The 143,238-nt window shown below is 44.6% G+C and overlaps 2 protein-coding genes, 2 long non-coding RNA genes and 1 pseudogene across 12 annotated transcripts; 3 read left to right on the top strand and 2 right to left on the bottom strand.

Moving 5' to 3' along the window:
- The first annotated feature begins 7,168 nt into the window (after positions 1-7,168).
- SPESP1 (sperm equatorial segment protein 1) lies at positions 7,169-31,169 on the top strand. The gene is given in 3 exon segments (XM_082736977.1): positions 7,169-7,407; positions 29,951-30,906; positions 30,909-31,169. Coding segments are annotated over 3 exon segments (1,059 nt in total). The 5' UTR covers positions 7,169-7,337; the 3' UTR covers positions 30,942-31,169.
- LOC309867867 (prothymosin alpha pseudogene) lies at positions 15,086-15,565 on the bottom strand (annotated as a pseudogene). The gene has a single exon. The product of its transcript is annotated as a prothymosin alpha pseudogene (transcript).
- A 41,628-nt stretch (positions 31,170-72,797) lies between the features above and the next one.
- LOC309867838 (NADPH oxidase 5-like) lies at positions 72,798-102,569 on the top strand. Of its 4 annotated transcripts, none has more exons than XM_082736899.1 (17): positions 72,798-73,041; positions 77,152-77,275; positions 79,044-79,194; positions 81,489-81,699; positions 82,546-82,780; positions 83,926-84,079; positions 84,313-84,491; positions 85,487-85,669; positions 87,072-87,204; positions 89,141-89,283; positions 91,131-91,322; positions 93,510-93,554; positions 93,858-93,982; positions 94,266-94,350; positions 95,049-95,148; positions 100,873-101,039; positions 102,044-102,569. In XM_082736899.1, the coding sequence occupies exons 2-17, from the start codon at positions 77,156-77,158 to the stop codon at positions 102,173-102,175; spliced, it is 2,355 nt and encodes a 784-aa protein (XP_082593025.1). In that variant the 5' UTR covers positions 72,798-73,041; positions 77,152-77,155; the 3' UTR covers positions 102,176-102,569. The 4 variants fall into 4 exon arrangements, with proteins under 4 accessions (XP_082593025.1, XP_082593026.1, XP_082593024.1 ...); XM_082736900.1 differs by lacking the exon at positions 72,798-73,041 and adding an exon at positions 73,051-73,247 and having other exon boundaries at positions 91,131-91,259; XM_082736898.1 differs by lacking the exon at positions 72,798-73,041 and adding an exon at positions 73,051-73,247.
- A 2,039-nt stretch (positions 102,570-104,608) lies between these two features.
- LOC309867863 lies at positions 104,609-121,947 on the bottom strand. 3 transcript variants are annotated; one of them, XR_014313357.1, is made up of 3 exons: positions 121,828-121,947; positions 107,913-107,977; positions 104,609-105,647 (listed from the first exon to the last, which is right to left on the bottom strand). It is a non-coding gene; the product is annotated as an uncharacterized lncRNA (long non-coding RNA). The 3 variants fall into 3 exon arrangements; XR_014313358.1 differs by having other exon boundaries at positions 104,609-105,644; positions 121,828-121,935; XR_014313359.1 differs by lacking the exon at positions 121,828-121,947 and adding an exon at positions 116,095-116,218 and having other exon boundaries at positions 104,609-105,644.
- A 6,562-nt stretch (positions 121,948-128,509) lies between these two features.
- Positions 128,510-136,538, top strand: LOC309866857. Of its 3 annotated transcripts, XR_014312836.1 has the most exons (5): positions 128,543-128,597; positions 128,991-129,062; positions 130,807-130,882; positions 132,142-132,234; positions 136,450-136,538. It is a non-coding gene; the product is annotated as an uncharacterized lncRNA (long non-coding RNA). The 3 variants fall into 3 exon arrangements; XR_014312838.1 differs by lacking the exons at positions 132,142-132,234; positions 136,450-136,538 and adding an exon at positions 131,240-131,510 and having other exon boundaries at positions 128,510-128,597; XR_014312837.1 differs by lacking the exon at positions 136,450-136,538 and having other exon boundaries at positions 132,142-133,362.
- The last annotated feature ends 6,700 nt before the right edge of the window (positions 136,539-143,238 follow it).

Genomic DNA, 143,238 nt, shown 5'->3' with positions numbered 1-143,238 from the left:
TCTGCCAGACACTGTGAAAAGTTCCTGGGACACAAACACAAAAAGACACGGTCCCTGTCCTTAAGATTCTTCCCATTTAGTGAGGACATATACCATTTTTCAAAAGTTAAGTGAATTAAAATTAAATTTGTAGTGAGAACTCCTTTAGAATTCCAGGGACCTTTTAGGTAGAAGAATTCATAGGGCAATAAATCATCGTTCTGACATCTCTGTAAGTGACCAGCTATATTCTCAGACTTTCACAGGATTTTGCATGCTGACTTTGTAGAGACAAAAGGAAAGAGGGAGGGTTTCCCTGGAAAGAACTAAAAACATTCCTAGGCTCACATGCTTGCACCTCCTTCCAAGCTCTTCTCATCCCCATTCCAAAATTTCTTTGCCATCCATTTATTAAAACAAAACAAAAACATTCCATGAAGCCAAGTCAGAGGTCCTGTATTGTGAATAAAAAATACATTTGCCTACCTCAGGTGGTACAGCACCTGCAGAAAAAGGGTAATTCCAAGGGTCAAACTACTACTTCTGTGTGCTTTCAGGTCTCATTTTACAAAGTGATTTCAGCCCAGGTCTGTCTGTAATGCAAATGCATATCGAGTAGCTTTAACAATTAGAAGAAGACTGGATATGCAACATTCCTCCAGACAGCCTAAACTGAAGAAAATCACCCATGGAGAATAAAGGCTAGTATTACAGAATCATTTTTAGAATTATTAAATGCTATTTGGTGTGTTAAGAGTTCAAGGCATGAGAATAAATCAAAATGTATGCTAGCAAAACATCCTCTAGCACAACAAGATCAGAATCCAGTTCCCAGACCCCCAACTGGAGAGATGCTCAGAAGTGCTAGCCATTGGTGAGGCTCTGCTGCCCCCAGGTGGCTGAAGTCATTTTCCGACAAAACCATAGGTGATCTTGTGCTAGTAAGGGCTATGATGAGTTTTAGAGTGGTTGAGTGGATGTATGGGTAGGGAGGTGGGTGGATTCATTCATTTAGTAAATATTGAATTTCAACTATTTTTCCAGATACTGTGCCAAATGCTCTCAGGAAGTGACATTTAAGATTTGATATGTGAAAATTGCTTTGGCATTAAGTAAACCAAAGGCTATGGTCAAAGCTGCCCTATGCATTGGTTTCAGGAGAATAGTGGAGATGGGGGTAGGACTTCCCAAATATGCTTCATTCTTCAGGGAGACAAACATAACTCTGCTAACCTTAGTCTACTAATTCAAATTCACTGGGTTAATAGGAGAAAGAATACAGAGCAGGCAGATCATGATCCCAGGGTCCTGGGATCAAGCCCCATATCAAGCTCCTTGGTCAGTTGGAGAGACTGCTTCTCTCTCTCTCCCTCTGCTGCTCCTTCTATTTTTGTTCTCTCACTCATGCTCTCTCTCGCAAATTTAAAAAAAAAAATACAGAGCAGGTAAGTGTAGGCTTTAGATACACATTAAGAGTACAGAGGAAGTTCTAGATGGGGGAAGACAGGGAGAGTAAGCAGAAGTCTTTGCATAACTGAAAAACAAAGGGAAACAGATAGAAGAACAAGATACCATGCTTAACATGGTTGATCCTCAAAGATGATGACATCCAGTATTAGTAAGTCATTATGCAATTTATTTTATTTTTTGTAATTCTTTTTTTTTTTAAGATTTTATTTATTTGAGAGAGAGAAAGCGAGAGAGAGTGAGTACAACAGTGAGGAGTGGCAGAGAGAGAAGCAGACTCCCTGCTGAGCAGGGAGCCCAATGAGGGACTTGATCCTGGGACTCTGGGACTATGACCTGAGTCACCCAACCAACTGAGCCACCCAGGTGCCCTACTTTATATTTTGAAAGAGAGAGAAAGAAAGCATGCACAAGCAGGCAGGGGAAAGGGGCAGAGTGAGAGAGAATCTTAAGCAGGCTCCACACCTATCACAGAGCCTGATGTGGGGCTCGATTGCATGACCCTGAGATCATGACCCAAGCTGAAATCAAGAATCAGACACTTCCAACTGAGCTACCCAGGCACCTCTTAAGTCATTACACTATTGATGGGTATAGGAATTGGTGCATTTCATTTGACAGCAATTCCACAATTAGAAATTTATTGTCCAGAATTACTTGCAGGGATATACAGAGAAAAGAGCAGATGAGACCAGTGCCATTCCTTCCACCTGAGCTTAAATAATGGCCTCACAGACACGTAGGAGCTGAGGAGTTTCTTGATGATGCAATTTGTGCTGGAGGTTGTCTCTGCAGCTGAATAACTTAGTTCCTTTCAGGATTCTGTAAAAACCTACAAAAAAATTCTCAACCTTTCAATTTCCTTTGAACTCAAACATGTATTTATTGAGCAACCTATGAATGCAATATTTTGGCTGGGGTGGGGAGAGTGCAACGCAGGGATAACTTAAATCTGCTTTTCTGACCTCAAAGACTTTGGTCTAGAGAAGTCTGAATTGTAAAAATAAAATAGTAATTAAATGAAAAAAACAGTAATTAAATGAAAAAATAGTATTGTGGGAATATGGGGAAGGGAAAAATACCATACAAGGAAGGGGTGGCTTCCTAGCAGATATGGCATTTGGGCCTTGAAACACAGTGGATTTTAATAGATCTGAGAGATTCAGAGGAAGGACAGGTTGGTGTCTCTTCCTTTAGGCTGGAAGAGCATGAACTGTAAATCTTTACTGAGCACCAACAAGAAGCTGTGTGAAATGGAGAAACATAAGAACCAATATAAAGGGAAGATACAATACATCCCTGAAAAAAAATCATATAATATTAAATGATACTGTGTGATTAAGCATCAGAACAGTTTAAAGACTCCAAAGGCGAAGCAGAGATACAGGCCAAAATACATTTTTGGGGGGTAGTGAATTAGTCACTTTAAAAATATTTCAGTGAAGGGCTCCTGGGTGGCTCAGTCAGCATCTGACTCTTGGATTTCAGCTCAGGTGATAATTTCAGGGTCGTGAGATTGAGCCCCATATGGGCTCCACACTGGGCATGGAATTTACTTAAGATTCTCTCTCTCCCTATCATATCTCCCTCCCTCCCTCTCCCTCTCTTAAAAAAACATATTTCAGTGAAGCCAATAGGAGAAAGCAGAAGGCATAAGATGCATATTACTTTTACTACTACTTCTCCTCCAAGCTTCTAGATTTTGTAAAAAGTTTTTATTTTAATTACATAATAAATGCATAATATATAATACAATCTTGTTTGAAAAATTCAACAGAGGGGTGCCTGGGTGGCTCAGGCGGTTAAACGGCTGCCTTTGGCTCAGGTCATGATCCCAGGGTCCTGGGATTGAGCCTCACATTGGCTCCTTGCTCAGGAGGGAGTCTGCTTCTCCCCTGCCTGCCACTTCCCCTGCTTGTGCTTGCTCTCTCCCTCTCTCTCTGTGTCAAATAAATAAATTTTTAAAAATCTTTAAAGAAGTAGTAGTAGTAGTAGTAGTAGAAGGAGAAAAATTTAAGAGATAAGGGGAAAAAAACAGAGTAAAAAGAAAAATTCTCCCTTCAAAATCTCCACTTTCCCATCCAATCTCATTTCTTTTCCTAGAAGCAAGCACTGCTATCAGCTTGCTGTGTTTTCTTCAGAATGATTTCTGGAGTATTCATGTAAATATATAACTGTGCTATGGTTTTACATAAATGGACATGTGCTTTTCTGCATTAAAAAAAAATACTCAATACCTTATTTTGGAGGTTTTTCCTATATTAGTACATAGATCATAAAGTACACAGAGTTAAAAGTCATTCTTGGGGGACGCCTGGGTGGCTCGGTTGGTTAAGCAGCTGCCTTCGGCTCAGGTCATGATCCCAGCGTCCTGGGATAGAGTCCCACATCGGGCTCCTTGCTCCGCAGGGAGCCTGCTTCTCCCTCTGACTCTGCCTGCCACTCTGCCTGTGCTCGTGGGTGGCTCGGTTGGTTAAGCAGCTGCCTTCGGCTCAGGTCATGATCCCAGCGTCCTGGGATCGAGTCCCACATCGGGCTCCTTGCTCCGCAGGGAGCCTGCTTCTCCCTCTGACTCTGCCTGCCACTCTGCCTGTGCTCGCTCTTGCTCTCTCTCTCTCTCTCTCTGACAAATAAATAAATAAAATCTTAAAAAAAAAAAGTCATTCTTGGTAACTAAAATCCCACAGTAAGGATATACTTTGACTATTTCACCATGTCCATTTGTTTTTCTTTCTTTTTTTTTTTTAAGTTTATTTAAGTAATCTCTACACCCAATATGGTGCTTGAAGCGACAACCCTGAGATCAAGAGTTACACTTTCTTCTGACTGAGCCAGACAGATGCCTTTCAACATGTCCATTTGGATGATCCATAAGTTGAAAGCCACTAAGGTCTTACCTGATTTATATAAACATACAAAAAAGCAAAAATCAACCCCAACTCTGGGCCTAATAAACTGACATTTTCTTTGAACCTCTCACTAACAGCCCCTCACTCAGTTCGGGAGATGTAAGTTATCTCTGTAAATTGCAATCAGTGGTGGGGAAACAGATTATACATCATCCTAAAACCACCCCCAATCTATGGTTTATGCTCTCCTGTCCACCAGTTTCCTTGGCTTTTGATATTCAAAGTCAAGCAAGCATGTCCACTAAAAACACAAACAAAACAACAAAAACAAAAATTTTCAGCTAAGCAGCAGTTCCTATAAAAGTGATTTAACTTTCAACCCCATCATGAACTGAAAAAAAAAAAAAAAAGAAAGAAAAGAAAAGAAGTTCAGCCTGTCTTTTGACTTCTCTGTTCAAGATTCTAGCTGTCCTTCCCTGAAGCACATGCATTAAGGTGACCACAGATATCTCAATGGTGGAATGAAAGGTAGTGGGACAAGGAAGCTCAGGGAAGGTGAAACCTCAGTTAATACCTCAAATATAATCCACTACAATGGAAAGATTTCCTCAAATTAGATATACTTTATGAGCACCATTTTATTTATTTATTTTTAAAGATTTTATTTATTTATTTGACAAGGAGACAGAGAGAGAGCGTGAGAGGGGAGAAGGTCAGAGGGAGAAGCAGACTCCCCACAGAGCAGGGAGTCTGATGCAGGACTCGATCCTGGGACTCCGGGATCATGACCTGAGCCCGGGGCAGTCACCCAACCAACTGAGCCACCTAGGTGCCTTATGAGCACCATTTTAATAGTTGCCCAGTATTCTAGCCAAATTAGATGTGCCTGATGAACACCATTTTAATAGTTGCCCAGTATTATAACAATATTTTAGAATGCTTATTTAGAAACAAACTTTACCATTCTCTTATTTTTTTAAATTATATTATAGATGATTATCCAATATGGCTATCTTAGGACATATCCCCCACTGAATTTATTTTATGTAATTTACATCATAGTATTTATATTATGTTAAGGCTTTTGTTACATATTCCAAATTGCTTTCCAAATAGTTGTAAGTGTTTGATTCTAGAAGAGCTCTGGTAGGGCACACCCCAGACTCCTGCACCAACCTTGAAAGAGTTGTCTGTATTAGCTGTCATCATTTCCTAGGCTCTTAGTCATTCCTCAACTCCTGTAGTCTGGCTTCTGCCTAAACCACTACACTGAACTGCTTCTGTCAAGGATCCTGCTGCTGAATGAAGTTCTGTTTGACTTCTCAGAAGCATGTGACAGCCTTCAACTCCTCCTTTCCCATAAAGCTTCCATTCTCTCCTGCTTTTCCTCTCTCCATTTTCTGTTTTCCTTTGCTCGTCCTCCTTCTAGCCTGCCATGTTTTCCAGGGATCTAATGTACCCCTAAAGGCCTTCACCTCTAAAAGCTCTCCTCAGGCGATCCAATCATACATCCCCACTTCTAGGTTCTGATGCCTCCTACACCTCTCTCTTCATCTCAGCTTTTTCTAGGGCCCCACATTCCTCCACTCACTGGATAGGCCCGGCCAGTAGGAGGTCCCAAGCCCATCTCAACAGAACAATGCTGAGAGTAAACTTCTCTTCCTCCATGTCCCCCAACTCCTGTATTCCCCATCTCACACCACATGCAAGGTGCTCAAGCCAGAAACATGAGCATGATCTCCTCCCTCAGTCCTCACATTCAGACAATTTCCCAGTCTTGTTGATTCTAACTCTAAATGTCTCTCAACTCTGTCCACGGGCCCCATGTGCTCTGCCAGTATGAGTCCAGGTCTCTGTCAATCTGTGCTTGGAGTACCAGAACAGTCTCCTAACTTGGCTCCCTTCCTCTTAGTCTTGCTTCCTTCCCTCCAACCAGTTCTTGACACAGCAAGGGGAGCTTTCTGATATGCAAACCTAATTACACTTTTCCCAACTCTAAACCTTGCACTATTTCCCCATCACTTTTCCCAGCTCTAAACCTTGCACTATTTCCCCATTGCCTCAGAATAAAACCCATGCCCTTTGCTTCCTGAAGCAGAGATATGGGTGCATATAGATTTTTAAATATTACCCTATAGTAAAACTTAGTCTTGGTGGTGTACAGTTCTGTGACTTTTAACACGTGTTTAGATTCTAAGGCCACCACAACTATGTGCCACTCCAAATCACTCCCTTATGCTATCCTTTTATAGCCACACTCTCTCACATCCCTAACCCCAGACAATCACAGATCTATTCACCATAGTTTGTCTCCATAGCTTGTCTTTTAAGGGAGGGAGGGGGATGTTTTGGAAAAACAAAACAAAACAAACCCAAGCCCCTTAAAGTGGCTTTAATGACTACCTAGCTCTTCTACCTCACCTCCAATACCTGCTCCCCACCCCATCGCGGCAATTAGACTGGACTTTTCGGTTCCCCGGGAGCGTCTAGCTTTATTCCCTCTGGGGAGACTCCTCCCAGCCCTTCTGGGTTGCTGGGAACCTCCTCTGTGGTCCACAGTGCCGAGTGCTTCCCCCACTACAGCACTTCCACGCGGCTGTAACTGCCAGGCTATTCGTCTGTGTTTTTCATCAGACAGCTCCATCCGCGCAAGGGCGGTCTTTCAAGCACCGCCATACGCCCATCCTTCGCGGAGTCCCCCCCGAAACATCCCAGCACTCACAGCTCCCGGAGTTGCCCGGGCGTCAAGTTCGGAGTACCTCGCGCGGGCAGTTTCCGAAACCCGAGCGAGCAGGCGCACCGGGGCGCGGCTGAGCACTGTCGCCCCGCCTCCTACGCGCCTCTCCAGGAGGGGCGGGCCTCGGCCGCTCGCGCTCCCCTCCCCCCACCCCTCGCTGCGCCTGCGCGCTGGGGACAACCGTTGCAGGGCGCCCACGGCCCTGAGTGGGGGACAGTCGCCCTAGGCACCCTCTCTTTTCGGCCCTGAGGTACCCGGCCTGGTGGCCCAGGACGTTCCCGTCGCATGGCGGAGTGCTGCGGACGATGCCCATGAAGTTCTTAGTCCTTCTAGTCGCGCTGTTGCTATGGCCTTCGTTCGTGCCGGCCATTCCGAGTGAGTGACCTACCTGCGGCGGCAGCGACCCAGGGAACAGTCCTGAGGGAAGTCCCAAGTTTCGGGGCCCGTCGGAGACCCGGTCCTGCACTCCTCCCACATCTCAGTGCCCTGGGTCCTGGGCCTCCGTTGCGGAGGTGTGTCCCTCTCTTACTCGCGCCTTCCCCCGCCGCGACCTGCACGCCGCCGCCAGCGAGGCAGGTGGCGGGTCTTAGGCGTGACCCGGGAATGCCAGGACTCGAGGGTGTGACTTCCTCACCTCTGGTGGACACATTCCTTGACGTTAACCCCCACCCCTTTTGCCGGAGTCTGTGCATGTGGGATAAAGCAGGGGTCTGCCAACTGCGGCCCGCGGGACAAGCCGACATTCTGGCTATCCAAGAATGGTTTTTACGTTTTTAAAGGTGAAAATGAAATATAATCTCCCTGACATGGGGAAAGCTATGAAATTCCTGTTGCATTGTTGATGAACAACCATGCTCGTTCCTTTATGAGTTGTCCATGGCTGCTTTAGGCATCTGAAAAGCCTGGTTAAGTAGTTGCCACAGAGACCGTTATGGGCTGTGAAGCCTAACATACTGACTGTCTGACCCTTTACAGGAAAAGTTTGACCCCTGTGGTGAAACATGGAGAGCATGGGGATTGTGGTTCCTGTCTGGAACACTTGCGATCCGATCTGATATTCCGCCTAAAACTATGAGGCTTGTCCATCTAGTCAAACAAGTTCATTGTAACATTAGCGATGTTGAGGTTGGTTTAGCCAAATAAAGCTTAACAGGTAGGTGTGGAAAAAAAGTAACAAGAAGCATGCCGGTTATGAAGAGCTATATTTCAGAATTGTTAAAAGGTCTTAGTTAAAAATTAGATTTAAAAAATGAAAATACAGCACAACCTAAATCATGAGTGGTAGTGAGAAAAATTCTGGATAAAGTGTCATAGATAACCAAAGTTAGCCCTGTAAATGCTAGCTGGCACTTATGATTGTTAGCTATTTTAAAAGAGATCTTTGTAAAATGTTTCTTCTATGCCGTAAGGAAACAGACACCCTGAAGATAATATCTTTTCTTGATTTCTAATGGTCATTATTACTAACATCAGTTATTTCATTTTGGTAGCTATAGATCAGTAAGTCACAACTGACTGACATGCATGGAGACTTTAGTTGAAGTGACATCAATACAGTCAGAGAGTACACTCTGGGATTGCTGGATCCTCACTTAACTCAGTGCAAGCTCCTGCCTAACTGCAATCATTTTGTGGCCTGTTCTCTTTATGCACTCTTCCCTAAGCTTTCTTAAGGCTTGTACGAAAAGAAAAGATAATTTTCTAGGAAAAGAACTGTTTTGTGTTAAATGTATAGATGACACAAGGCATAAGGAAAATATATACAGATCATAGAAGATATCTTGAAAGTGTAATTTACTTTTCCACAGAAGTGGATTAAGGGAATGCGGATCAGTGTTAACATGGCTACTTTCTCTCTCTCATTCTTATTCTCTAAGTAATTTTAATTTTCTTTCTTTATTTATTTTTTTTTGGAATAAGTACACCAAAAGAAATCAGGCTTATCCTTGTGTTTGATTTAAATCATATTTGTATTTTACATGGCCGGTATTCCAACATTTGTTGGTGAGAGAATCATATAAAAAACGCTGTCATGCCAAAGAAAAGGCACACAGGTTTTTATAATGAAAAGTGCAGCACTGACTTTTTTTTCTAGAATACAAGACAGGGTGCCTGGGTGGCTCAGTTGTTAAGCGTCTGCCTTCAGCTCAGATCATGATCCCAGTGTCCTCGGATCAAGCCCTATAACTGGCTCTCTGCTAGGTGGGAAGCCTGCTTCTGCCTTTCCCACTCTCCCTGCTTGTGGTACACACACACACTCTCTCTGTTAAGTAAATAAATATATAAAATCTTAAAAAAAAAATAGAATACTAAGATAGTTTTGAGGTCATCTTATACAGACATCATGGGTATTGTATTAAGTAATTACATTTATTGAAAACCTCAGTATTCTTTTAATTGTCCACACCATTCTAATATGCCCAACCCAAGTTTAGCTAGTACCGGTTTAATCTAAATTCAGTTTGACATGAATAAGGCTTGGGTATACAGCAGTCTGTATTCCTGTACATGCATAAACATCCTGACGGTGCAGGATAAACACCTTTTTACTATATACTTAAATTTATATACATTCAATTTTCTTCTCTCTGATTTTTCCATAGTTTTAGTTTTAAATATTTTCCAAATTTAAAAATCATACCTCTTTATTGTATTTATAGTATATAACTAGCTTTACTTCTTTTTTTTAAAAGATTTTATTTATTTATTTGACACAGAGAAATCACAAGTAGGCAGAAAGGCAGGCAGAGAGAGAGGGAAGCTCCTCACTAGCAGAGAGACCGATGCACGGTCCAGGGGCAGTCCCCAGACCCTGAGACCACCACCTGAGCCGAAGGCAGAGGCCTAACCAACTGAGCCACCCAGGCGCCCCATAACTTGATTCACTTATTAATGAGAACGCTTGTTGCTTTAAAAAAATTATAACTTCTAAAGTATCATTTATATAATAGTTATGTATTAAAATGTTATTCAATTATGTTATTTTCCTTTTATAATTTTAAGTCACCAAATCTTCATGAGCTACAAACACAAGAATGTGAAATACTAGCTTTTGGGCTCTTTTTTATATCTCATGGATAAATTGTTTTTTCCTGGCTATCTCTTTGGATCAGTCAGCAAAAGTAGAGTTAATGGAGCGCCTGGGTGGCTCAGTGGGTTAAAGCCTCTGCCTTCGGCTCGGGTCATGGTCCCAGGGTTCTGGGATCGAGCTCCACATTGGGCTTTCTGCTTGGCAGGGAGCCTGCTTCCTCCTCTCTCTCTGCCTGCCTCTCTGCTTACTTGTGATCTCTATCTGTTAAATAAAATCTTAAAAAAAAAAAAAAAAAAAGTAGAGTTAATGATCCAGGATTGTTTTAAGCTCGGGTAAGAAAACCTCTTAACTTGCTTCTCTAGGTTGGTGTTTAAAGAGAGCTCAATATGTGCATTTTTGGCATATATCTTTGTCCTTAGGAAGACCTTTGTCCTAGTAGACCACAGAAGGCAAGGGAAGTAGTAAAGCAGCAAACAGCAATAACTGTTGAAATGTATTGGCAAGTACATTAAAAAGAAAAGCAGATTCATTTTATCTCACGTACATTCAAAAGATAAAATTCACTTCTGATGCTGCATGTTTACTTTACAGTGTTTCAAGGCCCAAGGCTATAGCACTGGGAGGGTCTCTCAGACCTATAGTTGGAAGGCCATGACACACTTCATTAATGTTTTAGGTAATGAGGAGCATGTCACCTAATATGTGAATGTCCAGAGAGCTGCCTTTAGGGGTGTTGCAGTGGTTGCATTAGACTTTCCTTTAATGTTTTATCAGAAAAAAAAAGCCATCTTTCTGTACTTTTGAGCTGCTTTTTGTGTTCTTTTGATAGGATTTCATGTGTTTTTAAAGACTTGTTTTCTGATGTTAGCTGGTTGTCCCAAGACCACTTTGTATTTTCCCTACTCTGAATGGGTTCAGCCATCCTTCTGAGGAGACAGTAGAACATGGTGTTAGAGACCATAGTACCTGGGAGATGTATCAGACTTATGTGCTCAGGTGATAGTTTTTTAGGTCATTTTATTGAGCAGAACTAGAAGAGATGTATTTCAAAGATGTGTTGTGAATTTGTTTTGGTTCCAATTCAATTTTAGCATTACTCCTGGGATAACCCGGTTTTTAACTCTTTACTGGAACTGAATTTGTATCCCTTTTTAAAAATATAATTTGGCATGCATGGTTGGCTAAGTTGGTGGAGCATGTGACTCTTGATCTTGGGGTTATGAGTTTGAGTCCCATCTTGGGTGTAGAGATTACTCAAAAATAAAATCTTAAAATAAATAAATAAAAATATAACTTAATGAAGCTGTTTTGGTTATGTATTGCAGCACACAGACCACCCCCCAGATTTATTATTTCTCAAGGTCAATGGACTGACTGGGCTCAGCAGGGCAGTTTTGTCTATATGGTGGATTTGAGGTCACTCATTCAGCTATATTCAGCTAGAAGCTCAAGTGGGACGAGAACATCCCACGTGGCCTCTTATCTTCCAAGGTCTTTCTCTGCATGACTTCTCATCTTTTAGTATTCTTGCCCAAGTGTTTTTTACCATGGCGCCTTGCTTCTTAGAGGGAGCTTTACAAGCCCTCAGTATGCAAGCTCTTATCAAGCTTATGCTGTGTCAGACTTTCTAATGTCTCCATAGGCCAAGACAATCACATTAGGCAAGCCCATATTCACTATGGGAATGCACTAACCAAGAACATAAATACCAAGAAGTGCAACGTCATAAACTTTTTTTTCTTCACCCCCTACCCCCAGCTTTATTGAGCTATAATTGACAAAATGTAATATATTTAAAGTATATGATATGATAATTTAGGGGCTTCTGGGTGGCTCAGTTGGTTAAGGGTCTGCCTTCAGATCAGATCATGGGTTCTGGAATCGAGCCCTTTATGGAGCTCCCTGTTCAGTGGAGAGCCTGCTTCTCCCTCTCCCTCTGCTGCTCCCATGCTGTTCTCTCTCTTTCTTTCTTTCTTTTTTTTTTTTTTAAAGATTTTATTTATTTATTTGACAGAGAGAGACCACAAGTAGATAGAGAGGCAGGCAGAGAGAGAGAGAGTGAAGCAGGCTCCCTGCTGAGCAGAGAGCCCGATGCGGGACTCGATTCCAGGACACCAAGATCATGACCTGAGCCAAAGGCAGCGGCTTAACCCACTGAGCCACCCAGGTGCCCTCTGCTGTTCTCTCTTTCTGTTAAATAAATAAAAATCTTCAAAAATATATATACAGTGTGATTTGATGTATGTCTACATTGTGAAAGGATTCCTACCATTGAATTAATTAGTCTGTCACTTCACATAATTACCTTTTGGGTGTATGATCAACGGTAGTCACCATGTTATATATTAGATCCTCAGGCCTTACGCATCCTATAACTGAAAATTTGTACCCTTTTACCAAACTCCTTCTATTTCTTCCACCCCCATCCCTAAAGTTATATTTCTTTATCTGGAACACTTAAATAATATGAACAAAATTACTTGTTTTGTCTGTCAGCAAAAATTTAAATTAACAAATTATAGGGAAACTGCTAGATGAGTAACAAGATAAAATGTTTCCCTTTGTGTTCCATCTTTGAGTGTACCCCACTAATGAAGCACAGTTATTAGAACTTTTTTTTTTTTTAAGATTTTATTTATTTATTTGTCAGAGAGAGAGCACGAGTGAGAGCGAGCACAGGCAGACAGAGTGGAAGGCAGAGTCAGAGGGAGAAGCAGGCTCCCTGCGGAGCAAGGAGCCCGATGTGGGACTCGATCCCAGGACGCTGGGATCATGACCTGAGCGGAAGGCAGCTGCTTAACCAACTGAGCCACCCAGGTGTCCCAGTTATTAGAACTTTGATTTAAGTTGCAGGTACCTCATCTTATTTATGTTCATTTTAATTTGAACATGTTGGTGTGTTAGCTGGCAGTTCTTACATGATGACAGATTTCAGGTATTCTTATTTGTATCACTTCTGTAGACTAAGGGATGTCTATTTGTGTTCCCCCTTAATGACATGGGTGGAAAATACAAAGAATTTGTTCTCCAAATTAAGGACATTCAGCCAGTCTGGTCCACCTATATATATGCTTGGATATATGTTAAGCTTTATGTATATGAGGTTTTTTTTTTTTAAATCAATAAAGCCACTCCATTTTTTCATTCTTGTGGTAATAAAAATCCTAGTTATATTCGGATCTTTAAAAAAATGGAGCATCTATGGTTCTTGGCTAAATTTTTTTTTTTAAAGATTTTATTTATTTATTTGACAGAGAGAGATCACAAGTAGGCAGAGAGGCAGGCAGAGAGAGAGAGAGGAGGAAACAAGCTCCCTGCTGAGCAGAGAGCCCAATGCGGGACTCGATCCCAGGACCCTGAGATCATGACCTGAGCCAAAGGCAGCGGCTTAACCCACTGAGCCACCCAGGCGTCCTCTTGGCTAAATTTTTATTGTAATCACCAGATGCCATAGCAAGCTTATAGGCCAAGGGCAAAGTAAAAACACATTTCTTAAAGAACAGAGACCAGAGACATTCTGTTGAGCTTTTACTTCTTTGTCTTCATGTAAAAGTTAAAAAATTTATCTTTTCCTCCTTACTGAGCTACCAACTTTCCTCCAATGATATGGAACATTTTACTACTACCTTTAACTTACCACACATTTGAAAATTAACAGTATTATTGAGCTTTAAAGTCTTTGTTTTTTAAAACATAAGTTGTATATTAAGCACATGATCAGATAGCACCCATCTTACATTGAGAGATGCAGATTTTTTTAGAATTTCCTCTAATTTATGCTGTTTTTGCGTGTATGTCCTTGAATAGCCTACAGATTACTTTATGTATATGTAAGTTATTACAATCTATTGGTATCAGTATTTTACCAGTTTGAATGAAATATAGAAACCTTACCTTTCTTTAGGTCCTTTACCCTCTCCCATTCACAGTATGATTGCCTTAAGTATTTCCTTTACATACATTGAGAACTACATCAGAGTATTATAAATTTTGCTTTAACTGTCAAACATAATTTGAAAAACTCAAGAGAAGGAAAGTCTGTTGCATTTACCCATACTTTTGCACTTCAATTTTATTCGTTCTTTCTTCCCAGTGTTCCAGCATTCCTTCTTGTATCAATTTCTTTTTGTTTAATGAAAGCCATTTAGCCATTATAGGGTAGGTCTTTTGGCAACAACTTCTCTTAATTTCCCTTCATCTGAGAGGTGTTGATCATTCTTATATTCCTGAGGGATACTTTCCCTTGATAGAGAATTCTAGGTTGACAGTCTTTTTTTTTTTTTTTAAGCACTTAACAAATACGCCATTTTTCTTCTGACCTCCATGGTTGTTTGTTTGTTTGTTTTAGAACAACTCAGCAAAATAAAATTCCGTTTATTGTTGGACAACATTGTTTCACACATACATCAAACAGGCCAAAAAAAAAAAAATAAACATCAACTTCATAGACAAAAAATGAAAAAAAGAAACCTTTTATCTTTGACCTTTTTAACCATCTCATACAAACCAACTACTTATAGTACAGCTAAGTACATACACACAAAAAAATTACTGGAATTCTCGGAATAAGATTGTTTTTTTGTTGTTTTTGCTTTTTTTACAAGGTTTTTTTTCTCCTTTGAGATTATAATGAACATGGTCACACCACAAGTAAAGTCAGAAGTAGGACAGAGAATGCTCCTCCGAAGGCTGATTTGGTCATCTGAGATCATTAAAAATGGCTGACCCCTAACAATATGTACAAAAATATAAAATGTTAATAAAAAATACAAACAAATTTTCCTTTTTTTAAAGTACTTTTAAGAAAAAAAGCAGGGCCTTGGAAGTTTTGGTTCTTTTTTCCTCCCCTGTTGCAAATTCACGTTGTAGATTTGGTTGGGTGGCTGAGAGCGTGTGTCATCTGCGGGTGGCACTGCTCGCTTTGGGCAGGCAGGCGGGACTCTCTACTCGAAGGTGACCACGTTTAGATTCTGAGACGGGAAGTGGAGGGTGAATAGGTCACGGTGGCCTTTTTTGTTGTTGTTGTTAAGTTTAACTTTTCCTTTTTTGCTGTCTAGTCATCCTCATCAGTCTTCTGCTTCTTGGTGTCAACATCATCATCCTCATCATCTTCAGCTGCCCGTTTGCCCGTAGCTGCCTCAGCCTCCTCATATTCATCTCCATCCTCTTTTTCACCATCACCTTCCTCTTCTTCCTCCTCCTCCTCCCCACCTTCTTCCTCTTCTTCATCTACCTCATTGTCCGCCCCTGCTCCCCATTTTCCTCATTCTCAGCGTTCCCATTAGCAGGTGCATCTCTTCCATTCTCTGCCTCCTCCACAACTTCCTTCTTCTCCTTTAAGTCCTTGGTGGTGATCTCGGAGCTGGTGTCCACGGCCACGTCTGACATGATGGGGCACGCCGGTGATCCGATGCAGCGAATTAAAAAGAAAGCAAGAGTTGGAGGACTCTGGCGAGAAAGCTACCGGAGTCCGCGGTGGCGGAGGTGGTTGCGGCGAACGAAGAGCCGGACACAGGAACAATGCAAAGATGGCTTTTCAGAGCAGCCAGTAGGCTGACCTCCGTGGTTTTGCCTGAGAATTCAAATTGTCATTCAAATTTTTTTCCACTATAGATAAGGTGTTATTTCTCTCTTCATTCAAGATTTTTTTCTTTGTCTTTAGTTTTCAGAAGTTTGATAGTATGTCTTGGCATGGATTTCTTTTGGGTTATTCTGTTTGAGTTTCACTTAGCTTGTTGAATCTGTAAGTTCATGATTTTTGCCAAACTTGGGATTTTTTTTTTAGCCATTATTATGTCTTTGAGTAGTTTTCTAGACTCACCTTCTTTCTTCTTTCCTTCCAAGACATGGATGACATGAATGTTACGTCTTTTTGTTATAGTCTCACACATCCCCTAAGCTCTGTTCATTTCTTTTTCAGTCTATTTTGTTTTTCACATTGAGCATTTGCCATTGTTCTGTCTTCCATTTCACAGATTCTTACCTCTGTCCCCTCCATTCTGCTGTTGAGCCCATCCATTAAGTTTTTTTTTCATTTCAGTCTTTGTGTTTCTCAGTTCTAAAATTTCAGTTTGGTTTTTCTTTATATATTCCTTTTTTCCCTATTTATTTATTTATTTATTTATTTTTCTTTATACTATTTCTTTGCTGAGATTTTCTATTTCTTTGCTGAGAATTTGTATTTTTCTTTTTCTTTAAGATTTATTTATTTATTTTAGAGAGAGAGTGTGTGTGTGAGCCAGGGAGAGGCGCAGAGGAAAAGGGAGAGAAAAAGGGAGAGAAGCAGACTCCCCGCTGAGCAGAGGGCGGGAGGCAGGACTTGATCCCATGACCTTGAGATCATGACCCAAGCTGAAATCAAGAGTTGGAAAGGGGCCTACTGAGCCACCCAGGGATCCCAAGACTTTTCTATTTTTCATTTGTGTCAGGAATGTCCATAATTGCTTGTTGAAGCATTTCTCTGATGCTGCTTTTAAACCCCTGTCAGATGATAGTAACATCTGTGTCATCTTTGTGTTGTTGTCTGTTGACTGTTTTTTCTCATTCAAATGGAATTTTCTTGGCTCATGTTGTGACCAGTGGCTTTTGATTAAAACCTGGACATTTGGGGTATTACGTTGTAAGACTCTGGATCTTACTGATTTATTACAGATTTACATAGGCCTCTGAGCCTTTAACATCACTTGAGTGGTGGAAGACAACTGTTGTCTTGTTACCACAGATCCCAGCTCCTCATACAGCCTTCTCTACTGGAAGAGAATGTATTAATTCACACTTGGTAGCAACATTTCTACGGGATAAGGGCAGAGAGGTTGAAGCATGTTGCTGCAGCCTGATAAGGGTAAAAGTCTGGGCTCTATACTCAGCGTTTGCTAGTGGCTATAGGGCTACAAAGTTTTCTGTGGTGTTTGACTGGAATAGAGTGGTTATTGCCTAAAAGTTTTTTTTCTTTCTAGGCTACCCTTTTACTTGTCCTTCGGCTATAGAAAACTGTATTTTCTTTGAGACTTTTTTGGCTATGTCCATTGGTGCATTGGTGTTTCTGGGTTGCTGGCTTCTCCAGTCTGGGGTATTTGTGGCAAAAAGAAAACCCAGGGAACTCTCTGCTGTATCATTCTTTGGATCTTGAAGTTCCTAGTTGGTGTGTCTTTTCTGTGCCTTTCAGAATGCACGTTTTGAATCTGACTAGTGATTCATAATACTCCACCTAAATAACTTACAGAGATTGTAAATAAATTCAATGTTTTGAGTTTGTTTGAAGTTCTTTAAGTTTTCAATTTTATAGGCAATTAACCAGTGTACATTACTTTCCTAGCAACACTCCTTTTAATTTACAAGCAGTTTGATGCCAAACCTTAATGTTTTTCTTATAAGTCTTTAGCTAAATACATGTTATTAGTTTAATGTTAGCTTATAGGGTCATAATTAAAAATGGCATGAAATATAACCAAGTTAATGTCAGCTTGATCCCATGACCCTGAGATCATATTAAATATTATATAATTCATATTAAATATTGTCAGAGAATTATAACACTTAAAAAACTCTACATAGGACATTTTAATTGAAAAATTCTAATCATTATAATCTTATAATATGTAGGTTTCATAATAACTAATTTTTAAGACACCAGATACTTGGTCTATAGCACATTTCAAGTGAAATTGCATATTCACATTATAATTATTGTATGTTTTTCACTATATTTCTCAAAAAGTTTAGATATATTAGCTTAAGTGCAAAAATCTAAATTCTGCATATATTTAGATATGCCCTGTTTATTTTCTGGTTTTGTGTTCTGTGATAACAACATGATCACCACACAAATGAAACACATAAAAAATGCTTTGTTAAAAAGTAAAGTTTTTTATAAGACCCAAATTTTACCAATATTCTTCTGGAATTTTAAATTGTAGCAGTAACTAAGAAACTCCCTGAGGAAATATTAAAATTACCTAGTTTTATTGTAGACCTGTATTTTATTATTCTTTAAAGTAAAGATATTTCATATGAAAGTTCCCAAATTTGAATTACATATAAATTTTTTAAAAAATTATATTCCCCCTCCTTTTTTATTGCTTCTTTGCCCAAGATATAAGGTGTCATGTTTTTCTTTCTTAAAACTTTCATTTCAAAGAAACTAGGTATGCTACCATATAAGATTTTTAATATTAGCATTTTATTACCATCATTACATTTTATTGTAATTTTTGGCATGCTGTTACTTCTTAGGAGCATAGTTGTTTTTCTTTTCTTTTTTTTTTTTCATTTTTGAGTGAAAGGTTTTTCTGGAAAAAAAATTGTTAGTTAAAACAGTTAATGCAGGGACGCCTGGGTGGCTCAGTGGGTTAAAGCCTCTGCCTTCGGCTCAGATCATGATCCCAGGGTCCTGGGATCGAGCCCCCCATTGGGCTCTCTGCTCAGCAGGGAGCCTGCTTCCTCCCCTCTCTCTCTCTGCCTGCCTCTCTGCCTACTTGTGATCTCTGTCTGTCAAGTAAATAAATAAAATCTTAAAAAAAAAAAACCCCCAGTTAATGCATAATACCATTTTAACTTTACCAATTAGGAAACTTCTCCAGAAACAAAGTGTAGTTTTTTGCATTTTTACAAAAAAACACATCTATGTATAGCCACTCTTTTAAATAGACACTGTAGAAGAAATTATTTGGTTTGTTACACCTGTTACCAATTGAAGTTTCACGTATGCTATTAGACATTTTAATTGATGCTTGATCGGATATTTTTAAGAACTTGAGACTTCCAAACATCATTTTTAAAACTTAATTAATGGGCACCTGGGTGACTAAGTCAGGTAAGCTTCTGCTTTCAGCTCAGGGCATGATATACAGAAGATATACAGATGGCCAACAGGCCTGTGAAAAGATGTTCAGTATCATTGGCTATTAAAGAAATACAAGTTGAAACTACAGAGAGTTATGTCAACACCAACAAGGATGGCTATGATTAAAAGTACAGATAGTAAGTATGGGGATGATACAGAGAAATTGGAACCCTCATATATTGATGGGAATGCAGTTGCTTTGGCAGTTCCTCAAAGGTTAAACATAATATTACCAAATGACCTAATAATTTTGCTCCTGGATACTTGTTCAAGAGAAATGAAAGCATACATCCACACCAAAACTTGTACATGAACATAGCAGCATTACCCATTATCACTAAAAAGTAGAAACAAGCCAAATGTGTAGCAACTGATGAATTCATAAACAAAATGTGGTATATCCATAAAATGGAATATTATTTGGCCACAAAAAAGGAATGAAATACTGACATGTGCTACAATATGGATGAGTTTTTAAAACATTATGCTAAATGAAAAAAGACAGTCACAAAAGAATGCATATTATATGATTCCATTTATATAAAACATCAAGAATAAGCAAATCCATAGAGACAGAAAGTAGTTTAGTGTTTGCCTAGGGCTGAGGGAATTGGGGAACGGGTTTATTTTGGGGATGATGAAACTGTTTTAAACTAAGATCATGGTGGTGGTTGCACAACTGTGAATATACTAAATACCATTTACAATATACTAAATACCAAATTGTATACTTTAAAATATGTAAAAGATAAGTTATGAAGGTATTTTAATCCTAGTAACCCTTAGGGATTTTAATTCCTAAGATTATAATTTACTGATCTAAATTTATATTAGGCTATTTAGTAAGGGCCAGTTAGAAGAAGTGCAGAGCCTTTCTGAAAATTGGAGCTATTTAACTACAATAATTATGATGTTGTTGTTGATAAACTTCAGACTTAGAAATTAAAAAAAAAAACATGAAAACTGCCTTCTTAGCCTAAAATAAGGGAACTTTTGTCTTAATGCCCAGATTTTCTCCCTAATAATTATTAGACTATTATTTAAGAAATAAAACCAAACAAAAAACTTAAAACCAAAACAAAAGACAGTTTTTATACCAGCAGATTTATTTTAAACATAACATGACATTTAGTTTTCTTCTACTGCATTCTTACAGAATTTTATAGAAAATTTTCTTACCTGTGATTATTTCCTTAAGATAAATTAGTGGAGGTACAATTAATTTATATACCTGCCAGACTTTGGTTCACTCAGTCATTCGCTTTTTGACTATCTGCTATGGCTGTAGGCATTGAGTAGAACAGAGGATTTAGAGAACAAAGCAGACATGGTCACAGCTTTCAAAGAGCTTACAATATGTAGTCGTTAAAAAACATTAAACAAATATATATGGTTAAGATTATCTTAAATTCTAAAAGAAAAGATCAGTGTGCTACTGAGAAACTAATGAAGACTGTGAGGATCAGGGGTGCCTGGGTGGCTCAGTGGGTTAAGCCGCTGCCTTCGGCTCAGGTCATGATCTCAGGGTCCTGGGATCGAGTGCGGCATCGGGCTCTCTGCTCTTCAGGGAGCCTGCTTCCTCCTCTCCCTCTCTCTGTCTGCCTGTCTGCCTGCTTGTGATCTCCATCTGTCAAATAAATAAATAAAATCTTTAAAAAAAATGTGAGGATCATAAAGGAAGAAAAATTACCTCTTTTTTTTTTTTTTTTTTAAAGTAGGCTCCATATGCAGCAGAGTCCAACATGGGGCTTGAACTTATGACCCTGAGATTGAGACTTGAGCTGAGATCAAGAGTCAGATGTTTAGTAGACTGAGGTGTCCCAGGAATTTACTTTCCTTTTACCAAGGAAGTAATTATATAGCCAATCCTAGGTTTTATTGTTTTATTTTTTGTTTTTACCTTGTCTGGCAAAGATTGTTTTTAACTTGCATTTCTTTTATGAACAGTGAACTTTAGCAACTTATCATGTTAAGTGGCTTTTTTATTTCTTGTACTCTATTCCATCTTTAATTGGCCATTTCATGACAAGGAAATGTATGTTTTGAAAGTATTGTTTATTGATTGAAGTTTTGTATTGCATTGCTCATTTTAAATCAGATTTTATTATTTTCTTCAAGATCAACTCTAAACTTACTTTTTGCTTCTGTGTGAAGTAAATGTATTCTTTTATATGTCATTGACTGTCAGTTCCTACCCATACTTTGTAGTAACAAAAACATAAAATTCGGATTAGTTTTAGACATTTTTCCAAAGAAGACGTACAGATAGCCAAAAGACACATGAAAAAATGCTCATTATCACTAATCATCAAGAAAATGCAAATCAAAAGTACCATGAGCTATCACTTCACACCTGTCAGAATGGCTAAAATCAACATAAGAAATAACAGGTGTTGGTGAGGATGTGAAGAAAGGAGAATCCTCTTGCACTGTTGCTGAGATTGCAAACTGGTGCAGCCACTGTGAAAAACAATATGGAGGAGGTTCCTGCAAAGTTAAAAATAGAGCTACTCTACAATTCAGCAATTGCACTACTAGGTATTTACCCAAAGAATACAAAAGTACTAATTCAAAGGGTACGTGCACCTTAATGTTTATAGCAGCATTATCTACAATAGCCAAATTATGGAAACAGCCCAACTGTCCATCAACTGATGAATCGATAAAGAAGATGTGGTATATAGGGGCACCTGGGTGGCTCAGTGGGTTAAAGCCTCTGCCTTCGGCTCAGGTCATGATCCCAGGGTCCTGGGATCGAGCCCCGCATCGGGCTCTCTGTTCGGTGGGGAGCCTGCTTCCTCCTCTCTCTCTGCCTGTCTCTCTGCCTACTTGTGATCTCTGTCAAATAAATAAATAAAATATTTTTAAAAAAAGAAGAAGAAGAAGATGTGGCATATGTCCACAATCGAATATTATTCAGCTGTGAAAAAGAATGAAATCTTACCATTTGCAGTGACATGGATGGAGCTAGAGTATTATGCTCAATGAAATAAATCAATCTGAGAAAGACAAATACCATATGATATTATTTATATGTGGAATTTCAGAAACAAAACAAACAAGCAAAGGGAAAAAAGAGAGAGAGAGAGGCAAACTAAGAAACAGATTCTTAACTATAGAGAACAAACTGATGGTTACCAGAGGGGAGGTGGCTGGGGAGGATGGGTGAAATAGGTGATGGGGATTAAGGAGGGCACTTGTCATCATGAGCACTGGTATTGTATGGAGTGTCAAATCACTATATTGTATACCTGAAACTAATGTGACACTGTATGTTAATTAACTGGAATTTAAATAAAAATTAAAAAATAAAAAGCGTGGAAAAGGTTTTTGGATCAGTTTTAAAAAATATTTCTAAATACATCTGAATGTATGAAAGGGATATATTTTTGCCCAGTTGACAGTAGAGCACAATTTTGTGTATTTTACTTATGGATTGATTGATTGATTGATTATATCTTAGTATTTACATGTATTTCAAAAGAGAGTCTTATTTCTCCAGGAAAATTTTATTATCATACTTCTGTTTTACCAGCATCCTTGTGGCATCTTTTTCTGACAATATTGTGTAGTTGTTATGTGTACCTGCTTGGAAGTAAGGCAGCCTCTTTTGAATGCCGTTATTATCACCTACAAATCAAATATAATCTTAGGCAAATTACTTATCATTTCTAAGTGTCATTATTTTCCTCTCTGTAAAAACACTCCTCACATTCAAAGCCTTTAGCATAGTGTTTGGCACATAGCAATTGCTCAGTCTGTTGAGCTATTACGGTCTTTTCAATCACTGTCTTCCAATTTTCCCCTTCAGATTTCACACCACTTTTGTCCCTACAGTTGTTTTCCCATTTTTTTTCACTTTCCTGTCATTCCTGTCATGTAACTAATTCTCCCATGTACTATTTCAAGAAGAGAAGTGCAGACAGTCTCAAGCACAGCTATGACATCTGTATCTGTGATTCCTGTTAAACCTTAAGCCTGCTTAGGAAGGAGCTGTCCTGCTTACTAGAGGCACTGGGAAACAGCATTATGGTTTCTAAAGGTGGAAGAGATTCTTACCTTACCCACATTCTGAGACATTGCTATGTCTGGTTGGATCACTAACTGGTAAAGAATATAGAGGGGGATATTATAAAGCACACCCATGTAAACTACACATATCAAATGTGTAAAAAACTCATAGCAGAATAGTCTGGTCTTTGTAGGAATTTGAATTTTGTTTAGTTCATCTTTCTAGGAACTTCTGAAGAATGGGGAAAGCAGGTTTTCATAGTGGCCAGGGCCATTTGTCAGGATGTTTGAGGCTTAACTATATTTTACCACCTTGCCTACATTTGTATAAAGATCAAATTGATTTGCAAGAGCAGTTCTGATTAGTGGAACTGAGAAATCAATATGAAGTATGTAGATGTTTTAGAGATACAAAAGTAGGAGGTGGGAAGTATGTGGGGAGAGGATAGATTTAACAATAAAACAATATGGAAAGAAAGGGTTCATGAAGAAGAGAAGTAAAGCAAGGTAGAAGATAGGGTGTTGAACAGGTTTTTTAATGCTGCCTAACTAACAGTGTAAAGGGATAATGAGTACTTTAATTTTTTTTAGGAATCAGCTAGCAGTAAGGATCTCCTTTTCCTATCCTTTGACAATCTAATTCACCTAATAGTAACCTGGGTGTCCTGTTTACTTCTTTGATAAGGGAGAAGTTAAATGATTAAAAATGGAATGTTTAGGGTGCCTAGGTGACTCAGTTGGTTAAGCATCTGCCTTCAGCTCAGGTCATGATCACAGGGTCCTTGGACTGAGTCCCGCATAGAGCTTTCTGCTCAGAGGAGAGTCTGCTTTTCCCTCTACCCCTCCCCTCTGCTCTTGCTCTCTCTCTCTCTCATATAAATAAAATCTTTTAAAAAATAAGAATAAAAATGGAATGTTCAGCAGCCTACAAATTGATGGCAACATCTTTTTGAAAGCATTTAAGCCTTTGTTGGCTGTACATTTTGATTTGCATGTGAATAATGGCCCAGAATTGAAATATTTACAGAAGATATACAAAAAAATTTATTATGGAAGAACTTAAATATATACACAAGTAGAAATAATGGTATAATAAATCTCCATATATCTATAACCAGCTTCAACTACTAACCCATAATTAATTTTGTTTCATTGATATGTCCACCCATATTCCTTTCCCCCTCATCTTTCTGTTCCCTCTCCCCAACTTCTCAGACTTGAATTTTTTAGAAGCAAATTTGATACTTCATATAATTTTATCAGTATTTTAATATGAAGCACTAAAATATAAATAAACACAATAATAATGTGAATTTCACACCTAAAAAGGTAATTCCTTAGTATTATCAAATATCTGGCCAATGTTCAAACTTCTCTGACTCTTTTTTCTATTTTGGTTGGTTGAATTGGGATTCGGAAAAGATTCATACATGTAATTCATTGATGTATCTTTTTTTTTTTTTTTAAAGATTTTATTTATTTATTTGACAGAGATCACAAGCAGGCAGAGAGAGGAGGAAGCAGGCTCCCTGCTGAGCAGAGAGCCCGATGTGGGGCTCGATCCCAGGACCCTGGGATCATGACCTGAGCCGAAGGCAGAGGCTTTAACCCACTGAGCCACGCAGGTGCCCCTAAGAGACAGTATTTTAATTGGCTTTTCTAGCTTCTGGTAACTGCTAGCATTCCAAGTGTTCTGACCACTTCATTCTAATCTCCGCCTCTTCCATATTACACCCTCCTTTTCTATGTATCAAAACTCTTAAAAAACATTTGTGATTGGATTTAGAGTCTACCCAGATAATCTAGGATAATCCCCTGTCAGGATTCTTAATTTAATCACATCTGCAAAGACCTTTTTTTTGGTAAGGTAATATTTACAGGTTCCAGGGAGGATTTAGCCTAATATAATTACTCCTATAGATTTTTGGACATGTCTTTTTAAATTTATGATTAGATATTTTCTTTCATTATTTGTTATCAAAATAGCATCTTCTTTCTCACCTTTTAACTGGTTTACATTGGTGTAGTGATTTCTGCATGTTGATTTCACAATTTGCTACTTTTCTAAATTATCTTACTCCTTGCAGTATCTTTTCAAAGGAACTCTTTTGTATTGTCTAGATGTCTAATTATATCATCTACATATAAACATAGTTTAACCTTTTTCTTCCCAATTCTCATGCTTCCAGTTACTTTCCATTGTCTAATTACATTGACTAATACCTCCAACATGATGTTAAATAGTAATGGAAATATTAGTATCCTGATCTTATTTCTGTCGTTAGCAGAAACCTTCTAGTGTTTTTTACAGACAGGATCCAAGGCATATTTTAAATTTTTTTTTTTTAGGGATTTAACTTTATATTTTAAGATGAGAAATGTCATCAGTTATCTTTATAGAGCTTTTATTTATTTTTCTTTATATGGCTTTTATTTATTATTTTTTTAAGATTTTATTTATTTATTTGACGAAGATCCCAAGTAGGCAGAGAGGCAGGCTGGGGCGGGGGAGCAGGCCCCCCACCGGGCAGAGAGCCCCTTGCAGGCTGGGTCCCAGAATCCTGAGACCATGAACAGAACCGAAGGCAAAGGCTTTAGAGGCTTTAACCCACTGAGCTACCCAGGGGCTTATTTATAGGGCTTTTAAAGCATTTTTCAAGTATCTAATTTATTTGGTTTTGTGAAATAAAAGGACAAATAGAGTATCTTAATTTTATAGTCAAGTAAATGTTGAGAAACATTAAGTAATTGCCAAAGGTCATTATGCTTGGAAAGTGGTACAAGCAGGACCAGAGTTTGAAAAAAAAAATTTTTTTTTTTCACTGCTCTATGCTCCGTACTCATTTTACTTAATATTTTCCTCCAGGAAAACCGTAGATTCGGGACAATGTGTTAAATGCCTATGAGAATACGTAAATAAGTTATTTTCCTTTTTAAAATGTGAGTTTTTAATTGTTTACTATATTGAGTGATTGGGTATGTGTGCTTGTGTGTTTTTAGGGAGCAAAATATTAAATATAGATAAGTGTAAAGTCCCCTTTAATGACCTGACTTCAGTCCCATTTCCTTTCCTCAGGGGCAACGTAGTATAAACTGACAGTTGTTTTTTTTTTTCTTTGTAATGCAAGTGCCAGACTTAAGCTTTGATTTTAGAGGCATCCATTTCAAAGAGCCAATGCATTTCAAAGACTGCTATCTTAAATATGCGCACTGCCAGCCAAAAGCCTAGATAAAGAGCCAGGCCACCTCCCTCTACTGAGGCTCCTTTGTTTTGGAGATCTTAATTGCTTTTGAGAACTGTCCTTTTGGGCCAGTTGTTTTTCCTCTTCCGGAGCTTCAAATTCATGCTCTTATGTTTTAAATTCATTAATAATGAGTGAACCCTAGAGCCCGGACATTTGATCCCAATACAAGGAGAACCCCTGGCCCATTTGCACTCTAAGCACCCCCTACCCTCCAGCTACCTTCTCTTTGGCACTATCTCTAGCTCCCTGGCTTTCCTGGGCTCCCGCTCGCTCTCGTTTCCCTCTCTCTGTTTTCCTCTCTCCATCCCCCTCCACCTCCCACTGTGTGGCCCCAAGTGCGCTATGTAATTTCCAGTTCTAACCCTTTATTTTATCAAAGTTTCGTGATGATGGTTGTTGCTGAAGGATGTCTTGCAATCATATTAAGAACCGTAAGGGTCAGTCCAGTCATATAACACTGATTTGGAAAGGCGAAATGTCAATGGGTAGCTCACTCCAGGGCCCCGGTGAGCACTGCCAGGCTTTTCTAGTCTACAGCCTTACTGTGGATAGGCTGAGACTGGCTCAAAACAGGCAACGACCCACAAGAGTTAGGTATGTTAGCTTGCTAGTCCATTTTTTATAAAATCCACAATTCACAGACAAAATGCATGATATGGGGTCAGCAATTTTAAGAAAATTATCAGAGGGATAATATCAAAATCTACCTCCCTTTTTTCACCTATCTTCGTCATATGGATCTTGAAGTAAGCAAAGCTTTTCAAAATATTACATAAAATGCAGAATCTGCTTTTAGAATCTAGATCTCCAGACAAATCTTGTATTGATGGGTCCATGATCAAAGGAGCGAGACTGATACAAAGCGAAGGTCAAAGCTTTATTTCGCACCAAGCATGGAGAATCAAACTGAGAATCAAACCGACGGTTGGGGCCACCTCTTACAAAGAGGGTGACCCCTCCCAGCCTCACAGACTAACTTTTATAGAGCAAAGGCCATGTGGTTGAGCCTGGCCACACACAGATGGCCAATGAGATTGCAATACAGAGAAAGCTGCTCATGCTAGATCATACATGGGTGGCCAATTGAATTACAGTTCACCCCATAGTAGCTATTTGAACTAGCCTATCACCTTGGTCAGAATTGGCACCCAAAAGACAGGGCCCACACTCCTTGGTAGCTAGGGAGACAGTGTGCTCGCTCCACTGATTGGATGTCTCCACCTGGCCTGACTCACCCCTGCATCAGGGCTCGTAATCTCCACCTGACCTGACCCGCCCTTGTATTTGGGCTCTGTTACCTGGGACTGGCCATCCATATTTTACTAGTTTCCCAGACTTGCTTTTAAGTAAGTTCCCCCCGGGGTGTGTGTGGGGGGGTGGAGGGCGGTGCAGGGTCAGTTTAAGTTTTACTGCATAAACAACAAAATGGCTGTTCAACCAAGATGGAGCTGCTCTGGCTAAATAGGCCCTTACAGTATCTTTCGCCGATCATTTTGCCTTACTAAATTCTTCTCATTAAGAAATTATTTTAAAATTTAGGGGCATCTGGGTGGCTCAGTTATTAAGTGTCTGCCTTTTGACTCAGGTCATGATCCCAGGGTCCCGGGATGAGCCCTGCATCAGGCTTCCTGCTCAGTGGGAGGCTTGTTTCTCCCTCTCCCACTCTCCCTGCTTGTATTCCCTCTCTGCTCTCTCTCTGTCAAATAAATAAAACCTTAAAAAAAAGATAAAAGAAAGAAATTTTTAAAATTTAGAAATATACTTTCAGTTTTGATTAAATCTCCATCTGGTATTTCTAAGTTGTAAGAAGAGTTAAGGAAGAGAGGAAAAACATATAAACAGAACATTTTTTTTTTTTTTTACCGTTTTGTGCTTGTGAAAGTGCTGAATAGAAGTACCTGCTGAACAGAAAGTTTGGTATTTCATTTGGCCTGCAGAGGGAGGATTTAGGTAGGAGTTATGCATTAGAGTTTGGTAAAAAGTGTCTTACTCTCTTGAATTAAGTCAATTTATATCCTTGATAGTGTCAAAATCATTTCAAAATGACATGTAGTATAAAATTCCAGCACTTAATATGAAAAACCATCTTGGGAGTAGGGGAGTTGAGGAGAATTTCAGAATATCTTATCCAATAATAATTTTTGTTTTCTATGTTGGAAATGAGAGGCTTGACCAACCACTCAGATGCTGCAAAATACCATTACAAATAGAACTGCCATTTTGTTTTGAGAGTGAAATGTTGTTGGTTTAGACTGGGAGCTGGCAAACTTTTTCTGTAAAGGACCAGATAGTGTTTTCAGCTTTGTACCCCATGTGATCTCTGTTGTAACTACTCAATTCTATTGTTGCAACCAAAAGCAGCCATAAGTAATATATAAACAAATGGGCAAGACTGGCTGGGTTCCAGTAAAACTTTATGTACAAAGATGGATACTAATGTAGGAAACAAAGGCAAAAGAAAAAAATAAATTTCCTCACAACATAAAGCCAATTGGCAAGTCCTTGATATGGGCAGAGTGACCTTCCTCTAGGAACTCAAGTTACCTTGATGTTGACACTTTGCTAAGAGCAAAAGGCAATATTCACTTAACATTATTCCAATTACCAGGATCCTGTAATGCTCCTTTAACATATAAAAATCCCTTTGGAAACTTCCTTTTTCTGTAACCTCCAGGATATATTTTAGCAGTCATCCTTCAAGCAGATGGCCCACAGATACACATTTGAAGAGTTTCATGAATAAGGTTTTACTAGACAGTAATAAATGACCTTTGCCTAACAATAGTTAGCCCCTCAAGGTCCTGGAAACTTTGCTTCCAGATTCCTTAGAGACTTACACTGTCCTTAACCCCCTCCCAACTTGAAAATATATAATTGGCCACCTCCCACAGTCCCAGTGCAACCCTTTCTGTCCATGGGTACTGTCTCCTTGCTTTAATAATATCATCCTTTTACACCAAAGATGTCTCAAGAGTTCTTTCTTGACCATTTGCTCTAAACCTTAACATTTCCATATCAGAAATGACCCACAGGTGTAGTTAGATCTTTGCCAGGTTGAAGGCAGTGGTATACTGGTAAACGTTCAACAACTGGCTCTTTGGAGAGACTGGTAAGCTGAGATTTACAGCATTTGCCCATCACAGTTGATTTCAGACTATGTATTTGGTGTTACTAAGCAGGGACATAGAAAGAAATACAGAGTGGTACACCAGTACATAGCATTTCTACCATACAGCTACCCTAGATGTAAATAACAAGACCATAGATAATAGTAAAATGACATAAAATAATAAGAAGTGATAAATTTTGAATACTAATTACCTTTATTTTGAATACAATTTATTTAATTGCAAATTAAAATAATTTTTAATAATGTTTGTGTTTAACGTTTGGTTCACAGCATTCCTAAAGATTGAATAATTGATTCTGGTGAGGCAGTAGGAACCAATTCCAGTACACTGCTGTGGAGAACGAAATGATCAGGATTTTGGTTTAATGAGCTACCTACTTAATCATATGGGAGAGTAAAAGCAAAAAATTATAAAGAATTGTGTTGATATGCAAACTTTGTACTAATTTGTTCATGTGTTTTGTTAAGAATCTGAAAATATATTTATATGTTTTATTTACGTGAAAATCAACCAAGTCAAAGGTGCTTTATTTCTTGGTTCTTTCTCTCAACTTTTAAGTGCTAACATCTGAAGGAAATTTAGGTCAGTAGATTCTGTTGATATGTCATATATAATGTTAAGTGTTACTTATTGTTTGATTTTTTTTTTTTCCTTTAAGGCATAACCGTGACGCCTGACGAAGAACAAAACTTAAATCATTATGTAGAAGTTTTACAGAACCTAATACTAAGTGTTCCTACTAGGGAGCCAGGTCGTGAGAAAAAATCAAAGTCTCCAAATAATGTTCATTCTATAGGACCAAAGGTATCAAGATTAAAGGAGATAATCACACATGGAGACGTTTCAACTGAAAATGATGTTTTAATCAATCCTCTTGGTGAAGAAACCACAGCTGCCCCAACTGGAGGCTTCACACTGGAAGTACAGAAGAAAAAACCTACCGAAAGCACAGCATTCTGGTCGATTAAACCGAATAATGTTTCTATTGTTTTACACACAGATGAACCTTATATTGTAAAAGAGCCAGAGCCAGAGCCAGAGCCAGAGCCAGAACCAGAAATATCACAAACAAATCCATGGCTAAACTTTACTGAGACATCCCCAAGCCCAGAGGTCACCTCAGGCCTACCGTCTGTCACTCCTTTAAGTACATACACTGACATGAATACCGTCACAGAGCTAGAAGATGTTCCTCAGCTCTCAGGCGAATATGAAATGGGAACACCTGACACAGTAACATTTGGAAAACACCCACAGATTCTGAATAATGAAGACATTTTGAAAAAAATTTCAGATATTCATTCACAGGTACAACGGGTACCTCTTGCTGAAAGCCTCAAGCCAGAATACAGAGAGGACATTCGAGCCTCTAGAGAGCACCTAAAACGGAGCCTTGCTTTAGCAGAAGCAGCAGAACATAAACTACAAAAGATGTATAGATCCCAGCTATTACCACTAGCACGAAGCAGTAGTGGAATTGATGACATTGAAACTGTTATTAACACGCTGTACAATTCCAGATCTAAATTAGCTGAATATTTAGATATTAGATATGTTCCACCAGAGATGAGACAGAAAGCTACTACAGTATTCAATACATTGAAAAAAATATTATGTGTAAGTCAACAAGAAACTCAAAATCTTATTAGGAAGTTATTAAACAATAATATAAAAATTTTAAACCTACTTGATGTTCCATGACAAAGTTGATTTAAGCAAACTGTGCATTCATTTCACTGGAGAAATAAACATTAGTGATTCACCAGTTGTATGAAAATATTTTCTATTCAATGTGCTAACATCTTTACGTGTCATGTTATAAAAAACTTTCATATGCACAAAAGCCTAATAATTTAAAATAAAATTTTGGTTCAGGAGTTTGTAGTTTTTTTCTCATTAATTAAAAGTTATGAAGATCTAACCTTTAAAATGTTTAAGCTTTGATTTTACTTGAATAGATTAGTTAAGTTCACCCATTTCATAAAAGTTAAGAGACTATGCAATCTGTATGTAGCCTGTTTTAAATAATTGAATATAAATGTAAAATTTTAGTATATATGGTCTTTATTACTCTTTCAGAGAATCTGAGTTTTCTGTCTGAATAACGAAGTTGGAACTTGAATCAGCTGCTTTATTGAAGATCTGTCTGCCTCCTTTAAAAGGTGGATGGTATATGGAGATATGTCCCTGTTTCTTTGTTGTTAAATACTTTTGGAATATCAGTGAGTTACTGTAACTTGGACTTGTAATGTAGTCATTCTCACCTAATTCCTATTTTTGTCTGTTTCTATACATATACTTTGAAGTTTTGCAAGTCTTTTGTGAGGAATATGACTAACACGATTAAGGTTAACTGTGTAATACTGTGCTTATGGTGCATGTAATTCTCTTTCATGATTTGACCCGTATTGTGTTTAAATTTGTTTGTTCTTTCATTCATCAAACCAGTCATTTATAGGTTAGTAGAGATTTATTGTCCTTTTATACTATGTGCAGAAAAAATGCTAGGCTTTGGGGATATAGTAAGACCTGTTTCTTCTCTCTATGAGATTGTATTACAGGAGGAAAGACAGACATTAAATAAATAACTTTGCTAATTTTTAAATTTCAGTTGTGACAAGTTGTTATGAAGCTGTGAGAAGCTTGACCTCACCTAGACGGAAAACAATGGGAAAGCTGTCCCGAGAAGGCAGCATTTCTGGTAGTATCTGAAGGATCAGGGTGCATGTAGGGGAAGGTGGCATTCCCAGCAGAGGGAACAGCAAGTGTGATGCTCTGAGTTGGGAATGAGTATGGCAAGTTCAAAAAATAGAAAGTAGTTGGAGTGTAGAAACATAAGGTAGAACATCTCAAGATGGAGCTGGTGAGGTACCCAGGATTGGAATAGATTGTGCAAGGCCTTAAAATGTATATATATTGACGGTGCTAGCTGTTATCCTATCTATGATCGGTGAGAAGCGTTTGTGGATTTTAAGCAAAATATGGGAATGATCAAATTGGTGTTTTAAAAAAAAAACACTTTGGCTGCAGTTTTGGAGGCAGACAAAAGTAACAGCGTACTAGGCAAAGGCCAAATTAGGCTTGGACTAGTTCGAAGGAAGTGTTAGTTTAGAGGTAGAATCAGCAGTATTTGGTGATTGCTTGGACATGGAGACTGAAAGAGTAGCAGGGATTGAAGACAATTCTTCCACAATTAGCTATATCATGAAAAAGACCACATAGTTTTTGTTTCACAATAGCACTCTTTACTGTTTCCTGTGGGTTGTTTTTTTTTTTTTTTCATTTTGTGTGTGTGTGTCCTATTTTTTTAAATCAATTTTACTATGGAAGATTTCAAACGTGAAAAAGTAAACAGATTAATGTAATAGATCTATGTACCTAATGTCCAGTTTCAACAATGATCTACTAATGACCTGTCTTGTTTCACCTAAACCCTCATCCTTTCCCCTCTCCCCTATTTCATGTTGAATTAAATCCCAGATGCTTTTTCATTTCATTTATAAAGATTATAGTGTGAAGCTTTTAAGTTTTTTTAAAAAACAACCCCAATATCACCACACATACAAATTTAATTATTCTTTGTCATCAAATGTCCAGTCATTGTTCAAATTTCCAGCTGTCTACTAATGAGTATGTATGAAGCGAAGATCCAAATAAAATTCACACATTGAGATTTATTGATTTGACACATAAGTTTTTTAATCTAAAGAGTTTCTTCCACCTTTTCTCCCCCTTGAAGCTTATTTATCCAAAAAATTGGTCATTTGACCTATAGTTTTACACCTATGAATTTTGCTGATTGTATCTCCATAATGCGATTTAGTATGGTTTCCTGTCCTCCATATTTTCTGTAAATTGATAGTTGGATCTGGAGAGGCTTTATCAGACTCAAGTTTATCTCATTTTTTGGTCAAGATAGTGTAGATCATCTGGTTGTGTTTATTTTTGTATTTATAGAGCAGCCTTTGGTGTTCATTACCTAGATAGATTATTGATCAGGTGTTGCAAAATGGACATATCATTCCTTTTTTTTTTAAGATTTTATTTATTTATTGGACAGAGAGATCACAAGTAGGCAGAGAGGTAAGCAGAGGGAGAGGGAAGCAGGCTCCCCGCTGACCAGAGAGCCTGATGTGGGACTCAATCCCAGGACCCTGAGATCATGACCTGAGCTGAAGGCAGAGGCTTCAACCCACTGAGCCACCCAGGCGCCCCGTATCATTCCTTTCTTATTAGCTGGAACGTCTATAATGAGAAACTTCCTCTCCCTATTATTCAGTTCCCTAGGGGTCCAGTGTGTCCTGGAAAAACATAAAATTTTACTCTTTTTTAACAATTTTCAAAATAATTAGTTCGATTATCCACACATTACATACACAAACTTTTATATTTTGGCCAATCTGTTAGATGAAAAGTATTATCTAGTTGTTTTAATGTATATTTCTTTAATTATGAGTGAGGTTGGACAGCTTTTTTTTTTAAAGATTCTTTTTTAATTTATTTAAAACTAAAACAAGAGCATGAATGTGGAGTTGTCATAGGTCCAGGGTTCAAGTTCTGATTGTACAGTTAGTTGAATGAATATGAGCAAGTCACTTAATGCCTTTATTCAAAATAAATTATATAGGCATATTTTTCTTTTTCTTTTCTTTTTTTTTTAAGATTTTATTTATTTATTTGACAGAGATCATAAGTAGACAGAGAGGCAGGCAGAGAGAGAGGAAGGGAAGCAGGCTCCCTGCTGAGCAGAGAGCCCTACGTGGGGCTGGATCCCAGGGCTTTAACCCACTGAGCCACCCAGGCACCATGGACATCTTTTTATATTTATATTTTTATTTCTGGAAATGGCTTCTTCATGTTTATTTCTTTACTGGTTGCTTTTCCTTGGTAATACATACAACCTTTTAATGTAACAAGGAAATTGGAATTTTGTGTCATAGTTTTACAAATATTCTGTCTAGTTTATTATTTGTATTTTGCTTTTTCCATGTAGAAATCAAAAACCTTTATAAATCAAATTTACACATTTTTTATCTTTGGGTGCCTTTGTGTTTTATGTCTGACCTTTCTCTGAGATTTTACAAAATTTCTCTTTTTTATTCTAGTGCTTTAATGGTTTTACCTTTTTAAAAATAAACTTTATTTTTTAGAGCAGTTTTAGACAAAATTAAGGAGGAAGGTGCAGTTTCCATATATACCCACATATGTATGGTCTCCCCCACTATCAATTTCCCCCACCAAAATAGTACATTTGTTAAAATCAATAAATTTTCATTGATGTATCATTATGACCTCCAAGTCCATAGTTTACATTAGGATTCATTCTTGGTGGCATGCATTCTGTAGGTTTGGACAAGTGCATGATGATAGGTTTTCACTATTAAAGTGTCATAAAGAGTAGTTTCATTGCCCTAAAAGTCCTCTGTGCTCTGCCTACTCTTTCCTCCCTCCCCTCAATCTCTGGCAACCACTGGTCTTTTCTGTCTCCATAGTTTTGTCTTCTCCTAGAATGTCATATAGTTGGAATCATATCGTATGAAGCTTTTCCAGGTTGGCTTCGCTCACTTAATCACATTTAAGTTTCCTCTGTCTTTTCATGGCTTTATAGCTCATTTAATTTTAGCTCCGAATAATGTCTGTTTATTTATCCATTCACCAATAAAGAACTTTTTAGTTGCTTCCAAGCTTTGGCAATTATGAATAAAGCTGCTATAACATTTATGTGCAGGTGTCTGTATGGACATCAGTTTTCAATTCCTTGGGGTAGATACCAAGGAGCCCAGTTGCTGGGTTGTACAGTAAGAGTATTTTTAGTTCTGTAGAAGCCATTAAACTATCTTCCAAAGTGTGCCATTTTGCATTCCCACCAGCAATGAATGAGAGTTCTGTTCCTCCACATCCTCACCCAGCACTTGGTGGTGTCAGTGTTCTGGATTTTTACCGTTCTAATAGGTTTTAGTGGTCTTATTGTTGTGCTCTATTATTTTTAATTAAATTTTTAAAGTATTTGATAATTGTAGATAAACATGCCGTTTTTAGAAATAATACAAAGAGATCTAGTTAATGTACTCTTTACTCAATTCATCATTTAAGAAATAATACAAAGAAATCTAGGTAATGTACTCTTTACTCATTTCATCTAATGGTAATATCTTCAAAACTATAGTGCAATATCACAAGCAAGATAAATATGTTGGTATAAGATATAAAACATTAACAATACTGTAGGGTTCCTTCATGTTGCCCTTTTATAGCTACACCTACTTCCCTCCTGTTTTCACACCTTCCTGTCTCTGCTAACCACCATTCTCTTCTCCATCTCCATATTTTTGTCTTTTCAAGAATTTTCTGTAAGTAGAATCATACAGCACGTAATCTTTGGGGATTGGCTTATTTTCCTGCAGCTCAATTCTCCCGAGCTTGAGCAAGCTTGCGGCATGTGTCAGTCCCTTCCTTTTTACTTGAATGGTGCCACACAGTTTGTTTAGCCATTCACCCGCTTAACAACCTCTGGGCTATTTCCAGGTTTGGGCTATTATAAGCTCCTATAAACATTCATTTACAGGTTTTTACAGGTTTTTGTGTGAATGTAAGTTTTCGTTTATCCTAGGGATTTTATTTACCCTAGGGATAAATGCCTAGGAATGACATTGCTGTGATGTATGGTAGTTACATATTCAGTGCTATAAGAAACTGCCCACCATTCTTCAGAGTGGCTGCACCATATCCTAAAACCACCAATGTACGAGTTTCTCTGAAACTTCACCAGCATTTGGGGTCATCACTATTATTTAAATATTATTTTATTTTAAAGTACACAATAGCTCTAGTGTATTTATAAAATTTTACAACCGCCGTAACTATCTAATTCCAGGATACTTCAGCACCACCCCCAAAAAGAACCCCTTATCTGTTAGCAGTCTCCCCATTCCTTTTCCCCCAGCCCCTATGTTCTCTCTCTCTATGGATTTGCTTATTTGGATACTTCATATGATATAATCTTACAATATGTGTTCTTTTGTGACTGGCTTCTTTTTACTTAACAGTGTTTTCAAATTTTATCCGTATTTTAGCATATATCCGTACCTCATTACTTATGGCTGAATAGTATTCCATTTTATGGATATATTGAATTTTGCTTATACATGCCTCAGTTGATAGACTTTGGGTTTTCCCCACTTTTTGGCTATTAGGAATAATGCTACTACAGACGTACACATTTTAGTATGCACATAAGTTTTAAATTCTCTTGGGTATATACCTAGGAGCAGAATTATTGGGTCATATGTGAACTTTCTGTATAACTTTGGGACACTGCCAAACTTTTCTAAAGGGCTTGAACAATTTTTTACATTCTCCCTAGCAATATATGAGGATTTCAATTTCTTCACATCCTCCCCAACACCTTTCAAGGTCTTTTTTAAATTACAGCCACCCCTGTGGGAGCGAAGTGGTTTTGACCTGTATTTCTCTGATAGCTAACGCTATTGTGCGCTATTGCATACCTTTTTTCATGGGCCTGTTTGCTATTTGTCTATCTTCTTTGGAGAAAATCTGTTCAGATCCTTTGCCATTTCTTAATTGGGTTCTTTGTCATATTATTATTGAGTTGTAATTCTTTATATATTCTGGACACTGGCCCCTTATTAGATATACAATTGGAAAATATTTTCTCCCATTCTGTCAGTTGTCTTTTCACTCTCTTAATGGAATTGTTTTCAACAAAGAAATTTTAAACCTCAGTACAGTCCAGTGTTTATTTCCCTTTGCTTCTTGTGCTTTTGTGTCACATCTAAGAAACAAGTTCCAGATGCAAGTTCCCTTATTCAGTATGACTGGTGTCCTCATTAGAAGATTAAAAAGCTACATGAAGACTGAGACACACAGAACACTGTGTGATGACAGAGACATGGATTGGAAGGACAAGGATCACGGCCATCACCAAAAGCCAAGAAGAGGAAAGGCAAGATTCTGCCCAGAGTTTCAGAGGGAGAATGACCTTGCTGACACCTTGAGTCTGGAATGTTAGCCTCCAAAACCATGAGAGTAAATTTCTGTTGTTTAAAACCATCCAGTTTATGGCACTCTCGTTATGACAGTCCTAGTACACTAAAATAGTTACATTTATTTTTTTAATTTATTTTTAAAGATTTTATTTATGTATGACAGAGAGAGATAGCAAGCACAGGGGAGCTAGAGAGGAAGAAGCAGGCTCTCCGCTGAGCATGGAGCCTGATTTGGGACTTGATCCCAGGACACTGGGATCATGACCTGAGGCAAAGGTAGACGTTTAATGACTGGGCCACCCAAGTACCCCATTTATGATATTTAATTCTTTTGTATATATTGCTTAATTCCTTATGCTAGTATTATTAAGGATGTTGCACTAATGAGAAATATTGGTCTGTAGTTTTCCTTTTTTGCATTTTTTGGGTCTGGTTTTGGCATCAGAGTAATATTACTTTCATCAAATGAATTTGGGAGTGTTCCTCCCTCTTCCATTTTCTGGAAAAGATTGTGTAAACTTAATTAAGATTGTGTGATCTTAATTCTTCTTTCAGCAGTTAATAGAATTCTCTAGTGTACCCTAAGGTTCCCCTTACCTGAAATATCTTCATTTTCCCCTCATTCCTGAAGGGTAATTTTGCCAGATATAGGCTTTTGGGTTGATAGTTCTTAATTTTCATCACTTTAAAAATGTTGTACTAATTCCTTCTTATCTCCATGGTTTTTCTTGAGAAACCCATTGCCATTTGCATTTTTTTTCTTATTGGTAAAATGTAATTTCTTTTCACTGTATTCTAGGGTTTGTCTGTTTTTCTTTAATATGACTTTTCAGATATTTAACTATAATATGTCTTGGTGTAGGTTATTGTCGACTTACTCTGTTTGGAATTGTTCAGCTTCTTGATTCTATGGGCTTATGCTTTTTGTCAAATTTGGAAAATTTTTGTCCATTATTTTTTTGAGTACTTTATCTTTCTTTCTTTCTTTCTTTCTTTTTTTTTTTTAAAGATCTTATTTATTTATTTGGGAGAGAGAGTGAGTGAGTGAGAGAGAGCTAGCATGAATGGGGTGGGACTAGAAGAGAAGGCGAAGCAGACTTCCCACTTATTGGGGAGCCTGATGCAGGGAGCCTGATCCTGGGACTCAGGGATCATGACCTGAGCTGAAAGTAAACACTTAACCTGCTGAGCCATCCAGGTGCCTCTCTTTGAGTACTTTTTCAACCCCACCTTCTTCTTTCTGCAGTGATGGGAACACTAGATCTTTTATTATAGTCCCATGGATCCTGGGGCTCTAGTCATTTATATTTTTTCAGCTCACTTTCTTTTTATTGTTCAGATTGGGTAATTTCTATTATTCTGTCTTCAAGTTTACTTATTATCACCTCCCGTTCCCTCTGTTCTTCTGTTGAGCCCATCCACTGAGCTTTTTGTTTTAGTTATTTTATTTTTCGGTTCCAAAATTTCCACTTGGTCCTTTATATCTTCTAGTTCTTTGCTAAGACTGTCTTTCTTTGGGGGAGATTTTAACTTTTTTCATTTATATGAAGCATGTTTGTAAGGTTCACTGAAGCAATTTTATGATGGCTGCTTTAACATCTTTGTCATATAGTTGTGAAATTGCTGTTATCTTGGTCTTGACATCTCTTGACTATTGTATCTGCTGGATAGTGGTGAAACTCCTGACTCTCTACGAGGCCTCCTCTGACACCATTCTAGTGGTGAGGAGGAGGACGGATGACTCATTACTGCTGAATGGGGTGGAAGTTCAGGCTACCCATATACTGTTCACTAATATGAAGCGGGGGATTAAGTACATCCATTGGGGAAGAAAGTCCTGTATTCCTACTGAGTCTTCTCTAATACCACCCTGGTGAGGGGAGGGTCCCTATTTGGCTTTTGCCAATGGGGATGGGGATTGGGTCAGAGGTTACAGTTTTTAATGTTATGTTTGGCTATAACAGAGTGGTTACTGTCTAAAAGTTTTGTGTGTTGCTAGCCTGCCCCTTTCCAATCCTTTGGCTACAGATAATGGCTTTTGTTAGGGTTTTTATCTCGGTGCCTGCTCATGTTTCTGGTTTGTCAGGTTTTTAAGCTCTAAGTCTGGGATATATGAAATAGGGAAAAAGGCTGGAGAATGCACCTCCATGTCATTTCTTGGATTCAGAGTTCTCTAGACAGTATGCCTTCTTTTTCGCCACCACTTGGAGTCTTCTTATGTTTATTTTATATGTAATATCCGAAGTTTTTAGTTGTGCTTAGGAGTTTGTTCTTTATCCTAAAGACAGTGAAAATATTTTGAAATATTTTAAGTATTTTAAAAAAGATTTTTACTTATTTATTTGAGACAGAGAAAGCACGAGCAGGAGGGGAGGATAGAGAGAGAATCCGGCTTCCCACTGAGCAGGGAACCTGATGCAGGACTCGCTCCCCGGACCCTGGGATCATGACCTGAGTATTTTAAGCATTTTTAAAACAAATCGTTTTCGTGACTGCAGGATAAGGATAAGAGAGAACAAGACTGGAAATAGAAGCCAGCTACAAAACTGTGATAGGAATCTTAAAGACAATGATGTCCTGCACTTGGAAGGTAATAGAGGAAATGGAAATAAGGAGTTGAATTTCAGAAATATTTAGGAATTGGGGTGCCTGAGTGGCTCAGTGGGCTAAAGCCTCTGCCTTCAGCTCAGGTCATGGTCTCAGGGTCTTGGGATCGAGCCCCGCATCGGGCTCTCTGCTCGGTGGGGAGCCTGCTTCCTCCTCTCTCTCTGCCTGCCTCTCTGCCTACTTGTGATCTCTGTCAAATAAATAAATAGTTGTTGTTGTTTTTTTTAAAGTCCCATTTACCAATTGCACCAAAAATAGTAAGACATCAAGGAATAAATCTAACCAAGATGTGAAAGATCTATACTCTGCAAACTATAAAATATTGAGGAAAGAAATTGAAGATGATAAAATGGAAAAACATCCCCTGCTCATGGATCAGAAGAACAAATATTGTCAAAATGTCTATACAACCCAAAGCAATCTACACATTTAATGCAATCCCTATCAAAATACCAAGAGCATTTTACTTTAGACAGAAAGAGTAACATTTCCTTTGTTGCCATGGGGTAGGAGGGTGAGGAGAAAGAATGGATTTGGATAAAGATAGGTTTATAGGTTTGGTAGCAAAAGTCGAGGTAATTCCAGATTGTAGCTGCTGCTGCTGCTCTCCTTCTCCTCCTCTTGTTCTTTTCTAGTGATGTAGAAATTGAGGATATCTTCTGAGATCGAGAGAGTTGGAAGATTTAAAAGGGATAGCATATATGACGGGTCTAGAACATAGCAGGTGTTAATGAGTGGTTGTTTTGTATTACTTATAGCTTTAGATAGTTTGATAATATAAGACCAGTGCAGTATAATGTGATTTGAGAGCTTTCAAATATCTTCCCTATAGTCCGACAATGTGCTTGAAACTCTTTTTTTTTTTTTTAAAGATTTTATTTATTTATTTGACAGACAGAGATCACAAGTAGACAGGGAGGCAGAGAGAGGAGAGAAAGCAGGCTCCCTGCTGGCAGAGAGCCCGATGCGGGGCTTGATCCCAGGACCCTGAGACGATGACCTGAGCCAAAGGCAGAGGCTTTAACCCACTGAGCCACCCAGGTGCCCCTCCATTAAAATAGATTTTGATGTTTCCTGCAGATTGACACTTGACCCCAGGACCAGCTTTGACTTTAAGCAGGAATAATGTAACTCAACTCTTTTGGATTTAGCATTTGAGTATTAAACTAGACTTGATCTGGTGCAGTAGTACTAAGATCCCTGTCTCTTCCTTATTCCTGAGACTTCATCCCCACATCACACCCCAGGTTTAATAATCAGAACCTTGTCCCTGAATCCCAAATTTAGCAATCATTCCTTTTGTACTGCTCTAAACTAATCCTTGTTCAGGGACTAGAATTCTACCCACTGAGTTGGCATTAGCTGGACTTACCTGATGCTTCCTGCCTTTATGAGTATTCTCTTGTTCTATATTACTAGTTGTCAAACTGCGCTCCTCAAACCAACAGCATGCACATTGCCTAAGAACTTATTAGAAATGTACATATTGGGCCACACACCTCCCGCCTCAGGTTTCTAATTCAGTGGTTCTGGGAGTGGCGCTCAACAATGTGTGTTGCAGTGAGCCCTCCAAATGACTCGGACACATGCTTAAATTGGAAACACCTGCCGCTTTCTAGAGCATCCATCATCCTGTGATAATCACTGAAAGCACATCAGTATTCCATAATCTCATCTACGCGCTCTGCCTGATAGACTGTATTCTCAGTGTGGATGTCTGATCCTCATCGCCTACGACATCTTTGTGAACTCAGTCCAGTATTTGTTCCTGCCAGCCTGCTCGTCCTGTTTGTCTTTCTGTAGAATTAGGAAAGCTGTAATATGTAGTCAGAGGTTTGATAGACAAAATTCCTCACTATGTCTTAATTCCCAAAGAATAGAGTCACAAATCGGTATATATAAGTTTCATTAAATTAGTAATACAATACATATTTATTGTTATTTGAGGAATAGCATTTAGTAGACAACTATTGGGCAGAACTTTGTATTTGCTTTGTAATAGACACTGGATAAAGATGGTAATTTCTGACTCAAACATGATATAAAACAATGAAATGTGTTCTGCACAAAAAAATACACTAATGACTTTGCTAACATTTCCTATGAGAATTTACTAGCACTTATTTTACAAAATGGAAATTTTTTTCCATAAATTATTTTATACTTTTCTTGTTGTCATATTTCTTATTTTAAAATTTTTCCAGCTTTATTAAGTTATAACTGATAAAGTTGTAGTATGTTTGAAGTGTGTAATATGATAATTTGGTATATGTCTATATTGTGAAAGGATTCCCACAATCAAGTTAATTAACATATCCTTAACCTCACATAGTTACCTTGTTTTGTCTTGTTTTGGTAACAACACGTAAGATCTACTTTCTTAGAAAATTTCAATTATATGATACAGTATTATCAATTAGAGTTAGCACACTATACATTAGATTGCATTAAATCTGGGTATTGCTTTGGGGACTATGCACATTTTAACAATACTAGTTTTTCCAATCCAGCAGCATGAAATATTTTTTAATTTATTTTACCTTTTTCAGTTTCTTTCACTAATGTTTTATAGTTTTCAGATTACAGATCTTTCACCTTGGCTTACATTTATCTTGAGTATTTTATCTTATTTTTTCAGAGAGGAAGATAGAGCAAATAAAAATAAAAAGTGAATGCAAAATTAAAAATTTGTGAAGAAAATAACATAAAACCTCTTGCAACCCTGCCCTTATTTTGGTAATATCGCTGAATGACTTCCATCAGAGAATCCTAATGAAATAGGCACATCTCACTTGCTAACCTATGAACACTTTGGCCTAGAAAATGTTATTATACTGACAGTCACATAACTTCCAGGACCTAATAATATGAAATTTATATATTGACAATGACTTTAGGTAAATCCAACATTGGGCCGCAGACAGAATTTCTTTTTAAGATTTTATTTTATTTAGAGACCGTGCATGTGTCCGTGCACAAGCAGGGGGAAGGGACAAAGAGAGGGAGAATCTCAAGCAGACTCTGAGCTGTGTGAAGTCCAACATGGGGCTTGATCTCAAGACCCTGAGATCATGACCTGAGCCAAAATCGAGAGTTAGATGTGCAACCTACTGAGGCTGCCAAGTATCCCAGCCATGGGATGAATTTTTAAACAAGTATTAAAATAATTTTTTTATTGGTCAGTTTTTAAAATCTTCAACAATGACAATATTTATATTCAGATTTCGTGGAAAAAGGAGATAACACATGCATTTGAAATAAGAGTATTAAAGTGATACTAAGTAAAATATCTCTTTTTGATTATATTATTTACTGAGGTGGAATTCACATAAAGTTAACCATTTAAAAAAAATTTTTTTAGAGAGAAAGAGAGTGATGGGGAGACACAGAGTAAGAGGGAAAGAATCTTAAGAAGGCTCCACACTTAGGACCCTGAGATCATGACCTGAGCCAAATCAAGAATCAGTGCTTAACGTACTGAGCCACCCAGACACTCCTAAAATTAACTATTATAAATTGAACAATTCAGCAGCATTTAGTACATTCACAATGTTGTGTAACCACAGTCTCTATCTAGGTCCAAAATATTTCCATCACGTAGAGTATAACTCTACCTATTAAGTAGTTTATTCCCATGTCCCCTCCCTTCAACCCCTGGCAGCCACCAATCTGTGTTTGGTCTCCATAGTTTTATCTGCTCTGGGTATTTCATCTAATAGGAATCATACAATATATGACCTTTGTATTTACCTACTTTCATTTAGCACAATGTTTTCAAGCTTCATCTACATTGTAGCATGTATCAGTACTCCTTTCCTTTTGATCACTCACTCAATAATATCATTGCATGCATACACAACAGTTCATTTATTCATTCATCTGTTGATGGACATTTGAACAGTCTCCACTTTTTAGCTATTATGAATAATTGTTATGAACATATGTGTATATGTTATATGTTATGTATATGTTATGAACATATGTGTATATGTTTGAGTGCTTATTTTCAGTTCCTTGGGGTATAGACCTTGAAGTGGAATTATAGGGTCATATGGTAATTTTTCTTTAAAGATTTTATTTATTTATTTGACAGACAGAGATCACAAGTAGGTAGAGAAGTAGGCAGAGAGAGATGGGGAGAAGCAGGCTCCCCACTGAGCAGAGAGCCCAATGTGGATCTTGATCCCAGGACCCTAAGATCATGACCTGAGCTGAAGACAGAGGCTTTAACCCACTGAGCTACCCAGGCATCCCTCATATGGTAATTTTTACATTTTTGTAGGAATGCCAAACTGTTTTCCACAATGGCTGGAGAAGACTGGACCATTTCCACCACGAATGTATGAGGGGTCCAACCTCTGCAAATCCTTGCTAACACTTATTATTTTCCATTTTAAAAAATTATGCCATCTTAGTGGGTTTGAAGTGACATCTCACTGTGATTTTGATTTACATTTCCCTAATGACTAATGAGGTTGAGCATCTTTTTACAAACTTATTGGCCACTTATACAACTTATTTGGAGGTATGTCTGTTCATCCTTTGCCTATTTTTTGATTGAGCTGTCTTTTGTTGTTGATTTGTAAAAGTTCTTTATATACTCTGAATACAAGACCCTTCCTTAGCAGATGAGTGGTTTGCAAATATTTTCTTCTAATCTGTGGGTTATCTTCTTGCTTTCTTGATAGTGGCCTTCAAGATACAAAAGTTTTTAATTTTGATGTACTCCAGTATATCTCCTTTTTTCTTTTGTGCTTTCGGTGTCCTATTGAAAAATCCATTGCCTAATCCAAGGCCATGAAGATTTACCCCTATGTTTTCTTTAAGGGTTTATAGTGATAGGTCTTTTTATTTGTTCTTTTGAAAATTTTTTCTTTAGTCCTTGTTTTTCTAGATACATATAATCGTGTACACTTTATAAGTGGTCTTATAGTATTAGCTCTTACATTTAGGTCATCAGTCCATTTGGAGTTAATTTTTGTATTCAGTGTGGAATTGGAGTCCAATTTTATTCTTTTACATGTGACCATCTGTTTGTTGAGCACCATTTGTTGAAGAGACTATTTTTCCTCCAATGAGTTGGCTTGTACCAGTGTTGAAAATCAAATGGCAATAGATAAATGAGTATATTTGGGGGCTTTCAGTTCTATTCAATTGGTGTATATGTTTATCTCTATGCTATTACCACACTGTTTTGGTTACTGTATCTTTGTAGTAAGTTTTGAAATTGGAAAGTATAAGTTCTCAGCTTTGTTTTTCTTTTTCAAGATTCTTTTGGCTACTCAGGGCCCCTATAATTACATATGAATTTACAAACTGGCTTTTCCATTCCTGCCAAAACCAAACAGCTGTTTTGAAAGTTGTTAGGGATTGCATTTAATTTGTAGGTCTCTTTGGGTTGTTTTGCTATCTTAAAATAGCAGTACTTCACGAACAAAGGAATTTTTTTTTTAATTTAGCTTTTCTTAATGACTCTCAGCAATATTTTGTATTTTTCAGTATATATATCTTTCACTTCCTTCGTTAAATTTATTCCTAGTATTTTATCCTTTTGGATGCTATTGTAGATAGAATTGTTTTGAGCTTGTTCATTGTTGGTATATAGAAACACAACTGACTTTTTGTGTTGATCTTGTACTTTACAGCTTTCCTGAATTTGTGTCTTAGTTATAGTAGCTTTTTTTGTGAATTATTTGGGATTTCTATATATAGAATCATGTATCTGCAAGGAGAGGTGGAAAGTTTATTTCTTCCTTTCCTTGTGAATGCATTTAATTTCTTCTTCCCTAATTGCTCTGGCTAGAACTTCTGTGACAGTGGTGAATAACAATGGTGAAAGTGAGCATCTTTATGTAGTTCCTGATCTTAGAGAGAAATCTTTCAATCTTTCACCATTGAGTATGATCCTAATTGTGTGTTTTTCATAAATGCCCTTTATCATATTGAGAAAGTTCCCTTCTATTTCTAGTTTTCTCAATGTTTTTATCGTAAAACATTGTTGAATCTTGTCAAATGCCTTTGTTGTTCAGTTGCGATGATTATGTGGGTTTTTTCCTTTTATTCTATTAATGTGGTGTATTATACTGATTGATTTTCTTATGTTGATCACCCTTGCATTCCTGGGATAAATCCTGTTGGGTCATGGTGTAGACTATATTTAACATGCTTCTGGATTCTGTTTCCTAGTATTTTTTTTTTTTGAGAAATTTTCATCTATATTCATAAGGAATATTAAGCTATAATTTTTTCTTGTATTTATTTGACTTTCCTGGACTCATAGAATGAATTAGGAAGTATTCCTTCCTCTGCTGTTTTTGAAAGGGTTTGTGAAGGATTGGCATTAATTTTTTGTTAAATGTTCAGTAAAATTCACCAGTAAAGCCATCTGGTCCTGAATTTTCTTTCTTAAAAGACTTTTGGGATTGTTGATTCAGTTTCTCTGTTTGTTATAGTTCTGTATAGATCTTTTTCTTCTTTTTAAAAAAAGATTATTTTTTTAAAAATTTTAAGTAATTTCTACACCCAACGTGGAGCTCAAACTCATAACCCCGAGATCAAGAGTCACACACTCCATCAATGAACCAGTCAGGTGCCCCAAGATTTTCTGTTTCTTCTTGAGTCAGTTTGGTATCTGTGTTTTAGGAACTTGTCCATTTCATCTAGGTCTAATTTGTTGGCATACAATAGTTCATAATATTTTTATTTTGTAAAATAAGTAGTTAATATTCTCATTTTCATTTCCGATTTTAGTTATTTGAAATTCTCATTCTCTTTCTTTGTCATTCTAGCTGAAGATTGTTAATTTTGTTGATTTTTCTCAAAGAACTGAATTGTGTTTTCATTAATTATACTGTTTTCTTATTCCCTATTTTATTTATCTCCACTCTGATATTTACTATTTCCTTCCTTTTTCTAGGTTTGGGGTTAATGTGCTCTTCTTTTCTAACTCCTTAAGGTGTGAGGTTGGATTTTATGAAGATATATATATATATATATATATATATATATTTATATATATGATATATAAGATATAGATCATGATATATAAACATATGTATCATGATATATATTTATTTAAGATATATATTTATTTAATATATAAAATCTTTAAAAGGTATACATATCTTTTAAAGATTTAATATATTTATTTGAGAGAGAGCATGAGAGAGGAAAATGTCAGAGAGAGAAGCAGACTCCCTGTAGAAGTGGGAGCCTGATGTGGGACTTGATCCCAGGACTCCAGGATCATGACCTGAGCTGAAGGCAGTTGCTTAACCAACTGAGCCACCAAGGCACCCAAGATATATATATATTTTTTTAGTGTAGGCATTTATTGCTATAAACTTCCCTCTGAGCACTGCTTTTACTACACCCAGTAGTTTTGGTATATTGTGTTTCCTTTTCATTCACCCTTAAGGGTTTTCTGATTTTCCTGTGATTTCTTCTTTAACCCATTGATTGTTTGAGAGAGGGTTGTTTAATCTTCTACATACTTGTGAATTATCTTGTTTTTCTTATGGTATCAACTTCTAGTCTTTTCCATTGTGTTTGAAGAGAATACTTTGAATCATTTCAACTTCTAAAAATTTATTGAGACTTTTTTTGGTAGCCTAATGTATGGTTTATTTTGGTAAATGTTTGTTTGGCAAATGTTTGAAATATTTGCGGTCATCTGGTGGGATGTCCTATATATCTCGGCTAGGTCTAGTTTGCTTACAGCGTTGTTCAATTGTCTAAATATTTAAAATATAAAAATATTTATAAATCAAGTTTTAAAAAGTTAAATTTGTCCTCCTACCTCAAAATATACAATAATAGAGAAGATTAAGATTTAGAATTTTCTAAGACTCCTTGGAATTCCACTCTGGAGCATGGTGGCCCTGCTCCATGGGTAACAGCCTGGAAGAAGAGCAGGTCTAAGGACAGTACTGGCCACTATTGAAGTCAGGCTTCATTTAGACCATCTAGCAGACTGTTAGTGCCACCTCCAATACCCCCACCCAGGGCTTAAGCCACCACATTAAGTCCTGACTTTGGGTGAGTGCATTCAAGTGAATAAACTCAGTTACTTCTTGGCATATTAGGACCAATGACGTTCTCTGGTCCCATGCCCATTTCATGCTTCCTGTACCATAAAATGGGTACCTTAGTACCAGTCTGACAGTCACTTGATATGCCATGGTTATGTGCTCAGTCTCTACCAAGATTCACTTCAAGACCTCCTTTCCAAAAGGAAAGTTGTTTTCTGCTGCAGAAGGCATGGCTTTGCTCCAAATCCTTATAGGTTTGTATTATAGGTTTCTTATCAAGGCTTTCCAGAGACTCCTCATAGTGTGTTTATCTGCCATGGATATCTCTAGTGCCTTGGATAGGCTGGGTCTTAGGGTCAAAATGTCAGGGCTGCTCACATCCTGGACCTGTAATAGTCCTTTCTTATTCTGGGCCTCACTCAAAATTGTTAACTTCTGAGTCACCCAATTAGTGAGTTGAAGCAATATTCCCAGATGAAGTACATGTTGCCTCCAAAATCCAGAGACCCATCAGGTACTGTGTCTCTTTCCTAAAGATAAGGGGTAACAGGTACAAAAAATTGGTCTTATGAAAGGATGAACTGGCATGGCCAGATTATTCACTGATACGACAGGCTTCCAAATTTTGTTAGGGTTTATGTCCTACCCTCTGGAATATTTCCTCAGAACCTCCTACTTCTTTTTCACTGAATCTGATTAACATGATATTTTACCAATATAGTGGATCAGCACTATATTCTGTGAAATGTTAAAATTATCAAAGTCTCCGTGGACTGTCTTGTGACAGAGAACAGAAGCATTAACATAGCTCTGGGGCAAGACAATGTGTACTTCTGTCCTTTCCATGTAAATATTATCCTCATTTGCTCTTCTTTATTAATGGAGATTGAAAATATTCCATTTACCAAGACATTTGTTACTTACTATTAGGTGTGTTGTAGCAAACCAGTAATACCTGGTACAGCAGCTATAACTAGAACTACCACTTGGCTGACGTTTTGGTAGCATACCACTTAATGCCACAATCTCTCTGGTTTCTGCAGGGGCCATAAAAGTGAATTGAATGGGAAATACCACCCAGCATCCTTTAAATTTTTGAGAGTGACTCCCTTAGCAAATGCACCCTCATCCATGGAGAAAATCAGTGGAGGAGCCTTGGTGCTAAATTGGAAGTGAAAAGACTCCCTTCTGATCTCGATCAGTCCCAGACTAGAGTTTACTTTTCTTCTTCTTTTTAAAGATTTTATTTATTTATTTGACAGTGAGAGAGAGTACAAGCAGGCGGAGCAGCGCGAGAGGGACTTCGAGTTATATTTCAAGGCTGCAGTGATCAGGACAGTATGACACCGGCAAAAAAAAAAAAAAAGAAAAAAGAAAAGAAAAAGAAAATCTATTAATGGAATAGAAGAGAAAGCCCAGAAATGTACCCATAATTATATCATCAATTAATCTTTCACAAAGCAGGAAAGACTACACAATGGGAAATGATGATGGGAAAACGGGACAGCTACATGCAAAAGCACCTGGTGGCTCAGTTGGTTAAGCATCTGACTTGGGCTCAGATCATGATCCCAGAGTCCTGGGATTGAACCCCATGCAGGGCTCTCTGCTCAGCAAAAGTGTGAAACTCCGCACTGAAAGTACCGAGTCCTGCAAAACCCCTGACTCCAGGCAGACCAGGTGATCTCTGCTCCTCAAGCTCTTTCCCAGGACTCCTGGGGGTGACCCTCAGGGAGCAGAGCCTCTCTGTTGGGACCTGCTGGATCACTTCCTTACACCAGACACAAAAATAAATTCAAAATGTGACTCTCTGTCAAAAAAAAAAAAAAAAAAAAACAAATATATATATATATATATATATATATATATATATATATATATATATATGCAGAAAATGTGAGTGGTCTGGGTAGAAGCTCAAACCAGCCACAACATTTCCTTGAACCAAAGCCTAACCTAGAAAAAGGCTCTAACTCAATTCTATGAAGCTGAGAGGTGAGGAAGCTGCAGAAGAAAAATCTGAAGCTAGCAGAGGTTAGTTCATGAAGTTTAAGGAAAGAATTGATGGATTTGAAGGGCCCTGGAACAACCCTTGCCTAGAATTCTCTGTCCAGTGATCCATCTCCAACCATTCTCTATCACCCATCTGTCATTTGAGGTTTTAGGTTATGAGTAACTTCAGCAACACTTGATTAGACTATCAGGGTGTTCACAAATTGATGGAGAAGTTGAAAAGCCAGGGGCAGAGTCTTCACACACAAGTGAACTCCTTACTCCCCATCACCTATGTCACCCATCCCCACCCACCCACTTCCGCTCTGCAACCATCAGTTTGTTCTCTAGAGTTAAGAGTCTGTTTCTTGGTTTGCCTCTCTACCCCTCCACCCCACTTTCCTTATTTGTTTTGTTTCTTAAATTCCACATATGAGTGAAATCATGTGGTATTTGTCTTTCTCTGACTGACTTATTTCACTTAGCATTATACTCTCTAGATCCATCCATGTCATTGCAAATGGCAAGATTTCATTCTTTTTTATGGCTGAATAACATTCCATTATATATAAACTCACACATACACACACATATATATACGCACACCACTTTTTTAAAAATTATTTTTATTAACATATAATGTATTATTTGCCCCAGGGGTACAGGTCTGTGAATCATCAGGCTTACACACTTCACAGCACTCACCATATCACATACCCTCCCCAATATCCATAACCCAACCACCGTCTCCCTACTCCATCTCCTCCCAGCAACCCTCAGTTTGTTTTGTGAGATTGAGAGTCTCTTATGGATTGTCTCCCTCCCGATCCCATCTTGTTTCACTTTTTTACATACCACTTCTTTATCCATTCATCAATTGATGGATACTTGTGCTATTTCCATAGTTTGGCTATTGTAGATAATGCTACTATAAACATCGGGAGGCATGTAACCCTTTGAATTAGTATTTTTGTATTCTTTGGGTAAATACTTAGTAGTGTGATTTCTGGATCATAGGGTAGTTCTATTTTTAATTTTTTGAGGAACCTCCATATTGTTTCCTACAGTGACCGTACCAATTTGCATTACCACCAACAGTGCGTGAAGATTCCCCTTTCTCCACATCCTTGCCAAAAACTGTTGTTTCCTGTGTTGTTGATCTGACAGGTGTGATGTGATATTGTAGTCTTGATTTGCATTTCTCTGATAATAAACAATGTTGAGCATCTTTTCATGTCTCTATTAGCCATCTGTATGTCTTCTTTGGAAAAATGTCTATTCATGACTTCTGCCAATTTTTTAATTGGATTATTCATTTTTGGGGTGTTGAGTTTCATAAGTTCTTTATTTCTTTTGGATAGCAACCCTTTATTGAATATGTCATTTGCAAATATCTTCTACCATTCCACAGGTTGCCTTTTAGTTCTGTTGACTGTTTCCTTCACTGTGCAGAAGCTTTTTATTTTGATGAAGGCCAATAGCTATTTTTGCTTTTGTTTCCTGTGCCTTGGGGAACATATCAAAAAAGAAGTTGCTATGGCCAATGTCAGAGAAATTACAGCCTGTACTTTCTTCAAGGACTCTTCTGGTTTCAGGTCTCATATTTGGGTCTTTAATCCACTTTGAATTTATTTTTTAGATATGGTGTAAGAAAGGGGTCCAGTTTCATTCTTTTGCATGTAGCTGTATAGTTTTCCCATCACCATTTGTTGGAGAAACAGTATTTTTCCCATTGTATATTCTTTCCTGCTTTGGGAAAGATCAATTGACCATATAATTATGGGTACATTTCTGGGCTTTCTCTTCTATTCCATTAATCAAAGTTGTCTATTTTTTGCCTGTATCATATTGTCTTATCACTACAGCTTTGAAATATAACTTGAAGTCTGGAATTGTGATGTCTCCATCTTTTCTTTTTTCTTTCTTTCTTCCTTTCTTTCTTCTTCTTCTTCTTTTTTTTTTTTTTTTTTTTTGAGATTTAATTAATTTATTGGACAGTGAGAGAGAGTACAAGCAGGGGGAGTAGCAGGGAGAGGGAGAACCAGGTTCCTGCTGAGTAAAGAGCCCTACATGGGGCTCCATCCCAGGATTCTGGGATCATGACCCGAGCCCAAGTCAGATGCTTAACTGACTGAGCCACCCAGGCACTCCTTTACTTTTCTTTTTCAAGATTGTTCAGCTATTTCAGGTCTTTCATGGTTCCATACAAATTTAGGATTGTTTGTTCTAGTCTTGTGAAGAATGTTGTTGGTATTTTGATAGGGATTGCTTTAAATCTATCCATTGCTCTGAGTAGTATAGCCATTTTAACAATATATTTTTTTTTCCAATCCATGAGCATGGAATGTCTTTCCATTTCTTAGTGTCATCTTCAATTTCTTTCATCAGTGTTTTATAGTTTTCAGAGTACAGATCTTTCACCTTTTTGGTTGGGGTTTATTCCTAGGTTCCTTATTATTTTGGGCACATTTTAAAGTGGGATTGGTTCCTTACTTTCTTTTTCTGCTGTTCCATTATTGGTGTAAAGAAATGCAACAGATTTCTGTCCATTGATTTTTGTATCCTGCAATTTCACTGAATTTGTGTTTTGTTTTTAACAATTTTTTGGCCAGTCTTAAGGGTTTTCTACAGAGTATCATGTCATCTGCAAATAATGAAAGTTTTACTTTTCATGCTGACTTAAATGTGCTTTAATTCTTTTCATTGTCTGATTGCTGAGGCTAGGACTTTCAGTAGTATGTTAAATGACAGTGGTGAGAGTGGCCATCCCTGTCCTGTTCCAGACTGTAGCGCAAAAGCTCTCAATTCCCCACCCCACCCCACCCCCACCTGGAGGATGGTATTCACTGTAGGTTTTTTTTGTATAGGGCCTTTATCATGTTGAAATAAGGTCTCTCTATTCCTCCTTTGCTGAGGTGGTTTTTTTTTTTTTTTTTTTTTATCATGAACGAATGTTGTACTTTGTTAAATGCTTTTCTGCATTTGCTGAAAGCATCATATGGTTCTTATCCTTTCTTTTATTAATATAGTGTATCACATTGCTCGATTTGTAAACTTTGAACCAGGAATAAACCCCAGTTGATCTTGGTCAACTTTTTTCTGTTTTCTTTTCTTTCTTTCTTTTTTTTTTTTGGTGGGTGGTAGAGCAAAGTTTATTGAGTGATAGCAAAGTGATAGTACCAAGCTTCCAAGGAGGGATTGCCTGTGAAAGATTTTTTAATGTGTTGTTGGATTTGGTTTGCTAATATTTTATTGAGGGTTTCTGCATCAATGTTCATCAGAGATATTGGCCTATAGTTCTCTTTTTTTGTATGGTGCCTTTTTCTGGTTTTGGTATCAGGATAATGCTGGCCTCATAGAATGAATTTGGAAGTTTTCCTTCCTTTTCTATCTTTTGGAGTAGTTTGAGGAGAGTAAGTATTAACTCTTCTCTAAATGTCTTGTGAATTCCCCTGGGAAGACATCTGGTCTTGGACTTTGGCCTTTTGGGAGATTTTTGATTATTGATTCTATTTCTTTGCTGGTTATCAGTCCATTTAAGTTTTCTATTTCTTCCTGTTTTGGTTTTGGTAAGTTTTATGTTTCTGGGAATTTATCCATTTCTTGTAGGTTGTCCAATTTGTTGGCATATAATCTTCATAATATTCTTTCATAGTTGTTTGTATTTCTGTGGTGTTGGTTGTGATTTCTCCTCTCTCATTTGTGATTTCATTTATTTGGGTCCTCTTTCTTGTTGCCTTGATAAGTCTGACTATGGGTTTATCACTTTCATTAATTTTTTCAAAGAATCAGCTCCTGGTTTGATTGTTCTGTTGTTGGTGGTGGGGGGAATGGGAGGTTTAAATTATTATTAATTTCTGCTCTATTCTTTATTATTTCCCTACTTCTGCTGGCATTAGGCTTTGTTTGTTGTTCTTGTTCTAGCTTCTTTAAAGTTAAAAGTAGGCTGTTTATTTGAGATTTTTCCTACTTCTTGAGGAAATCCTGTGTTGCTACACACTTGCCTCTTAGAACTACTTTTGTGGCATTCCAGTGGTTTTGGATCATTGTGTTTTCGCTTTCATTTGTTTATATATGCTTTTTAATTTCTTCTTTGATTTCCCGAGGGACTGACTTATTGTTTAGCTGCATGTTATCTAAACTCTATATATTTGTGGTCTTTTCAGATTTTTTTCTTGGTTGACTTCTGGTTTCAGCATTGTGTCCAGGAAAGGAGCTCAGTGTGATATCAATCTTCTTGAATTTGTTGAGACCTGTTTTGTAGCCTAATATGTGATCTATTCTGGAGACCGTCCCATGTGCATTTGAAAAGAATGTGTATTCTGCTATTTTAGGATGGAATGTTCTGAATATACTTGTGAAATCCATCTGGTTCAGTGTGTCATTCAAAGCCCCTATTTCCATGTAGACTTTTTCTCAGCTCCTATTCGAATCAACTTTTCTGATTGCCCCCTGAGAGGCGCTCACCAAGCCTGTCTGGGAGGGGGACTCTCCGTGATGACACCCACCCTTTAGGAATGGCATTGAGACAAATGATGGCTTGAGGATACCATTGCTCAAATGCATTCCCCAGAAGCAGATGCTGAGATGTGAATTTCTAGGCAAATCATTTATTAAGCTCCTAGCAAACACCAGTTAAGGGGATTGGGATGCAGAATGGGGAAGGGAAGAAGCCCTCAGACAAAAGACCTCATTGTCTCCTGGGAGTGCTCCCACAGGGGGGGTCCACAGTGTAAGGGACACCTCAGATGTCCCAATCTGGGGCCAGGGCACTGGGCTCCCATGCTGGCTAGTGATTTCATCACACTCCTACTATATTCAGACTCAGCTGACTGGTTCCACAGGAGGAGCCTGGTCTGCCGGAACAGAACTGAGTGTGGGGCCTGGAAATGTGTGGGATATAGATCATTCAGTCCACGACCTCATTTTACAGATGGGAAACTGAGGCCCAGAAAGGTGAGACCCTTTGCTTCTTCTGCTTACATTTACTGAGCGAATACATCTCTGTGCCAGGACTTGAGCTAGAGCTAGGAATAGAGGACAAGGGGACAGGAGACTCCAACCTTATCCTTATCGCTTTTTTCCTTTAAATAATTCTAGATTCCTAGGAAGTTGCCTAAAGTCCCATGGATCCTTCACCCAGTTTTCCCCAGTAGTAACATCATAAGTAAAAGCACAGCGTAATATCAAAACCGAGAAGCTGTTATTGGCAAAATCCTACAAACATTGTCCAGATCTCACCCGTGTTAATGTGGACTATTCATCTGTGTGTGTGTGTGTGTGTGTGTGTGTGTGTGTGTGGCTCTGTGTACTGTCATCACATGGATAGATTTGCTGGTCACCACAATCGAGGTGCAGAGCTTTTCCATCACCACAGAGGAGCTCCCTGGGCATCCCCTTCACTTTTGTGTCCTACCTACCATTCCTAACCCTTGGCCACTGCTAAACTGCTTTCTCTTTCAGACCTTTGTGGTGTGGGGGCAGCCCAGGTGGGCAGGAGATACAGATTACAAATCTTGGTAGTACGTGGACTATTATATACAAATATATGTAAATATAATTGCCTATATAAATACAGAAATGAAATGATACCATGACATATTTGGGGTATAGTTAATATAACGTTTCTGGGGGTGTCTAAATCCAAGTAAATCCATTGGAATGGGACTGGAAATGGGATGCTTTCAGCCCTTTGAAGGAATGAGGTGGTGCACGCAGGCAACTCTGGGCTCCTTTGTCTTGTGTAAATACACAAGCAAAACCTCAGAATGCTCTCGGCCCTGGAAAGTGAGAGAGAACGGGACTGAGGAGGGAGGGGGATTCCTTTTTCCCATCCACTCTCTTGGGCGGTTCCAGTTTTCACCATGCACATGTCTTGCTTTTTTTTTTTTTTTTTAAGATTTTATTTATTCATTTGAGAGAGAGACAGAGCACAGCAGGGGGAGGGGCAGGGGGAGGGAGAAGCAGCCTCCCTGCTGAGCCCGGAGCCTGACCCAGGAGGTTGGGGGGTGCTTGATCCCAGGACCCTGAGATAAGGACCTGAGCTGAAGGCAGACTCAACCATCTGAGCCACCCAGGCGTCCCCCCTTTTTTTTATATTAACATATAATGATGCCTTGCTTTTATCAAAAGGAATTAAATCCTGTTTGGATGCTCCTTAAACAAGGTTGAAGAGAAACTCTGTATCATCAGCTCCTTGCTTTCTCCTCTCCCCTGGGTTTTCCAAAGGTTCCCTCGGGACTTAGAAGGCTGAAAAGGGGGTCTGCAGCCTTCAGTTGTCATGGCAGCGACAGCTTCTGGAGATAAAATATCCAGGCCTGGCCTTCTCAGCCCTGCATGCAAAGGGCTGGAACAGCCCCCACCCCGCCGGAACAGCAGCATCCTCGCACCAACCTGGGTCCCGAGGGTTTCCAAGATGCCTTTAGTAGTACTGGTATGTAAGCCAGTCAGCAGTGTTATTTCAGAAGGACATTGTGTTCCGCACACAAGCGATTTGCAGTCTGAGACATGTTCTGCTGATGCTAAAAACACGTCTAGCTTCTGGCTTGGAGCACCAAGTCCCCCTTCTCCTCCCCTGCAGTAATCTGGTTTACCTGCCTCCATTGCTTTCTAAATACCAACCCTTTTCAGAGGCTGTCTTTGGGCAGCCCGTTCTCTGCCCAATTCTCAGCCCATTCTCACCCAGTGGCAGAAACAGGAAGGATTATTTATGGTTTCTAAGGACAGCCCTTGTTGACTGGAAGAAGAAAATCAGACTGTCCTCCAAGGGAGTGGCTCCTAATGGCTTGTATTCTTTCCTGATGAAGTCAACAAAAACAAATGACATAAATGAATTTCTCAAAGAATTAATTGTGATATACTGAATTCTCAGTAAGTTCTTCTACTTTAATTCAGGTAAGTCCTAATAGAGTAAAAGGGCAGTGGGAACTGGAGGAAGAAAATAAATTAGCTTTCCTGAGGAGGAGTGGCATATTTCCTGAGGGGAGGGGAATATTTGTGGTGGCCCTCGAAGGTTGAAGAGGAGTTTCCCAGGTTAAAGAAAGGAGGAAGAGAGCTATTATATGCTTGGTTGCTTACACCAAGGGCCTGACTCTCTCTAGAGATTTCCTGAATGATCTCATGTTGCCATGACCCCAACACTTCTGCATCCCCAGGATTTAAGAAGCAGTTTCAGGGGAGCTCAGAGTGTAAAGAAATGGAGAGAGGAGAGGGCTAAGACACATGTAGTCCACACGGGGCCTGTAATCCCAGATGCTCTCTTGTTCTCTTGTAGAACCAGGATTCTAGGCCCTATCCCCAGCCTAGAGGAAGGCCTGGCCATTGATGCTGTGATTCCTGCAGGTACAAATGAAACAGTTAAAGGAACACAAAGGAAGGGACAAAAAGAAGGACAAGGCAAGGTAGAGTGAGCAGGGGAAGCCTGTTTTGATGAAGATCTCAGGCCACGATTCACCGCGGGAACAAGGGACAGACCTTCTCCAAGGTCTAACATTTGAGCTCACACTTCCTTCCTCTGGGATTTCCAAAGCCAATGGCTCTTAACAAAAGCTCATTAACAAGAGGAGGCAAGAATAATATTTTTATTTCGTCCAACAAAAAGTCCGAGTTTACAGCTCTTAGACGTATTCCAAGAACCAATTCTTAGGAAACTGGATGAAGATATAAATCTTCACAGTTCCTGGATCAGCCCAAGATTCTTTTCCACATAAGTAAACTGCAAGGACTCCACCCTCCCTGCCTCTTTCCTCCCTTTCTCTGTGCGGAGCCGGGCCTTACTTTGGCATGCTACCTCCTCAGTGTAGAGGCTGCTGGAAAAAAAGCCATGTTAGGGGACCAGGGCTCTTGTCCCACCCCTGGAAACTTCCAAGTTACTCCTTCAGGAAGCTGCAACCAGTCCCAGGAGCTGGGCCTCAACTTCCCCATCTAGAAAGGAGAGGTTGTATTAGATCTTTCATAGAAAAAACAACTGTATACATATTTTTAGTGAAGTCAGCTAAAATATTACCCAAGGAACTAAAAATGAATTGTAAGGCTGTAGGCAGACATAATTTCTGTAAGTCTCTGTACTGCTCCAAGCTTAAAAGTGGAAAAGAGCAGGGAGGAGGGCAGTGGACTTCTGCAGCCCGGTCCCCACAGCACCCCCTTCCCACCCATCGTCGGCTTTCAGCAAAGGGAGTGTGCCTCACTCTTGTCGCCTGTCTCCTGAACTGAACGGTGGCACCAGTCAGGGCCTCCAATGCTAAGGAGGCAAAAGAAGGGTGGGGGGTGAGGAGGGGGCGGTGGCCAAGGAGGAGAGGTCCTTGCCGGCTTTGGAACCCTGCCCCGCTCTCTCTGGAGGACAGACCCCTCCAGGAGGAGACATGAAGGAGGACAGCAGCCAGCATGTGTCCAGTGCGACTTGCCAGGAGGAGGATTGCTGGTGTCCCCGGGGAGCCCAACAACCTCACGTGGGTAGGTCTGAGCAGCCCCTTTTTACACGTGAGGAAAACAAGGAACAGGAAAAGTGGCCCGAGGCACAAGAGGTGGACGCCAAGCGTTGGTTTCATGGGTGGTGGGGTGAGCTGAAGCATGAGGACCGTTACCCCTGGGCTGGCAGTCCAAGTCACGCGCCCTCAGCCCTTTCTGCTTCAAGAAGGCTAACTGCGGTTCTTTTTGACTGTAAATAATCAAAACGGCCTTCTGAATGACGAACATGAACCAAATGTCTGTTCTGGGTCAGGTATTTCTTCTAATCCTCCCAAGCACGTGGAAGGGTGGGCAGAGCAGACAGAGCCCCACTACTGAGAGCGCTGCTCAGAGAGGTCCCTGAGGCTTGCCCCGCAGAACATAAGCAGTTCCTGCAAGGGCTCCGTGTTGCAAGCAAACAAGGCAGGCTCAAGCTCTCCAGCCGAGGGGGCATCTCTGCCACAGAGGGAAGGGGCCTGGGCAGGGCTGGTGGGGCTCAGAGCATCCTGGTCTAGGCTCTGCTCCCTCAGAATGTCTGCCGCACAGGGTCTTATTGGGACCTCCTGTTTGCACAAGCATTTTACAGTCGGAGATGTGTTTTACTGTCCCCATGATCCCAGGGCTGCCTGTGAAAGCGGACACTCCCAGCAGGAGCCCTATTTGCTCTCCCTTCATTTTCCTGAAGCCGTGGGACAGCACGTCAAGGCCCAGCAGACTGACAGGGACCAGATCACACCCACCGGTGGAACCGCTGCAGGGATTCAAGAGGAGGAAGACGCGCCCCAGCCTTCCAGGGCTGAAACCAGAGATAAGAATAGCAGATGAAAATGTAATAGCTTCTGAAATTTTATATATCAATCAAAGTGATAACAGAACTTGCTGAAATGTTGTTAGTGACCTTAACAGCCCTGATTTCTTTGGAAAGTTCATTTCAGCTTTAGAGGGGCGTGGTTGGGGAGGATACACCAGATTTCTTGTTGTAGTAGAATTAAACCTACTTGCTTCAGCAGGCCAGGAGCTCCTGCATATATATATATATATATATATATATATATATATATTGTCCTCCTGGGGGCCTGACCCCCAGCTGGGCACCCCTGGGGTTTAAAAAAAAAAAATTTATATATATATATATATATCCTCCCTAGAAATGTGGGATCAGGACAAGCATGTTCTATGTGATCTCAACCTGAGGCCACAGATCCAGAGGCCCAGCCAAGGGCACGAGCAGGGTCCCTTCCTGTCCCTAGCCTGTGGCCTCCTTGTTTCTCCAGACTTCCTTGTCTTTCATGAGACATCTTATCCCTCCCATGTCCTATATATATAAATAATATATATATATAATTTATATATATATATTTATTTTTACCCCTGGGGTGCCCAGCTGGGGGTCAGGCCCCCAGGAGGACAATTATCCTTAGCAAATAGCCTGAAAAACAAGTCCTTGCAATCCTGTCTCCCAGGTGTGAGTTGCATAACATGAACGAGGACAACTTTTTTTGGCTTTGAAATATACACTCCTGTATGTACCCTTACATTAAGCCCCAAGGTGGGGAGCACAGGAAAAAAGCCTCCATGGAGCACACGAGAGACTGAGTCCTGGAGAGGTGACTTTTCCAGGCCATGCGGTGAGTTCGCAGGCTGGACGGAGGTGGTGGAGCCCCTTCTCTTGACAGATGCCTGGAGCTGACTAAACCTCAAACCCTGCAGATCGTCCTTAGAACCGGAGTGGGGCGCTGTGCGTGGTTGACTGGAGCGGGGAGATGGCTCTGTGGGATGCTCGTATAGCCAGGCCGCTTCAGTCATTCACTAAATATTGACCCAAGTGACCATCACAGCCCAGCTAACTGTTCAGGTTTTGAGATTCATTTGCTACTAAAACAGACATAAGTCCTCACCCTCCTGGAGCTCACATTCTAGTCCAGGGGGGAGGTAGACCAAAAAAAGACAAAACCAAAAGCAAACGTCCTAAGGGAGCTCATCATATAGTGTATTGGAAGGTGATGCATGCTGTAGAAAGAAAAGAGTAGAGCAGGGTAACGGGAATTAGTAGTTTGGGGTAAGGTGAGATCCATTTTAAAAAATAGGGTGCTCTGGGTAGACTTCTGTTGAGAAGGTGTGAGACAAACAAAAGCTTGAAGGATGTGAGGCAGTTAGCCAGGTAGAGATGTTTGGGAAAAGAGTATTGCAGAGGGAATAGTCAGTGCAAATGCCCTGGGACAGAAATGTGCCTGGCATGATCAAGAAATACTGAGGAGGTCAGTATGGCTGGGGCTGAGTGAGGGAGGAGGAGAGCCGGAGCTGAGGGCAGCCACGTCATGGGGCCATGTCATGAAAGGACTGTGGGGGCCATGTCCCTGGTAGTTATTCTAAGCAGGGTGAGGAACTATGTGAAGACTTTAAACAATGGAGTGACTTCATCTAACTTACATTTGAACAGAATCTCCAGGGCAACTGAGTAGTCAGAGTAGTCCAGGTGAGTGGCAATGGTGGCTTTGGCTGCAGAGAGGCAATCAGATTCTGGATCAATTTCTAGTGTACATGTAATAGGGATTTGCTTGTGGGATGGATGTCAGGTAGGCAGGAAAGAAAGAAACAAGGCACCACTCCATTGTTTATAGTCTGAAAAGATAGGTAAATGGAGGGGGGTCATTCACTGAGATGGGAACGCCAAGTGGCTCAGACTTAGGGATAGTTTGAGATGCATGTTGACATTTAAGTGGAGATGTGAAGTAGGCAGTTGGATCTCCAAGCCCACAGTTCCAGGCGTGTCTCAATCTTGCCCACGCACTTGAAAACCATGGAGCTAGATAGACTTAACAGGAAGTTCATCTGTAGAGAAAAGAAAAGATGTCTGAGGACTGAGCCCAACTTTCAAAGGTCAGAATAGCACGGATCAATAAGGCAGGATCCTGAGAAGGAGACAGTGAGTTAGAAAGGACAGGAAGACAGGACAAGATCCTGGAAATCAAATGAAAACAGAGGTTCAAAAAGGAAGGAATGCCCTAAACTTTAATGCATGCTGCTGAAGCCTGAGAATGACCCCTCTGTTTAACAGGTTATTGTTAATCTCAGTAAGAAAGGCTTCTTTGAGGGATAGAAGTCTGATTGGAGTGGGTTGCCCCACTCTACACTCCCCAGAAAGTGGAATGAGGAAGTGGAGATTGAATAGAGGGCACTCATTCTGGAAGTTTTGCTCTTAAGGAGAAATTGGGCAATCTCCTGAGGCCTTGAGTGGGTAAGGGGGTAGGGCTCCAGGCACAGGTGGCAGGCTGGCCGCCCAGAAGAGCAGAGGAAGACCCACGGTCTTCTCCAGGGTTCGTCCACATCTTTGTGGATTTTTCTGACCTTTCCTGGCAGAGGAAAGTAGCCTCAGCATTGTCTCCATTCTCCAGCAAAAAGGGAAAATCCAGGGGCTACAACTCAGGAGTTAAAATCAGAGCCAAGAAACAATAAACAATCTGCTTATTGTGATAAGGGATAGAGTGAAAACATGTCATACCTTTGATTGAAAGAATGTAGAAAAAAAGGACTTTATTTTTAAAAAACCCAACCAGTTGGGAGCATGACTATATAAAAGAAGCCCAGTGTCCCCTCTATAGGAAAATGCACCCAATTCATTCAAGAAGTGAGGGAAAGAGGAGTTCAGGATTTTCCTTCCGTGATGTTTTGCTTCTCCACTGATCAGGCAAAAGCAAATAAAAGCAGCAATTTTGCCTGATGGACAAGTATTTTGAAGAATAATCCCTATTACTCACAAGTGTTTGGCGCAAGAGGCATTTTCTGAAAACACAAGTGGGAGGGAACACTGCTTCAAGATTCGGGGAAAACAATTTGGCTTTATTAAAGGGCTTCAGAAAGTTTATGTATTTTACCCCTAGCAACTCCTCTTTCGGGAATCGAAAGAAACCACTGGAGGTTTGGACAAAGATTGAATCTCAAGATTTCTCAGGTACTTGTTTACAGTAATGGATTAAACGTAGGGAAATCAAATGTCCAGACATAGTGCACGAATTTACAACATTTAGACACATTCATATTTAAAAATGTGAGAAATGCGTAGACTATGTTGGTAAGTGGAAAAAAGCCATAGAATTATTTCACGTGAATGATTCCATGCTATCTTAGGGATTGTGCATTCATTCTCCAACTCTGTCTAGTTTAAAAATTATCCTATTGATTGAATTATTTTAAAATTGTAAACACTATATTATTCTCAATATTTCTAACTGGGTTTTCTTTTCTTTTTTTTTTTTTTTAAGATTTTATTTATTTATTTGATAGAGATCACAAGTAAGCAGAGAGGCAGGCAGAGAGAGAGGGGGAACCAGGCTCCTTGCCGAGCAGAGAGCCCGATGCGGGGCTCGATCCCAGGACCGTGAGATCCTGACCCGAGCTGAAGGCAAAGGCTTTAATCCACTGAGCCACCCAGGCACCCCATAACTGGGTTTTCTTCATACCAGCTGAAACTAGTTTCCTTTCTCCCCATTTTTATTCCTGAATTTCTTTTTTTTAAATGGGTGTTTTTCTTTCTTTTCTCTCTTTAAAGACTCTACGTATGCTTACAGAATGGATTCTCCCTATTATTGGTTTGATTGGCTATCTTCTTAGCATTCATTGTTTTTGGACTTTGGGCATACCCACTTGCTGGCTCACCTTGAATGGTGTGTGTGTGTGTGTGTGTGTGTGTGTGTGTGTGTTCGTGCTCTTTCTCTAAAAGTTTCATAGTTGTTTCCATCCATGGAATTTGGGCTCCCAAATTCAGTTCTGGTCTTAGTGGCCTGGAGCTCCCATCCATCGAGATCTGAGGACATTGTGAGGGCAATCACCAAACAGCAGTTGGCCTGGTCCATGTCTAGGTGAGTCAACTCTTCTTTTTCTCCTAAGTACAAAATATGTCAGTCCAGGCAATGGCTGGTCACAACTTTTTTCAGCCCTGTCCCATAATCAGGGCTCCCTCAGCCCAAGGCTCACATCCTTTCCTAGGAGCACAGTTCTTAGAAGCCTCTGCACCAGGAGCTGAGCAGGACTAGAGTTTCCATTCAACAGCCATTGTGTGTTTCTGTTTCATCGCTGGTCAACAGAGATGTTTATCTTGTTTTATATAACAGCTGATCTTTTAAATTTTTATCTTCATGTATTTACTTTTTAAAAAAATTTTATTTAAATTACAGTTAGTTAACACACAGTGCAATATTGGTTTTGGGAGTAAAATCCAGTGGTTCATCACTGACATACAACACCCAGTGCTCATCATTGCAAGTGCCCTCCTTAATGGCTATCACCCACCTAGCCCGTCCACCACCCACCTCCTTCTGTTAACCCTCAGTTTGTTCTCTACCATTAAGAGCCTTTTATGGTTTGTTCTCCCCACTTTTTTCCCCTTCCCATATGTTTATCTGTTTTGTTTCTTAAATTCTACACGTGAGTGAAATCATATGGTAATTTTCTTTCTCTGACTGACTTACTTGGCTTAGCATAGTACACTCTAGCTCCAACCACATCATTGCAAATGGCAAGATTTCATTCTCTTTAATGGCTGAGTAATATTCCATTGTATATATATATATGACCTCTTTTTTATCTATTCATCTCTTGTTGGATTTGAGCTCTTCCCATAGTTTGGCTATTGTTGATAATGCTACTATAAACCTTGGGGTGCATGTACCCCTTCAAATTTGTATTTTTGTCCTTTGGGTAAATAAATACCTACTAGTGCAATTGCTGGATTGTAGAGTAGTTCTATTTGTAACTTTTTGAGAAAACTCCATACTGTTTTCCACAGTGGCTGCCCCAGTTTGCATTCCCACCAACAGTGCATGGGATTCTCCTTCCTCTGCACCCTCACCAACACCTGCTGTTTCCTGTGTTGTCAAGTTTAGCCATTCTGACAGGTGTGCAGTGGTGTCTCATTAAGGTTTTGATTTGCATTTTCCTGATGTTAAGTGATGTTGAGCATCTTTTCATGTGTCTGTTGGCCATCTGGATATCTGCTTTGGAAAAATGTCTATTCCTGTCTTCTGTCCATCTCTTAACTGGATTATTTGTCTTTTGAGTGTTGAGTAGGATAAGTTCTTTTTTTTTTTTTTAAGATTTTATTTATTTATTTGCCAGAGAGAGAGAGAGAGAGCACAGGCAGGCAGAGTGGCAACAGAGGCAGAGGGAGAAGCAGGCTCCCCGCCGAGCGAGGAGCCCAATGTGGGACTCGATCCCAGGACCCTGGGATCATGACCTGAGCCGAAGGCAGCCACTTAACCAACTGAGCCACCCAGGCATCCCTAGGATAAGTTCTTTATAAATTTTGGATACCAATCCTTTATCAGCTATGTCATTTGCAAATATCTTCTCCCATTCCATAGGCTGCCTTTTAGTTTTGTTGATTCTTTCCTTCACTTTGCAGAAGCTTTTTATCTTGACGAAGTCCCCATAGTTCATTTTGCTTTTGTTTCCCTTGCCTCCAATGTTGTGTCCAGTAAGAAGCTGCTGTGGCTGAAGTCAAAGAGGTTACTGCCTGTGGTCTCCTCTAGGATCTTTTTTTTTTTTTTAAGATTTTATTTATTTATTTGACACAGAGAGAGATAGATCACAAGTAGGCAGAGCAGCACACAGTGGGGGTGGGGGGTGGGGGGGTGGGAAGCAGACTCCCTGCTGAGCAGAGAGCCAGATTCAGTTCTCAATCCCAGGACCCTGAGATCATGACCTGAGCCAAAGGCAGAGGCTTAACCCACTGAGCCACCCAGGTGCCCCACTCCTCTAGGATCTTGATGGCTTCCTGTCTCACATTTAGGTCCTTCATGTATTTTGAATTTATTTATGTGTATGGTGTAAGAAAGTGGTCCAGTTTCATTCTTCTGCTTGTGGCTGTCCTGTTTTCCCAACACCATTTGTTGAAGAGACTGTCTTTTTTCCATTGGATATTCTTTCCTGCTTCATCAAAAATTATTTGACAATATACTTGTGGATTCATTTCTGGATTTCTATTCTGTTCTACTGATCTATATGTCTGTTTTTGTGCCAATACCATACTGTCTTGATCACTACAGCTTTGTAATTTAGCTTGAAGTCCAGAAATGCGATGCCTCCAGCTTTGCTTTTCTTTTTCAGAATTACTTAGGCTATTCAGGGTCTTTTGTAGTTCCATACAAATTTGAGGATTATTTGTTTTAGGTCTGTGAAAAATGCTATTGGTATTTTGGTAGGGATTACTTTAAATCAGCAGATTGCTTTGGGTTGTACAGACATTTTAACAATATTTATTCTTCCAATCTGTGAGCATAGAATGTCTTTCCATTTCTTTGTGTCCTCTTCAATTTCTTTTATAAGTGTTTTTTAGTTTTTAGAGTACAGACATTTTACCTCTTTGGTTAGGTTTATTCCTAGGTATTTTATGGGTTTTGGTGCAATTGTAAATGAAATCGATTCCTTGATATCTTTTTTTGCTGCTTCCTGAGAATTTTGCTGAATTCATGTATCAGTGCTAACAATTTTTTGGTGGAGTCTTGTGGGTTTTCTATATATAATATCATGTTGTCTGCAAATCTGCAAATAGTGAAAGTTTGACTTCTTCCTTGCTGATCTGGATGCCTTTTATTTTTTTCATTGCCTGACTGCTGAGGCTAGGACTTTCAGTACTATGTTAAATAACAGTAGTGAGAGTGGACATCCCTGTCTTGTTCCTGACCATTGGAGGAAAAGCTCTCAGTTTTTCCCCATTGAGGATGATATTAACTTGGGTCTTTTCAGGTGCCTGGGTGGCTCAGTCAATTAAGCATCTGCTTATTTTCATAATATTCTCTTATAATAGTTTTTATTTCTGTGGGCGTTGTGATTTCCCCTCTCTCATTTGTGATTTTATTTTTTGGGGCCCTTTCTCTTTTCTTTTTTGGTAAGCCTAGCTAGGGGTTTATCAATCTTATTAATCCTTTCAAAGAACCAGCTCTTAATTTCATTGATCTTTTCTACTGTTTGTTTGTTTCTATATCATTTATTTCTGCTTTGATATTTATTATTTCCCTTCTTCTGCTGGCTTTAGGCTTTATTTGCTGTTCCTTTTCCAGCTCCCATAGGTGTAAGGTTAGTTTGTGTATTTGAGACTTTTCTTGCTTTTTGAGGTAGGCCTGTATTGCTATATACTTCCCTCTTAGGACTACCTTTGCTGCATCCTGAAGGCTCTGGACTGTCATGTTTTCACATTCATTTTCTCCCATGTAATTTTTTATTTCTTCTTTAATTTCTTGGTTAACCCAATCATTCTTTAGTAGGACATTCTTTAACCTCCATGGATTTGTGGTCTTTCCAATTTTTTTCTTGTGGTTAATTTCAAGTGTCATAGTATTGTGGTCAGAAAAATGCATGATATGATCAGTCTTTTTGTACTTGTTGAGGCCTGGTTTGTGACCTAGTATGTGATCTATCCTGGAGAATGTTCCATGTGCACTCAAAAGAATGTATATTCTGCTTTACAATGAAATATTCAGAATATATCTGTTAAGTCCATCTGGTCCAGTGTGTCATTCAAAGCCATTGTTTCCTTGCTAATTTTCTGCTTAGATGATCAACCCATTGCTGTAAGTAGAGGTTAATGTCCCCTACTGTTATCATATTATCAATGAGTTTCTATATGTTTATTAATTGATTCATATATTTCAGTGCTCCCAAGTTGGGGACATAAATATTTATAATTGTGAGATCTCCTTGATGGATAGATCCCTTAATTATGATATAATATCTTTCTGCCTCTCTTGTTACAGTCTTTGGTTTAAAATCTAATTTGCCTGATATAAGTATGGCTACTCTGGCTTTCTTTGGACATCCATTAGCATGATAGATGGTTATTCATTGCCTCACTTTAAATCTACAGGTGTTTTTAGGTCTAAAATGAGTCTCTGCAGGCATATAGATGGGTCTTGTTTGTTTGTTTGTTTGTTTGTTTTATCCATCTGACACCCTATGTTTTGTGATTGGAGCATTTAGTCCATTTACATTCAGAGTGATTAAGGAAAGCTATGAATTGAGTGCCATTGTGTTATCTGTAGGGTTGGTATTTCTGGTGGTGTTCTCTGTTCCTTTCTAGTCTTTGTTGCTTTTGGCCTTTTTCCCCCACTCAGAGTCACCTTTAATATTTCTTGCAGGGCTGGTCTAGTGGTTATGAACACCTTTAATTTTTGTCTGGGAAACTCTTTATTTCTCCTTCTATTCTCAATGACAGTCTTGCTGAATGAAGTATTCTTGGCTGCATATTTTTCCCATTCAGCACATTGAATATACCATGCCACTCTTCCAGTTTGCCAAGATTCTGTGGACAGATCTTCTGTGAACCTGATCAGTCTTTCCTTATAGGTTAAGGACTTTTTTCCCTTGCTGCTTTCAGTATTCTTTCCTTGTCTTTGCATTTTGTGAATTTGGCTACAATATGTCTTGGTGATGGTTGGCTTTTGTTTAATTTAATGGGACTTCTCTATGCTTCTTGGATTTCAATGCCTGTTTCCTTCCCCAGATTAGGGAAGTTTCTAGCTATAATTTGCTCAAATAAACCATCTGCCCCTTTTTCTCTCTCTTCATTTTCTGGGACTCCTACCATATGAATGTTAATATGCTTTAAGTAGTCACTGAGTCCCCTAAGTCTACATTCATAATCCAGTATTTTTCTTTCCCTCTTCTTCTCAGCTTTATCATTTTCCATAATTTTATCTTCTATATCAGTAATATGTTCCTCTGCTTCTTCCATCCTCATTGTCATGGAATCCATCTGGATTTGCATCTCAGTTATAGCATTTTAAATTTTAGATCAACTAGATTGGATTCTCTAGTGTCTTCTGTGCTTTTTTCAAGGCAAGCTAGTATCCTTATAATTGTTTTAAATTCTAATGGAGACATCTTACTTGTATCTGCATTGATTAAACCCCTAGCCATTACTTCTTCCTGTTCTTTCTTTTGGACTGAATTCCTCCATCTTGTCATTATGTCCAGGAGAAAGAAAGAAAGAAAAAAGAAAGGAAGGAAGGAAGGAATAAAGAAGGAAAGAGGAAGTAAATTGTGGATATGTTTTGGTCTGCTTGTTAAAAGAAGCTAGATCCGAAAAATAAAAAATTAAAAAAATTTTTTTAAATAAAAAAATATTCTTTTTTAAAAAGAAAGAAAGCTAGATCATAGGTGGTGTTTTAGTCTGCTTGCTAAAAAAAAAAAAAAAAAAAAAAGCTAGGTCCAAAAAATATAAAAAACAATACAAACAATAAAAAAATAAAATACAAACTAAATTAATTTAATTAAATTTAAAATAATAATAAAAATAAAAAGGAAGCCTGATCTTATTTCCTCTAGAGCTGAAGTTTTTTGTTTTTCTTTCTTCCCTTTTTTTTTTTAGAGCTGAAGTTTTGTAGCTCTCTGCGTTTGGTAGACTTAGTGTGGACAAGGAGTTGTGCTGGTCTTCTGGGAGAGCCGCCTGTTACCCTGAAGGCCGGGTAGACTTGCACTAGTGGAGATGTGCCTGCAGGGTGCAGGAGGGCGTGGCTTGGTGTACGCCAAGGCTCCACTGGGTGGTGCTGTGCTGTTCCCTGAATTCCATCAGTGCTGAGGGGCACTGCTGGTGGTGCCCAGACTCTCTTCTCCCAAAGTGAGGAGTTTACACCCACCACCCTTCTCAAGCACCCATAGAAGAGCACACAATCACGTCTTCTGTGTCACAAGCCTCCATCAGATCCCTGCTTTCACCCTGCCTGTGTCTGAGCTATCTGCCTGCCAGGTGGCCCTGCACTCCTGTGTTTTATCTCAGGTATGAGTGGGTTCCCAAACTCCAAATTTTAGAGATCCATGCAAGCACCGATCCCTTGGGGGAGAATCATGCTGCACTGCTTTGTCCAGAAATTGGCCTTGAGTTCTGTGCTAGTGAATGGGACAGCTCAATGGCCCCACCAGGTCCCTCACCCATGGAGAGGTCATGCCCCCCTCTCCCAAATGAACTCCAAGCAGGGGAACTGCCTCTCTCCATGCAACCCAGAGGATCCCCAGAGCACGCTCTCTACTCCCAAGTCTCCACCTTCCTTTCCCACCAGAGCACTGCCTTAAATTTTTAGAAGTATTTTCTCTCTCATTGTTTTGTGTATAGTACAGGTGAGGGGGTCCTCAAAGAGTGAACTTCAGGCCATCTTAACCAGAAACCCCAAAATGCAGCTTCTTACTTTTCTGAGTCTGGTCTGTGAGTGTGAATGAAGTAATATTAGCATTCATACCCACCTTTTTCTGATTGTGAACTTTGGCCTCCCTACTCCACTTTCAATTTTCCCCAGGAATTTCTCCCAATGGACATTTGGTATCACAGGTGCTCAGAGGCCAGCCTGCTCAAATCTAGCCACTGGAGATGTTTACCATGTGACAGCCATTTAAAGACACCTCCTCCCACTGCTCAGCAGCTGATGTCCTCCAAAAACTCAAGACCCCTGAGCCCAAACGGTATCAGAGCCACCTGAATTCTCTGCAAAAGTGGAGAGAACATCGCCTCTCTTTTCCGAGAGCTCCAACCAGAGTTCAAGGGTAGAGCTGTAGAACATTCCCATGATTTTCTTCTCTTTCCAGGTGCCATCCCAAGCGTGTCCTGCAAGGCTGTTGACCCAGAAAAGAGGCTAAGCTAAAATAAAGAGAAAAGCATTTATTCATGTTCTCAGAATTGTGATTCAGGGAAAACAGATATAGGCGGCAACCAAAATGGTGCCCTCCCAGCGAACAAAAGTCAAGGAATTTTAAAGACAAAAGGGAACACTTGCATATGTTGTTTCCAAAGAATTTTTATTGATTTTGGGGGCAGAAAATGGGCCTTGGCTGAGTATAATTGCTTGCTAAGGCTCTCACTCAGCAAAGTCTCTTACTGTAGCAAGTTGCAGGTGTTCAGGTGGACTCCTTAAAATATTTGTGGTTTGGTCAGGTTCAGAAGTTCATGGTTCTACCTGGTGAAATGTGCAGGATGCCCGCCTCCTTCATGGCCTCCCAGCTCCATGGGAGGAGACAGAAGTGAAAGCCCTTGACATAACCGAAACCATTCCATTTCACCTTTCAAAAGGCAAACCAGCTCATGCAAACAGGTTCATCAGAAACTACTCCACTCCGAATCCCATGCTGGGTCACCTCCGGCATGTGCCTAGAAAGGAACATTTAATTATAGCAGAGATTTTCTCTGTTGGGTGGGTTGCGGTGATTTTTAAAATCTTTTTTTGTGCTTTTATATGCTTTCTTATAATTAATGTTTTTAAGTTTTGTAATCATACAAAAATGTTATTGGGGGAAAAGTCTATCCTTCCCAAATGTTGGTTAGAAGAAAGGTATGCTCAAAAAATGAATATTCACAGTGTTTATCAATCTCCTTTTAAAAATGTACATTTTTTTCCAGATACTAGGCGAAAACTGGACTTTCATCTGTCAGAACATTGGCAAGCACCTCATTGCTCTGTTGTTTGATATAGTAAATATAAACTCTGCAGTGTTACTGGGCTCCCCAGCAACCAGGACAGGGGCCTTGCTCTTTAGCTCGCTTCGTACAAGACCCTTTGTGATCTGACTCCTGCTCTCTGCTCCAGTCCTGCTTTCAAGCTTGTCCTTCCCCATGCCATTGTTTAGTTAGACCTGAACTGTTATAGTTTCCTGAACACAGAATGTATTCCCATCACCATGCCTTTGTGTTTGATCTTTGAGTTGCTCCGAATATGTCCTTTTGGCTTTCCGCCTGGCAAACTCCTATCCACACTCTGAAACCCATCTCAGATCAATCACTTCCACTGGGAAGCCCTCCTAATGCTCTCTTCTTAGCACTTCAGTCTCTGCCTTGATCATGCTGGGTTATTTCACTCATCTCTGTAGACTCAGACAGTGCATGGCACATGGTATTTCATAAATACTTGTCGAATGGAGATAGGTTTGTTCATTCCACAAATGTGTATGGCATGCCCACTGTGTACTCAGCACTGTGTTAATTTCCTTGGACTAAAAACAAATAACCAGAGACCTTGCCTTTTGGAGCTCACAGTCCAGTGGGATAGAAAGAGAATCATGCACAGATAATCACTATTACAATAGGGCACAGGCAATTCTACCTCACCTCTTCTTCTTCCTCCTCTTCCTTAACCAGTCACAACTTGAAAGTGTGATTCCTACTTACCACTTTGCTTATTTCTTCTGAAGAATTTTTCATTCCTATATGTAGTTTCTGAAGCCACTTAATGGAAGTTTCTATTTCTCTCTTCCCTCTAGTATGAGGAACACTTATCTGATGGTCAAAGCAGCCCCCAAATTGCTGCTTCCCAAGCAAGTGAGCACCCCGTGACAGGAGGTGAGCAAGTCAAGACTTCAGACCACCAGGTCTGGTTGGGGTAGGGCAAAGGAGAGACTTAAGCTATAAAAAAAAGGTTGGTTGAATTCTATGATCTTGCAGGTCTGGAATTCTATGATCTTGCAGGTCTGGTTCTAAGGAAAACACGTCAACCCTAAACCAAGATCATGGGGCTGAATTTCTCAAATGCTATCATCACAGCACAGGCTCTGGGATTGTTACCCCCAAGAGAGACACAGAAGTTCTTCATTATCTTTGACACTGTCTTAAATCATCTGGACCAGGGAATGATGTCTTTTGCCAAGTCAGAATGGAGAATTTTCAGAGATCCCCAGATCACCCCAGTTCTGCAGATCATACATGGCCTTGGGACTAGCCCAGGAAGAACTGGCTGAATCTGCGGGCAGAGGAGCATGAGTGACTGCAAAACAGCATCAAGTGGACCCCTGATGACACTGGAGTCCAGACAGGACTGCATTCAAGGAGCCCTTTAAAGCATCCCACCAGCGGCCACATGATCAGAGAAATTTCTTCTGCCAACTTGTCTGCTTTAAGATAAAAACAAAACAGTCATCATTTCCCTCATTTTGGAAAGTAGCAAGAGACATCTTAAATCACCTGTTGAGGGTCCAAATCCCCACCAGACATCCAAGGTTATCTGCTCATGTCTTGCCAGACAGGACAAAATGTAAAAAGCACTTCAAATTTTAGTCACAGTATGACCTTATCCAACTATTTGTATAATTTCTCTTAGATTTTTGGCCAGTAGGATTCTCCGACCTCCCTCCCTCCCCAGGTCCCTTGAACTGGGAACCTCTTCCCAGGACCGTTCCAATGTATTTTACCCAATTCATTGGGACTGAGCTTTGCTTTTGTGAGTTAAATGCACAGTCTTCAGAGTCAGTCCAACACGGCTGAACGCCTGCCCAGCCATCTGGACATGTCACTCACCTTTCAGAGTGCCACTCTCCCCTTTGGTGTAGTGACAGTAATAACCATACCAAACAGGGCCGTGTTTTGTATTTAATTGAACACTACGTGTAAAGTCCTTAGCACAATGCATGGTTCATGGTAAGTGCTTCAACCTTTCTGTTGGTAATCTACATTATTGGAATTGATGAATTGCATTTGGCTCATTAAGGGCTGAGCAGAGCCTACTCTGACTTGATGGTGATTTTGGTTTTTTCCACGGTGCATTTCTAGATTTCCTACCTGCTGGTCTCCTTGAAGGAGGGGAAATGGAAGCTTTCCAGCCAGATGGAAGACTGCCAACATCTTTCCAGTGAAATGCTTACCCCACCCTTGCACCAGGCTGTTTGTTGGGATTTCTCTGGACCAAGTCAGCCTCTGGCCAGTATGTGGATGCCTGAGGGGCAGTGGGTGTGAGCAGCTCTTTAGAAGAGTCAGGAAGAGGAGGAGCTGGGGAGAGGTCAACTGTGGGCTTCACCCACAAGCTGCTGTACAGACCATAGCCTCTTTGGGACCTGTGGTCTAGAAGATAGGAGAAAGGGTGAGCAGGCCAGAAGACCCAGCCTAGCCAGACTTTGAAAGCCACAGAGGGTGAGTGACTCTTTCTCTAGCTTTCCATGCCAGTGACAAGGAAAAGGCAAGGGTTCTTTGTAGTGCAGGAGCTACAGAGGATGACTGTCTATCTGGGACAGAGGTCAGGAGACCTGAGCCTGCTCAGGTCTGCTCTTGCCTGGTTACCAGCAAGCTGTGCAATCTTGGGCATGTCACCAGACCTCTCTGGACCCATTTTCACATCTGTAAGAGGAGGAATTGGCCTAGTCAGAGTAATGATATGTAGCATTTGTACAGTGCTTGTCAGTTGCACTTTCCCAAATAGCATCTCATTTGGTCATCATAGCAGCCCTTGCTGGAATGATGTTTGTCGCATGCTACAGATAAGCAGTGGGGCCAGTGATCAGGTAGGGCAGAGCAAGCCTGGACTAAACTCCTGGTCTCCCGGGAAAATTCTGGCCTCTGCTGAGCACATTGTTCCCCTAGAGCTCTGAAATCTGAACATTCCTAGCTCCTCCTCGAGGACGTCTCTCTCCTTCGGTGCTACCTTCTTCTTCCCCTGCATCCCCTTCCTCCGTTCTTCCCACCAGCTGTACCAGCCTCTTTTCCACCAGCTTCCTAGAATTTCTTCTCCTTCTGCAGGCCTGAAACACTAACATTGCCAAGAAGAGGGACGTGCACACCAGCACACACCAGATAGCCCATCCCCGCCCTCCCTGGGTTAGCACCTGCACGCAGCCTCTTTCCCAGAGTTCTCTCTGCTTTGTGGAATGCCTTCCTGTGGGTCCCCAGGGGTAAAGTAAGTGGGGCTGCTGAACCTCCAGATGAGAGCCTGGACCTGCCGGCATGGGTCACCAACATCCAGGGTTCTGGTTAAATGTGCAGATTCTGGGGCTTCACCCCAAAGTTGGTGAGCCAGAGTGGGCACTGTAGCAAGCTCTTCCTGTCTCTGACAGGCAGATGTCATAACTCGGGCACCGCTAGTCTTCCAACTACTGCGTTTGGACAGCAGCGGGGGTTGGCAGATAATATTTATAGTGAATTATCCTTGTGTATCTGGAAAAAGTCCTTCCTGATAAAGGTGGGTTATTATTTTTTGAAGGAAATTCCAGGATTTAACTTGGTTATATTCTAGTTTGAGTGTTGCATCTCTACCAGTTACATATGTCTAGAATTTTCCTTTTCTTGTATGCTATCTACATCAGGATTGAGGAATGCTAGCTTTGTAAAATAAATTGGGAGTCTTACCATTATTATTACTTTTATTTATTTATTTATTTTTTGCCATCAGAGCTAGTTTGATATTGGACTTATTCTTTGAAGATTGGGTAGAACTCAGCTACAAAAACAAGCTGGGGCTGACACGGTCATAAGTGGTTGACATTCCACCGCCTTTCTTATTTCTGAAATGAATGTTAGTCCGTTTGCATTGTAATGTCTTCTTGAAATCAACTCATTTCCCTGAGTTCACCAAACAAGTACACTGGATACTGATGTGTCTGTAGTCTCTCCCTTTTTATTGCCTTTCTCAATATTAATGTTGTATTTTTCCCACTTGTTTTCTTGTTTATTTTTTAAGATTTTATTTACTTATTTGACAGACAGAGATCACAAGTAGGCAGAGAGGCAGGCAGAGGGAGAGGGAGAAGCAGGCTCCCTACTGAGCAGAGCACCTGATGCAGGGCTCAATCCTAGGACCCTGAGCTAACGGCAGAGGCTTTAACCCACTGAGCCACCCAAGCACCGCCCCCCACTTGTTTTCTTTAACTGTGCTTTTCTACTTAGACTTTTTGAAGACCCAACTTCATTTTTACTGCACTGAAGCATTATTAATAAACAATAAACTGGACACTTAACATGAAGAATTTGATGAGTTTTTAACATATGGCTACATCTTCAAAACCATCATCATAATAAAAAATAAATGCATCATTTTGATCATTTTTAGTTTTCTAGTTCCTGAATTTCAGATTTTCTATTTAATAGTCTATCCTTCTATTTGTGCATGTGGATACTATATTGTTTTTTTTCCTGGTTCCTTAAGTGGAAGTGAGCTTGTTTATTTTTAATTTTTATGTAGAGATAGTTAATTCTCATTATTCATGGCAATTATGTCCTCTAAATTCATTGCAAACAATGAATTAGGGAATTCTGGGCCATTGTTCCTCGGGAAAATGCAGGGTTAGATTCCTGCCAACATTTGGGCACAAAACTTTGGTTTTTTTAATCAAACAATCAGTATAAAATCTCGTTTTATGTGTGCTTCTGTTTAAAGACTCCTTTAGGGGCACCTGGGAGCTCAGTTGGTTAAGCATCTGCCTTTGGCTCAGGTCATGATCCCAGAGTCCTGGGATCCAGCCTGCTGGCTACCTGGTCAGCAGGGGGTCTCCTTCTCCCTCTGATCCTCCCCCTCTCATGCTCTCTCTCTCTCTCTTTCAAATAAATAAATAAAATCTTTTTTAAAAAGACTCCTTTAAAAATATAGTTGATTTGTTAACATAGAACTCATGGTCAACAGTGCTAGGATTCATGTCTTAATAGAGTTTACCTAATACATGTATTTTTCCCCTTAAGGCATATCACAGCCTTTTTGTGCTTAGGAACACTAGCCAGCATCTCAACATCACTCTTGGGGCCATTTTAAACAGCAAAGTCACTGGCACAGCATAGGGACTATAATCAATAATATCGTAACAGTGTTGCCTGGTAACAGACAGTAGCTACACTTATCTTAAGCAAAACATAACTAGATATACACCTGAAACTGACGTAACATTGTGTATCAACCACCCTTAAAAAACTTTTGTTAAGAATGAAAAAAAAAAAAGAAAAAGAAAATCACCAACAAAAAGCACAAACATTTAAAACTTGCAGCACTCACTAGATCATGCAAAGGACACCCGTTCTCAGTATGAGAGCTGAAATAGGAAGGCAGAGGGACCCCGTTTCAGCCTCAGCTGGGAATGTGTACATCAGGCAGCTGAAATTGATCACAACTTTGCTCATGCCTGCAATGTCTGGGAAAATGCTGCAAGTATCGGTTTGGGGGCTACTAATAAGTTTCAACAAACAGGTGAATTTACGAATATGGAATCTGCAAATAATGAGGATCGATTGTAGCTAAATCATTTAAGGTTACATTGAACTCACGGGATACAGACAAAGCCATTCTCTCAGAGAAAAGTTTATGGCAACAGAAGCTATAAATCCTCACAGCTTCATTTTTGGTTTGTTGGGTTCTGATAACACAGAAAGTGTCCTCATTTACCAGTAACCTTTGTTCAGGTCATTGTGTACTTAGCTCATCTGGGAGGCTGTCAGTTTGCTGATACCCTTAGAGCATCATACAATGTGCTCTGGACATTGAGGTCTGAGTCCTGGTGATGCTTGTACTAGAAGTGTTCAAGCAGAGGATGGGGCATAATGGAAAACATACTGGCCAATTTGAACTTTCTCTCTCTCTCATTGGCTGAATAAATTTCTCTGAAAGACTCATCTGCTCTAAATCTATTTCCTCCCTATAAAACGTCATGATCCACCAAGCTGTGACAGAGAACAAATGAAGTAGTGGGTGGGAAGTATTTGGAAAACAGTGAAGAGCTGTGTAAATGTGAGGCAGGAAATATTGTCATGTTAACATGATGTGGTAACATGAGTGTGCCACTCTCTGACCTCAAGCCCACAGCCTAGGCTCCATCTCACTGGGACCCTATCATTCCAGAACATAAAGAGACACAAGTCCAGGCTGGCTGATGCCAGATGGAAGGAAGAGACAGGGACTTAGAGACGTAAAGAAGCAGTCTTGGGGAGGCTCCTTTCTCCTGGGCAAAGCGGGTCCAACCCATGGAAGGCCCAAGGACCTAGATAGAAGCAGGCACACGTCTTGGAACCACCAGAAGCCCTTGACACCCCAAACCCACAAACCTGTCTCCTCTTCTTCCAGCACCATGAGTACCGAGGAGGACACCAAATGGCTTCAGTGGGTGACGCACCAGTTTGAGACCATTGCGGGGGAAGACCGGGAAATCGATCTGCAAGAATTCAAAGCAGCCCTCAATGTGAAAGAGGCAAGTGTCCACTCCAGAAGTGGACCCTGTGCTCATAGCAGAGGAGCAGTCTGGTTCTCAGGGACACAGTACCTCGCAAGGAGGGAAAGATCGCCCCCTGGGCATCCTCAGGGCTTCTAGCCTCACCCCTAAGCAGGATCCAAGCATTTTAGTCTCTGCTCCTGATGCCCTCCCATCCCTCTGGTAGCCGTGCCTCCTGGGGGCTTCGAAACAACATATAAATTTGGGTGTCAGGAGCTCGCCAGATCTTAGGAAGTAGTTTTGGCCTCATGTTTTCCACCAGCCTCATGGGCAGAGTTGAGGCTATGGTGTCCATAAGCCTCCTTCCAAGAAATAAGATTCTCAGTGATTTGTATCCATGAAACTCCCACCCCCTCCCCAAAACCTCTCTCATTTCATAGGTTCTCTGCCCATTTCTGGAGAAGCCTGCGTATCCCACAAACAGGGTTTGTATCCATAGAGATACAGGGGGAGTGAGCCTGCAAATGTTAACTTCTCCCCACACATTTCATGGGCTAGCATCTGGTGGTGGCCTGTGTCCTTGATAGGGGCGAGCCAATGAGCATCTGCATGTCTCTGTGTACCCCTCACTTGCTGGTAGCAGGGATACTGCTAAGAACTCTAAATGTCATGCCTCCTTCCGTAGTAAACATGGGGAGGGGAAAAAAGACATTCTGCCTAATAATACATTATACTCTTTTTTTTTTTTTAAGATTTTATTTATTTATTTATTTGAGTGAGAGAGCACAAACAGGGGAGGGGGAGCAAACTCCCCAGGACCCCAGGATTATGACCCCAGCCGAAGGCAGATGCTTAACTAACTGAGCCACCCAGGCATCCCAATACAATACAAGGATGCTGTAGATTATCTTAAGCTAAAGACCACTTGGGATGGCAGAGACTGATAAAGGCATTGACCAGGGATCCAGGAAAGAAAGAGGAGAGCCGAGGCAGGGGTGACTGTCTACAACAGACTTCAGCCCCCACTTCCTGCTTGTGAACCCTCATGGTTTCTTCAGGTCAAACACGAAGCCCTGCAGGCCCCTCTCCCTGCCTCCAGGCAAGCCTCCCGCCGGGCGTACCTGGGGCACTGACCCCACCTGTCTTAATTTCTGTGTTGGGTGTCTAACACCAGGCCTGGCAAGTGATGGCTGTGCAGGACATGATTGCTGAATGAATGAAAGAATGAATGGGTGAATAACTGAATGCGTGAATAGAGTGAATGAATAGGAGCTTAAGAACGAGCCTTAAGTATAAGCTCAGGCAGCCTAAAGCAATAAGTATAGGGACCATCCAGGTGTTCAAGGGCCATCTACCCTCTAAACCCTCCTGGTTCACCCCAAGGGGGATGAGACAGGACCCTGGAGGAGCCTGCAGGGGGAGACCTCGGTCTGACCCTTTTTTGCATGTTGAGGGGTCTGGAGTGCAAGGCTGATGGGGGTGACAGGCACTAGGGGACAGAGAGCCTGTACAAATGACCAAGCGTGAGGGGCCAGCAGGGGGCTTGAGCCCCAGACACAAGCCCTTCCTCACTGCTGGGATCTGAACAGTGCTTCCACGGGTGTCTAAACTTGCTCTGGGCCAGTGGAGGGGCCGTGGACACTGCCCCCTGGTGTGGTCAAGCGGGCCGTTCCCACCCCACGCGCAAGCACCGGGGACCCGCCTGAAGCCCACCACCCCACAACGCATGCGCGCAAAGCCCGCTGCACTTCAAAGCCGGGCCCCCTCGGCCACCCAGTGCCCATCTCCCGCCCTTCTCTGGCCACAGTCCTTCTTTGCCGAGAGGTTCTTCACTCTATTTGACTCGGATGGAAGTGGCACCATCACCCTCCAGGAGCTGCTGGAGGCGCTGACCCTGCTCATCCACGGCAACCCCATGGACAAACTCAAATTCCTCTTCCAGGTGTACGACGTCGACGGTAAGGGCTCCGGAGGGGCGGGGATGGTCTCAGTGGGAGGAGCAAAGGGAATCCACCCCCTTCAGTGACTTTTCTCCAGCCCAGGCTGATGGTTCTCTCCCTCAGTGTGTCCATTCCCTACCCCTCCCACCCTCAACCCCTTTCTCCGGCTGACCACTGCCTCGCTTCTTGGAGAGGTGGCAAGAAGGGGCCACTCTGGCCCAGGAGACAAATGTCCTTAATTCAATCACCAGAAGCCTGAACTTATTTTGAAAGTTTGAAAAAAGAAATTGCTTTATTACTTTTTCCTTATTATGATAAGTCCACTGTGAACATTTTAGATCTGCAGTTCTTTTTTCTTTAAAGAAGAAAGCAAAAACCACCCATAACATTTTTCTGTACTGCCTTGTAATTCATCTCTCTGTCTCTATCTCTCTACACACACCTCCCCCCGCGTATTTTTAATAGGATTACGCTCTACTGACTGCCTTTTCTTGCTAAACAACATGCACATTTGTTCGTGTAAGACTATATTGCTTTCTAACATAATTTTTACTGTAGCAAAATATACCTAACATTAAAGTTACCACTTTAACCAATTTTTTTAAAGCTTTAACCATTTTTTAAGTGTCAGTGTAACAGCATTCAGTGCATTCATATTGTTGGGCAACCCACCACCATCCACCCACAGAACTTTTTCATCTTTCCAAACTGAAACTCTATTCCCACTCAGGTTTGGAGTCTCAGTACAATTAGCCATGGGGAGCCACTAAAGAGTGTTGAGCAGGGAAGTCCCTGGGCTGGATTTGCATCCTGAAAAGTTAAACCTAGCTGCAGGCCTACTCCTGGGCATGGCCCTCTGGCCTATGGGGTTTCTTAACTCCCAGTCCCACCTGACTCAGTCTAGCCAGACCTCATTCCTGGAACCCATTCCCCAAATTGGCCCCCTTCCCCTAGTACATAGGGAGTTGACCACACCAAGTCTCCATGGGACAGTCCTCCTTGACTGCTTTCTGACCACCAAGGTTTGCTCACTCCTGAGAGGTTGATTTTTGATGGGAGAAGCAACACACTCACCTTTTCCTTGCAGACTTTTGGTTGGGGGCGGGGGGAGAGAAAGTACAGGGCAGGTGAAAGGCAGGAACTAGAGAGCATTCCCTTCCAGTGGCTTCTGTTTTCTCTGAGAGTCAGGCAGGGATTGGATGCACATGGAGGAGAGAAGTGATCCTGTAGGCAGTAGGAGAATGACCTTACCAGAGAATCAGGATAAGGTTTCTGGGCAAGTTGAAGGCCTTGCTGTGGCTGAGGATCAAAGCTTCCTGCTCTCTTGAGTGCTTTTCTCCAAGAATGTTCTATCAGCTGCCCTGGTGCAGGAAGGGAAAGGATAGGTGGCTAGATTCACTCAGGAATGGGATATGTTTAGGTCACTAGAATAGAAGGACAGCGGGATGAGGAAGAGGAATGTGTGTATGAGAGTAATAAAGAAGGCGGACCCTGGATTTGAAACTAGCCAAGGAGTGGATAAAGTTGAATGGACCAGAGGGTGTGAAGGCACAGGGGAGGGACTCCGGATGCAGTTAGAGACCTGAGGCATAGTGGCTCTTGGCTAGGAAACCTGAAGTACGGGAGGCGTGCTGGAGAGCAATACATGAGAATGCACTGTCATGTGATTACAGACTTTGGCTTGGGCCTTTATGATGATTAAAATACCAATAAGACTTTCCATTTGTATGCAACTACCTTCTTCCAGACACTACAGTAAGTACTTTATAATGATCTGTTATCCTTGAACCAGTTCTGAGAGGGAAGGAATATTATCCCCATTCTAGTAAGTAAGGTTCACTACTCCAAAGGACTTATAGCCCACCATCACAGTAAGGGGCAGAAACATGAAGCTACCTCATGTGTATGTGCATCCAAATCGGGCCAAGAACTCATTAATCATGGGCCCTGCTGTTCATGTGGAGTGGGAAAATACACAGAAAAAAGGCTAAGCTCGCTACTTAGAGAGGAGGCTGCAGATTCTGGAGAAAGGCATGCACTGAAGCTAAGATTCTCCATGCTTGGGGAGGAGTTTCTCTCCACGGACCTGGGCAGTGGGGAGCCATGGAAGGTTTCTGAACTGAGGATGACATTATGTACTTTGATTGCTTGATCTACACCCAGAAAGGGACTTGGTTGGGAGAAAACTGGAGGTGGGCGAACAGGGAAAGCTCATCTCGCCATGCAATAGTTGGGCAGGCAGGGGGAATCTGCAGGTAGAGAGTAGGGTCCGGGGCAAGCTCCCACTCGGCTTCGATCCCCACTTGACACAGGCAGCGGGTCCATCGACGTGGACGAGCTGCGCACCGTGCTGCAGTCATGCATGCGCGAGAGCGCCATCTCGCTGCCGGACGAGAAGCTGGACCAGCTGACGCTGGCGCTCTTTGAGTCCGCCGACAAGGACTGCAACGGCGCCATCACCTTCGACGAGCTCCGGGACGAGCTGCAGCGCTTCCCCGGGGTCATGGAGAACCTGACCATCAGGTGCGGTGAGGCTAGATTCCAGGGGCGCAGAGAGGGGACCCTCGGTCCCGCCCCACCCAGTTTCTTATAGAGGACAAAGGCCTGTTCTGCTGGGGGCTCATATCGGGTCTCCGATTTACAGTGTCTTTTCAGAATCTTCACAGTATTAAGCCCCTGCAGTGGGCTGGGCATTTTTACAAATATGCCAGTGCGTTTTGTAGTAATGGAAAGGAAATTAGCGACCGCACCAGAACTGATTTCCAAAAAGAAATTAGTTAGCTCACCTGAAGTAACTTACCGAGGATCACACCTATAATTAGCAGACATTTATTCAACTTGGTCAAGCAGGCACTGTTAATTTATACGTAATTTATGCCAATAAACAAATGCATCAACTAGAGAAGTGCTAAGTAGGAAAGAGCTGCGGAGGAGAATAAAGTAGCCGGGGTGTTCCAGGCTCCGAAGAGTGCCACTTTTATGGTTCATTCTTTTTGTGTATTAGGTTACTTGTGGGTTATTTACCACAACATATCTCAGAATTTTCCATTCTTTTCGATTGCCTCCCCTCACCACCCCCAGCTGGTAGGTAAGGGAAGTAATAGAAGCAGACGTGATTGTGGCATCAGGCAGATGGGAGTTCCATCCCGGCTTTGCCTGCTGTGTGACTCTGAGCAAGTCGCTCGACCTCTCTGTGTCCTGGTATAAAGGGAAGCCGGCCGCTGGCCAGGAGGATCCAGAGAGTTGGTCGGTTACAGCGGGCGTGGGGTCTCTAGGTTGCTGCTGGGGGGCTGCCCGCCACACCCTGTGAGGATTCCCCCTCCGCCCAGCGCCGGGCTGGTCCCTCTGAGCAGAGCCCCTCTCTCGCAGCGCCGCCCACTGGCTGACGCCCCCAGCCGCCCAGCCGCGCCGGCGGCGTCCCCGCCTTCTGACCTCAGCCTACTGGCACAACCACCGCAGCCACCTGCTCTGCCTGACCGCCTACGCGGTCCTCCACGTGCTGCTCTTCGCGCTGGCGGCCAGCGCGCACCGGGCCCGCGGCCCCAGCGTCATGGTGGCCAAGGGCTGCGGCCAGTGCCTCAACTTCGACTGCAGCTTTATCGCGGTAGGACTGCGGGGGCACAATGCCGGGGAAGCAGGGTGAAGGGGTGAGGTTGCTGGGGGATGCTGATACAAGTTCCTCATAGCCCAAGGGACCCACACGTGGAGTCCTGGTGCCAGGGCAGAAGGGCTCCTCAGAAGTCAGTCGGATCAATCAATATTCATTGGACATTGGGACCCAGAGAGGGGCAGTGACTTGTCCATAGTCACACCGCCTGTAAAACACAGCCAGCATTTTTGTGCACTAACCATGTACAGTCAGGGTGCTAGGCCCTCTCCTTTTGATGTTCACAACAATCTAAGTGGCCCCAGAGCAGGTGGACAGCAGAGAACGAAAAACCCTTCCACTAACCCAGTATCTGCTCATTTACTTATAATTACCTGCATGCCCTATTATCATTAGCCAGTAGACTTACAGAACACAATAAGGCAAGAGTCATCTTAACGATCAGGAATGTACATCTTTAGTTCAGATACTCTTCAGCATCTTAGGTGGGTTTTATTTTTATCTTCGTAACTGGCCACATACCAAGAGTCGGAGTCCCATGACTCATCTGCTTGGCCACTCACATAAGTAACACTGCTTTCAGTCAGTACCTTCTCCGCAGGGAATCTTGTCTTTCCTGTGAGAGGCAGTTTAACTTGGTTAAAACCAGACAACATCATCTGCAAGTCCCTATATCTGGGCACACATATATCGAAAGCAAATGAGCAGGAAGGGAACCCTGGTCTCAAGCCCCTTTGGAGAACTCGGTCTTCCTCCAGGACACCTTGAGAACTAGACATAACACGTGCCTGTCTGACACACAGACTAAATGAGGGCACCGTGTCGACCGTGTCGACGCGGGTATTAAATGTTAGCAAAAGCTTCTGTGCTTCTCGTGTGTTTAGGTGAAAGTAATAACAGCAGCCATTCTGTAACATTTGCTCTCCCTGCCCTGACTCCGGAGACCGTGCTTTGGACACCTCAGCTGCCGACCTAGGGGAGCAGCAAAGGCTTGGGGCAGGGAAGATGGTGAAGGCCTTCCCCACCTCCCAGCCTGCTCAGGAGGCACAGCCAGCTCAGAAGGAGATGGGGAGATGGCTGCTGGGGAAGGGAGAATGGCGCAGAGGGAGAGCCAGGCGGGGGCTCTCTGCTGCTCTGTCCAGGTGCTGATGCTGAGACGGTGCCTGACGTGGCTGCGGGCTACCTGGCTGGCGCAGGTCCTGCCACTGGATCAAAACATCCAGTTCCACCAGCTCATGGGCTACGTGGTGGTTGTGCTCTCCCTGGTGCACACTGTGGCCCATGTTGTGAACTTCGGTGAGTGGCCTGGGGCTGGGGGAGAGGACGTGGGTGGGCCTTTCTCCAGCCCCTAGCCCAGGACATGGGGCTCAGCCCCTGTGTGTCCTGCAGGCCCAGTGGGTGGGGAGGGGGTGTCCTGTACCAGCCAGTGGTCTGGCTGGAAGTCTCTACCCATGTGGGTGTCTGATGGGAGGGTGGGTCTCCAAAAAGAAAGGTGGAGAGGGAAGAGGTTGTCTTGTGCTCATCTCCAGCGCTTCAGGCTCAGTCCGAGGACAGCCCCTTCCGGTTCTGGGAACTGCTGCTCACCACCAGGCCTGGCATCGGCTGGGTCTATGGCTCAGCCTCCCCGACTGGTGTGGCTCTGCTGCTGCTGCTGGTCCTCATGTTTGCCTGCTCCAGCTCCTGCATCCGGAGGAGTGGCCACTTTGAGGTGTCCAGCCCTTCCCCTTGGCTCTCCCCAGCTGGATCCCCTCTTCGTTCCATGTCGTGTCCCCTCGCATTTACTCCAGAGCCCAGGCAGTGCCCAGGCTGGTCTGCATATTATGTGCATGTGCTCTGGGGTCTGTCACTGGGCTGTAGTATATGTCTGCCAAGTGGAAGACTTTTGACTCTGGAAGATTCTGCCTTTTTGCCAGCCTGCCCAAATTGGATTAGACCAGGCTCAGGGAGAGGAAGGAGCACAAGCTTGCTCAGCTTCCTCATCTATAAAGTGGACTTAGAGTTCTCTACCTATGAAGTTATTTTAGGAATTAAATGAAATGACGTATGGGAAGCCCCTACTATTCACAGGGCACACAGATGCTCCCAACACGTAAGTTCCATTTTCATTCCCCTCTGGGTAGTGTCCTCAAGATGCAGGAGGTCACAGATTTGGTTTGGAGCCCCCTGGACTAATCTGCTCACATCAGATTGACACATACAGAGCCCCAGCAGCAATCCTTTGACGTGGGACTCCGCATCCTCATTTGGCCAATGAGGAGTCTGACCCTCACACAAGGAATCTCACAGCCCATAATAGCAGGCGTTCAAACTCAGCGCTCTGTTCTTTCTTCTCCACACCCAGGAAATTACTTTCTTTTCTTCCCCCTGAAAATGGGTCAATGTCATGGGAACATTGATGCTGATAAGCACTTTGAGGGCACTCCACTCTGGCCAGGCTATCCCTAGGCAGATGTTTCAGATGTTTGCTGCGAGCACTAGGAGCCCTTATATTAAGATCCCTGGGCCAAGCCCCCAGAATAAAGAAACCCCAAAGCTTCCCATCCCCAGCCTCCTACACAGCCCTGTCTCCAGGAGAGGGTGTATTCGACTAAGGCTCTGGGTCTGCCCAGGCTTTGAGGTTGGCTCTGATCTCTGGTGCTGTTGCACCCCAGCCAGGTCTCAAGCTCTGGAAGCTTACCACCCCCTCCCTCCTCACCCTCACAGGTGTTCTACTGGACCCATCTGTCTTACTTCCCCATGTGGATTCTGCTCATTTTGCATGGGCCCAACTTCTGGAAGTGGCTGCTGGTCCCTGGCATCCTGTTCTTCCTGGAGAAGATCATCGGGCTAGCAATATCCCGCATGGGAGCCTTTTGCATCGTGGAAGTCAATCTCCTTCCCTCTAAGGTGCGAAGGGGAGTTGCAGGTGGAGGGCACAGCAGCTGGATACCCTGTTAGACTCACAAGGAGATAGGGACCAGCATGGCTACAGCCCCTGCCCAGCAGAGGAGACCAGCAAAGTCTGGGATCCAGTCTGGCCTTCAAGAGTGACACCTGAGGCAGAGGAATGACAGGTAGTCAGGACACTGCTCCAGACCAGCTCTGCCACATCGGGGTTCTGAGAGACGAGCAAGAGTTTGCTGCACAGACATGGAAGGGTACTCCCAGAGAAGGAACAGCACCAGCAAAGGCACCGGGTTGTGGGTGGGTATACTGTCCTTGGGGACTGTGAGTAATGTAATTTGGCACAGCTGGAGCCAAGATGCCTGGAAGAAGAGGTGGGCGGGGCCTGATGGGCCAGGAGGATCCACAGCCTGCAGGCAACAGGGAACCCCTGAGCAGGCTAGTAGGGAGGGGGCAGGCAGTCATATTAGGTTGGGTCTTAATTCCAGCCAGATTTCTGCAGTCACTCTGTGGGAGATGAGATGGCTTGGTGAGGACTTTTGGGAGGTTATTGCACATATGCAGATGAGAGCTCATGAGGGCCTTCACCTTAAATGGGGGCTGTGGGGTGGGGGTGGGGCAGCCTATCACAGAAAAGCTCAAGAGGTCACTGGGTTTATTCGGGGGTGAGAGAGAGGAAGGAGCCCGGGACCTCTCCCAGGTGTCTGAGTGCCAGGGCCATTTGTGGGGAAAGGGAAGGCAGCTCCAGGTGGGCTCACTTCCAGGCACTTGAGTGTGAGATGGCCGTGGAGAGTGAGGGGTTTTATATCAAGGCTCTGGCCTCAGACAGTGTGATGAGATTTGCATCCCATACTTTCCTCGCTGATGGGCTTGTGCAAGCTCCTTAGCCATTCTGAGCCTTAGCTTCCCATCTATAAAGTGGAGAAAGAATGACCTCCATGTCTGAGAATGGCCATGAGGACCAGAGATCATACTTTCCCTGCTTCAGTGAATGCTCAGTGAGCCAAAGGTGTGGTCCAGGAGGGTGTCATTCTCCCAGAGGAGATGCCCATGAGTGGCTGGAATCCCAGCCAAATGCTACAGAAGTTCCTAGCAAAGGGCTAGAGCTGTCAGGAGGTTACAGAGAAGGGGCCACTAAAAGCCGTGTTTACACCCTCAGAAGTGGGATCAAGCCATGAACCTCACTTCAGACACATCTCAGCTCTCCCACTCTCTGATCACAGACCGCCCCCAGCCTGGCAGAGGGGTGCAGGGTGAGCCCCACTCACAGGCACAGGAGGGTCTCATGTCCGGGTCTGCCTGGGTAGTGGTGGAGGAGGATGGCTCGGCTTTTGCCCTCTTGCCCGGGGTGGGCCCTGGCAACTTTGGGCCCACATGGATCACTCTGACCTTCTTCTCTCCCCAGGTCACCCATCTCCTCATTGAGAGGCCCCCTCTCTTCCACTACAGGCCAGGCGACTACTTGTACCTGAATGTCCCCAGCATTGCACGCTACGAGTGGCACCCTTTCACCATCAGCAGCGCTCCAGAGCAGAAAGGTATGGGGTTCTGCAGGGCAACAGGCGCAGGCTGGGAACCAGGAGAACGGAAGTGAACAAGACCAGAGACCCCCGGTCTCGCCTTCCAAAACCTCCCTCCAAAACCAGGAAGCAGATGCCCAAACACTTACTGACTGGGGAGGCCAGGGCTGGACCAGCTGCCGTGAAGATCACATGAGGGCTAGTCATCTTCCCCCATCCCTGTGGAGCCTCAGGGCAGCAGAATCCCTCGAATCCTTCTTCCCCATCCCTGGACCACTCCCATTTCTCTCTGGCTCCCCGGCACCCACAGAACTGCTCAGCTCACCCTTCCTCCGCCCAGTGGACTTCTGGCCCCCAGCCATGTGTGTGCCTGCTTCCAGCCTTGGGCTGTCATCAGAGCTAGCTCGTGGATCTCTGTCCTCTTCCTAGGCCAGAGATCGGCCTTTCTGCCTTAAGTGGCACCTCTGGCAGGGAACGCCTTGCATGATCTATGACAGCGAGACCCTTGCTCAACGCCATGAAGGGTAAAGAGTGCTGGTTGCCTGTTTTCTCTGGTCCATCCATATTAAAAGCTTTAGTTCTACTCAGGATGCCTCCCAGGGAAACCTAGTGCCCACAGTTCAGGGTGTAACCCCAGGTTAAGTGTTCCCCAGGTTAAGACTGCCCACCACCTGCCCTGAATGGTGGCTCACATGTACCACGAGGCAGAGGTGGGGGTGCTGGCAGGAGAGGGAAGGTTGTTTTCTTCCAAGTTTTCTTTCCTGTTCTGTTTCTCAAGAAGATGCCTGCTCTCAGAAAAGTCAGACAGTATAGAAATATGTACAGAAGAAAATTTAAATTCCTCAAATAATTCCATCCAAAGAAAGCCATTGTCAGTCTTTTGGTGATCTGTCTTAATCTTTCTTTCTTTCTTTCTTTCTTTCTTTCTATCTTTCTTTCTTTCTTTCTTTTTAAAGATTTTATTTATTTGAGAGAGAGAGCACAAGCAGGGGGAGAGCGGTAGGCAGAGGGAAAGGGAGAAGCAGGTTCTCTGCTGAGCAGGGAGCCTGATGCGGGGCTCCATACCAGGAACCCGGTATCATGACTGAACCAAAGGCAAATGCTTAACCAACTGAGCCACCCAGGCGGCCCTGTATTACTATTTCTATGTGGCTCTATTGGTGCAGAGAGAATTTTGCCTACATGAATCTCACTGTTCACACTTTTTGCAGTCCACTTTTTCTCCATGCACAGAATATCTTTGAAGGTCTTTGCATATCTGTTCTTTTAAAACAAGAGCTTTCCTCTGCGGCTGCGTGGTATTCCAGTATACTGATACTAGTGTGATTACAAGGACTGTGTGCACTATACGGAGGCGTCATTGATGGGACCCCTTCTCCAAGGGCTTTCTTCAGGGTTTCAGCTTGGAATCTGCCATCTCCTGGGTCCCAAGTTGCCTTGCTCTAATGTTGTGGATTCTCTCTTGTGCCCTTCAGCGGAGAAGCTGCCCCACGCTGCCTTCTACCAGTCGTCCACTCTGCAGAGCACCTGAATAAGCCCCTGTTCCATCCCAGGCACTGGGCACAATGAAAGCCATTGGTCCCACCACAGCCTGAACACCTCCAGTGTGCAGAGTCATTGATGGGTCCCTGGTTAAATGTAGGAGGGAGTGGTCCTTGCCATGGGGAGACCCTGGACTGATAGAGGAGGCAGTGCCCACACCTCCAGGGAGCTCCCCTGTCTTGGCAGAGGAAACTGAACCCTTGCTTTGTAGGCTTACATTGACTCCATGGATCTCATGCTGGGGAGATCAGATTTCCAAGTCCCGGGGCTGTGACTCTAGTTGGGACCCAAAGAAGGACATTCCATCTGGGACTTGAGCACTTAATGCCCAGCTCCAGTCCCTGGGGTGGGACACGTCTGCTCCCTGCTGGAGGAGCCAGTGTTGAGCCCCCTTCCCTCCCCCCTTGCTCAGACACCATCTGGCTACATGTGCGGTCCGAAGGCCAGTGGACAAACAGGCTATATGAATCATTCAAGATGTTGTGCCCCATGGACTATGGCTCCGGACAGCTGTCAAAGAGTCTGAAGAGGAGAAGGAGCCAGAGGAAGCCCCAGGTAGGTGGCTTTGGGGGAGGAAGGGTCCACCATGGAGACAAACCCCACAGGGACCATGTTGCTATCTCCTTGGCTGGTGAGTATCCATCACTGGGCAGCTGCTGTATATACCCGCTGAACAGCCATACAGGGTGAACCAGCTGTGAACTAACTATGTGATCCAAGAGCCCGATGTCCTCCCCCAGGACCCCAGGTCCTCCCCAGGCCTCCTTCAGAAGCCGGGGGGCAATGGAAAGGGAGAGGAAATTGATACTAAGCTAGTAGATCAGAAAAACCTGCCTCCATGTCTCTGCTCCAGCATGTTCTAACTGTACAGCCTTGCACACCCTTTGGCCTCACCAAGCTTTATCGTATTCATCGTATTCAACTGGAGGAGGCCCCCATCCTTGGCCTCCCTTGCTCAAACGATTCTTTTAAAGGACCGAGGATGGAATGGATGCAGGTAAAGTACTGAGCTGACCAGACAGCAGGGTCCCCATGGACCCCCCCCGCCATCGTCCCCGTCCGCAGCAGCAGTGGCACTATTGTTATCTTCTGAGCCCTGATGAAACTCACAAAGCCGGCAAGTTGCCAGTGTCTGGAATGAATGCAGGCTCTGGGAGGTTTTGGAGGAATACAGCGAGATCACAGTAAAAAACAGACAAAGGAGGCTGGAGGTGTCTGGACACAAAGCTAGTAGACAATACCACTCAGCTGGGAGACGTGTTAATACGGGGAAACCCTGCCCAGGGCCAAAGGAAAAGAAGTCCCGGGCCTGGCTCAGCCCTGCCATGCACTTGTGGAATTTGAAGTCCAAGCGAGAAAATGAGGCAGAATTCTGCCAGTCCAGACCAGAGGCAGGTATCCCTCCTGAAAGATGCAAAGCTTTGGGAAATGAAGGGGTAGGTGGAAACAAGCAGGATGTTCTCTGGACAGAGGAAGCTGGCTTTCCAAACCAGGTGACTCCTGCACCTCAGGAAACAGTGAATAGATTCATTAAAGGCTGTGTTTCTTTGGGACCTCAGGCACCGCCACTGAAGAATAAATTGGCACAATCTTTCTGGCACGTGGTCTGGCCACATGTGTCAGCCTTTTAAATATGTGGACCCACTGGCCCTGCATTTCCATTTTTAGGACTAGTTAATTGGAGAGTTGCACAAGAAGTGCATTAGTCACCATTTTCATTCATTCACTGAGCAAATATTTATCGAGCATAGCACCTACGGTTTTCTAAGGACTGTTCTAAGGTGCTGAGGATCTGTCAGTAGGCAAAACTGACACAGTCCCTGCTTACCTTCTGGCAGGAGAGACAGACAATAAACAAACAAAATACATGCATAATGTGTCAAGTGAAACTAAATGCTATGAAGAAAAATAAATCGGAGAGGGATAGAGACGGAAAAGGTGCTATTTTATACATGGTGGTTGTTAACAAAAATGAGAAAATGGGAATACTTGAAATGCCCAACAATAGGGGTGTAGCTAAATAAATTACTGGTTACCTTGTTCAGGGAATGGTATGTTCCTTAAAAAAGATTATGTAACTGCATATGCATTAGCATGGAAAACTAGTAAAGATGTACTAAGTGGAAAAGGCAGGTTAGAAAGTGGTATGTTTCATTTATGTAAGACTGTGTGTGTGCAACTGTGTGTGTGTGTGTGTGTGTGTGTGTCTGTGTGTGTGTGTTTAAGTAAGTAAAAGTCTGGAAGGACCTAGAAAAATGTTTAGAGGAGCGCTATTCTGCTTTATTCAGGGTACTTTTTCACTTTATTCTTGCACGTACTATAACACGGGAATCTCTACAAACTAGCATGTATTGATTTCATGTTTTAAATAACAAAGCAGTTTCCACTTTGAAACAAAACAGAGCTTGCCCAGCCAGCCCATGCATTCAGGAACCTCGGCACAGGGAGCAGTGGCCTTCAGCAGGGACGTCACCGTGGAGCTGACCTCCTACAGGCCCAAGGGAACTCCACAGCAGGGAGACCAAGGCGTGGTAGGCACGGGGACTGAGGAAGGGGCTCCAGCCCAGCGGGGAGCCCCAGCCCATCTGGGCCCAGTAAGGCTGCGGAAACTGGGGCTGGAGGCGGGAAGCTGGGGTGTTTTTCTCCCAGGGGTGGTGAGTCCTTGGAACTTGGGAGAGAGGTCCTTAAGGGCAAGCCACACACACGAAACGCACAGGACATGGTGTTCCCATAACCAGGCGTTGGCGCACCCCCTTCAGAACTTTTGCCAGTCTCTCCCCACTGAGAATCTTTCCAACCTAGCATCTCTCTTTACTCCCCAACAACACTTTTGTTGGGTCCGTTATCAAAGGAACGAGACTGAGACAAGGTGAAAGTTATGCAAAGCCTTATTCTATGCCAAGCATTAGAAGTTAGACTGACCAGCCAGGGGAATGAGGCTGAGACAAAGGGAAAGTTAAGTAAAGCTTTATTCTATGCCAAGCATAAGAAGTCAGACTGACCGGCCAGGGCTGCCTCCAAAGAGAGCGACTTTGGTCTAAGCCCCTTGGTCTTACAGGCTAGTTTTTATAGGGCACACTCGCAGACATTTACATATGTGGCTTTGGCTGACTGGATGTCTCCTATCTGTGTGTTTTAGTAACGGTTACCTGGAACTGATAGTAGTAACTGCTGAGGCATTTATTAAACAACAAAATGGCCTTGTTTTAGGTATGTGTTTTAGCAACGGTTACCCAGAACCAGTATCAGTAACTGCTGAGGCATTTATTAAACAACAAAATGGCTACCCAGGCAACAAAATGGCTATCTAGGCAACACGGAGTCACTCTGGCTAAGCAGGCCCCGCAGGCCCTAGGGGTTTAACAGGTTTTAACATGGAATCGGCCCCAACAACTTTCAACTTCATTGTATCTAAAAGGCTGCTTGAGATGGCTGCTTTAATGGCAAACTAGTAGCATGTGCCATCATTGGAAGATAACTCTAGAAGTAAAAATCAATAAAAACCCATGTGACTCCATTCTTTTCCAATGTTCCTGCCTGGTCATGCTCCGAGCCTGAAGCTGAGATCCACTCCTCTTTCTCTCTTGGACTCTCTCTCATACTCTTTCTCTTTCTCACTTTGTAAAAAAAAAAAAAAAAAAAAGGTAGGACTGGTGAGTGTTGCATGTCAAAGATCACTAACCATGATGTAGGGTTTCTCCTTGCAATCGGGAGTCTTGAAGGACAGTAGCATTTGTCCAGAGCACCTCTGACACCAGTAGTTCAAGTCTGACACTATGGGGGATGCAACATGCAGGGGACCCCCCCAAAGAAGCAATGTGCCGTCATGGGATGAGCCCTGGACAGTCAGTGGGAGACCCAGATCTACCCTGAGCTCTTTGGGAACTGCGGCAGGTCATCCCCATGCTCTGAGACCACGTTCCTCCTCAGTGAAATGAGGATTTTCTCTGGATGATTATGAAGGTTGCTCCTAACTCTGCCTTCCAGCACCAGACAAAGAACTATCCAGGCTCCTGAGGACTGTTTGGGGTGGGGGTGGGGGGGGGATCTGCTTGCTTCACCTTTGGGAAGGAAATCCCCTAACCTCCCAGATCCAGTCTGCTGTGTGCTCAGGCCTGGAGCAGTCAGGCAGAGCAGACAGAGGAGGCCTGCTCCTTGCCCTCGGTGGCTTCCATCAGCAGGCCCAGAACAGGGTCCCAAGGGCAGGGTGGAGCTGTGAGCCAGGCCAGCCCAGGCTTTTCTGGCTGTTGCATCTGGATAGAGCTTCAAGGGGCAGCAGCTACTTCAAGTGAACTGGACTCTGAAGGCTGCACAGGAACTTGCCTGCTGGGAAAGAGGAGAGGGTGTTCTAGGTCAAGGGAAGAGAATGTACAAAGCCAGCGGTGTATCAGAGACACAAAAGTGATAAGAGTGGCTGGAGACTGGGGGTGAGTGAGTGTTCTCTGGGCACTCCTGAGGCTGCCTTGTATTGGACCACAAGAGCCCATCCTTAGATTTTCAGGAGCTTTAAGAGCCAGTCATGAGACACAGTTATTACATTGGAAGCCACGATGGCAGCATTTATACCAGAAATCTCCAGACACTACCAATCAGTGATTTCGTGATGTTTTCTTTTTTGGAAGAGTCAGTTTATCAGCACATCACTGACATTCTCCCTTAGAAGGAATGCCTAGGGCAGAAAAAAAAATACAGTTCCCTTTTTGTAGAGTTGTTTAGACCAACAAGGGCTGGGTTGCCTCTGAGAATTGCCTGATCTGCCCACAGCTCTCTGCTCCCCGCAGGTCTCTGAGATGTCCTCTGAGAACCACCTGCTTTGTAACATCAAGGTAAGAGGGTCCAGTGGGTGGACGTGCCCCCTGCTGCAACCAGAGGAAAAGAAGCCCCAGGTACCCCAGTTCTCCAAGTCCCCAGGCATCCAGAGAAGGGGACCAAACCCATCCCTTCACAGCTCTGCCTTCTCACATCCCTCACCAGCTCTGCCTTCTCACATCCCAGGGGTCTCCCTGACTTGTGCTCTGAGCACTCCAGTGGGGGCCACTTAGGCCCAGGTGACTGCCTGCATGTAACGGGGGGTTCCAGCTCTCCAGGCACCCAGCCCTCTCTTTCCTGAAACGCCCTCCCGTTCACAGTGCTACATCAGCGGCCCCTACGGAACCCCCACCCGCAGGATCTTTGCCTCTGAGCATGCGGTACTCATCGGGGCGGGCATCGGCATCACCCCCTTTGCCTCTATCCTGCAGAGCATCATGTACCGGTGGGTGGACAGGCTGCCACCCCTCCCTGCCTGCCTCCTGGGGCAGCGTCCCAAGAAGCACCCCACTTCTTCCCTCCCCCTTGCTCCTTCCTTCTCTCCTTGCACCGTGTTTTCTCTTTCCTCCCCGGTCCCTCCTCTCTCTCTCTTTTGGCTCTCAATCCTCCCCTTCCTCATAGGGTGGGCCCTGCCACCTCACCCTTTTCCCCCATCCCCTGTACTGTTCTTTGGTCTGAGAAGTCTCATATCCACCCCAAATCCAAAATCACTCATTGACTCTCCTCAGGCACCAGAAGAGGAAGCACATTTGCCCCAGCTGCCAGCACTCCTGGATGGATAGCATCCAGGATGAGGACATGAAGCTCCGCAAGGTAAGCACTGCCTCCTCCAGGCAGGCCTCTGGACCCTCTCCCCTGGAAACCTCCCTGACCAGAGTGAGCTCTCCTGTGCAGATGCAGGGGAGAGACAGATGGCTCTCCCTCCTGCTTGGAATGGCTGGTCCCTGTGCTTCCCTCAACACCCCATGCCCTCCTCGTGCCTCCCATGTGTCCAGGCCTCCACCTATCACCTCTGAGAGGCATTCTGGGCCCTGAAGGTAGAGTTCCCCTAAAGACCTTGGAACCTAAAAGTCAGGCAGCTGGGATCCAGTTATAACCTTGACGTGTGCTAGCCATCACCTGGTGGTGGTTTTAAAAATGAAAATGTTTGCCTTTTGAAAATGCATTATTTCCTATAGGTCACTTAAAAGAGCTTGTAGGGGGAAAATAAGTAATGTCCTTCTGCCTTCTTCCTAAGCTTAATATTTCAGCACACTGCTTGCTATTAACAAGAGGTTATTATAGAAAGCCCTGACCTGCCAGTCAGGGACTTGGGTCCTGATTCCATGCTGCTCTGTGACCTGGGCAAGGTTCCTACCCCTGCAAGCCTCCATTTTCCCCTCCACTAAATGGGGATGATAGCGTGTGCCCTGACCTCACGGAAGTGGTCATCTAGGCGCTGGGGATCACAGATGTGAGCATGCCCTGAACGAGGCAGGGCCAGCCCTGAACAGAAAGACCCCTCTCCCCAGGTGGACTTCATCTGGATCAACCGAGACCAGCGGTCTTTTGAGTGGTTTGTGAGCCTGCTGACCAAGCTGGAGATGGACCAGGCCGAGATGACCCAAGAGGGTAAGAAAGGGACAGGGCCTGAGGAGGATGGCAGCAGGGTGGGGGTTCGGGCTCGGGGTGGGGGTGGGGGGTTTAAGACAGTGTTTAAATGTATTCTATTTCTATCAAAAATGTGGAGGAGAGAGGAATGGTTTTCTTCCACCACTAAAATGTAACATTTACAAAACCAAAAAAAGAGGAGAAGAAGTTATTCATAATCCCATCTAGCTATGCAAACTATTCCAGGCATTTTAAAGGATCTCCTGATGTTTTTTTCTTATTTACATTTACAAAAATATATATCCTTTTTTTCTAATTTCCCTCTTTTGTGGTATTTCTTTTAATTCGCAATGAGCACTTGAAAATTTATCTTTTTTTTTCCTAAAGATTTTATTTATTTGACAGACAGAGATCACAAGTAGGCAGAGAGGCAGGCAGAGAGAGAGAGAGGAGGAAGCAGGCTCCCTGCTGAGCAGAGAGCCCGATGTGGGGCTCGATCCCAGGACCCTGAGATCATGACCTGAGCCAAAGGCAGAGGCTTTAACCCACTGAGCCACCCAGGCGCCCCCTGAAAATTTATCTTTTTAAGATTTTCTATTTATTTATTTGACAGAGAGAGACAGTGAGGGAGGGAATATAAACAGGGGGAGTGGGAGAGGGAGAGAAAGAAGCAGGCTTCTGGCTGAGCAGGGAGCCCGACACAGGGCTTGACTGCAGGACCCCGGGTTCATGTCCTGAGCCAAAGGCCGACATTTAACTACTGAGCCACCCAGATGCCCCCCACTTGATGAAAATTTAGATTCCCTGAGCCTCATCCCAGACTTCCAAATCAGGATCTCTGAGAGCAGGGCCCAGGAACGTACATCTTATTATTGTTATTATTATTCATTTGAGAAAGGGAGAGAGAGCAGGGTGCAGAGGGAGAGGGGGAAGCAGAATCCCTGCTGAGCAAGAAGGCCAACACAGAACTCGATCTCAGGCCCCTGGGACCATGACCTGAGCCAAAGGCAGCTGCTGAACTGACTGAGCCACCCACGGGCTCCTCCCCAGGAATGTACATCAGATGACTCTTATTCACACTTTCTTTTCTTTTTTTTTTTTTTTAGCTTTTTTTAAGGGATAATTTACATATGATAACATTCACCAATTCAAGTTTACAGTAAATACAATGACATTACGACACATATGTACAACTGTGTAACCACTACCACACTCAAAACATGGAGCATTTCTATTACCACACCCCCAAATTTCGCTCATCCTCCTTTGCATCAACGCCCTGTCCCCTTTTGCAGCTCCCTGCACCATCTGATCTGCTTTCGATCACTATAGTTTTGTCTTTTCTAGAATCTCCAGTAAGTGGAATCATATGACAGTCACAGTTTTCTAACTTCTTTCACTTAACATAATATCTTTGAGACTTACCCATGTTGCTGCAGGTATTAGAAAATAGTTAATCCCTTTGCTGTTTTGTGGATATACCACAATCTGCTTTGCCCTTCACTTGTGAATAGATGTTATTTCCACTTTTATTTCCACACTTTGGCCATTCAGAATAAAGCTGCTCTGCATATGTGCACATAAGTCTTTGTGTGGATGTATTTGCTGGGTAGTGTGGTATGTGTTAAGTTTAATTGTATAAGACGCTGCCAAACCAGTTTTCCAATTTCTGTGTTTCCATCAGTAGTGGATGAGAGTTCCAGTAGCTTTTCAACCTTGCCAACACTTGATCTCGGCAGTGTCTTTCATTTTAGCCATTCTAGTGGGTATGTAACAGTATCTCAGTGTGCTCTTAATTTGCATTTCCCTAACAACTAATGACAAAGATAGAAGTGCTCCCTCAGACTCCCCGCTCAGCATGGAGCCTGACGCAGGGCTCGATCTCACGACCCTGAGATCACAACCTGAGCTGAAACCAAGAGTTGGATGCTCAACTGACTGAGCCATGCAGGTGCCCCTCCAACATCAGTTTTTAATGTACATAATCTGCCAGTAGAGACGAACAGGTGAAGAGGCATAGGTAGTGATTAGGGCTGCATGCTCGGTATTTTTCCTAATGAGATGGCCACCCATAAGTGTAGAGAATGGTCTAAGGTACAGGTTAAACAGCTTAGCATGTACGAATTACTTTCCTGTTTGGTCCCTTCTTTCATACTTCATCATACTTGGGAATGTCCTCCTCCAGCCCCACAATCGTCCCTTCCCTGTACCCGAGTGTTGCTGCCTATGCTTTGTGCTAAGCCAAGTCTTAGTCTGTACAATGGCGTGTTTCTCTGTGTTCGTCATAGTCTTCACAGGACATCTTCATGGAACACTGAGGTTTTGTTCTGTGTTTTAAAGTGAATCTGTTAGAATCGTTGTTGTGTTTTACTTACAGAATAATTAATATGAGGAGGGATATTTTTAGGTATGTTTCTAACTTTAGAGAATTGGCAGGGGATGGGGTAGTATGCTGGTTGAGTTCAGTGGAACCAGATCTTGTTTGGCTGTTTAATTATCCTAAGGCTGCCATGAGTGAATTAAAATTCCATGATAAATAGTTTATAAGTTCAAGTAATCAAACATGGTTTTTTTTTTATAAGAAACATTCAAACAGATGTAGTTTAGAATAACAGACGTTCAAAGCCCTAAAGCGCAAGTCAACATGTTTGACACAGAATTGGTAAACTCTAGAATGTCGCAATGAAGCTCTTCGCCTTTTCTTGTAAATAACAATTTTAGCAAATATTTATAGAGCCTCAAATTCATTCTAAATGCTTTTATGTATATTAATTTATTAGAAACTCAATTTTATGAGGACTAGCTAGGGGGGAAGTTTATATTTCATTTAAATTTCTGGGTTACTGGTATATAAATATTTGCTATTTGCTTCTTCGTAATCTGTGTAAACAAAGGATAACAGCAAACCTGGTGCTTTGTAGTCTCAAAGCCACTTGAGTCAACAACTTTATTACCTCAAATTTCTTCCCGGGTTTTTCATTAACTACAACAGAAACCTGTGACTTCTGATTTCAACTCTAATTATTTACCAAGGTTTGAGTTCAAGAATCTGTGGCTTATTGCTTTTAATTTCTACAGCTTAAGCTTCAAATATTCTGTTTGAGTTTGAATCTTTATTCTATCCCATAGTAACTCTCAAAACTTGGGGACATTATTTGACGGCTTTGCTTTGACTGACTAATGACTAATGTGGGGACATTATTTGACTGCTTTGATTTCCTCGTGCGAAAAATATGAATGGAACTAGTACCCCCCTCACAGGGTTGTCATGAGGAGTCAACGAGATCATCTGTGCAGCACATGGAACTGGAGCTTAATAACTGCTCAGTAAAATGAGCAGCAGCAGAAGAAGTAATTGTAATAGTAGCAGTAGTAGCAACAGTAGCAGTGGTAGCAATAGGAGTAGCAGTAGGAGTCGTAGCAATAGTAGCAGCAGCAATAGTAGTTGTAGCAGTAGCTGTAGTAGAGGTAGTAGCAATTGAAGTAGCAGTAGCTGTAGTAGCAATGGTAGTAGTAGTAATAGTAGTAGTGGCAGTACTAGCAATGGTAGTAGTAGTAATAGTAGTAGTGGCAGTACTAGCAATGGTAGTAGTAGTAATAGTAGTAGTGGCAGTACTAGCAATAATAGTAGCAGTAGTAATATAAGTAGTAATGGTAGTAGTAGCAGTAGTACCAATAGTAGTAGCAGTAGTGGCAATAGTAATAGCTGTGGTAGCTATAGTAGTAGTAGCTGTAGTAGTAATAGTCATAGTAGAGTAGCTATAGTAGAAATAGTAGCAATAGTAGCATTAGCAGCAGTAGTAGTAATAATTGTAGTAGCAATAGCTATAGTAACAATAGAAGCAGCAGCAGTTATAACAGTAGTTGTAGTAGCACTAGTAGTAATGGTGGTAGTAGGTGTAGTAGCACTAGTCATAGTAGCAGTAGTCATAGTCATCAAAGTTACTATAGTAGCAGTAGCATTAACATTAGTAGCAGCAGTAGTAATAATAGCAGTAGCAGTAGTAGTAATTAAAATCGTAGTAGTGGTAGCTATAGTAGCAATGGTAGTAGTAGCAGTATTTAGTAGTAGTAGTATTGAAGTAGTAGTAGTATCAGCAGTATTTAATGTAGTAGTAGTAGTATTTAAGTAGTAGTGGTATTTAATGGCTCTACAATGAATGGTATGTCAGTGGTCCACCATGCTCCTGCTATTGGACAATGTATTTGTTCTGATTCTCCACTATCATATATAAAGCTGCAATTAATATATTTGTGTACATAGTTTATTTCCTTCTTTTGGATGATTCCTTTAAGAAAGTGTCCCAGAGATAGAGTGACTATCTCAAACACAACAGTTCTGGCAGGGGTGGAAACCATGTCGGGCCATTCTCCAGAGCTCCTTCTTCTCCCTCTTACCACAGGGTCGTTCTCCCTGGCCCCCTCTCCGGGGGTTAAGGACTCTGAGGGAGGGGAAGAAGGGTCATGGCTCTCTCAAGTTAAATGGTATGTGAAACGAAATTTATTCTCCCTCCTAGGGCCATTTGCATTTTAACAGTGACTGAGACCTCGAGCCAAAGGAAAAGGGAGCTAATGGCAACATATGAAACAATAGAGAGCCAGCCGGGATGGCAGGGATCCTTTAGTCCTGGGAGAGGAGAAGGATGGAGTGATCATCCGCTCACAGCCCCAACGTCCCAGATCAGGCCCCATCATCTCTGGCTTGGACCAATACCCAAGTGGAGGATGGTATCGCCAGCCTCTTCTCTGTCGTGGCCCACATGGAAAATATACATTAGTCTGCCAGATCAGGGAAAATGGAGTAAACTGCTTTGAGCTCCCTGGTAGGCACAGCTCAAATTGCCCTGCAAGCCGAAGGGATCCAGATCTTAGCAAACCCGTCCCACTACAGGCGTCCCACTGTGTCCAAGCCTGTGTCCAGGCCAGCTCTGCCCTGTCCCTCCTGCCCTCTGGCTGCCCTTCTGGGATGCTGTTCTCACCCTGCCACACCCCACTCTGATACCTGCTACCTGCCCCCCATTTGCCAGCTGGGCATTCAAGGCCCTTTCCCTGCCAGCCTCAGTGTGCGTCCGGTCTCCTCTCCCCAATCTCCTGTTGCTCCCGTTCAAGGCTCCTGTATTCTAGGTGGGCAGTCATGTCACTCCCCACGAGCATCGCATCTCTTCTAGCCTCTCACTCTTGGCTCATCTGCCCCCCCCTCCTCAGGATGCCCTCCTTTCGCGCATCCCACCCTAGCTTTGAATCGTACCCCTCTTCCGAGACCTGTCCCAATCCCCACGGTCCCAGAACGGCCCTCGTCTGCTGCAGCCATTCTCTGTAGCTCGGTACCCTTTGCCACCTGACCCCTTCATTCAACCCTTGACCCTTTGGTCTCAGCTTTTTGGCCGTGCCTGGCCTGTGTCCCCAACCAAATGGAACAGACACCATGAGGTGTGACAGGGCATGAGCTTCGGAGCCCAAGGACTGCCATGCTCTCCTGGAATGGGTTTCATTCCACCTTCGAGTCCTGAGGTGGCCGTGGGGTGCAGGCCGGACTGTGGATACAGTCACACTGTGCGCCTGGCTCAGAGCAGGCCCCACTCCAGCAGTGGGCCAGCTTTCCTTCTAAAGCGCTGGTGGACTGAAGGCGTGAGCCTGGAGCCCTCATGGTCTCACTCCAAGCCCCAGGGCCAGGGGCTGACATCGTGCCTGGTCCCCATTACGGGCGCGAGCCCCTCAGTGCCGCCTTTGCTTCCCACCACCCAGACCCCTTCCTGGAGCTGCACATGTATATGACCTCTGCACTGGGCAAGAATGACATGAAGGCCATTGGCCTGCAGATGGCTCTCGACCTCCTGGCCAAGAAGGAGAAGAAGGACTCCATCACGGGCCTCCAGACACGCACCCAGCCTGGGCGGCCCGACTGGAACAAGGTAAAGGCCAGCGACAGCCCCACCGCCTGCAGGGACCATTTGGGGCAGAGAGCCTAAGGCAGTCGCTGGGAGACTGAGGACGAGCAGCTAGGGACCAAGCATGAGGCCAGGGGCCAGGATCCAACCAGGATCACTGACAGCATGACTGGATCTCTTTGTTCCATCATTGGACTCAGTTTCCCCATCTGTTCTGCGAAGAAGTTAGTCAGTTTGACCTCCTAGGCCTCCCCCAGCCCTGACTCCCTGGGAATCGGGGTCAGAAGTCCTGAGTAGACGGGATCTTGGGGAAGCACCAAGTCCAATCCTTCTCAGTACAAATGGAAATACTGAGGCCCAAAGGAACAAAAGTTTGCAGTCTTTATTTTGTTCTTAGATTGGTTTTTAGATTCTCTCCCCCCCTGAGTACTTGCCAGTCAGAGGACCATTTGTGTAAGGTATCAGAAGTTAATGCTTTTCAATCCATGGGCAATGATCATGCCCGAGAGTGAGGGAAGAGGACACCACTGGTGCTTGGGCACCAAGGAGGGCTTTTGGCAATGGCCTCCGTAAGCAGAATTTGGGGTGGGAAAGGGTCTTCACTGAGGGAACGGCTGGAGTTTAGGAAAAGAGACATTTCAGTGGAGGCATGTGACCGAGGGAGGACTAGCAGGATGTCCGGACAGTCAGAGTTCAGTGTGCCCACGGGGCCCTGTCGCTGTCCCCCAACAGCACAGTCTCCCTGCAGATATGCTCTGGGAATGGAGGGCCTGGGTCTTCTGGTCCAGCCCCTTCCTGGGGTGTGGGTCAGGTTAGGGGTAGAGTAAGTGCCCCCCCCAAAAGAATGCATGTTGGACCCTGCACTCCGAAGCCACACAGCTGTACCTTGTAGTTCCTCATGGGGATGGAGGGACATTGCTGCCAACCCATTATGTTGTCATAATGTCACACCCAGCTGGGTGTGTCCCTGAGCGGGTCCACAGGCTCACTCCCCTCCCTCTGCTCTCTCCTACCCCGTGTGGGCTCAGGTGTTCCAGAAGGTGGCTGCTGAGAAGAAGGGCAAGGTGCAGGTCTTCTTCTGTGGCTCCCCAGCCCTGGCCAAGGTGCTCAAGGGCCACTGTGAGCAGTTCAGCTTCAAATTCTTCCAGGAGAACTTTTAGCCTCATCTCTCTCAGTGCTGCCCAACCCACACTGCCAGCCAGCTTGACCATATTGCTCCCATGCTCCACAGAGACTGGCCTCAGAGGACCCACCTTGTCCCACTCCACCCCCAGAGCAGGAGCGGCCAGGGGCAGGTGGACTTCCTTCAAGACCCCGGGAAAAGTAGGGTGCATTCCGGGTTTTGCTGAGAAACTGACCAGGCCAGAGGCCAGCGGCTCCAGAAGGAAGTGCAGAGGGGGCTTCCCAGGCCACTGCCCCTCCAAAAGTCCTCTGAGGGAGGCTTCCCCTACAACAGTGGTCCCACACCTGCTTAATCACCACAGTCAGTCGGGATTTTATCCCGACATTTTCTTATGAAAATTTTCAAACATAAAGATAACTAAAAGAATTGTACAGTGGACGGTTACCCAGTTGCTGGATTCCTCGGTTAGCATTTTGCTATATTTGCTTTTCTGCGTGTTTTCCATCTATCCCTCTCTCTATCTATCAGTACCCCTTGTTTTTCTGATGCATTTTTGAGCATGTTTTGTCACTCCCTGCAGTGGAGAAGTTAGCTAAGAGGGTGTCCTGACTTAGGGCTGGGGTATGCATTGGGAATGCACCAAAGTCATTTGGAAAGTTGGCAGAGCAGAGTCCGTTTAGCATAGGACTTCTCTGTCTCTCTGTCTCTCTCTCTCTCTGTTCACCTAGAATTTTGTATCACGCAGACAGTGGGAGCCGATAGAGGAACTTGAATACAGATTCTAAAATCCATTAAGGGTCCACATGTTTGACTTAGGATCACACGAATCCTAAGGCTTTCTCGCCAGACATACCCCAGGTAGCCACTGGGGGGCACTGCGGAACCAGAGATCTTGGAGGTTTTGCTTGCTGGGAGGGAGGGGTTCCTGAGCAGCAGTGAATCCAAGACCCGCCAGAGCAGACTGTGCCCCACCCTGAAGCCCTGGCTCTAGGCAACACCTAGAGGCCCAGACGTGGGTGGATCTGTGAAGTCCAGAGAATTCGTTTTCAAGATGGGAGTCCTCTAGCTGCCGTTCCCTAACAGCCCCTCACAGATGCACATACAGACCCTCTCCCTACCATACCCACCCCCCCCATCCCTCCCCGCCTGGACCCACTGTCCAGGTTCTGGGGCTTTCCAAGTTTCCATCTGTAAGGTCAGCATAGGCCTGGCTGAGCATAGGTCCAGGCTCTGCCCTGGGGCTCTGCCACCTCTTATCATTGGAGGTGCAGGATCAAATGTGGGGTCTGTCCATCTGGATATTGCCTGGATGTCCAGATGGGGGCCCTGCCACCATCAACAAGAGAAACAAACGCATCCGTATGGCTGACTAACTTTCCTCCTTAGACATTTGTGGGTCTAAGAGGGCTAAGGAGGGCACACAGAAAAGGAACAGAAGGTTGGGCGCCTGGGTGGCTCAGTGGGTTAAGCCGCTGCCTTCGGCTCAGGTCATGATCTCAGGGTCCTGGGATCGAGGCCCGCATCGGGTTCTCTGCTCAGCAGGGAGCCTGCTTCCCTCTCTCTCTCTCTGCCTGCCTCTCTGCCTACTTGTGATCTCTGTCTGTCAAATAAATAAATAAAATCTTAAAAAAAAAAAGAAAGAAAAGGAACAGAAGGAACACAGGCTAACTACAGATAAAAGGTGCATTATGTGAATGTGAGCTCCCCACACTGTCAGCTCCCCACAGCCAGGCCTGCAGCCCCAGAATCTAGCACATAGGGAGCGGCAGTAGGCCTACCCCGCATGTCGACTCCCACAAGGCACAGGTCCTACATAACTGGAATGATCCTTGGGAAGGAAAGGTTCCCTGCACATAGCTGTCATTTTAATCTGGGAAACCAAGGCGTGAACTCGAGCCCACTGAAGGAATCCCTTGGCCAGGCTCCACGAGGCTGCTCTGCTCTGAGGACAGCTCTGACAGAGGCAGCAGGTGCTCCTGAAACCCTGAGACAGGCCCACCCAGACCAACAACACGCCAAAGCCCACAAGCGTTCTCAGGTGGGGAGGGTGACAACCAGTGGCAATGGTACACGGTGTCACAGCCTGGCAGAGTCAAGATTAGGGAGGGATTAGAGACAAGACTGGCGGTGGGCGGACACCTTGGAGACGTGTGGAGAAAGGACCTTTGCTCTCTGAAATCAGGGCACTGGCTGCCAAGTTTGCCTCTGTCCCAGTCAGCTGTGTGACCTTGGGTCTGCCCTGGGACCTCTCTGAGCTGTCGCTTTCTCACTGGTAGGATGAACAGATTAAGGATGAATATTTTTAAGTGCTGGTATATGCGTAATCCTTTCTTAAGAAATACGCAAAGAATATATGTTTCTCATCTGTTTGCTTTGGGGAGTGGGAATGGAGGGACAGGGAAAGGGTATTGTTTGAGGGTTGTTTTATTTTGTTTTTCTTTTTATCTTCTACCCCTCTGTAAAATTTGAAGTTTTTAATGATAAATGGCTGTAGATTTTATAGTTTTTTTTTTTTAAGGATGTTAAGTAAAAGGAAAAAGAAAAAAACCTCACATAACCCAAAATAAGCAACACATGTGTATAGAGCAAGGGAAAAATTGGTAGAAATACATTGGAAGACAAGAAACACACCAAACGTTCCCAGTGGTCAATGGCGGAGAAGATAAAGGAGGACTTTCACATGTTCCTCTTTTATTTTGCACATTCGTGTATTACCTTGTAATGTTTCACCTTATGGTATAGGAATTTTACCCCTGGCTCTTCAGGAATTGCTTGAATTTTCGCTCCTAATCTATGTCCTTAGGTTAAGGCCTATATAGTTTTGTGTTTGTTTGTTTTTTCGAGAATAAACAAAATAGATTTGAAGTTACCATTAAGATCCTGAATACTGTTGAGCTCCCAAATCAAAGCGTCTGGGACACGGCTGGGCAGCGGGACTGGCCTCTCCAGCTGGGGGCGCTGCTGGGCCTCTGCTGAAAAGGGAGGTAGCTGCGCGCAGGGATTGTGTGCCAGCCGGTCTAAGGAGTAAAGCTGGGCCGCATAGACTGCAGGGGCCCCAGGCATGCAGGAGAAGCTGCCTGCACGGGGCTGGGCACAGCAACAGCCCAGCCTCACAGGCCAGATGCCGGGGACTGGTGAGCTGGGGGCTGGGAGGCTGGGGGTCGGAGAGTCAGGGGGAGGGGGGCACTGTTTCTGCTAAACAAACACTCATCGTAACCAGCCTTCTGACAGATTGATGCATCTTTTTATGATCTGTCTTTACAATATGATGACTCTCTCCTTTTAAAAATAAGATTAATTCAGACAAGACATTTATTTTACGGGGAAATCCATCCCAGGGGGAAAAATACTCAAGCTGACTGGCGGAGATGGCTGGAAGGAGACTTGACTCTGCAGCTTCCAGCTTCCCAGCCCGAGCTGTGTGGAATCGGCCCCAAGTGGGCTCCCTGCTCCCGCCCACGGACCAAGGGGGTCATCTTGAATCATTCCACTTGGGTGAGTGTAGCCTGCTGGAGAAAACAAAATAAAGAAAAATACGTAGTGAGTTTCTGTGTGGCTGGTGAGAAAAGGGTACATTTTTTGCTAAAGAAGTTCTGAGATGCACGCAAATGTGGAGGGATCCGAGTTTTGTATATAAATGAAGCTTGTCTTTAAATGCCCCTGATGAGCGTTCAGGAGACATGAATGATTTGTCTCTGTGTCTCTGGGACTGGAAAACGCTATCACCTGGCAGGCGCTTGGCCATGTGTCATGAATGTTTCTGTTGTTATGGTCCCTGTTTCAGCTGGTGGCACAGCTAGGTAGCATTGCCTCTTCTATGTCCCCCATCCTTCACCCCCAGCCAATCACCAAGCCCAGTCCACAGGACATTCTATGGGTTTCTCACATCCATTCCCTTCCCCGCTGGCCCTGCCCAGGTTCAGTCCTCCAACAGCCTTTTGCCTAAACTCTTGCAGCAGCGTCCTGGCTGGTGTCCCTGCCTCCAGCCTCTCCCAGCCACTCCACCCCTCTCTCCCGCCCCCAACTGTTGCAGATCTAACCCCACATCTTTCTGTTGGATAACTGTCCTTTTGCGGTAATCCAAGCCCTGTAACAGGCACACGGGCTTCTCCCATAAGCTAGGCACTCGGTTAAGATCTGCAGCCCCGTTCTCATTGGCTCTTCCCGGCCTCTTGCGTCTTGCCAATGGCCATCTCTCTCTCTCTGCGCTCTGAAAATACCATGTAGCAGAACTCCTTCCAGACAGACCGCCTTCACACCTTGGCCTCTGTAGACATGCAGAGCACCCTTCTTCACCTTCAGACTGAAGTTCCAGAACATTTCCTCACCAGCCCATCTGTGAAGCCAGCCTTGCCTGGTCCCTCTCGTCACAGAATGAACAGCCTCCTCTGTATGATGGCTTGGGACCTACTTCTGCTCGGGCATCTTCTGCAGGTACTTACCTATTTACTAGCCTGGAGACCCCCTCGAGGGCAGGAACAGAGTCTGTCTGTCTGTCTTTTGGCACCTGGTACGTAGCAGGTGATCAGCGAAGGCGTTGGTAAGCTGACAGGACCCCTCGCACCCCCATCTCTCCTTCCTTTCCCTGCCCTTGTTCCCACTCCCCCCAAGGCTAGGAAAACCCTGACATCCTTGCAGGCAGGCAGGATCTCTCCATGAGTAGAGCCAGCCTCCCCCACCTCCCCTTCCTGCCCTGCTGGCTGTCCTCCTGTGGGCAGAGGTCAGGTGCAGAGAGGCCCATGTGTCCAGCCCCTCCATGAGACAGGGAGGTAGGGCTCATGGTCCCTGCACCTGTGACCCCTCCCTCTTCTTCTTCCTCTTTTCTTCCTGTAAGTCAAAAGAGATGAATGACTTAGAAAGAGCAAATGAATCAGAAATAGGATGAGCAAAAAAAAAAAAAAAGAGGGTAATTTTGCCAAGTTATTATTCAAAGGCGCTCTTGGGGACCCAGAACGGGAGCAGCCCCATCCATCACCCCGCAGAGCCAGAGCCACGCAGGCCAGTGGGAGGAGTGGCCTAGCTGTCTGCAGCAGGATCTGTGTGAGGAAGCAGGTGCCTGAGCGTGTGCAGCCAGGCCAGGAGCCTGGGCCCTCTGCCAGCCATCACAGGGGGGAGCAAAGGAGGCCAGAGGGACACTGAAAGGGGTCAGCCAACCATAAGACCCAGGACAAGATCCACTGGCCTGCTTTTCTCGGCAGAGACCAGAGCCCCGCAGGCTGCACTCTGGAGGCAGCTCTGGCAAAAGTACACATAGGGCAGAGGGGACAGTTGGGGGATGGGGACAAGACTCTGGCCTGGGGCCTGCTCTCCTTGGTGTCTCCACCCAGGTCTTTGCTACCCTGGAGGGGGCAGCCACTGCCTCCTCCTACCAGAAGTGGGGGTGGGGGGCTACGTCCCTCTTATCCCTGCATCCCAGGGCTAGGCCTGATGAATGTTCCTTGAGGGAGTGAATGGATGAATGAGAAAATTATTACAGCCCATTGTTTGCTTCTCTTTGTAATTCTTATTATTTTGCCATGATTTTTACCCATAGGTTATCTCTGCATATTAAACTGTCATTATGATCTACTTGGGGGCAAAACCTAAATCTGATTTCTCTCTATGCGAAAGCGCTGCACTCTGCTGGCCTTGGAAAATAAGCATGGATGGAAGGAGGGCGGGGGTGGGGGGTATGAGAGTCTCAGTCCGTGTCCCCAGGGAGGCTGCTGGCCCCCAGGCTCCATATCAGAGTGCATTTTGGTGCCATGAAGTAAACGAGTTTGTTGAATTCCTACCGTTCTGGGTGCTGGAGTTCAACCACGGTCAGAAGGGTCAGGGTCTCCGCTCTCAGTGTCCTCATCTATAGAATGGGGACAAAATAATAATAGTACCTATTAGATATGACGATGGCAAGGATTCAAGGAGTTAATGTGAGCAAGGTGCTTTAAACCGTGCTTGGCATGTGGTTATGTTTCAGTAAATGTTGGTTATTTCTGGCTTAGTCTGTTGGGCAGCTATGACAAGATAGTGCAGATTGGATGATTTATACATGACACAACTTTTTGCTCACAGTTCTGGAGGCTGGGGGTCCAAGATCAGGGTGTCAGCATGGTTGGGCTCTGCTGGGGACCCCCTTCCGGGTTCTGCCTGCCATCAGGAGACACCTGTTGTCCCTTGTCTTTAGGTCCTTCATGACCAGCCGTATATGGAGGCCTAATAAACACCCTCCCGTCCCACAGAGGACCACCATGCTCCCAGGGGGACAGCAAACACCACCGCCCTACCCCACCTCCGGCCCCTCACATCCCAGGGGAAGCCCTGGCCAGGCCGTGTGGACACAGCTGCGGCGCCCCTCCCTGCTTCCTGTCCCAAACCTGCTGGTCCTGGGCTGTAGGAGGCAGGACGAGATCAAATCATAGTTCCTCCAGCTCGTTAGTGCTGCATTGTGGATTCCGGGAATAATGTATGTTCTTTTCTCCCCTGATTGCTTCTGAAATCTCCTGCCTGTTTATCAAATCTGAGCCACGCTTTACAGCCTCTGCTCCTTGGCTCTGTGCTCCTCTTCTCCAGAAGAGGAAAACGGCAAAATTCTCCCAGGGTTTCTCAATTCAGAGTTAAGGACAAGAAGGCCAGTTTCCAATAGCCCGGCCCCCTGCCCCCAGGGGAGAGGGGAGATGGAGTGGGCTTTAGGGAGGTAGGAGGGCCTCAGAAAGAACCTGGCTCCCCTTACCTGGACTGGACTGAGGCTAATGTCCCAGGAAGGAAAGCCCCTTCCTCGTGCCCTACTCCCCCCAACAAAACCCTGTGGAATCAGCTGAGGTCTGCCATTTGAAAATCACTCATTCATTCATTCATTCATTTACGTCAGAAGCGTTTGTTGAATGGCTGCCTTGTGCCAGGTGCAGTGCCAGGTGACAAGGACAATAAAGCAGATGAGAGTGGAGAGCCTCATGATGTGTTATGATGGCCAAAGGAGGAGGGAACCCAGGTCAGGGTGGGGTGAAATGACCGACCTGGGGCTGGCCTGGGCTGGAGCATCCAGGATGGGTCACTCCCATGGCTGGAGCCTCACAGGGGTGGCTGGAAAGCTGGGCTCGGAGACACAGGGATGGTTGCTCTTCTCTCTCTCTCTCTCTCTCTCTCATCTCCATACATTCTAAGGGTTTCTTCTTTTCCACGTGTTCTCTCTCTCTGTTATCTCCAGCACAGAGAGGACAAATTTCTTCCATATTGGCTCAAGATCCCACCAAAGCACAAAACTGTTAGTTTCTAGGGCTTCTTAAGGTGTAGGCCCAGAACTGTCTCAGAGCCCACCACATTTTATGGGTTAGAACAAATCAGACCAGCCCAGATCAGCTGTGGAAGGAGGTCACCCAGAATGAGACCATAGGGAGAACCAGTTCACTGGGGAACATCTCTGATACCCACCACCCCCTGACGTAATATCCAGGAGTATTTTACAGGGGCGGGGGCGGGGGTCTGGTTTTCTGAAGTTCCAGGATTTCCACAAAGACTCAGTTCTTCATCCTCCACATTGTTCTCATCAACACACACACACACACACACACACACACACACACACACACACAGAAACACTGCCACCCCAACCTGTAAAATTAATCAGCTCTCTAAGATGCTGAAGTATGTGTGTTATGAAGGAGAGATTAAACACCATCCTTTTTTAGCTGCCTATTTATAAGGTGTCTTAAATACATTATCTCATTCGATCCTGATTGCCATTGCATTTTAGAGATGAAGAAACAGGCTAAGCAATCTGCCCACAATGGTGAACTAGGTCTGTCTAATCCCCAGGCCCTTCCATCATAGCCAAAGGAATGACTAGAGAATGAGGTAATGTTTCTAGTCTGAACAAACAAGGCCCTGAAAGGTAGAATTACCCAGGGTCCCACCACCAGGATCCCGATGCCCCCGTAGAAGGGAACAGACATGAAAGAGAGCCCAGGGCCTTGCACAAAGCAGGTGTCAGGGAACTTGAGCCTGCCTCTCCTCCCCAAACCTGGTTTCACGCTCAGCTCACTGTTACCGGCCCCAAGAACGCAGCCTGTGCTGCGTGATGGGCATAACTGTGGGCATGACCCCGTTCTCTGTCTGACGGGGCGGGAAGCCGGAGGGCGACCCGGAAGGACTCAGTCCATCCCCATCCTACCTCGTCCTTCGCTGCTCACCTTCCCCAGCAGTCACTTGCGCTTGGAGCAACCCATTCCTGGAAAGCAGAGGAGAGCAACAGATTGAGGCATTGACTGTGTGCGGCCAAGTGATTTATTTTTAATGTGACTAAACAAGACACACACCTGCCTGTAGAAACGTAATCACATGGAATCATCAGGGACTCAGATGGCCGTTGAGGCCAGGAGAAGACAGGGAACAGGAGAGAGAGAAGAGGGGGGAGAAGACAGAAGGGGGGAAGCAGAGAGGAGGCGGGGGGCCCACTCCCTAAAAGTTATGATTCCAACCACATCCGTGAAGCACCTCCAAGTGGGCCAAGGGCCCCCACTTAGCTTCGCTGGTACCTGAAATTTCACAGTTGGACTTTTCCTTCCCGTGGTCCAGTCAAACACAGTATGTCCCCCACTGAAGGGTCCATGTGACAGCGGAAGGGTATAAAATGACACTAATCAATTTTATTTGGTGAAAAAGAATTTAGAAGATCTTTTACACAAGCAGGGTTCCCCACCCCCTCCCTCCCGGGGAGATGGGTATTAAAGTCTATGGACCAGAGAGGAAATGGGGGGTTGGCTCTGGAGACTTTTCTTTTATAACTTTCTTAATTATCCCAGCAGCCCATCCTGAGGCTCTGCGGTGTTCAGGAGCTATGGGTACAATCCAATACACATGTAACTTCATTCAGTCTTGGCAGTGGCCCTGGGAGTTGTCCCTGCTCTCCAGGTGAGGGCTGCGCAGCCCAGTCTGGCCTGTTGTCTCTCTCAGCCCTCTGAAGTTGAGATCTGGACGCAACAGTTTCTCACCGATTGCCAGTAGCTCCTGGTGGCCACTCACGATAGTCATGTCAACAGACTCAAGTGGCAGAGATGGGACATGAATGTCCCATCTCCATTGTCTAACTCCATTTCTCTCTCCAAATATCTAACTCCATTTCTCTCTGACACAGAAATCTAAGCTGGTAAGAAGTCCGGGGAAGAAGGGTGGCTCCATGAGGTGGCCCAGGGATGGGGTCTTTCTGTGTATCCCCTGACCCTCTCTTCACAGGGAAGGAAGGAAGTAGGCCAGCAGTTCCTGTAAGGGCATGACCCAGCTCCACACGATCCCTGTCATGGGCCAGCACTTAGGGACACGGCTCCACGTAGCTGCAAGGGATGCTGGGAAATACGTTCCCGAACCAAGCCAGCTCAGAGGAGGTCTGGTGAAGCTGAGAAAGACAATGACAATAGGGGACGATAAAACAGTTTCTGGCACAAACAGGAATGATCAAAATTAAAAGGGCATACACCACTTGATCCTGTAATTGTAGTTCCAGAAATCTACTCTAAGGGTACAATTCACATAGATACGCAAAGATTATGTATAAGGGCAGTACTGGTGGTTTTAAAATATGTTCACAAATCCTTTGCACTCCTGCCTCCAAAAATGCTGGATTTAGTGACTTGTTTCTGAGGAACAGAATGTGGCCCAAGTGACAAGTTGTGACGTGTGAGCTTAGGTTGTAAGAGGCATCGTTGCTTCTGCTTTGTTCCCTCTTGAATAACTCCTGCGGGGGGATTCCAGCCACCATGTGGTGAGGACACCCAGTCAGCCTTGTGGAGAGGCCCACATGGGGAGAAACTGAGGCCCACCACCAATGGCCAACACCCACTAGCCAACCCTGTGAGTGAGTGTCCCCTCCAGCCCCAGCCAACACCCCGTGACTACAGCCTCAAGAAGAATCCTGAGCCAGAAGCCACTCAGCCAAGCTTCTCCCAGCTTCCTGACAGACAAGAACTGGGATAGATAATAAATATTCATTATGGTTTTAAGCCACCAAGTTTTGGGGTAATGTGCTAGGCAGCAATAAATAACTAATAAAGTAGTCATCACTTCCTTATTTGTAATAGCAAAATCAAAATTAGAAATGCCAGAAATGTCAATAATGAGAGGTAATGAGAGGTTAAAAAACCATGAGAAATCCGCAGATTGGAACAGGCAGCTGCTGGGATGAGATAGGGCTCATGTAGACTGGGGTGCTCTGTGATTGACAGCTCCCCAGACACCTTACATGAAAATAGCAATTTGCAGAACACTTATGGTATGATCCCAATTATATTAAAAAACAAACAAACAAACAACAAAAACAGAACAACCAGGGGTGCCTGGGTGGCCCAGCCGGTTAACATCTGCCTTTGGCTCAGGTCATGATCTGAGGGTCCTGAGATTGAGCCTTGCATCAGGCTCACTGCTCGGTGGGGAGTCTGCTTCTTCCTTTCCCTCTCCCCATTCCCCCACTTGTGCTCTCTCGCTCACTCTCTTTCTTTCTCAAATAAAAAATAAAATCTTAAAAAAATGATATGTATGTGTACACATAGACATAGATGTAATGAAGTCATATCTGTGTGAGCTCAGGCATGTGTATTCATATCTGTGTGATCGCAGGAACTTCCCTGAGGAACAGGGTTGAGATGCTGCATCCCAAACCCAAGCTGTGAGTCCGCCTGGGAGGAGGGAAGGGGAACTGGCAGGGGCGGGGGGCGACGAGGATGGGGGTACGCTGTGATATTGACATTTTGCCAAGTGATCTCCATCATGTATTATTTCAGCATCTTCCATGAAAAAAAGTTTGTGTATTCCCTGTGTGATGGAACAAGGAAAATCATGACAAGAGACACAGAGGCAGGGAGAAGGAGGACTTGGAAGGAAGCAGACGAGAGGGAGAGGCGTTTCTCAGCTTGTGGGTCTTCACTACAGGCATCTGGATCAGAAAGGGGAGGAAGCCTCCCTGTGTCCTTTCCCTCGCTGGGTGAAGGCTGCCAGCCGTGGTGCTCAGGGTGGTCTGGTGAGGAGGAAGAGGACAGGAACTACCTGATTTGGTCCCTCCTTTCCCCTTGTGGGCTTTGAGGTACGGAGGGCAGGCAGGGGTGGGGAGGGGGTCTACACCCAGAAGGGCAGGGCTCAGGCCATGTCAAGTGGCTAAGGGACATCAGGGGAGAAGGGGGAAAACGGGTGCCGTGGTAAGCCTGGAGCAGGGAGGGGTATGGGGCACTCTCACTCCCCTGGGTATTCTGTTCTGCTTGCCCTACGGGGACAGTGGCTGCCCTGGTGTCCCCAGGCTCAGGAAGTCCATGAAGATTCGGCATAAAGTCCTAGGGAAGAATCAGTCCAGGCCTTGGACACAAAACAAAGATGGGAGGAGGGGGCTCAGAGAGGCCCAAGACGATTTGCAGCCCTAGGAGGTCGTGGCTTCAGCGAACAAGGAAGCCAAGGAAGCTGGCTTCCAGCTCTGGGATCTGGGCTCTGGGTCACCGACCTGGTCCAGCCCCCCAACCCAACAACCCGCCTAGGCCTCCACAGGAGAAGGGGCCTGGGGCACCTGGGCTTGCCAGACAAACCCCTGTATTCTTCCTCCACCTCCCTGTAGGCTGGGTCCCCCATCCTGGCAGCCTCACTGAACCCTCTTCCCTGCACCCCTGAGATGAAACAAAGAGAAAGCTGGCTCTTTTCTACTCCCCCCACTTCCCGGAGAGCTCCTGTTGGCCCTCAGGAGCTCACCATCAGAGCCCCATTAAAAACCCACAGAAGCCTGAAACATTACAACCCCCACAGGAGACTACCATGTCCACCTCCAGAATTGAAAGGAAAAAACAACACACAAATGACACTGTACAAAGACCTGATTTTCTTTTCCCATGAAATTATTTCCACAACAACGACATGTTTCGCCCTTTCCCTTCAGCACACTCGCGTGGGCCCTGGACAAAACTGTGAATGACACAAGACCCATTGGAGTCTCTACCACCTCTCTCTGCCTTCTTGCCTCCTCTCCATTCCCTGCACACACACCCCCCCGTCAGTTTCCAGTTCTTCGGAGGCTCATTCCCTGCCCCCTCACCTCCAGGCCTCCAGGCCTTTCTGGAGAAGTTCCCAGAGCCTGGCAGGCTCAGCCCCTCTGTCCACTTACCTAACTCGGACTCCACCTTCCCAGCCAGCCCACAATTCCACTCTTCCAGCAGCCTCTGGCCGTCTCCCCATTACCCCAGCTGCCCATCTGCAGATGAGGTCTCCAGGGTTCCTCACTCACTTACTGCCCTGGAGGGTCACACTTGGACCCGCATGTGCTTCCCCTCCCGAGACCACCGCCCCTCCCACCCCCACAGTTCATATGTTGCAGCCCTAACCCTCTGGCTCTATTTGGAATAAGGAGGTAATAAGGTAAAATGAGACCACCAGGTGGGGTCCTGATCCAACAGGACCGGTGTCCTTCTAGGAAGAGTCTCCGGAGAGCTTTCTCTTTCCGACTGCCCCAAAGGAAGACCATAGGAGAACACAGAGAGAAGGTGGCCATTTTGTGCTCCCACAAATGCATCAATATCGGAAATCGTCCATTTGTTCATAGCAAAATTAAGAGTGCCCAATAAATATGCACAGTTCATCCTGGCCCACGCAATTAATTAATCACTCCTTTACATTATTCAGCTTGTCAGCCTGGATTGAGCTCCTCCTATGTGCCAGACAGGTAACGCTCAATACAAGTTCACTTCCTTTGTGGGAAAATGGACATGGTGTCCGCCTAACCAGGCGATAACCCTAAAGGAAACCAATTAACCTGCCCTTTCCCGGGGTGTCTGATGGAACTCTGCGTGCCCGTCAGAGCCACAGGAATATCACTAACAGGCAATGCCAGCAGGATTAGCTCTGCAAAGTGTTTAAAGTTTAGCAAGAATGCTTTCTGCAAATGTCAACACTCCAGCTTGTTCCCTGCAAACCAGCCTTCTAATCACCGGGGCTGCCGTTTCCAGCTCATTGAGCAATGACATAAAGAAGTCCCGACACAATCAGTTCTCGAGAAGAAAAACACCAGAAGGGGGAGAGAGGGAGGAACAGTCAGAACTGCCTACTAAGTGCAAAAGACAGTACCCGCTGCCCCAGTTACGGGCACCTCCGGTTCTCAGAGCAACGCCTACAGGGTCCCTGAGGCTCCAGATGTCACCCAGCTCCAACCAAGGCCAGGGGGGATCTGCCCTTGCGTTTCGTGTCAGAGAGGGAGTGACTACAGAGGCTAGTCACAGGAAAAGAGAAGAGCGAGGTGCCTCTTGCCTGGATGTCCCGGCACCCTGATCTTCTCCTCTCCCTCTCCAATTCCCCTCAGAGGCCTGGTGTAGGGATGTAATGGTTTGGGAAATTTTGAGCTAAAAAAGGAAATAATTGGGACGCTTGGGCAGCTCAGTTGGTTAGGCAACTGCCTTTGGCTCCAGTCATGATCCTGGAGTCCCGGAATCGAGTCCCGCATTGGGATCCCTGCTCGGCAGGGAGTCTGCTTCTCTCTCTGACTCTCCCCTTTCTCATGCTCTCTCTCCCTCTCATTCTCTCTCTCTCAAATAAATAAATAAAATCTTTTTCAAAAAAAGGAAATAATTTCTTTCTTTCTTTTCTTCCTCCCTCCCTTCCTCTCTCTCTTTCTCTCTCTCTCTTTCTTTCTTTCTATCTTTAAGACTAGTTGGGATTTCAAAACAAAGTTACTAATGGAAATGATACACTGGGGACTTTCCAAGAAATTGCTAGTAGGGAGCAGCCTGTGCTCGGTGACTGTAGATGTGAAGACATTTAGCCTTGGATACAGGCGGACAGCTGGGTCAAGGAACCTAATGCCTGCCTCCTGGGCGGCACAGGCAGTGGACAGCCCGAGGGCAGCAAGTTCCTGATTCTGATCTCCAACCATCCCCGAGACTGCCTGGTCCTCCGTTCTCCACCCTGGCAGCTCACTAGCATCCCAAGGTGAGCTTTCAAATAAATACAAAAGTCAGGACTCACCCAGAGAAAATCATAATCTTCAGGGGAGGGACCTGGTGTCATACACTTCAACTCCCCCTGTGATTCTATCTTATAGCCAAAGTTCGAAACCTCTGCTACAGCCTAGGCATCCGGGGATCACAAGAAGCAACTGGAGCATTCCTCCAGAAAATTTTGCCAGGTCTCTCCCCTGGAGATCGCAAATCAGTGGGTCTGGCAATAGGCCCACGAATCTGTTTTTAATGAGCTTCCAGGCGCTCATTATGATAAGATAAGCTTGGGGAACCCCAAATGTAGCAAAATGCAGTACGCTCATATTATCATCATTATAATCACTTCTGACATGTTATATTTTTATTTGCGTGTATGTTACTGTTTCACATCCATCACTAGGCTGTAAGCTCAGGGTGGGGGGAGAGGGGGCTTTGCCTTATTTGCTGTGGTGTTTTCAGTTTGGAACAAAGTGCAGGCAAATCATTATGGGGACCCTAATGGATGTGTGTCGAATGAATGACTATGTTCTTCTGCACTTTGTCATTTCTACCTTGTGAACCAAGGCAAGGATAAGGTGGAAACGCTGAAAGAAAAAAGAAATATACATATTTTCACTTTTATTTCACTTTCCTGTATAGATCTAGAGTCCTGCTGTTAGAACATAAAGATGTATTTTATATAGAATTTTATTTTCTTCATTCCATCATCAAGTTTGGTTATTTGGAGATCTGAAGACCCCAAGAAAATCAGAAATGTTCAGGGGGAAGAAAAAAAAAACTTTCTAAAGTTTTTAAGAGAAAATCCCCTATTCCTACCCATTTTTTTTTTCCCTGAAAATTTCTGGTTCACTGCTGAATTTATTTACTGTGTCACCACTGTTTCCCAGTAAGTGCCACTGGGGAATTCAGGGAAAAATCACCCACGGGACTGCCCTCAAAGATGTCCCAGTTAGTGGGAAGCCAGCCCTGGAACTAGTCAGTTACAGTCCAGAAGGATAACATGTGACGTCAAATCTAAGATACTTTCTGTTGTAAGATGTGCCATTAATTCACGATCCGCCAGGAAAAATGCTGCCGATGAAACTGGGATGTGCCCTGCATTTTAAGACCTATGCTAGTTTCAGATGTGCACGGGTAGAGGGGAAAACGTGCATTTTAGAAGTGGTAAAATGTGTAAGTGTTGAGAGGTACATTCAGACCCAAAGGGTGTTGGGCAGAATAAGTTGGGCCAGGGGGAGGGGCAGTGATGCATGGGGAGGAGAAAGTGGGCGGGGGGAAGGGGGAAGGAGGGAGAATACAGGGCAGCCAGTGTGGAGAGGTCTGGAGCATGGCTAGGTTTAGGGATCCCCACTCCCGCCCGGGGCTGGGGGCACTGAAGGGCGAGGCGGGAGAGGGCAGCAAAGGTCAGGTCATGACTGCCACATAGGTGGGTGACCTTAGCCTCGGGTTACACATGTAGCATTCCCCGTCAAATTCAAAACTGCTCTGTGGGGCAATAAATTCTATAATTGCCCCATTACTAAACCGTCTAGAGATACGCACTCTTTATCCTTCAGGCAAGGAGAGCCATTCAAGGGTTTTAAGGCAGAAAAAGTAAATACCATAATCAGATTGGTGAATATGCCTGCCTGCTGGGTGCTTGTGGGGATTGCCTAATTAGAATGCTTTTTTTTTTTTTTTAAAGATTATTTATTTATTTATTTGACAGAGAGAAATCACAAGTAGGCAGAGAGGCAGGCAGAGAAAGAGAGAGAGGAGGAAGCAGGCTCCCCACTGAGCAGAGAGCCCAATGCGGGACTCGATCCCAGGACCCTGAGATCATGACCTGAGCCGAAGGCAGCAGCTTAACCCACTGAGCCACCCAGGCGCCCTAGAATGCTTTTTGAAGAGCTAATATGTTCATGCAAGCCAACATTTTATTTTATTTATTTATTTTTAAATTTTTAAATTTCTTTTCAGTGTACCAGAATTCATTGTTTATGCACCACACCCAATGCTCCATGCAATACGTGCCCTCCCTAATACCCACCACCAGGCTCACCCAACCTTTTTAAAAAAGATTTTTATTTATTTATTTGACGGAGAGAGAGATCACAAGTAGGCAGAGAGGCAGGCAAAAGAGCGGGGAGAGAAGGCTCCCTAGCAGGAGCCGAGCAGAGCCGAGGGATGCAGGGCTCTATTCCAGGACCATGACCTGAGCCAAAGGCAGAGGCTCAACCCACTGAGCCACCCAGGCGCCCTACAAGTCAACATTTTAAAAGATAGCAAGAGAAAACTCTTCTTTCCAGTTCTACCCTCCTCCCTTGGGGCAAAAAACATGATCAGTTTCCTCGGTGCCCTTTTAGAAGGATCTAATGCACCTGCAAACAGATAGTCTTCGTCCTTCAGGTCTAGTTTCCCCACTGACCCTTTCTTTATTTCCCTGTAATCTGCAGACCTCCCCTCTTCCTCTTGCTGTCTCCTGCTGAGTTTTCAGCAGAATTTATTGTCCCTTTAACTCCTTCCTATTTTAGACTTTAAGAATGACTTTGGGTGGCTGTCTTTTTTCTAAGCAATCTGGCTCACGATTCATTTCTTCCTACTGTTTCATGACCTCTCTCGTGACCTCTCATGTCAGTACTTTCTTCATGGAGACAACTGCTTCACTCTGTTCTCTTACTTTCTGGTTAGATTGTTCATCTGCTCCATGGCAACATTCCTTGGTGTGTCTTCTTCACCTGCTGTGTGTTTCTTCTCCCCACCCCCACTGCCTTTATTTCTTGTCATTGCTTTGTGTAAATGACTCATCATGGAAGCAGGTGTTTTTCCCCCTTTCCCTTGGGCCTCCTGCAGGAGAGCCGCCAAGGTTGTCTACCAGGTGAGCTCAATTTTCCTGATGACCCGGGTCAATATAAGGACTCTTAGCCTTGAATGCTCTTCACCATCGGTGAGGCTTTTCCCAGTGCCAAGCTTCTCCTCCCCTGTTGCCACAGAGACAGACTGCTTCTTACAAATACACTTAGTCCTGTTCTAGTGGGACCCACACCCAAACTGCACACCTGCTTCCCACTGTTGCAAATGAAGGCTTTCTCTGTTGCTCCCCACCTTCTGGATGAATGCTTTGCAAGCTATCCTGGAGACTCTACACCCCAGGGCCCCCAACTCCACTTCCTCCTACAAGCACCTCTGCAGAAGAGCCAGTGTTCTGGGGCACCTCCTTCACCCGTTTTGTCTTCACGTTGGCCCTGGCCTGTGGAACAGACTGGAAGCAGAAGGATCAGAGGCTGGTATACCAGGGAGGTGATGGTTCCCACATCAGGGAGCTGGTGTTGGAGAGGAAGAGAACTGGATCTAATACAGCCTTAGGAGTTAGTGTGGATGGCTCTTACTAGCTGATGGGACATTTGAGTGGGGGCGGGGGACATGGCTCAGGCAGAGAGGGATGATTTCAGGGCTGGCTGCCAGAAGCTCATAGAACATGACTTCCTTTTCCACAGCTTTTCTGCCCAGTTCTGGGCTGCATCTACTGGGGCAGGGAAGGCCATGGAGGAGTCCTAATGGGCCGGTGAGCAACCTGCCACTTCTCTGGAAGGTCCCCTGCAGATACCTAGATGAAATTCAGGTCTGCCAGAAATGTCTAAGACTCTAAGGAAGTCGGAAGCCGAGTTCCTTGTCCTCCCCCAATTCCTGTCCTACCAACCACATCTTCTTAATGATGAGACCTGAAAATGGGATTTACAAAATTAAAACATGTCGGCACAAAAGGCTCTGTAAAATTGTTGCTAATCCAGCGTTTCCTGCCAAGTCTTCGTGGCGGTGGATGGGCCACCTACTGGAGGTCATGTAGACCACCACCAACCTTCCGAAAGGCCTTCTAGAGTATCCAGCGTTGCACAAATGGAACAGAGAACTTTGTCTTTCCCTAGGGATCCACAGAGAAAAAGAAAATAAAATCTACCTAGTCCCAGAGATGGTCAGAGCTCAAAATTGGGATTTGCTGGCTGCAGTCTTGTTCATTCCCATTCAGGAATACAGCTGCCTCCCTGTGTCCAAGGTGAAATGTCATTGTGTCATTGCTTCTGCTCCCTGAGGACAGATTGATAGCTACTGACACAATCACCCAGGTAAGGTGCCTTTTGTATCTGGTTTTTGTTTTTTGTTTTTTGGTCTTTTATAATACTTTTACCTTGGCTCCTCCTAGAATATATTTCTTGACCCAGCTCACATGGTTCCAGCTGGTCTGGCCTCAATGCTTTCTGCACACAGCTTTGATATCCTAGAACAACATATCCAATTTAACATAAGCTGTTCCCTATTAGTGATTTCTTTGGAAACTCTCCAGCAATTCCCCAGCTAGTTATTAGGGCTCTTAAGGATTTGCTTTAGCAAGAATAATCCTGGGAGGTTGACTTTCTAACCCTAAAAATCCCAGGCTGTGTTCTGCAATGGAATGTTACACAATCATTTAAAACGGTGCTTATATAAGATAGGGTTTTTAGGGAATTTTTTAAAACTTGGGAGAATGTTTATCATATTGTGAAGGAAGCAGGATAGAAAATTGTATAATTTCAACTATGTTAAAAATATGTGTGCGATAGGTTGAAAAGAGGCTTTCACCCTAGCCCTCCCCACCACCCTATAACCACCCCAATTTCCTTTCCAAGCAATTAAAGCAATATGCTTTTTTTTGTCAAGTTAATGAAGGCTATCTTGTCATCTAACCTTGACAGAGAGGAGGTAAATGTTCTCTCAGGCTAATAAGGTCAGCGTGTTTGCTCACAGGAAATAGAGTTATGAGTAGAGTAATGGGAAGAATATTAATTTCTCATGTGTGTCAAATATTATTTGTATGGTTGTGGGATTTTTTTTCCTGGAAGAAAGTAGTGTTGGGGTAGTGAGATATCTTATATTGTAGATGCGCCGTTGGGCAAAGCAGCTAAGGTTTGGGCAAAAGACCCCTCCATCCTGTACCCTCCATCCCTGTGCTCCAAACAGGCCTCCTTCAGGGACCTACTTGTCTTCTAGAGCAGGAACAGATGGAGGCACTAGAGACAAGCCAGTCTATCAGAGCCAGAGGATGGGAATGTGGGAGGCTCGAGAGTGGATTTAAGAGTTCCTTGTTTGTTTCAATAGTGTCAGTCCCAGGAGGGGCTGAGTACGAAGAGGTGAGAAGCCCGAGGGGCGACAGGAAGAGAGGAGAGGGGAGAAAGACATCCAAGCGGGACAGGGCATGAACAGCCTCCCCCAACTGGGGACACCTGGAGGGAGAAAGTTAATCTCCAGACAGCCACCTCCCCTGAAGACTCTAGAAAGAACCTTTCACAGGAATTGCAAATATATATGCCCAGTAAGGAGATTGGAAAGAAACAGCTAAAATGTTAACCATGCTTCCTTCCAGATATCTGGATTATGGGTATAAGATTTTGCTGCTTCTTTGTTTTTCTGAAATTGTCCATTTTTTTTTAAATAATAAGAGATATGTGCTATTTTTAAAATCAGGAGGGGAAAATAAATTCCATGACCATTTGTACAGGGAGGTCTCAAGTCCCGAGGTCTCAGAGGAGGCCCAGGCAGGTTTGGAGGAGTGGGAATGCAGCAGTGAGGGGTGTGTCAGACTGGTAGCGACCCCTACCAGTCAGGCCATTCCCCTGCCTCTGAGAGGAAGTTCCTGAACAAGACACAGTATTTGCGCTCCTTCCCGAGGCCAGAAACTGCCGCTTGCCCTCTCCACTCTCCACGGAGAGCCCCACAGCAGAACCCCAAAAGAATTTCAACTTCATACCAAGTGTCCCTGTGGCTCTTGCGGTGGCCCCAGTGTTCTGCTGGAGAGAAAACAGGGCGCTGATGGCTGGATGGAAAGTAAGGAATGGTCCTCCCGCTGCAGTCTTTGCTCCCAGGTGGCTCCTGGAAAATTCTGGGTGGGGCTCCTGAATGGCTCAGTTGGTTAACCAACTGCCGTCTGCTCAGGTCACGATCCTGCAGTCCCGGGATCAAGTGCCACATTGGGCTCCCAGCTCCATGGGGAGTCTGCTTCTCCCTCTGACCTTCTCCCCTCTCATGCTTGCTCTCCCTCTCGTGCTCTCTCTCTCTCAAATAAATAAATAAGAGTTAAAAAAAAAAAAAGAGTTTAAAAAACCCACAATGCCCTTATTTAAAAAAAAAAAAAGAAGAAGAAGAAGAAGAAGAGGAAAGAAAGAAAGAAAGAGAGAGAGAGAGAAAAGAAAAAAGAAAAGAAAAGAAAAGAAAATTCTAGGTCTCCAAGGGGGTAAGAAGTCAAGCTGAGCCCCAGGTGCAAAGGCACTCAGGGAAGAGGGAGGGAGCATCTGTGCAGGAGGCCTGCTGAGCTGAGAGAAGCAGCTCCCTCCCTCTCTTCCAGTTTCCCTTCCTTCCTCTTCTCTCTAATGGCAGGTGATGTCGGGCCAGGCATTTTGGGTACAAAGCAAGAGCTGAAGTCTTGGCCCTTGGTTTCCAGGTGTGGACAGCCTGACAAAGAAGTAAGACCTAGCTGCAAGCATTAATTTCCTAACACAAGTGCTTGATTTCCAGAAGTTGTCCCTGTTCCCCACTGGGGATGGGGTGGAGGGACAGAAAACAATAAGAAATAAACATGCTCATGTGACAGCCCTTGAAGAACAAGGAGGTCACCTTTTAGGTGGGGTTGGAAGAAGAGGCCTGCAGTGATATTCAGGTACCACTGTATATAGAAAGTTCCAGAATGCCAGAGATGAAGGAGGGGAGGCTTTGAGCATTGAAACAATGCTACCACCTCTTCCTCGCACCCCTCCTCCCTTTCTTCCCTGAATAACAGCCTGCCAAAAGATGTCAACACTTTAATCCCTAGAATCTGGGACTAAGTCCCTTTACATGGCACAGTGGTCTTTGCCAAAGTGAATAAAGATTTTGAGATGGAGAGAGGATCCTGGATTATCTGGATGGGCCCAGTGTAATCACAGGGATCCTTATAAAAGGAAGCAGGAGGCTCAATAGAGAGAAAAGATGGAAAGGATGGAAATAGAGCCAGGGAGGACAGGAGATTTTATGCTGCTGGCTTTGGGGCTGGACGAAGCAGCTGCAAATTAAGGTGGGCCTCAGGAGCTAGTAGAGTCAAGGAGGGGGTTCTCCCCCAGAGCCTCCGGGAGCCCCATTGACCCATAGTAGACTGCCAACCTCAGAGTAAATTCAATTGGTTTTAAGCCACTAAATTTGTGGTAAGATCTTATGGCAGCCATAAAAACCAATACAGCACACACACCACCCCCCATGCTGTCCCTGCTGCCTTCCCAGGTCCTTGTGAAGCAATCGTTTGAGCTATCTCTAGAAACAAATGCTAGCATTTATTTGAGATTATACAGTCAAAAATGGGGGGGAAAGGTATTTATAACACATAAAGTTGACCAAAAACTTATTTCTCTAAGTTCTAAGGGTTTGATAAGAAAAAAAACCCTAAATCAGGTTTTCAAACAAATACTATGTGTTCAGGAAAAGAAAGGTGGGTGGCCTGGTACTAAAAGGTGGGGGGGAGATTCTCTCAGATGTGTTACTGAGTGAAAAAGGAAAAGGGCAGAATATCTCGGGGAGGGATCATGGAACCCCATTCATGTCACACAGAAAACAGAGTCCTATTTGTATGTGTTCCTTTTTCCTGAAGGAATCACAAGAAAATGTTAACAAAGATGGCCTTTGGGACAGGGACAGAAGGGGCTGAACTTAATTTTAAAAATGTTCTAGTTGTTTGAGTTTTTTAAATTTATACCTCGACCCCCCCCCACTTTTATTGAGATATATTTGACAGATATATGTTGTAAGGGTACACCATGATGATCTGATACATGTATGTATATTTTGTGAAGTAATTACCTGATAAGTTTAGTTAATAGATTTTTTTTTGAGAGAGAGAGAGGGAGACATGTGGAGAGAGGCGGCCTGAGGGAGATAGATAGATAGAGAGAGAGAGAGCTTAAGCAGGCCCCATGCCCCAGGCAGAGCCTAACATGGGGCTCAGTCTCATGATCTTGAGATCATGACCTGAACCAAAATTGAGTCAGACGCTCAACCAACTGAGCGACCCAGGTGCCCCTACAGAATTTTTTTTTTTAGTGTCAACAAAGGCTAATCTGACCAGGAAGTTTAATGACTTACTTTTGGTTATCTTCTTGGAACCTCTCCATATTAAAAGAAAGAAAGAAAGAAAAGAAAAAAAGACAGAAAGAAGGTAAGAGAAAGAAAGTTCATTCTAAGCAGCCTAATAGAAGGGAAGCCCCACACGGCGAAATCAGGCAATCTCTGATGGTACATGTATATTACTGTTTTGCAAACATGAAACACCAGGGCATTGTGTAAGTTTTCCAGGGCATTGTGTAAGTGTTCCTTCTGCTCGGAGCCAGAGCCAAAGGAAGTATGAGCACCCATGGTCCCCTGTGTGGCTGACCTGGCCAGTTACAGACCCTGCCATCTAAACATGGCTGCGGAGGCAGCCTGGTGACTAGGTCTGTGAGAAGAACAGCATTGCCTGTGGGCCCTGATTTAGCCCCTTCTTCCCCCAACCCACCCCTTCAGCCTCTGACAAGTCTGAGGACTTCTATGGGCCTTTGTCTTTTTATCTGTAAATGTGAGGAAGGTAAGGATGTTTGTTTTCAGGGTTACTCTGAGGTTTCAATAAGCTAATGCTTGGGAGGAATGGCCCAGGCAGGAGCACCCAAAACCAAGTGTTCTCCTTCCCCACCTTTCTCTTCAAGCCTGTCGGGCTGAAAGGGTCTTTTCCCACAGGAGTGAGGTCAGAGCAAGTCCTTGTCTACAAAAGGACAGAGATCTCAGAGAGTAGACCAAAGTCACGAAGCCCCACATCTGTCTCCATATCTATGTATTTGCCCCCAGGGGTTGTCTCTGCCAAGTCACGGAAGGTTCACCTAATGTGTGAGCTTTTTACAGCTGCACAAAAGCCTGTTGGGCCTTCTCCCTGCTACACATTTTATCGTCACTGCCGTCGCTGAACTCCTGGGTGTCATTAGCACACATGCCTAGGCCCCCGTGACCAGGGCGAGGGACAACAAGCAAGCTCTGTTTCCAGAGCCCCTGTCCCGATGGGCTAGTTTTCCCGGGGATTCAAACAAATGGAGCGATTCAACTTTGAGCCGCTCCTGGTGGTGATGGGGGCTGACCGCCGCGGCAGCTTCAGAATTCTCTGTTCCACTGGCTGCCTCACACAGAAGGTTCTGTAGAGTCCCGCTGCTGGGAGGTGGGCAGCCCCCTGCCTGACAGGAGCTGCAAGGCCCGCGCAGGGGGCCCGAGGCACCCCCTGCCTTCCCAGGCCTTCAGAGATGCCGCCTCCTTCCCCCAGGAAGTATCCCACCTCTTGTCTCTCTCAGGCATTCGTTCATCCGTTCAATGCACACCGTTCCAGAGAGATCTTTAAGTCCCAGGCACTGACCCAGGCTCTGGTCAGGCAGCAGAGACAATGAGACAGACACTGCCCTCACAGCAAGGCCACTCTGGTGGCCACGGGAGCAGAGAGGAGGTTGCGAAGAACACAGGATGGGATCTTGGCTAAAATAGAAACCACAGTCACCCCGTACTTGCTGAGTGCCTACCATGAATGGGCAGTGGGGCCAGGAGGAGGTAGAAGGATTACAGGACCATTTATAGTCAGGGCTTGGTTCCATCTGGGGGTCAGGGGAGAAGAGGGGAAAAGGCCCACCGGGGTTTTAGCTCAGTGGTGGTGGTGGGAACACGGAGGGGAAGCAGTTTTTGGAGTGTGTGAATTGGGGATGGGGGTGAGAATGAGTTAGTAGTTAGATATGTGGGGTTTCAGGCCCAGAGGCACCTCGGAGGGCAAGGGGCCAGCAGGCAGTTGGACGTGTGACATCATGGCACAGGAGCGAGCCCTGGACAGGCAGTGTGGATGCAGGAGGCAACACAGGGGTGGGTGGGGGAGGCGCAGAGGGTGACCGCTCAGGCTAGAGAGGACCCAGGACAGCCCTCTGAGGACCTTGTGCTTCAAGGATGGGAAAAGAGGAGGAGCCCCAAAGTCTAGGAGGAGTGGTCCCACAGGGTAAGGGCACACAGAGAAACAATGCCATGGCATCCTGTGTCAGTACCCACTTTTTAAAAATTTTATTTATTAGAGAGTACACGTGAGCAAGGGGAGAAGTAGAGGGAGAGGAACAAGCAGACTCTGCAAGGAGCATAGAGCCTGACTCGGGGCTCGATCCCATGACCCTGAGATCATGACCTGAGCTGAAATCAAGAGTTGGTCATTGCCACTGTGCCATCCAGGTGCCTCCATACCCTATTTTTTGAGGGAAGTTTCCTTTAGGAAACCACTCTTCCTCTTTATTATTATTATTATTATTATTATTATTTTAGATTTTATGAGAGAAAGAGAGAGAGCTCACATGAGTTCGGGAAGGAGCAGAGGGAGAAGCAGACTCCTATTGAATAGGGAGCTTGATGCCGGGCTCAATCGTGATCTGAGCTGAAGTCAGATGCTCAACCGACTGAGCCACCCAGGCACCCCACCCTTGCCCATGTGTCATTCTTTCGTGTGGTTTGAGTGAGGTGGGCCAGTCCTTAGGTAGTTGTGTCCCTCAGCCCCCACTGGGCTTGGGTTAAAGACGGCCTTATAAGCTCTGAGGGCCAATGGGAAGCAAGGAGACATCAGTGTCAGTGAGGGGAGGAAAGGGCATCTATTCTTAAAAAGAGGAATTCTTCTACCAGAAGAGAGCCTCCTCAATGCCCTTCCTCCTCCCCACCACTAAACACTTTAGAAAGAGTATTTAGGATGTGAAGTCAGGAACCAATGCTGCCATTCATAATTATAAGGGGAAAACCTGGGTGCCTGGAGATTGTTTAGATAGTGGGACAGAGAGCCCCCAGTTCTTAGGTGACATTGTTTGAGCCACTAGATCAAGCTTCACCTGAAGCCAAACACCCTCTAGGCTTTTCGGTTAAGCAAGTCAATAACTTCACTTTCCTGCTTAAACCCTTTTGACCAAAGGCTTTTTGTTTGGCTGCTTGCAGTGCAGAGTCCTCATTAATGCACAAGCTGAAGAGAAGGTCTCAGGTCAGTGGGTGGAACATGGGATGGGAGGGAAGGTGTCAGGACTTTGGAAACCCTGACACTTCGGTGTCCCTGAACCATTGTCAGCTACTGAGTCACACTTGCAATCTCTTTACAAGCTTCCATTGTTTTGTTTTCTCTCCTGCTTTATCGCTTCCCTGACTACAATTAGCATTCTAAAGTTGCTTACTCACTGAAAACGAGATGCTGCTGGAAAATAGGTTAGACTCCCTCTTTCCTTCTGTTACCCCTCAGGTGCCAAGGTCCCATCCTCATAAACCAGGGTCAAGGTTTCATGTAACAGCAGATCCTTGAGTCTCTCCCCACTCAGATCCACCTTCCACATGTGGCCCGGTGGGCTCTCAAAAATGCACATTCCTGCTTATAAAACACCAGGACTTCCCACCACCTGCAGGAAGAAATCGCAAACCCCTTGGCATGGTGCTTGTGGTCATCTATGTCTTCTAGATCCTGGGTCACTTTGCTATATCTGATATTGTCCCACGAGCCCCAACACCAACGGTTTGTCATTGAATGATTTGAATGTGCCACGTCCCTCCATGCCTCTGGGCCCGTGTTCTGCTTTCTACTCCGCATGGAGAGGTCATCAGTCATGAGAGCTAATGTTCATAGGGCACTTTCCATGTAGCAGGCACTGCATGAAATGTGTGCATGGATTATCTCCTTTAATCCTTACAAATTCCCCATGAAGAGAGTCATCCCCCCCTCCTCCCACAGGGTTGCCTCCTGGTCGTGCCCCAGGTATGGGGAAAGATGCTGGGAAAGCAGATACGGATTCTGCCTTGAGGTCAGCACTGGAGTTAGACAAAAATACGATTGTTCTGAGACTGGGAATTTGAACATGAATTGGGGAGATCCAGGTGAAGAATGGGGGTGCATGTGGTCATGAGGGTGGGAACCCCATCTCAGCTGACACTGAGGCTCCTCCTCCCTCAAGCAAGGGTCTCCCGGGCCTGATGGGATACGGGCCTTTCAGGCTTGGTGCTCCAGCCTCCATTATGCTCCGCACATCACAGCTAATAGCAGTGCCCGGACTTCCTGGACCCCGAAGATGGGAAGTTCCATGATGTTCCTGCCAAGCAGCTGTGGGTATGAGGGATTATTTGCATCTCTTCTGGGGGTGGGAGCTTGTGTGATGAGTAGGCTGATCACTCCCCTCTTAGGTCTCCCAGAGACACCCACCCCACCCCCCAAGCCTGACCCTTTTCAGAAGGTTGGGAGAAACTCCCAATTCTCTATTCCTGCTGTTTCCACCTCACCCCCTCCAAGCCCTCCCCATCTCAGACAAGGCAGCATAACTCCCCTGAAAACTGTTTTCACCAAACAAAAGCCAGGAAGGGGAGGGAAGACTTCTGGGTGCTTGGCAACAGCAGCCTGGGGCTGGCTCACCCAGCAACACAGAGGACTCTGGAACAGAACTCACAGACACGGGGCTCCCTCCCCTGCTGGGAGAACATCTGCAGCAGGAGGAGAAAGTGAGCAAGTGAATACTGCCCCCCCTCCCCACACCCCCGTTTGTGATGACGGTCATCTGATTGAGGGCTGGCTCCAGTGTTCACTGCTTGAGCGTGAGCTACCCAAGGCAGGCTGCTTTCTTCACTTTGGCCCTCGCACAGGGCCTAGCACACAGTAGGGCTAGTAAGTGTTTGTGGGAGGGAAGGAGAGAGGAAAGAGAGGGATGAGGATGGAAGGGAAGGAGGGAGAGAGGCCCCGAGGGAGGAAGGAGAGAGGAAGAGAGGGAGGAAGGCAGACAAACGGGCCTGAGAGAGGTCCTGGGCAGGCTGAGCCTACAGGCTGCTAGTGGGCCTCTATCCCCGCCCCTTTTCTCAGAGCCCCGCCCACCAACCCCTGGCTTCTCTGTCCTACAGCTGAACGGGAGAAGACTGCTGCCTGGTGGGGACACCTTGGTACACCGCCCTCTCGCCCTCTCGGCTTCTCTGGTAAGAAGCTGAGTGGCTTAGGGGGAAGCACACAGACTTCAGAGTCTGGCAGGGCTGGGTTACAAGGAATTCCAGCCTAGTGACCTTGGGCAAGTTACTTATCCTCAGCGGCCGCCGGGAGGCGCTCATTGTACCACAGGAACTGCTAGTAAATTCACGTGCCTGGCAAATGGCAGGTGCTCCGGAAACGGTGCTATTACTGTTTACAGTGCATATTAAACGTCGTTCATTCAGCCTACACTAATGAGAACCCCCAAGCCCTCCCCTCCCAGAGCTGCTTCTCCAAGTCCCAAAGTCCCTTACATTCTGCTGGGCCAACAACAGAACACCTCCTGTGTTAAGCACTAGGGATCTGGGGATGAAGAAGCTAGAATCCTGTACAGTGAGGGGGTCACCTCTCTCCTCAAGACCTTCTGGCCCCCTGGTTTTTCCTTCTCACCTCTTTCTCTAATCTCCTTGGGCTCTAATGTCCCCTGGACTCAGTGACAATCTCTCTGGAAGGGGGCTCGTCTGGGAGCTCCTGCAGTCCTTGCCACCCCCTCCTGACAGTGGACGCTCATCACTCAGGGAGGCCAGAAAGGAGGGGAGAGGTCAAACTCTTTTCCTGGCTCCTCTCCCCTACAGTGAAAATTCCAGGCTCTTTGCTGCTGGTTGTTCCATGACACCTCTTTTGTATTTTAGCTTCTCCGGCTGAAAGACCAGTAGGAGGAAGGGAAATGCAGCCTCCCTGAGGAGGCCTCCTTTTTGGAAGAGCTTCCCAGGCCCAGAGAGGGGAGAAAGAAATTGGGCACCACTCCAGTATTGCTGACACTGGGCCTCACCCCTCCTGCTCTTCCTCCTTCCCAGCACCCCATCCTCCCACTCCTCTCTTGGGAATATTTGAATCTCAAAAAGGAATGTGGGGATCTGACAGAGGACTTAGATACAGAATATATAAAGAGCTCCTTTATCTATATATAGGCAAAAACAAAAAAAACCCAAATCAGCAAATACATAAGCAAAAGACTTAGAGCAGCCACTTCACATAGGTGGGTGTCAAATGGCCAAGAAGCATGAAAAGAAGCTTGACCTCGTTAGCCATCAAGGAAACTGAAGTGAGAACTAAATGCCACAGCAGAAATGAAAAAGACAGGAAATACCAAGTTTTGGTGAGGGTGTGGAGTAGCGGGAGCCCTCGTAGACTGCTGGGGAAAGAGTAAGGCTGTATAGTCCCTTTGGAAAACAACTTAGAAGTGTCACTAAAGATGACCACGGGTATATCTACCCCCTCGAAATCCTGAGCCTGGGCGTATACTTAACAGAAATTTGTTCATGAAACACAAAAAGTCAAAGACATTAATGTCCAACGTAGAGCTATTTGTAACCATGCAAGCTGGAAACTACCCAAACTACTCCGAGCAGTGAATGAATAAATACAGTATGGTAGTGTAGACATGGGGAATGGGGGCAGCAGGGAGAATGAACCAGCTACTGCTCCCTGCAGCACCACGAATCTCACACACATAACCGTGTGTGAAAGAAGCCAGCTACGTCAGCGTGCATGTGCCTTCACGTGATTCTGTTAATTTCATCTTCGAAACCAAACAAACCTGAAATCTACCTATGGTGTTAGAATCCCGGGCAGTGGCGGCCTTTGGGAAGGAGAGAGGCACAAAGGGACTCAGGCGGGGCTGGACAACAGGTAACAGGCTGTTCTCTACGCCATTCCCTGTTTTGCTCCTTTCTGTTTGCATGTGTTCCACAGAAAAGAAGGCTACCGGACAAAGAAGAATGCAAAGGCAACACTGGGGCCGAAGGCTAAGCAGCAGACTCAGGTGGAGGTGAGTGGCAATGGCAGTGAGATCATCCCCCCTCAATCCATAGCCGTGGGAGGGAGGGGAAGGGAGAGGAGGGCAGAGGGAGGAGTCACAGTGTGACTGACCTCTTGAGGAAGTGATAGAGCTTGAGCAGCCCCTCCGATTTGTCCTGCCTCGGGCTGCAATGGCCCGGGTCAGTCACCCCACTCTGGCAGGTCTGGCAAGGGGCATGTGGGTAGCCTCCACAGGCAGCCTGCCACTTGAGTAGAAACAATCTTATGGCCTGGAAAGGTTTTCCTGAGGCCCTTCAGCCCAGCACTCCTAGTCTGGTGAAATTCTCCCAGGGGCACTCAACCCTCACAGACCCACATGTCATTGCAGCCTGTGCCTCACTCCACACAGACGGAGAGGCCTGGAGGCACCACAGTGCCTTTGCAGCATCTCTCCATACCTCAGCAAAATCCTGCCCTCAGCCTGGACGCCCTCACCTCGGCCTCCCTTGGTGAAATCTGGCTAGCCTTTATGACTCTGTCACCTCTTTCAGGAAGCCCTCCTTAATCCTGTGCCTTTCCTAGGAAGAGTGGCCCTTACTCTTCTGAGCCCTCTCCAAGCACCCTAGCACTCAGCCTTTTATAAAACTCTCATTGCACTATTTGTTTATGTGCCCGTGTCTGCAACTGGCAGGAGCCGATCTGATGGGGAGAGGCCTTATCGATCCACTGCACAAATGGACCCTACCATTTGTTGCATTCCTCAACTGTGCCTGCATTTACATAATTCTAACAACCCTGAGAGGTGAGAGTGGCTACCTTTTAAAACAGGAGGAGCCCATGCCCACCCGCCATCACACAATCCTAAATATCAGAGTAAGGACCCAGATGGGAGTCAGTGTGAAGCCTTGGAATCCTCTGGAAATGGTGTTTAGGGAAGGAAGGGAAGGAAGGGGAAGGGGAGGGGAGTGAAGGGGAGTCGAGGGGAAGGGATAGAGGAAAAGAGGAGGACAGGAAGGAAAGAGGGAGGGCTCCTCTGCTCAGTCCCTACTGGCAGCCTCTTCCAACAAGCAAAGGCACCTAATGGGTGGGAGGGGCAGCTCTCTCCCTCCACCAGGCCTGCCTGGCACTCTGTTCCCAGAAGCTCCTCATCCTGGCCAGGGAAAAATGCAGTTGTCAAATCAAAGCCTTTCTGTAGAGGAAGGTCCCTGGGCCAGGGCTGGAGCAGGAGCAGGAGCAGGGTTAGCTCACAGTTTTAATCCTGATGTTTGCCTTCTTTATTCCACCCCCCAGTGCTCCCTTTTAAGAACTGCCTCGGGGTTCATGTTGCAGCATCAGACAAGAATGGAAGTCACAGCTGGGGTTAGCAGTGGGAGCCTGTAAAGCGTGAGTCCCCGGGGGGCGCAGGGCATACAGAATCCTGCACTGAGCCCAGAGCACAACAAGGGGGCCTGGGCCTCATGCTTGGATGGGGAGCAGCAGACAGATGTGTGGGCCTCAGGTGCAGACACACAGAGATGGCCACGCAGATGTGCCTGAGAGCACACAGAAGCTCACACGCACTGGTCGTTTGCACACATGGCTCCGGCGTGCATCCAGAGAACAGCCTCTTGTGCACATATGAGCAGGTGTGCACACACATGGCTGGCATGTCAACAGGCACGCCCAAACACACAAACACCCCAGAGACACACCCAGACATTTCTGGCAAAGAACATCCTTTTGTCCTCAGCTTCTTGCCACTGAGAGTCTACTGGTTCCATCTCTGAATGTCTCACCTGACTGTCCCTCTTCCCAACCTACCACAGCCCCTGTTTCCTTGAGCCCCCACTGGGCCACTGGACAATGGCAATGGTGTCCCCGCTGGGACCCCGCCCCTCATCCTGGTGCACTCTTTGGTTCAATGGACATACAGGAGCAGGGGGCATCTGGGCAATCAGGCAGATCTGATGGCATCACTTCCCTGCTTTAAAACCCATCCGAGGCCTCCCCTTTCCCACCAGACGTAGCTCAGATCACCTGCATCACACATAAGGCCCATGGCGATCTGGCTTCCACTCCAGGTGTGAGCTGGCATGGAGCGCCGTGCCCTGGGTGCCACAGCCGTGGGACTCCCTCAGGAAGTTGCCCCGCATGCCTCACAGGGCTCACTTTTGCTCACACCCCGCGAGAAATGCCCTCTTCCCTACTGCCCTGGGTTCGGGTGCTACTTGGCCACCCTCCCAGGCCCAGGTCAGTCACGTCTCTCCACTTCACCCTGACACTGAAGGCTCCGCTGTCCTGCCCCACTATTTCACAGGCCCTTCGTTGGCCTCTCCGGTGTCACTGTCCTCTGTGTGCGACAGCTTCTCCCACAGAACTCCAAGCGGGCTGGTACACAGACCCAAAGGTACTGGTGCTCAGCGAGTTTCTGGGTGTGAGTGAGTGAATGAATTTGGCCTGTGGGCCATCCGATCGCCCCAGGTGATCTGGCCTGGCTAGGTGAGCAAGCTTGGCATGTGCATGCGTGGTGACTTCTTGAGCTCCGCCCCCACACCACTGAACGGGGGTGCTGAGGGCTCCCCACAGTTGATGGTGCTGGCTCTCAGGATGTATGGAGAGAAGTAGGCTGAGTGGCTAACGCGGGGTGGGCGCTCCATAAATAATAGCCAAGCTTGCTGTTGCCAATTTCTATTTTTATTTCCACCAAGGCCTTCCCATTACTGTTTTCTGATTGTCGTCCCCCTCACCACCCCTTCAGCTGAGTGCTGGGCTCCCAGAATGGACTCACTTGACAGTTCACCACAGGACGGGTGGACGATGTGGCTTCTTGGGATCTGTGTGCAGTCTGAGACTTCAGAGCCCTGTACTGTACTGCCTCCTCCCAGCCAGCCTCCCGGGAAACTGGAAGCTGAGAGCTGCCTGGGGTCCGGGTTCTCCTCCCACCCCCAAGCTGAGCAGCTGCTCTGTTCCAAGTCCTGAGCCGAGCTGGGACCTGGGGGAGGGAAGTGGGCACAGCTGGGCCTTTTCACCTCCTAGCAGCTGCAGGCGCCCCCCAGGATGCTGCACATGTGGCTAGGGTTCCCATAGCAACCTGTGTGGGGACCTGACCTGATGTGGCCACTTCACTCCATCTCCTCCAGGACTTGCGAGAGAGGTCAGGGAGAGCACTGGAGGGATGAGGCTGCTGGGCACTTTGACAGGCACACACTCCCATCTGGTGGCTAGGAAATTGAGGCCCAAAGACATGGGCTTCCAGCCCCAGTCCCTCCAGGCACAACCAAGAGCACTGGTCTGCAGCCATATCTGTTTGTACTGGGGCAGCTAGCGACGGTCAGCACCAGGCACAATCTCTGGCTGCATGCAACCCAAGCCAAGCCCCAGGGTCATAAACAAGAAAGGACATACGGAAGGACGGTAGAACAGCTCCAGGAAGAAAGGACAGGTGAGACGCATGACTGGAAAGGACAGGGACAGGGCAGCTTCAAGGGCCTTGGACCAGGAATGAATGGACAACGATCTCATCAGAGTCAATAAACTTCGGTTTTGAAGTCTTCCTGTCTCTCCATGTGGGGCTCAGGCTCAGGAGGACCTGGGGCCAGTGCCACCTGTTGACTGGGGTGAGCAGAGCTGTGGTTGACACTCCTACCAAGCCTGCATCTAATGGGGGAGGGAGTGGTCTCCAAAGAAAATTTGGGATGTTGTTTCTAGAAGAAAAGGGAATAAATGTTAGGCATGCCCAACCCGAGCTCTTCTGAGCACCGTGCTGCAATGGGTACATGAGGTGGGAGATTTTCTATGGGGAATGTGAAGGGAAATGTAGATGCACAGTGGGGGTGTTTCCTGGTAATGCGAGAGCCAGCAGTGGTGGGGAAATGGATACCCAGAAGAAAGAAGGGGTGGTAAGGTGGTCACATGTCAATTTTCATGGAACAAAATGCACCCATGTTCATGCTGTTAACTGACCTTCCTTCTGCATCCCAACACAGACATAGACACACATTTCTTTCCTTTTTCGATTTTTACCCAATACTTAATTCCCAGGATCACAGAGATTAGCCTTGGTTGGTAGAAAGAGCCCTGGTCACTTTCAAACATTCTCTAAGATTTACTTACTACATTCACTGTTTATTACCTGCCTTTCCTGTCCCTTCTAGAATGGAAGATCCAAGAGGGCAGAGATTCTCTCCTGTTTGTTCACAGCTGTATGACTCATGCCTAAGAGTGCCTGGCATGTAGTAGGTGCTCAATAGACATTTGCTGAATGAGTGAACCAAACACTCTGATAGGCATTTGGGATACAAGAGTGAACTAAAAGAAGGAGCCTGATCTCATGGAGCTATATAGCCCAGTGAGACAAAAAAATAGCAAAAGAACAAAATGAAAATTATACAATTCAAAGAAAGTGATTTTTAAAAAAGAACTAAGATGGTGGGAAATTACTTAAGATATGGCAGTCACAGGACAGAAGTCCTCTCTTAAGCAGCAGAGATTTAAACAAAGATCTAAAGGGTAGAAAGGGGCTGACCATGAAAAATGTGAAGGCAAATTCTTCCAAGAAGTGGAAAGAGCATGTGCAAAGGCCCTGAGGCTTTTGTCTGTTGGGGGAACTGGAATGACAAGATATAGCTACTGGCTAGAGCTCAGTAGCCAAGGACCAGAGGATACAGGTTGAGAATGGAGAGTGTATCAGCCCCCACCCCCACAACCCACAGGGCCTTGTAAGCCATGGGATGGGGACTGGATTGCATTCTGGGTAAAGTGGGAAGCTGTTAAAAGGTTTCGAACATTAGTGCTTGACCCCTTTCATGATTCAGCCTGATCACTCTGCTCTGGCTGCCAGGCAGAGAATGCACTAAATCAGGGCACAGTAGACCAGTCAGTAGGCAATTGTGGCAGTCCAGACAGAGCACGGGTGGCCAAAGTCAGGAGACAAGGGGACACCTTCAGGCTACCTCTCAGTTAAGTCAGGTGATACAGTCAGTTTGAATGATATCACCGTCTGAGGGCTATTAAGGTACCCCTCCCCCCCCATTTCCAGTCTACTCCCAGTCCGTGGGTGATGGATGGACACACTGATGATCTGGCTGGGCCTTGCGCCTAAGTGACAGGTGACAGATGGGGTTGGAACAGAATGCTCTGAGCCATGTGGCCGAGGCACTGCTAAGAGGAGGACTTTGGAGCCAGGAGTTAATTTAAAGAAAGGAGTGGGGGAGCTCAATATCGCTTCCTCCACTGTTCAATTAGTGGAGAGGGCTGTAGGGAGCTGGAGTTTAAAAGATGCCCTTAATCATCTTCTGTCCGCCTGGCAGTGTGCGGGAGTGTGGCAGGGATAATTGTACCTACCCATTAACAAATGCAATTACGGCTCTGGGGCCTCCAGCACCCCCTTCCCCAATTAAACAGCTGATGAGGGGGCCATGGGGGAGGCCTTTGAGATGAATCACTTGATGCTGAAAACATGGAGGCCTGAAGTCTGGACAGAGAGGCGATTAGAGTCAATAAAATCATGATGGGAAAAGAGAGGCTCCTATCCACTCCCTGCCTGCTCCAGCCTGAGGCCCTCCAGGCAGCTGGAGAGCTATTCTTTAGGACAAATTGGAAGTTCTGCTTTACACATAGGAAAGCCAATACTTGGAACCTACTGACCAGTGCCTCCAGCCAGCTGCTTCCTCTCACAGAATGTCTAGATGCCTGTGAACTCCTTGGTAATTGCGGTAAGAAACAGGGCTGTCCGGTGTGCGGGTGGGGAGGGTGTGAGGAGGGCGTGCTCCCATCCTGTGAAGGGGAGGGGTGGCAGGAAAGGAACCTCCTTCCTTGGACAGCTCCAGTAGGCCAGGCCTGTGCTCCCTCCTTCTCTAGGGGCCATATCCTTTCTTTGAATCCAAATCCCAACAGCTTCAGAGGAGGGACATGGTCTCCCCTTCTAGAGGCTGGAATAGAAGCTTGGGGAATCCAAATGCTAGGGGGAGAGCTGGGATTCGAACACTGGCCTATCTGACTGTTAGATCTTCCCTCACTCTGCTGTGTGGAGTGGACTCTTCGAGGTCATCACTGTCAAGATCTTGCCCCCATGTCCCAGGGTGAGGGGTGGGCTCAGGGGAACATTTCAAATGTTATTCCCAACTCTCCCTCCTGTATCTGTATCTCGAAACTTCAGAAAGGAGCCACTGTGGTTTCCGACTTGGCCTGAGGTGGGACTTGACAGGTGGGTGAGTTCTGAGGTACCGAGCACCAGGGTCCTCTCCCCTCCTACCTGCCCTGCCTCTCCTGGTCGCTTAATGTGTCTCATCTGTTACAAATGCTAGGAATCATTACGCATGTGCTGATTATCACTTTCACTTAGCATCCCCACAGAAGCTCCGGGGGTTAGAGTGCATAATTGGAGAGCCGCATAATTCATTTGCGAAAAGGAGACCCAGTTCTACCAGCACATTGCAGAGTGCACAGTCCCCGTGCAGAGGTCCCAACAAGGGCCAGGAGACCTGGCCACAACCTGACGCCTGCCCCAGGGACACAGTCACCCCAGGCTAGACTTGAAGCTAACTCTGCTTCCCCACCAAGGGAGCCCAGGGGGTGAGTCATGTTTCCTAGTCCCCAAGTCCCCCATCTTATTGCCCTGGGAACCCTGTTTTAGGTTTCTGGCTTGATTCTGTTTTTTTTTGTTGTTGTTTGTTTGTTTGTTTGTTTGTTTTTGTTTTCCCTCTGTGGCTTCACTGAGGCGTCATTCTAGAGAGTGACAAAAGCTGTGGGTTAAAATTGTATTAACAGGGGAGGCACCTGCCAGTCACTCCTCCTTTCGAGGCCCTCCTGAACTAATACCATAACATGTGTCGCTTCCTGTGGCCTAGATTTTTCCTGAGCTGGGAACTCTCCCACATCTGCCTTATCCACTCCAGACCCTTTAAAAGCCCCAGTGAGATGGGGAGGCAGGGGAGCAAAGGATGAGCCGTGGTTGCTTGGCCTGGAGGAGAAACCCGAGGCCTGGCCTCTAAAGCACCCAGGGCCGACTTTGCTGCCTGACTTGTGCCATCCCCTCAACTCCCAGGACATGACTGGGAGTTGAGAATAAAGCAGTCGAGTTCTCTCTCCTTGCCTCACCCAACATTTACCAAATGTCTGCTGTGAGTCTGGCCCAGGTCCAGGGGCTGGGGACCAAGTGGTAAATAAACCTGTCCCCTGTCCATAGGAGAGACGCTCAGTAGAAGCAGGGGCAAAGACCTCCTTCTGGGAGCACGGAGGAGGGATCAATGATTCTGCTCGGGGGAGCAGGAATTGGCCTTCAGTCACAAGGCTGGCTGAGGCAGGGGGGGCACAGGCTTTCCAGGAAGAGGGTAAGCCTGAGCCAAGGCAAGAAAGGCACAACAGACATGGCAGGGGTGGTACCACCTGACCCCTGCTGTCTCCACAGCCCCTGAACCATCCGAGTGCCATAGAGCCAGCCCCAAAGTGGAGGAAAGGCACAGGCCTCCCAGATGGCAGCCCCCGAGTTGGGTGGGAGCACCAAGGGGCTCAGGGGCATGCCCCCTCCTCCTGCTCCAGATAAGTTGGAATGGAGGCAGGGAGGCTGCAGACATCTGCCCTGGGGCCAGACTCCAGACTCAGGGAGACCCCTCCGCCCACATACCTTGCATGTCAACCTACCTAGGGAACAACCTGGCTACAATTTCCCTTCATGGAGTGAACACAGCATGCGCATATACCCCCCTCCCCGCCCCTCTGCCCAGGGCTGTGGTCCTGGCCGCCCCGGATCCCCTTACCACCATCCTGTCTCCCCTTCCATGAGCAGGTGCCCCTTCACACCAAGCTGAGCATCACCCGATGCTCGATCGGGTGCCGGATGCCCAGCAGATGGCGGGAAGAGCGATGGCTCCAAGGGGGATGGGCCACAAGGTCACGGCTGACACATGAGGGCTGGACTGCAAGGCAGTGAAAGATTAATGGTTTCCTCCTTGTCTTAGTGCTCAGTCGGGGCCCTTTCCCGCCCAGCCGCCCATGCGTGGTTCAGTGTGGGGCTGAGCAGCTGCCTTCCTCAGGTTAGAGGAGAAGACCTCCAAAGGTCTTCTCTTTCCTTTGCTCCTGGGTGGGAGAGGGGGAGGACGGAGGGGGAGGTCAGGAGGCACATGGAGGACATGGGTGTGGGGAGAGACCACAGAGGTGCCCAGCATTTGGAAGCCAGCCTGACCTGCAGAGCCAAGCCAGGGTAAGCTCCTGTTAGATAAAAACGATTTCACAGAATGCCAGCCTCAGACAAATTTACTCTGAGACCAAGATGTAATGAGACAAAGACATTTTGTTCAGACTTGGACAAAACAGGATCACTCCTCCACCCACCAAGCCCGAGATAGCCCCTCTCTTGGCCACGAGGAGTGACTGCTACTCCTTTACCAGTTTCAGCTTAGTCTTTATTGCAGTCTTCCCTCCCCCTGGAAGAGATTTATGGAGTTACTCCTAGCACTGCCCCCACTTTCTGAAGCCATCCAATGTAGAGCAACCCCCACTTCCCAAGACCCTGCAAAGCCCAAGTGCATTCTCTTGTTTAACTGCAGATGTGATCCTGGTGGCCCTTTGGCTGAAGAACATTGGCAGAATTGGAGGTCCCACTGAGACTGAACTGACACCTTCACTGCCTTGGACCAGGGCCCTCACTCAATTCAGTAACTGTGTGCACATCGTTTAGTGGGTGGCATTTTTTTTTTTTAAAGCTCCCTAGGTGATTAGAATGTGCATCCTGACTTTTGAGGGACGGGGTGACAAGCCATTTCAGGAGGTCACAGAGGGGTCGGAAGGGCAGCGCCTGTAAAGCAGTGACCTTGGTCCCTGTCTGTGGTATTCAGTTAGTGTGAACTGTCATTTCTTTTTTTGCTGTGCCTTCTTCATTTTGCTGTCCCTATCAATAAACATCGGTTGGATGAGCATCATTGTTGCTGATGGGAAGATGCGAATCACATGAAATATAATATATCTCAAATCATGATGCCATCTTTTTCCCCAAGACATCTTTCCCTTTGACTTGGTGGTCTCCCAGTCACTGAGGGTGGAGTCTGGAGTTGGAGGCTCAGACTGATCCCAATGCCCTGTCCCCGCTCTCCACACAGGCTCTCTTGGCACCCCTTCTTTCCTGATTTCCCTGACACCCCTGTTTCAGACCCCCAAACCCCCATGGTGCCTTGGGTTCTCGGGCTTCCCTCTGGTTATCTCTACGCAGTTCATAATGTCTATGACAGCTCTTTCTGGAACTTGGCCTGACCATGACACCCTCAGCTCAGACACCCTGCACAGATCCTCACCTTCTCCTAATGAAATTATCTCAACATTCAAGGCCTTCCATAAGCCAGCCACAGCTCACACAGATCACGTGCAAGTGTTCTTCTCATTAGCCCCATGGACATTCTCCATGACTTCAAGTCATTGTGCTTTGCTTATGCTGATCCTGCTGCCTAGAACACCCTCTCACCATTATAGCTATATAAATCCCACTTTTTCTAATTCCAGCTCAAAGGCTACTTCCTTCATCCCCACTCACCCCAGCCAAAAGAGACTCCTACCCCTTTTTATTCTCCTAAAACCATCTTCCCTTATGACTCTTTATCAAACCCTGATCTGAATCATGACCCTTTTTGTTCACCCTCCATCTGTTTGTCACAGGAAGCACTTCAGACAAGAGGGTAAGAACCCAGACTTTGCCATCAGGAAATCCTGGAATGACCATTCTGCTCCCTCCTACTGCTAGTTCGGTGACCTTGAGCAAGTTTCTTAACTCCTTTAAGCCTCAGTTTCCTCACATGCGTAACAGGGGGAACCTCATAGTATGGTAAAGATTAAATGAGATCGGTATCCATTTCGAATGCCTCACGTGGAACCTGGCAGAAACCATCATTATTATAATAACAATGTTAGAATTACTAGGACGAAATCCAGAGCAGGGTCTCACATCTCCTGTATGCACACAGGTTACCCAGGGCTCTTGCTATAATCCACCTGTGACTCAGGAGGTTTTGGTGGGGTGGGGTGGCGCCGAGCTTCTGCATTTCTAATGAGCTCCCAGGTGGTGTGTGGATTCCACTGGTCCAGGGAGACACCTCAGGTAGTAAAGTCCTAGAGGGCGGGGCTTGTGTCTCATAAACAGTATCTCTTTCACAGAATCTAGCGTGGTTTTCTACACAGAATAGGGGCACCATAATTTTTAAAAAATGAATATATCCTCATGGCGGTGTAGGAATGATATTGTACATAGCCTTCCTTACTCAGAAGATTACACACACTCACCCCACACCAGCTAATCTAACCTTGTGTAGGACTGAGATTTCCCAGGGGCCCCACTGCTGTGTTTCAGAAATCAGTGCTCTGAGATGGAACCGGCTGTGCACTAACCTTATAGCCCTGATTAATTCCCTCCCTTTGTTTGCCTCATTATCGTGATTAGGTTCTGCCCGTAGCATAGCAACGGCTAATTGTAGGCTGGTTGCAGAGTGCATAATTCCCGCTATTAAAATTTTATCGAGGCTTAATTGTGCTCCTTTTTGCAGCAGCAAAGCTTCAAAGTTTCAGAAAAGAGGGGATGTGGTTAGTGGGAGCTGATGATTTTTTAATCTTAGCAAGCTCTGGAAAGCCCTGCTCTGCAATGTCATTGACCTTGAGATGGTTTCCCGTGGCCAGAAAGAAGCCCATCATTTATTTATTAACCCTCCAGAAGGTCTGCAAACAATCGCCTGTGGCCAGGCAGAAAGCATATTATGGGTCAAATGCCATTACAAAAAGCCCCAAAGGGCAGGCCCACCAAACAGTTTGGCAGTGTGGGCATCTGGGCAAGAGAGCCGCACTCTACAGCAGGAGAGGGGGCTGTGTGCAGACGGGGGCATCGCTTGGCAGGTGCCCCAACCACTCAGTGACCCTCCAAAACCAGTGGGCTTTGAAAGTGGTTTTCTAGGAACTGGGGTGCCAAATTGCGCCAACCTGTGCTTAGTGGTGGGTAGAAAGAAATGAACCCATCAGCAGGTACTTTCTCCAAATGGTTTCGGAGTGTAAGTGATCACTGGCATCACCCAGGGAGCCTGTTAGAGCAGCACGCGACCTACTGATTTGGAGTGGGGGCAGGGAGAGCTGGGAACCCGCCCTCAGGTGGTACTGACAGCTGACCTGCGGCCATGCAGGACTCTGGAAAATATCTAAAAAGTCAGCAGAACCAACTGTCCTTGGGGAAAGGTCCACTTACTCTGCTTGGCTCAAACTGGAACCACGAGGCCAACTGGGGGTGCTGCAGCGGGGGAATGGTTCTAATCAGTGATTCCCCAACTGCAGCATGCATCAGAATGACCTGGAAGGCTTGTTAAAACATAGATTGCTCAGCCCTGCCCCCTCAGAGTGCCTGATCCATTGGGATCAGGGGTGAGGCTGGAGATTGCATTATTAAAAAGCTGTGAGAAGGGGCACCTGGGTGGCTCAGTGGTTTAAAGCCTCTGCCTTCCACTCAGGTCATGACCTCAAGGTCTTAGGATCTAGCCCCACATCGGGCTCTCCGCTCAGCAGAGAGCCCTTCTGCCTGCCTCTCTGCCTACTTGTGATCTCTGTCAAACAAATAAAATCTTAAAAAAAAAAAAAAGAAGAAGCTGTGAGAAGGTAAGTCTGGGTGATGATCTTCCAAGGACCACACTTTGAGAACCACTGCCTTCAGTGATTCTCCAAATTTGGACCAAACATGTCTCTTTGCAAGAGACTTAGTTGTGTTTCTTGGTCCTCACATTATAGAATAATGCTTTGTATAGAGAGCCTGTCCTCGTGTTGTGGACATCTATCTGTAATCCAGAAACAGTAATATGGGTAATCAAGCTTTGACCAGAGACATTATGAAGGAGTGGAAGCCAGGGGTCCTGAATTTAAACACAATTTAAACCAGATGAATCCACTACCACTATTAAGTGGTATTAAGGAGGTGGGTTTTTTCTTTTCTTTTTTTTTTTTGTTTTGTTTTGTTTTGTTTTGGCATTGCTTACACAATAGGCAAGATGCTGTTTCATGGGCTGTCCTCAAGCTGGGAAAGCCTTCAGACAAACCACAACAATGGAATTACGGTGAGTGAGTGGAAATGAACAGTGAGCACATTTTATAGAGAGGAGATAAATTGATTGGTGGGGGGAGGTATGGGGAAAGAGAGAAAATTCAGAATTAGTTTCAAGCAGGGGTGGCAATTCAAAAACCCTCAAGAGGCCAGAGGGTCGAAAGCAATGGGTGAGGCAGCAAAGGCAAGTTAGAATCTGTGGTCCCAATGTGAGCGATACCACTATGGAGTGTTAGGGACCCTGGTGTGCTGGAGAGCCTTGGTCCTTCTAAAAGGGAAGCGTCAAGGGCACTTGCCTCTTGTTGCCATGGAAGCATGTGAACCCAGAAATTGCTTGCTCTTTCCAATTTTCA

This window comes from Mustela nivalis (genome assembly GCF_964662115.1).
Source record: "Mustela nivalis genome assembly, chromosome: 6".
Classification (NCBI taxonomy): Eukaryota; Metazoa; Chordata; class Mammalia; order Carnivora; family Mustelidae; genus Mustela; species Mustela nivalis.
Note: the sequence above shows the minus strand (reverse complement) of the source record. Positions and strands in the feature narration are given on the sequence as shown.

Coding starts and splice junctions, on each gene's coding strand:
- LOC309867838 (XM_082736899.1), top strand. CDS start 77,156: ATGAGTACCGAGGAGGACACCAAATGGCTTCAGTGGGTGACGCACCAG. Junction 89,284..91,130: donor GGAGCCAGAGGAAGCCCCAG/GTAGGTGGCTTT, acceptor GAAACAAAACAG/AGCTTGCCCAGCCAGCCCAT. Junction 101,040..102,043: donor GGCGGCCCGACTGGAACAAG/GTAAAGGCCAGC, acceptor GTGTGGGCTCAG/GTGTTCCAGAAGGTGGCTGC.